The sequence below is a fragment of the Argiope bruennichi genome, chromosome X2, assembly GCF_947563725.1.
Source record: "Argiope bruennichi chromosome X2, qqArgBrue1.1, whole genome shotgun sequence".
Classification (NCBI taxonomy): Eukaryota; Metazoa; Arthropoda; class Arachnida; order Araneae; family Araneidae; genus Argiope; species Argiope bruennichi.
In genome coordinates this window covers 7,917,871-8,062,049 of record NC_079163.1, presented here as the reverse complement: position 1 = coordinate 8,062,049, position 144,179 = coordinate 7,917,871, and the positions used below count along the sequence as shown (strand labels likewise).

Sequence of the window (144,179 nt, the reverse complement as noted above, 5' to 3'; positions counted from 1 at the left end):
TGACAGTATTATTGAAAGCTATAACTTTTAAGTTAGACATTAGAAACAAGAAATGAATGTGTCTTTTATATAAAACAACTATAGATATTGGCGAAATGCCATTGCTATATAAAATAATACCATTTCTACAGAATTTATACTGGTATCAAATGCATGCACATAAGAATATGTCTTTTTGTGTGTGTGTGTCTCTTTTCCTCGTTTATCTTATATTCATTATCTTGCTGATATTCTTTTAATTCATTTTACGAGTTATTCGGCTACTGAAGTTATTTTTCTTTTACATATAAAAGTGTATTAGAAGCTTTTAATTAAAATTTGTGTATTTAAATATACATCATTTCAAGAAAACAGCTTCGTGAAAAATACTTTATAATGCTATCTATTGTTGGATGCTCTGTTTGATCTCAATTATCCACAACGAGTTACTGAAGATATAATCGAATAATTGAATGACATTTTCAAATATTAATCCCATTCATATTTATAAATATGAGGAAGACAGTTATGACAGAAATATGAAATGAAGTAACTTCGCATGTGCGATGCTTCCCATTCGAAACAAGGCAAGAATGTGAAATTAGGATTATTCGTCTCATTGTATGTTTGTTGAATAAACTATGCTAACATATTTGTAAGTTTATTTAAAGCACGCAGATGATATTCAAATTTGTTACTCAATATGATTGATCGATCAAAAGGTTTAGTCAACTTCTTTTTATTTACTGTCTCGCATTTGTCTGCTTCGTAGAAAATTAAATTTAATAAATGTTGTCCTTTATGAAAATTACGGAATCAAATATTTATGATCGATTACTTACCTTGTACTCTCAATTATATTAAGTCGCCAAACCTATCGTGTTTAACAGAGTGCTGATAATGAAAAATGATATCCATTTAATCCTAAACAAAATAAATCACAGGAAAATTTCCCTAGGCTAAGAACACTTTCATCAACGTGACATAGTGAGATACATGGTACGAGTTGGATCTCTTGATAATTTGAAAATAAGTGAGTGTTATCAAAACTTGAACTGATGGAGTGCCACAAATAGGTAGGAGCTTTCAAACTCTTTAATCTGTGAGATGATGGATGGAGAGATATTACAAGGCGTGCGGATCAAGATGATGAAGAGGCCACAATTTCAGAAGACAGTCCACAGGTGGTTGGAAGTTAAACCTCAAATTTTGTTTGAAATGAGTCAGGTAGGAAATATCTCTCACAAAAGGATATTCAGATTGGTGTAATAATATCGCGGTTCCGATGAAAATTGTATGATGTTCTCTTTGAATAATGTCTGTTTCGTGTCATCTACAATCACATGACAGACGTCACTGAACATTCTCTTACACTTTACTACGATCTCATGTCACTTTTTACTTATAAGGATATACAATGGATTTCAAAAATAAATTGGTTTGATGTGTTTGACATGTATCATATGAGTATACATTGACTTAAAAAAAAAAAGGGGTTTTTTTTTTTTTTTTTTTTTTTTTTTTTTGCCGAACGGGATATTGTCATTATAGAATATATTTTTTAATTGCCGACTTTCTCTTTTTATATACATAAAAAAGACAGAAAACTTGTTTGCAACATGCTAGGATATATAAGACAATTCTTTACAAAAGATTATACAGATTAGATTAATTCAGAATTTCCCATTCATTAACCTGTTTGTTTCCCTCTAATTTGATTCGGAAAGATGGAAAAAAATGCAGAAAATTAATCTTTGAACTCCATCACCACCACCCCAAAAAATTAATATTAAATATAAAAGACTTTTATATGGAAATGCTTTACAGGTGTACTAAAGAGGAAAAATAATTGTTTTACTCAAAATCAGGTGGTCAATACTAAAATCGTTAAAGCTTATGGCGCGGATAGAAAAGCTTCAAAAATATTAAAATCATAATCACATTTATAAAGTATATTAATTCAACATAATGAATGTTTGATTTTTTTTGTTTTGTTTTTTTGTTTCTTATGATATTTATTGTGGCTCCATAGCCTTCTCTTATTGTTTCCTGCGGCTCACGCTTTTAGGATTTTTTCTTTGATGTCCAAATATTTTATTAAAAAAATATTTCTCGTTTTTAATACACTGACAGAAGTGTTTAATAATATTATTTTTTAATTTTCCAATTTTTATTTCTTATAATATTTATTGTACTTTAATGAATATCCTAACCTTATCCGGAAATTCGAACGCGGTGTACAATTACTGTAACAAATAGGCTGCCTTTCTAAAGGTTTACATAAATATTCAAAATTTTATAGTGCAGCAAATTAGCTTCTATTAATATTCCAAATTATTAAGAATAAATGGTATAATTTGCATATTTCCAATATTAATAATATTCGAGAAAACCTTTAATGAATGTCCGGAATTCCTCGTATTTTTGTTGTGTCTGTCTTAATTCTCTTATAATATTGCTAGATTCTCTCTATTTTTTTATTTCCTACCCTTTATTGTATTAATAAAATTATGTTAAAAAACTTTTTTATTTTTCGTATTTTTGTGTTTTAGTCTTTAATATATTTTATAATCCATGATTATGAATATCTCATAATCCAAAAAGTGATATTTCTCAAATAGATGGGGCCACTTCTACGATATAATTGTTTATTTACATTAATCTACTAATCAACTTTATAATTTTAAAATATTCTATTTAGATAGGTATCGAATGACTGTACAAAATTTCAGAATTTCAGTACGTGAGAAAAAGTGGGGGTGGGGTGGGGAATCGATTACAAAATTTCAGCTTCACAAATATAAAACACGTGAAATTAAATAAAAATGTTTTTTTAAAAAAAGAGGCAATTTTTTTAACAGGATTAAAATATCTTCTTCAAGAAAACGTAAAACATTGATACAAATGCAAAATGCATTGTGATATTAAGAATTAAAAATTCCACAATCCTTAAAAAGGGAGAAAGGAACAGTTTGGATTCCAGATTTGTGTGCCAAAGGCTAAAGGATAGAGAATCGCTGGTGCAATGCTAATGCAGTTCTTCTGAAAATTAGAGAGTTTTCGAATCTTATTCTGATACTTCCAAATAATTACTTTCAAATAGAAGGGAATGGTCTCTCTTCATTTTGTAAAATAACTTCTAAGTTTTCTAGATATTTTTATTAAAAATTCTTGCTTGAGATGGAATAGTTTGAGTTTTAAACAGAAGAGAAAAAGCTTTTCTCTAATTAAAGAAAGAAAATGACTGTTTTTTTTAAAGGAAATACTGAGAATTCATAAAATGATTTAAAGCTTTAAGTAATCCTAACTGTTTAATTTAAAATTTAATATTAAGAATTTTATGGCTTACTTGTTTTCTGAAAAAAAATTATCAAATATGCTAATCTAGAAACCTTTATGGGCTGATTTTGGAAGTACAAAAGGAATGTAACAGATTTTTCATGATATGGTCTATAAAACAAATGAATTTTGATATTCAGTTCTTAAATTATGCGTATTCAAATTTTGCGCTTAATGTAATTAAAAGGAGTATTCTCTTCTCGAAATTCTTATATACTTAGACAATATATTATTTTCTTCGTCTCTCTTTCTCTGCATCCCCTGAAAGTATATATAAGGAAGGATCAATCAAGCTTGAATGCCTTCCCTCCAACTTTCATGTATGTGGCGCGTTCTGCACTAAATACGTGAATGTTGCGCTATGTAATATAATAAAGAAAATCGAGTATACATTTTGGACACCTTTCTTTCCACTGATTGCAACCAAAGTTCTCCAGTTTTGGCCAGTTCAGTCAACTGTATATCTATAGATATGTAGTTTTTGCCACAATATTACATATCAAAGGCATTTACTTAAGTCGTTGCATTCCCGAATTACCGCATTCACAAACAGACGAGTACGTAGAACCACACCTTTTGCATTACCATAGATACGGAAAAAAGGAAAACAGCTCTCGCATCGACGAATTTCATCCACATTTTGACAGAAATGTGGATGTCGAGACGACAGCCAAATTCCGCCAATTTAGATCAGGGCGTTTTTGAGTTAGCGTGTTCACTAACAGACAGAGAGACTGACAGACATAATTCCAAATGTATATTTTTTGAACTCAGGGAGGCTTCAAACCTAGAAATAATGTAAAAATATCCTTTTCGAATTTTTTGAGAATTAAAACAACAATCAAAATAATAAATGTGTAATCGAAATAACTTAATCGCAAAACTTATTAAATTAAATGTATTGCCTTCAATCAAATGTAAATCATATTCAGTTTCCTTTCAAATCTATCATTTTTTTTTCATCTGCAATAATACATAGCTTTAAATAATTAATCTCAACTAATAAAACGCGTACAAAAAGCCGCAGCGATCTAAATCAATAAAGATCTCTGCTTTTTTCCAAAAGACACGAGGATAACTCAATTGCGGAAAGCTTCTCAACTGAAAGTTTTGAAATATTAGAAGTTTTCCAGATCGGCGTCATATAAAAGCTTCTTTCGTTTATTACCGTTGCTTTGGAGCGACTGTCTCGCTTAGATGTTCTTACTTACCCAATTGTCCATCGGCAAAGAAACAAATTGTTATTTACCATTCCCTCATCTAACGACGTTGGAGCAGAGATTTGACGTTACTTTGGCAGGTAAGATTCTGTCCATTGTGGGATAAAACAGAACTCCATGCATCACTTGTCAATCCACGGGGATCAGAGAAAGCAGTGCTTTATTTTGAGCTTCGGACGGTTTTTATTGACTTGGATTTATCCATTGAACGGCAAGACGTTTTTATTCCCCAGATGCTGCGATTGAGACCATTAATTTTGACATATAAGGCCATTAAATATTTTTTCCTCACTCGATCTCCCGACTCATGTCGTGCAAGAAAGAAGAAATGTTACATTCAATTATTGAAGAAATGGAATGGACGAATCAATGAAGTTCTGTGCATCAGTCGAAGCCAGTGATGAGCCTGAATCTATTATTTATTTATTGGTAGCGTTTCAATAAAAGTACAAATGCTGTAATGAGCAATTACTTAAATCAGGATTTTTGAAAACTCAAAATGAACTATCATGTTAATTAAAGTAATAGTAAAGTTCAAATAGTATAATAGGTCTTTTTAATAGTAGAGGAATGAACAAAAAATATCTGAAGAATCTAAATATTTCAGCTTAATTATTTTTTAATTGATGTTTGCATTCTTACAACAGAACATTTGCATTTAATACCATGAATGTAAGAGATTGAACATTTTTAAAAAATGTTAATAACGAAAGGGAGTATGGTATATCTCCATGTCAAATTTCAGCTGAAAGCTAATTTATTAGTTTAAAAGACACCTTAAAAACTCATATATGCATTCTTACATATCTGATATATAAAAATGAATATCTGTTTGTACTGTATTCTGTATTTTATGCGCTGCCGTACTGTTTATCGGATTGTGATAAAAGCTTGCCACCTTATTGCTTGCGATTGTGAGAAGGTTATAGGCATAGTACAATTATTACATTTATAACTAATATATAAAAATGAATTTTTGTTTGTTCGTATTTGATACGCTGCCGTACCATTCATCCGATTGCGATAAAACTTTACATGCACTTGCGCGAAGGTTACAGGCATAGTACAATTATTATATCTAAAATGAAAAAAAATATTATTTATACTTCTACTTTATATATCAATCAATTTCAATGAATGTATTCATTGTCAACAAGAAAATAAATATAGTTCTTTCTATCATTCCTAATTAAACAAGATAGCTATTTCAAATTTGAAACTACAATTCTCAAATTATTTCTTCTACGGCGGCAACGCACCGGATACCAGATAGTTCAAAATATCTTTTACATAATCGGCAAACACTATTTTTTCCAGCTTCCTTCCATCATTCGTAAACTATATTTTAATCTATGTTGAATTGTTTTGATAATTGACATTTGAATCGATTCAAATTGCATTAAAGGTAGATAAAATGAATACTGTGAACAGAATTGCTTAATTATTTTTGGAAATCATGATACTAACAAATTCCTGTTTATTAATTTCCTGGAAGAATTCTTTTTCCAAAAAAATTATGATTTATGCAAGAGCCATTTGATGCTAGACAGCTTTCAACTATTGCTTTGCTGATGTTTTTTTCAACAGACGAAAGACAATTTACAACAGGAAGATAAGCATTCATCGGAATTAGCGAACTATTGAATCATTTGAAACGTCCGCATTTATTTTTTGGAATGAGAATCCCAAATGAATTAAAATTATATCTGAGATCTGTGACTCACAATTTTCCTTAACAATGCAAAATATTAAAAAGGCAAATTCTACATTCGAGTTTTATGTAGTCATTTCTTTTGATCGAAATGTTATTTCATATTTGAAAATTAAGGCGGGAATTCAAATTTTCTAATTCTAAGAATTTTTTTATAATAACAAAATGACTTTTTAAATAGTTTTCCTACATCGTTCACAGAAATTTAAGAACAAAAAAAAAATCTGGACTAAATATTTTTAATAGACTAATATGTTGACCCAGATTTACCATGATCTTAAAAAAAAGCATCTATAAGCTTATTATCAGCTGCGCCTAAAATACTTGTGAATTTTAGAAGAAAATGAAGATCAGATCAAATTACTAGGTAAACTGATGATAGAAAACGAGTGTTTTTCTTTTATTTTATAAATGTTGATCATTCAGTTGGCAGACATTTAAATCTTTTACATATTATTGTTGTTATACTCATAACTATCATTTTCAAAATAAATTATCACATATTTCCCTAAAACGAACGTCAAAATTTATAAAATGATACAATTAATGAATTATAAAAAAAAATCCCAAATTACTTTTAAAGCACTTTAAGATTCTAATTAAGGACATATATTTTTCAATACAATTCTAAACCCCAATTATTCGATATAATTTGCAAAGTGATGACTATGCAAAGTCGGTTTTTTCCTGATAATTGATGCATTGAAATGTGGTAACGATCTAATCGCATACCTTTCAAAGTGGTCTTAGTTTCCGTTGCAAAAGTCGTGAGTCTGATTTAGAAATCGTGATTCTGAAAATAATTTATTTTCCCTGTTCTTGGTGTCTCTGTTTCTCACGTATATTCGTTAAGTAGCTCTTGAAAGGGTATTTTAAAGAATTTTTTTAAATTTATAATGACAAAAAATTTTAAGTGAGAAAGTATTTTTTTTATATAATCACAAATAATTGGTGAAATTAATCGAAAAAATTAAAAATTAAAAATTTAATTATTTTTCCTTTCTACTATGTGATGAATATTATAAAAATAACTTTGTTCAAACACTGTAATTTCTATGAAATATTCATATCCATTTCTCTTCAGTGTTAGCAACTTTAAAAATGGGTTTTAATTTAATTAAACGAAACAGAATCTTAAAAACTCAAGAGTAATTGATGAAAGCTATTAGTATGGCTATTTAAAAGGTAACACATATTTTGGTGCTGGGGGCTTTCATAATGCATTTCATCTGCTGAAATTAATTATGACCTTATTTTTAGCCCATTACCTCTTGTTTGTAATGCATGATAATTGCATCGCTTATGTTAACACGCTTAGTAGAAAAAGCTTTAAAATAAAAAATAAAAAAAATACCTTACCGTCTTTGATAACCAGTTTGTTCACCCAACTTAATTTTAGGCTGTTAAATCACTCATTGGGAATGCATTTTTTTCTAAAAATTTTATCTTGTTATTTGATAAAATATAAAAAAATGAATTTAATTGAATCAGTCTACTATAATTATTATGTCGCAAATTAAAAAGCGCTTATGTTACAAAATAAAGCGGGCATGAATATCATCTCTTTGCGTTGAATTAATGTTCAGAGAAAGGTTCCCCCCCTCCCAATCTTAATTTTAACATAACAAAAATACGAGACTGAATGTTTTGATGTACGAGTTCGAACTTCATCATAATATTAAGATCATTCTTACAGATCACGTAACAAAATTTTAAAAAAATTATTGAAAACGAAGAAAGAAATTGTACGGAAATGAAACTGATATTATAAAATAGGTATTATTTTTTTTTCGTTGTTAAATTTTAAGGCAATCTAAAAATAAATTTCGGGTGGTAATAGTTTTAGAAAATATGAACATCGATTTCCAAAGGCAAATCATACTGATTACTAATTTGATGGCGGTAAACACGTTCGCTATCATGGACTTATTCCTCATTTAACCATGTACCCCACCCCCTTCTTTATTATCTTTTAATTAAAACTGAGAAGGAAGTCATCTATTTAGATAGATGGTTCGGCATAATTAGATAGCAGGTGAGAACCATAGGTGAGTTACGCGGCAATCAACGAGTTAAGCCTATTTAATGCATCCGTTGAAAACTTCTGTTAGGCACCTATTTCTATCATTTTGGCTTCCTTTTTATTTTCTATCCTCTGACTCATTAAAATTTTCGGCATGTTCTCTTCCGAAAATTTCTTAAGTTTTGCTGCTCCGTTATGAGTTAAGCAAAACGTTCAGTTAAAAGCAGCTGTCAAAACGTTCAATGAAATAGTCTGTGTCTCTCGTATGAATTTGCTTACATTTGAGAGTCGCTATTCGACAATGAGTAGGAAATATTTTTGTATTAGGTACGTTACTGCTTTATATAGAGAGATATTTTTCTTAATAGATTTTGTAGCACCTTTTAAGAATCAAATAAAAACAAAGTAAAACATTTTTCGACTCAATTCCGAAAGTTTTTGTTTGTTTGATATATTTGACTGAACTTGCACAATCTCTTTTGAAGATTCCAATAGTCCTGCCATTATGTGACTTATCAGAGCCGACATTAGTTCTTCATTGTCTTTGTATCCTCTTAAAACCGTATCGTAAACCTCCAGTATTTGCAAAATGTTTATGCTAACAGTCTAAATGTCTATGGATATAATCTTTTATGTTCATATCGCAACAAAAGTCTCTGAAATTGTTATGCACACTGTTAAGGAAACCTACATAAATTTCAGCCTTGTGGTTACTTAGAATTTCGAGACAATATGAAAGCTCTGTCTCATTCGTAAAATCATTGAAATAAGAAGGGGAGGTGTTGTTTTTTAAATCATCTGAATGACTTGAGAACCATGAAAAATTCCAGTTTTAAGTTTTTATGTATTTATTCGAGGAAATGTTTTTCTATGTATGCAAAGTAAGGATTATTCTGATGAACTTTCATAAACAGTTTTATTTAACGTAGCTAGCAGAAGCAGAATGATTCTCAAACTTAGGCTTTACAAATGACATGCTTTCTCAACAATCATATTCTCTCTCATAAGCCACTGTTCTCTTATCCGATCGTATTGTTTGTCTATGCAAAGCCATTGGCACAATGAGGAAATGAATCCGTTTTAAGTCCACTCAAATTACTTATTAATATTCTAAATGACCAAAACAATTTTGCCAGATTTTTCATCTGATCAACGTGTTTTTTTTTATGTGATTCATTTTCTAAAAAATAAATAGTTCTTTAAAATTTTCTTAAATTGGCTAACTTAAATCTCAAAAAGAGAGCCAGAAGGAGAAAAACTGTTGGGATATATAAAATGAACATACCAAATATAGTCAAAATCAGATTTAAAGAAATTCCAAACAAAGAATTTTTTTGATGGCTTCTATTATAAGTATAACAATTTTATTTGCTGTCTACTAAGTGTCTTTCGGTTTCAGTACGATAGACATCTGCCTAAATAAAGTTTACTTTATTTGCTTAGTAAAATTTACTGTTTACTTAGGATCTTCTTATCTCTACCTGTATTATACATAAAATATTCATCATTTTCAAAGATTGATTCCTTTTTCCACAATTTAAGTTACTTATTAAACAAAGTTTAGTTTTTTATGTGTTTTATTTTGCATCTGTTATCTCTCTATCAGTAAAAATAAGTCCCTGTTGATGTTCTGCTGTCACCCTTCAATGGTACAAATGGCTACTAACTCTCTACATGATTTAGTTTAGCTTTGTTACATTAAGTCCCTGTTTTTAAGCAATATGAGGACTATTTTTAGAAGGGGTTCATCAAATTGAACTGTGAACAGATGACAAGTACATTACCTAACCTGGTCTCTTCCCAAACTTCAAATGAAAAATGTTTGGCGCTTAACAAGAAATAGGTCCAGGTATTCAGCTGGCCTTTGGTGGGATTGGGTTTCAATTCTCTAGTTACCAGGTGGCTCGATGCATAAAAAAACTTTTATTTGCTTGATTCATTTTATCTGATAGATTAACGCTCCATTTTGAAGCTTCTTTAAAGTGATTTGGTTCGAACCTTTCGATCGTCATTTTGAGTTTTTATCAGATAGTAAAATCAAGAATAGACTGACGTTTCATTTTTGAAGCTGCCACACCACACCAACGAAGAAAATAGATTAAAATAATACAAACATATAGTAGTTGAATTTTGATGAGGGTGACCTTGCATCATGAAGACTAAAACCTTTTTTTTTTCTGCATACAACAATTAACTTTCAGAAACATTAGCATTTTATGTTCTTTTGTCATTTCAAAATCTTAAGCATTTTATGTTCTTTTGTCATTTCAAAATCTTAAGCATTTTATGTTCTTTTGTCATTTCAAAATCTTAAGCATTTTATGTTCTTTTGTCAATTCAAAATATCTTTTGTAAAGGGTTTGTTAGAAGAAGTTCATAAATAATCATTCATATTATGAAATATTTTGTTATGGGACAATTTAAAGAATTACAATCAAACCAATAATATTTAATTGTTATTTTTACTCACTTCCAATCATTTTCCTTTTAAGATATTTAAGATTAAGATCAATTTTTTCCAGTCATATCACATCTGGCGTTTAGGCTTTGAAACAAATGTGCCTAAACTTAAATTGTTAAATTTCAGGATTTTAAAGCCTTTTCAGACTAGATTTCTTAAAAATTGTGGGTAAATGAAAAAATTAGCATGATGAATTTTTCTTCCAAAAATCATAATTATTCTAAATTTATTCAACATACACTTTTGTAATGATACTTCAATTTTGTAAACTTTTCTTTGTTAATAAATCTATCATAAAAGTTTCTGACTAATAAGTCACAAACTTTTATGTGACTTATTAGTGTCACAAACTTTTATGTGACTTATTAGTCAGATAAAAGTCACAAAAAAAGTTTTCAATTTTTAAACCCAACGCATTCTATCTGTTTAAAGCAAAGCACATTCGAACTCATTATTTAGGAGTCGCGCCGTTTTAATAGCACTTAATCCTACACGCATAGTGCAGTATTTGTAGTTAAAACTAGGCCAAAAATTCAAAATTTAAAGTTCGCCCAATAAAAGTCAAATGCATATTTTATAACCGCTGACTTATTGGTGCGTCGATCGACATCTATATCCGAGACATGAGTCAGTTACAGTGGTTCAGTTGAAAAAAGATTTCTTTGCTCCTAAACATTCTTTTTTCGTACATTTCAACCATTCGAATTTTTCTTTACTTTATTAATTAAATTCAGTTTACATGTTAGAACAAAGAAAAGCTTTGTTTTAAATTATGTATTAATTTAAATAAAAATGGTTTTATTTTAATATAAATAAAACATTAAAAATAATATTTTTTTTAAGTTTTTAAACTTTTATTTATATATTGTAAAAGTTTTCTAAATGTGTATCAGGGTTTCTCGAATCTTTTTAAAATTATATTCGAAATGATTTTACCCCTGAGAGCCAGCTTCAATGAAATCATATTCCTAATATCGATGTAAATTTTATATATAATTTTCTTTTATAAATTGCCTTTCATGATAATATTATGACAGATTTCCACTTCAGGGAGAGTTTGCTAATAAAATATGCTTTCTTACTATTCTGTAAAAATCTTATTAGCATATAAGCATTGTTTATTGTATAGATTATAACGATTATGATATCAACCTTTTTTATTTAGTAAATTTATTAATAGTATCCTTAAGAGAGAAAAAGATATATCCTTAAAACAGTTTTTATTATTGCGAATAAAAGTAAACTTGCTTATAAAGTAAAATTAAATAAAATAATAAGTTAATAAGCTAAATAATATGTTGCACCAGATCTTAAGAATTGGCTGTTTTTAAGATAGTTTTTAGCAATATTTACATGCTCTATTTTATAGCCATGAAACTGCAGATATAAGCAAAACATTTTTGTCAGCTCAATTTTCAGATTTTTTTTAAGCGTCTGAAGATGGAAAGGTAATTTATTAAAGAGGTACGGCAAGAATTTGTTAAAGATTTCCTCCGTAAGTCAAATGATGAGATTGTACTGTAAATTCATAAATAATGAAAATAATTGTAACACAGCGAAATATTTAAGTGCTGAGAGGGGATAATGGCAAATGAGATGAGTCACATTTGCACTCATCTATTAACTAGTGCTATATGCCCTCAAGTATTGGAAAGATTTTTATGAAAAAAAAATAATTTATAACGGAGTCTAAAAAGACATGAAAATGAAACTAGAGAATCCTTTGAATTTCAGTTTAAAATATTTTTTTTCTTCACATCTCGAAAACAAAATCATTTATTATGCTGTCAAAACAACTTTACGATTAAGGTATTTATGATACAATGTGTACAAAAAATTCGTTGCCATAATTTTGGTCTTTATCTTCCTTACAATGTGGATATTCAAACAGGTTGCATTAAATTCAATTTTTCAGCCAAATCGAAAGCAAGCTGGTCAAAATAAGTATCAATAGACTCATATTAATTGATCTTCAAGAGCATTAAGCATTGAGCTTGAAGAAAACGATGGTGCAATTTGAGAAATCAGTTTCTTTAATTGGACCTATGTTACAATTTTAATAAGCAATGCTCTTTTATTATTTTAAAATGTGTTTCTTAATTTCAATTTTTAATATAAATAAACTGCAAAAAAGAATATTACTTTTATTTTATTAAACAGATATTTCTATCAATGTCCTTTAAAAATATCTAGGTTGATCAAATAAGGAAACTTTCCTTATTCAACCGTTTTAAAATTACTTTTTCAAAATCAAGAATCCTAGGACAAACTATTTTCCTTTTTAAAACGCTCATCAACAAAAAAAGAGGGGGGGGGGATCGAAATTTTATCGATTTGTTATTGTATGGAATGCATCAATCCTTTTATTTATCAGTCAATTAAAGTACATTCCACTTATAATTTAAAAGCTTATATCTCTGAATCTAAAGTTTAAAGTCAATATGTATGTCTAATTTCAATTTTCTATTTAACGTCTATTATCTAACATTTATAAACATCTATTATCTTGAGCTCTTTGTTAATTATTATATATTATAATATTCGAGGAATAATAAGACACCTTTTGGTGAAACAACAGTAATAATTATGCAAGTAAAGTTCTTGAGACCTTTACTCCCAAAAGAAAAAGAAATTTTGAGACTCTTACTTGTTTGTATAAAAACCTTATTAAACACTATTATGATCAATATTTCTGAAACATTTATAATCGCAAAACTATTATAGGGATTTGTTATTTTGAAATTTGAATTATCTACAATTTTTAGTTTCTACGTTACAAAGACCACTTCATATTATCTATGACTGCTTACCAGTCAATGAAGGAATCAAATGAGTTATTTTTTTAATATTTAGTATAAATTACAGCTTTATTTAGTATAACAGACAGATTCAGAAGTGCTGAAGTAAAAGCTCTATCTTCGTCATCAAAGTATTAACAATATCAAAATGTTTTAGCAATTTTCATGAATATATTTTGATAAAAAAAATGCATGTAAAAAAGTATTTACTTCAAATGAAAATTTGGATTTTTTTATATATTAATTAATTCAAAAAAATACAATGCATTTTTAGAAAAAAAGGTTCAAGCATTACAATTTCTTATTTATCATTATTTTTTACTGAAGGAAAAAAAGATAGTTGTCCTATAAAAAAAAATCCTCTCGCGTTGATTTCTCTCTTATCAGAGCGAGAAATATGCATTCTCTATATCTCTTCTAGTTATTTTTTAAGTTTCCTGCTAAAAGTAATTAAACTCTAAAAAACCTATTTGAGTGAAAATGGCCCAAATTAATAATGAAAGGAAATGCGACTATGAGTTGCCATACAATCGATACACAGAATAAATAAAACTCTAACTTAGTTCATGGCTCAAAAAAGTGGAATGTTATCTCATTGAAAACTCAGTTGTTGTCTCTGAAACATTGGTTAATAGTCCAAGATTTATCAGATCACACCACTTCTTGATCATGCAAGTATTGAGAAGAAGTATTACAAGTTATAAATTTTGAAGAAAGGCATTCAAAGAATCAATATCCAAATGGGACTGGGATGACTCTCAGTAATCACGACTGAAGGAAAAATTTCAAACCATCAGTGATTGTGATGACTTTCAGAACTCCTGTGTTGTAAAATTTATTGCTAATGCAGATAAAAAGAAGAAGAAGCAAAAGCTTACATCCATAATATTCCTCAAAGCTTTCGCGATAGCTTTCAATATGAGAAATTACAAATAGAGAATGAGGACGAAAGTTTCGTAGTCATTGGCTCATTTGACTCTGACAGACAAACTTATTGCACATGAATTTTTTTGAAAATTTGATAGAAATCTGGTAACTGAATGTAAAGTCCGCATATCAAATTTGATTCCCCAGCTAAAAGAATTGGTGAATGATCGTGTTCACAGATATAATTTCAAAAATAGTATTTTTAGTTTCAGGGAGTGTAGATTTGTCAAAATCTTGTGTTCGAATTTTTTGATGATTGCAATAATTTCTCTTTGTATACTTGCAATAAAGTAAAAAGTTAAAAAAAATTTGTATTCAGAATTTTTTGAATTGATACATATATTGCGTTATATGTATTGTTTAAGTTCGTTAACAAATATTAAGTGACCCAAAAAACCTCGATGGCTTTAAATTGAAAAGAAAAGAAAAATATTTTTGACCAAGATTTTGCTTCAAATAGTTCAACTGCAGCCCAATGATGCCTCCTGAAATTATTTCTCTTTTTGCAATTCTTGATTAATTTTAAATAATTTAAAACTTAGTTCTAAATGAATTATTTATTGCATTTTGACTTTAAGTAGGCAATTTTTTTAACCAATTTTAATTAAGTTCATGGTTTTTTTAGTGTATTCCTTAATCATTATTAATAAAAGTTTCATATAGCTTCGAGTAAACAATAAAAGTATGATCTAATATAAGATTTAAAAAAATACACATGTATGGAAATTAATTTGATGTATTTTACAAAATAAATTTAATTTGGTGCGTAATATTTTTTTAAAAATTGAGGGTTTGATAGCAATATTATTTAAAATTACTTTCTAAATATTTCCATCCTTATTATTTCGTTTTCAACAAAAATACAATTTATCTTCATGTTCTCGTCATTATTGAAAAATATTTTAACTGTTTAAATTGCATGTAGCCTATCTTGGTTCCTCAGAATGTAGATTATTCTTTCGAATGGTAAAAGCATAGTTCACACTCTGATAAAGCCATAGGAATTACAAGAATTAATTTATTCCAATATTTTTATTTACTACACCGTTCCTTGATGTTTTCACGTATCAATAACTGATAAATTTTAAAAGGTTGGGCTTCTTAAATATTGTTCATCTAGCACCAAAAAAGTTACCTCTCTACTAATAATAAAAACAAAGTTTATGAATTTATTATTTTAACATATGATTTAATGAAAGCATGTCATATAAACAATACTTACCGCCTTTTCTTTTTCAAATGAACACATAATTCCTCAAATTTTAGAAGGGAGTATATTTTTATTGAATTGTGAAGACTTTTTTCGTGATTAAAATAATATAAATCTTTACAACATTAGTGGAAGATTAAATGACCCGACCGACAATTCCTTCTTCTCTGTTAATCTGCATTTGCAAGAGGAGAGCAAATGTCATGCATCGCTAAACGAGAAAAATGAAAATTTCCTCTGTCCGAAATAATCTGCCACTAGAGTTCCTTTTTTTCAAAACAATTCCCAAGGACGGTTTTCATTCATTAAGTTGGATTAAAAAGAAAATTGCTTTAGAATGTCAATTTCAATTTACGGATTTGAATATTATTTTCAAAATTAAATACATTTGCCAATAAATTTATATACATAAAAATGTACAGTGCCGCAGTTAAGCATTGCAAACGGGAGTGTTCATTCAAGCAACCCCTGTTTGCAAGATGGAAGTTTTTTAGAGGATATTGATATGGCTCAAAATACATTTGGAATAGTATAAAAAGTCAAAATAATTACAGCATATGCTTTGATCACATTTTTCACCGCTTATTCATCCTCTTAATCATGTTGCTAAAAATTATCTAGAAAACTATCTTGGTTCATTTTGAGCTTAGTTATTATTATATAACTCGGAGCGATAATTTTATGATATTGAATACTTCTCATTTTTTTAATTTATGATAAAAAGCTATTTAAAATATTAAATAGGGAAAATAAGTTTGTGATCGCTCCACTAAAATTCATTTTGATAGCTGTTTTTTGAAAACCTTCTTTTTAGTGATAATAACATGCGGCAGTCTTCCTTCCCCCTCAAAAAATAAAGTACTTTTGTATAGTATTAAATCCTCTCTATTTGGAAGACGCAATTCAAGTAAATAAAATCTTATATTCTCATAGATGTAAATGAGTCTATACACGGCCAATCGAATTGAGGTAATGATCACGCACAACATGTGTTTATTGCAAACATTTAACGAAAATTCGTATAACGATGCTTAATGAAACGTTTGTCGAACTCAATATGCCTGTGGAATTCAATTAATTTGAATTTGCTTTTAAATTTACATGCAATTATCCCTTCCACAACAATATGCCGCTAACTAGATTTTTCCTCTCTGCTGTATGTAATAGTGCCTAAGTATGACTATTAGGGAGGTGAAGCACTCTCTGAATGACATTCATTTGACCATTTAGGCTGAACACCATAATTAAGAGTCATTTCTCCCATAGTCTTTATTTAATTCAAGTGAAGATCCAATGAGAAAGCATCTTTGGTTCTGTTTCATTGGTGGAAAAATACGTATGCTCTGCATTTCGTGACCATAGAAGAACTTTTTTTTTGATTTACGGCAAGAACTGACTCAATGTAAAGACGAAGAGGGGGAAGCAAAAAGTTTTTCATGCCGCTTGGAGTGGAAACTAACGAATGTCCGCCGCGGGCTAATATCTCATGGTTCTATAATTATAGCAAAGATCAAGTTTCTCAACAACTGATAAAGACACAGAACGATTCGGATAATATAGGATAATTAGGGACTTCTCATGCTACAGCATATAGATTAGACAAAGCTGTCAAATAATTGCTATTACATAAAAAGAAATAAGTTTGTTGTGTAAAGCATTCAAAAACATCTCCACTGAAAGCGGATCTTTTAGATATTAACTGGATTCATTCATACTGTTTCAAAGTATGATAGCTGTCACTGATGGGTGGACTTACATTTTTATTGGTTGCTTTTAAAGGACATGTGATGATGAAAAGCAATTTGCTGATTTCAAATAGATTGTCAGATTTTCCAGTAATCTTCGAAGATTGCGTTTCCGAATTATCTTACAAAAATGACTCGGAGGTATCAGCAATAGAAAAAAAAGTCAGTTTCGAGAAACTATTGTTGATAAAATAGGGTGTAATCAGATGCTCCGAAGGAGAGCAATTTGCTGTCTCAAATAGATTGGAAAGTATCGAGATCTGAGCTTGTATTTTCGGATCATCTTTAAAATAGCATCGAAAGAAATTGTTGTAATGTCTAAGAGCATTTCAATAATGATGATATGGTAGCATATATTTTATAATATACTAGGCTTTGAAATTACTAATACTTTGCTACTTTATGGAATTTTTTAAATGTAATTTAAGCTATGGTTGCTTGATGGCGTTTATAATTTGGGTACAATTTGAAAATTTCATACTTTTGAATATTGTTTCTAATCACATTCGCAAGTTATCTAAACTGATTTTGCTACTATATATGCTTAAATAATATTCAGAATGCTTAATAAAAGCTGTTTCAGACCACTGTTACTTGCTGAAATTTCCTAACCTTAATGAAATACAGAACTGTGCAAATTAATTGAGATAAACAAAAAAAATCAAGTATGTAGTTTAATTAGTACTCGTTTACTTAGACACAGGGATAGCAATTTAATAGAAAGTATATTTCCTCCAGTTTAAATGATATCTTGTATACATTTCCGCATGGATTTCGCTAATTTAGAACATAAATTTCTCATCGTTGTCACAAAACCAAATTTTTATGACATTCTCAATCCTTTTTCTCTTGGTTGAGCAGGCCATCTTACTCATACCTCTCTTCAAAATGTTCTACAAATTTTTGATGGGATTTATATCTGGAGATTTTCCAGGCCAATTCAGAACTGTTCATTTCTTTTCTTAAAATGTTTTTAACCAGATTTTAGCATGAAGCAAGATCTCGTTGAAATACGCCCTCATTGCCTGGAAAAGTTTGCATAAAAGGCACAATTTTTCTTCTAGTATTGAAATGAAATTTTTTGAGCTCGTCATTCATTGAACTGTAATACACTACCAGGTTCACCATATATAAAATAACTCCAAAACATTTGCTTTTGAGTGGGTTTAATTGCTAAATTATTATTTAATGATGAGTTGTTCTCCAGCGCTTCACCTAACAAATGTCGATTGAAATCTTTGCATTAGAAAAGTGTTTTTCATCTTTGAATACAACCTTATTCTAAACTTATGCATTCAACAATTGATATATTCTAGTCAAATATAAAAATTTCCTTTTCATTGTAAGTGTTAAAAGCTCTTTTTGAATTGAAGTTCTTGCTCATCTCCCTGCTCAATAAGCCATCTCGATGAATCAATCAACTGTCGATGAATCAATGCTCACACCAACAGCCAGTAATTCTCTCTTTAAGATCTGTATTTGTGTTGTGAAGATGCGTGTTATTATTTTGTACAAAAAATTTGTCTGTCTGAAGTGTTGTCTTACATTTGTACTCGCATTCATTCCCACACTTATTTTGCTGATTGAAAATTCTGAAAACGCTGGATTTTCTGGCGGCAACTGTCGCAGCAATATTTTGCAGAGTCATAGAGATACACTGATTCAGGATTACAATTCTAATTCTTTTCCTCTGACCCATTTTAATCCTACAGTGAGATCCAGACAACTCACACAATCAATTACTTCTAACGGCAGCTGAAACGCAACAGACACGAAAATACTGTAAGTGATGATGAGGTGGCCAAGCCATTTTATTTTAGTCTAGGCCAATCTTCTTTTATAACAAAATACAGTTCAGTTTAAATCGGTTTCCATCAGGAAATCCATGTGAAAAGACAAACTTTATGAAAAATGAAGCCTGTCCCATTTAATTTGCATAGTGCTGTAGGTAAAGAAAACTGAGCATTTAAGAAAAGATCTGTTTTTTTAAATATGTATCTCTACATTTGTGTTTTAGTATATATTTGATTGAAATTTAAAAGAAGTTGAAATCCAGTGCCAAAAATAACAATGCTATATATAACAACTTTATTTATAATAAAAATGAAAGTGTGTGTTTGTATCTGTGAGTGTGTTGGCGCTCTACGGACCAAATCGTTTGACTTATAGCTCACAAATTTGACACACATATACTTTGGATAGTGGAAATGTGCACCTCATTTTTAAATTTTAATTAAATTTTTAATAAATTAAAAATTATTCAAAACTTTGGAGTTTTTCCGTAATAACCTCCGTTAATGTTATTCACAAAATTGAATTTTACATCATTACAAAATTTCAAAATTCTTTTTAATGATACCAATTTAAAAAAATCATAAACATTTTTGTTGGATTAATTTTTTTTCCTAATTTCCAACAATGATTATATTGTTGCTCCAAAATTCAAATTATTTTCATTGTTTCATCAAATATTTAATTGTGTGATTTTTGTCCATTGTTGACAGCTAAAGATTAAGGATTATGTTTAGTTTACAAGGTAAATAAAAATGGTTATGATATCTCTAAATTTAGATAAATGATTAACTAATTTTAATTTTTTTTATTTATGCGTTTACTAGTGCTATGATGTTATGGGACTGTTCCCATCAGAAAGGTTCGTGTACACAATAAATAAAACTTAAGCAAGAGAGTTAAATTCGTTAATGTCGTTAAATGTCGTTAAATGCGTTAATGTCAGTCAATTTTACAGAATCATGGACATGAAGCTACATAGCAATAGCTTGGCATAGAAAAAAAATTTAAAATTTGAATGTATTTAGCCCATTTAAAAGCGATTTTTATATCTTACAAAGAAGCAAATAGATATAAAAAAAAGTGTTATTTGGCAAGCAGTTTTCAGAATACGAAGTTTTATATTCTTATTTGATTATGTGTTCACGATGGCATGTCAAATTTTTTATGTTGGTTGGGTTCAAATATTCAGAATTGCTATTGATCTTGTTTATTTTTAAAAATAATCACAGCAAGTTCCAATCTACTTTTTCATTGAAAATATTTATGTATTTAAAATTACTGCTTTTATAAACCTTATTAAGTTAAAAAAATTTAAATAAAAATTTAAGATTTCTGTTACTTACCTTGTCGATTCAAATATGAAAAGCTAAAATTCAAATTTGCAAGGAATTATTTAGAATATTTTAAACCATCTCAATAACCAATTTAATTATTTATTGAATAACTAATTCAATAAACCATTCAACCACGTTAAACCCATTTCAATATATATATATATATATATATATATATATATATATATATATATATATATATATATATATTGCTTTTTGAGACCATTCGTTGATTTTTAATGAAATATATAGCTAATATTGCTTAAACCCCAATATTTCTATCTCTTGAGAAATATTTATTCGCTTTAGTGACAGGAGTGATGCCGTTAAATTTTAAAAGAGTGACAGAGAAAGTAGATGCATTACTGTTTTCCTATCTTACAGGAAAAGTTCATTTCGCACGATAAAATATTGAAAACTTCTTTTTATGAGAACTTCCTCTAAACTTACTTTTAAAAGATGAAGGAACGACAAATCTTCCATTTCCATTCGTTGAAAATTCTCAAACGCTCGTTTTGTTTCTGAAGTTTCCTTTCCGCATCGAGGAATCAATTACAGAAAAAAAAAAGTATCTGCTATCCGGTATAAATGTTTTAAAACTATTATTTTTATCCGAAACTCAGGTTTTCTATGTCCGAGTCAGTTTAAGATTTATGAATCTGCGAGAATTTTACTCCTGTGCCTAATAAAAAAAAGAGAGGGGCCTTTGGGATGGGAGGAAAAGTTTGACCCTCCCCAGCCGAGTTCCACGGATTCAAACTCATTTGCAAATGGCAGGGCTTTTTCGATCTCAAAGAAACATCGAAAAAAATCGGTAAATAAATAAATATCGCTATCGTCTCTAAAACGCTCTTATTTGTGCACTCTTCTTTTGATAACCTCGAGCAGCGGTCGTCATCCAATAAAACAATAAAGCGAGCCATTTCATCCAATGCAGGTCCCGTCTGGACTTCAAAAACAAGGTTTAATGCCGTTTTAGGAAGATTGCGGGGCTTTTTAAGCTGAAGGGAGGACGTGCATGCTGCCCCAAACTCAGAAAAATAAAATTGTAAGATAAAGTAAGCCACCTCTGTCCCTTTTAGACGAAATATTCCCTCGACTTTTTATGTCAAATGCTTGTCCACCGACAGCGGGAGGATCCATCAGCGTAGAGCTTTTTGATTAGGTTGCAGAGGATCCCTTTTCCCCAACCTTATTTTTAGGACAGTTCCAGCGCAAGGGATCCATTAGAAACAGTTTAAGTAAGAGCTCGCTTGCACTGCATCTTTAATTAGATAGGATCAGATTGAAAATTATCTTTCTTTTCTGCGGAGTATTTCTTTTCTCAGATCTGTGATCAACTTGATTAGTCTTGACCAAATGTAATTCGTATATTCAATACATTGAGAAATCATGTAACTATTGCCTAACATAAACAATGACGATCTAGAAATGGTCATTGTGTTCTAAATTTATTTTTAAAACCACTGAGTGCATTTTAATGTTGTCATAAAAAATAGGAAGACCCTGGCTAGTTGCAACAATATATATATATATATATATATATATATATATATATATATATATATATATATATATATATATATATATATATATATATATATTAATGTATTTACGATTTTTTGAATATAATTACTTTTTCATAGATTAATTATTTATTCACAATATGCATCAAAAAACCTTAACAATTTGTTCATTTTAGCATTAGAAATATTCTTCCCGAATTTGTCGGCTGTCGCAACTTGCTCCAGATATGGGACACGTTATAACAATAAAAACATCAATATTTAAAATTATTTTCTCTTTACCATTATTTTATTAATCAAAATGCAGAAGATATTTATTATTACTTGATTGTTAATTTATTATCATTTGATCTGATAATTATTATTATTTAGCATAGTGTTAATAATCTTTATCAACTGAATGAAATGTAGAAAAATTATTTAAGCAATCAATATAAAAGTCAGTCTTCATCAGAATTGCAGTTTATGTAAGCAAGTGATGTATTCTGATGATGATTAGATGTGTGCCTAAATTAGTGTTACACCGGTAAAAAGTGCATAATTAAAATAAAAAATAGAATTTAAATAGCTATCAAAGGACTAGCTATTCAAAACAATTTTCATACTCATGTGTACTAGATACAAAAGAAGTTATAGACAGCGAAAGAAAATATAAAAAGAGACAGAACAAAAAATAAAGGAGCGGGCATAAAAAAAAAAAAATGAAGAAGGTCTAAATGGCTCAAGCAGAAGAGTCTACATAATATTCCACAGTGACAGTATCAATTAGTAAATAATAAAATTGATCAAAAATAGGCAGCTTAAACTTTGAAAACATAAAAAATAAAAGTAAAATAAAAAAAATTAAGCAAAGATAAAAATATAAATAAATAAATGAAAAAATAAGTAAATGAAAGAAAAAATAAAGAAATAAGCAGGAAAAAATAAATATATACATTGATTCAATCTAAGGTCTACGATCAGGAACAAAACGCTGGATAAAGAGTTCTTTTTGCATTTTTTCCCCCTTATATTCGCAAGATACTGTCCACTTTTAACAGTGCTTGACTTTCTCTAGCAAGCAAATGATAAACTGCTTCCCTTTGTACTATTTTGTACCCAAGTTTTGCAAATTCAGCATTCAACCCGTTTTTCATCATGAGAATCGCGGGTTGCAGTTGTCTATTTTTAAGGAATTGGCTTCGGAATTTTATTCCGACCCAACCCGATTTTATCAAAGAACAGCCGTGTAAGATATTTGCACGCTAAATCTGGCAGAGTCAAAATATCCCAGCTACCGTGGCGCAGAAGCTTAAAACGTGGTGGCAGCTCAGGCGCTATCCTTATCATCTGAATGCTATTCAAAATTACGTGGTCTGTCTCAAAATAACCCTACTCTGGTTCAAAATTGGTTGTCAGTGTAATATAGTATTACAATATATCGTTAAAGTTGCTGCACGTATCTTTGTATTCTAGAGAAGAACCAATTTCTCTTCTTTCAAAGTATCTTCTTCGCCTCTTTTTTCTCTCTTTTGGGATCTTTATTTTTCTTAAATCTTTAATTTCCCCTTGTCCCTTTTCTTGTTTTAATTTCTTATTCACTGTGTCGCTATATTCCTTTTCCATTGCTTCTACTTCAGGTGACTCAGTTAAGAAGAGTGATTTTTTTAATTATTATTTTTATGTAAAACTCTTTCATGCTAATATTTAAAGCAAAGTGTGAAGCTGCGGGAATCAAACACAAATCAAGATAAATCTCGCAATTTATAATGTATTACAACTTGCCCCAAGATATTTTTACAATTTGACCCATTTCATAATTTTGGACATTTTGCTGATTAATAAAATATATTACGATTAGAATGTTCTAGAATTTAATATATAAGCAAAATAAAAATATAAAAATAATTTTGAAAAAAAATCAATTAATTTATCTTGAATCAAAATTTACAAAATATTGTTTTCTCATTAATTAGCTAAAGAGGATTCCATGTTCGCAACCTCTCACCACCCATTTAGGTTGGGCACTAACTGTGCTGATGTAATAGAATCTATCATAAGAATCATAATAAGCGATTTATTTGCTAATTTAAAAACGTTAACACCCTATTTTCCAAAGAGCTGTTGGGCAAACTAGTCATATTTGTTTTCAGCACAATAAATGAGAAAAAAACATGCATTGGCCTTCAAAGCATTGGTATGACGTAATATGGAAAACGTTCCAAGTTTATTTATAAAGTTTAACGCTTTTATTATTAATGCTTCTATGTGTGCATTCTTTATGTTTTATGAAGAAAATGCAACTCACTTTTATCAATGAAAACAATCCATAGAAAGCTATCACATCATTGATGAATAGCATCAATCTCGGACTATAGAAATGTCTCCAATATTTCCCAATGCGTTTCATACAAAACCCTATCAAATTACATTAGTATTAAATCTCAGAGCAATCGTTTGAACATAAGAACATGCCCTATAGCAATCTTTCGCTTCCAAAACATCATGCATTCTAGAAATGTTTGGTTAGTTACATTGGCTTCCCGTTTTAAAGAAACATTAGAGCTATTTGGGGAAGGACCTCGTAATTCTGAACCGCATTCAGATGATGGAGACCACACCTGAGCTGGCATCCCCCTCTCCAAGTATCCACATCACGTCGACAGGAGAAGCACCAACGGATGTTGTAGGCATTTGACCAGCTCATACAGAGGGACTTCAATGGAATCGAGTCTCAAATCTGGAACCCTCAGATCCGGAGACCTTACCACCAGGCCATCACGGCCCTTAAAATGTTTGGAGTTAAAAATACAGTGATTATATTTTAATAAAAAGAAAATAAGAATCACAGCTAAGTTCGAAGGATTAAAATGAGTATCCGGATTTATTGTAAATTTCAGATTTTATGACCAGAGGGGAGAATTTAATAAATAGGTTAGATTTTATCAGAATTAACAACCATTTTGAATAAACATTTTATAGTTACTTTCGTTTCGCTATACGGTAACAAGAAAAATGCACACATCGAAATAAAACTAATAGTTATGCATGTCTGAGAGTCAATAACAAAGGTGTAAAAATTAAGAATATAAACATTTAGGCTTGATTTTCATTACAGAAATTTCAGGAAATTTTGTCATGTAGCGCGAAAATTTTGAAAGTTTTAAGACAATTTTTAAAACACTGTTTTTAAATTTGTCTTGTTTCGTGTTAGTAAAAATAAAATATTTGATTTCATTATACATTCATTTTATGATGTGCAATAATTTCGAAATTTTATATACTCACGTGTTTCGGATGATAACACATTATTATAATATTTTCAGAACTTAATTATCAGTTAATTGATTGATTTCTATAATTTATTTTGCGAATATCATGGTCTAGTAATAAATTTGAGAAAAAAAAACTTATTTTAAGATCTCATTATATAAAAAAGGAACAGTAAATTAGAGAATGCTAAGTAGAATATAATTTAAATAAAAAAATATGTTTCAATATAATTCGAAAAGGGTGCATGTAAATACTTTTTTCATTCAATTTATTTAGTTATCAGTTCGGGTTTCAAAGCTTAAAAGTTTACCCACAGCTTGAGGCGATTAGTTCATTGGAATATCTGATTTTCAATGTATACTATAATCATTTCAAAAATTTATTTTTCTGCTTTTTAGCTTTTGTCTATTTATTGGTCTTATTCATTTAAAGATAAAAACAATTTGTGATTATCTTTTTAGTATTTGTGAAAACCGAGTCAATAGCGGGATTGGAATTGATTGGATTAACTACAGAATCATTTCTAGCGCAAGGTAAAAAAGATATATTATGAAGAACAATAGAATTTTTTGTGCATGTATTGGAACTAAAGAGCTCATAGCTCATTTTTAATTCTTTAGAAAACCAAATTCTTGGAATAATCTTGGTACTCCTTCAATTTCCCCATCCTTCCTCTTTCATTTTCTCCTATTCCAAATCCCTATTCAATTTTTTTTTAATTATAAAAATATTACTATAAAAATGCAATTTCTTGTTAAATAAAATTTAAATTTGTATTTTAATTCTCTTATTACTAGTTCTTCAGACAAAGATAATTATTTTTAATGGAGAAAAATGAACCTTTTGAGTTAATTTTTACATCAACTTGCTGAGTTAACTAGGAAGATGGCAGATTATGTTAGAATTTAAATCTTGCTTATTCAATCCTCCTAAAATGTAAAAAAATTATATCTGACAATAGAGGTAAGAATGCTGGCTTAGTTAATTAAACTTATGAGGCAACTTTTAAAAATTTCTTTTGCAGAATTGCTTAGTTCTGATATGGCGGACAGACATTGTCCACAGTAATCTTCAATTCAACTTCAAAGCATAGATAAACAAAATTATTTCTAATAATATCAAGAAATAAAGATTTAAAAAACTTATAATTTAAATTTGGAATAAACTTTGTACTTTAAAAAATGAAATCAGTTCATCAAAACGAATGCATATACCTTACCAGAAAATAAATAAGGTATCTGCTTGTGTCACTGAGTTAAAATATAAGTTACCTTTAATTCTTTTTTATCTTTCCGCATAAATGAGAGAAAAAAATTATCGAGAGTGCGTCATATTTTGAAAGTGGTTTAATATGCTATAGAAATAAGTTTATATCAATAATATAACTACTCCGAATGTACTTCTAAAATATGCCTTAGAAATTATGTGCAATTATAGAATTATTTGGAATTAATGTACGTATATGTAATAGAACTAAATTTGGATATTAAAATGTTCCCATCGATTGACTGAATAGTTTTTCTTATGATTAAAAGGGAGATATCATTCAAAGCTAAGACACGCTTACTAATGTTTCACCTTAATGCAATTCTAGAAAGCTGGATTAAATAACAATTAAATAAAGGAGAAGGAATTAAAGACTGACAACTACGATAGCCCGTAATTCATCATAGATTCACTGAGTGTCCGAACAAATTGCAATAGCGCATATTCCTTTGCAAATAATGATGGATCGAATGACTATGAATAATTAATTCATATTTTTATTTTATTTCTTCTTCCTTTCGACGAGAATGATAAATCTTAAACATTTGTCTTATTAATTAAATCTGCAATTATGTCGTTTATGTATCTTTTAACATTAGAATTTATGCGTTTTATACCCTGCAGCTTATAATATGACTGAATGCATCACAGCGGGGAAAAACGGGGCGACGTTTTGCTTTATATATTGAATAAGTAGTTACAAAATTTTTTCATAATTTTTGTAGTCAACCATATGATACTGGTAAAGCAGACGATCATTTTTTTTTCTTAACTAAGTTGACTATTCATCGTTTATAATTCAAAGTCTGATTTTTTAATTCTTAAATGGTGTCCTGCTTTTAAAATAAACATTCAATTTAGAAGAAATATTTTTTCAAGCATTCAGATTTTTTTTAACATTTCACAAAGTAAATCCTCTTCTGATGACAATGAAAGCAAAAATATCTATTTTTATAAATTTTGCTTTCAAATTTCTATTGATTTCAATGGGAACTTCAGATAACCAATACTAAAGGAATAGAATCAAGATTATATTCTCCTCACCTCACCGTTACAGAAAAAAGAGGACTGCAGATTTCGAATTGTTACAGTTCAGAAGGCATTTTTTCAAGCCCCGGGAATCAAATGACTCCCATTTTCATCAAATTCTACTAAAGAAAAAAAAATTCAGAACCCGAAAAGTCTTTGACACAATTATTTGTTAACAAATTGGTTAAATTAATAAACAGTTCATTCTGAATGACAATGACGGGTATCAATATATTTTAAAGAATAAAAATTTATATGAAAAAGCATTTTAATAAAGAAAAATTTGCATAAAATTTTTTTTGCTGGATGAAAATTGTTTATGTTATGTTTATGAGATTACAAATACTTGATTGTTTCCGAATTGATTAATTTTGGAGAAAATAAACTGAGTTCTTGTTGGTACAAATAGCTTGCAACAAAAGGGTTAAAGTGTTTCTTTTTCCATGGTTAATTTAAAGCTTAAATTCCATTTCACTAGTTCAGAAATGCACTGAATAGATTCGCAATTATATTAAAGGAATAGTTAACTATAAGGAAATAATTTCATTTTACAGAAATAAGATAAATTCTTTGTGATAATGTAAATAAATAAAATATTCTAAAAAGAGAATTAAAACATTTTTTTACATGAAGAAAATGTAAATTCCTATTGTAACAAAACTGTAAATAAAATTGGAAAAAATTATAAAATTCACAATATTTGAGAATTATAATTTAATTTCATATTATTTGTTATGTAAAAGCTACGCGAAAGCAGTAAAAATCGTACACGAAAGCGACATGAAATCGAAAGGTAAGATTATTATTAAAGCATCTAACGGAAGAGGTTATTGCAAATTCATTAGTGCAATTTAATATTGTATTTATAGTGATGGAAAAGTTTGACACAAGCTCTACTGAACAGCGAATGTTTATCATTTAGTTTTTCTTCTCATTGCATCTTCCCGTTTTAAATCACATATTATGTTTTTCATAAAAATCTTCTTTAAGTTTCTAACTCTTTATTCAAATAAAAAATGCCTTTAAACAATTTTCTTCTGAAAAACTATTTAAAAGACATATTTCAATTCTCTTAATAATGATGAATAATTTAAAACTGCGACAGAATTTGCATAAAATTGCGAAACTGTAAACGTCATCTTTACATTTATGAAATATGAAGTATAAATTTACTATATCGTTATTCCGAAAAAGCAAAATCTCGATAAATTTTTTTCATTTACTTTATAGTTGTTACATCCCCACAATTGCTTTTAAAAAATGTAGAAAGAGATATAACAAATACAGTTAGGGAACAACTTTTTACTCAAAGGAAAATCAGAATTCATAATTAAAAGAAAAGAAGGAAGATGGATATATTGTTAATTTTGCTTAACCATCTAGGTTTTGGCACTGCGGTTATATTTAAGCGCATGCAGGCGTGGTATAGTAACCAAATCGGTCAATATAACCAAATAGCTCTAAATATATCGAGTTTTTGAAAATTCTAGAACTAAAAATAGAAACTGAAAGAAAATAGAAAAAAGATTTTTTTTTAAGTGCAAATACAGCAAATACAATTAATTTATTTATGAGCCACAATGTGATTAACAGTTAACAAGCAAGATAAGAATTTTCCACGGAAATTTTTTTTCAATACAATGTTTTCAATCTAAGGAAAAATTTCATCTTTTGATTGAATGCTAATGAACTTAAATAAAATTGGAACATAGGAAGAATTCGATGTTTCTTTAATTTAAAAATAAAACTCTTACGAAAATGCAACAATATAATATGAACTCATGAGTTATAGTGAACCTTTACTCATTGGGTACTCATTGGTAGACACGAATGGTGGATCATGCGAATTCATGTTCTAATGCATTCCCAAATGTCACCTCTCCCGACTAAAATATGCAATTTCTGATATCCAATAAACAGTTTATCATTTTCAAATGATAAAAAGGTTCTCATTAAATCCGTCGAGGCCAAATTTCTTCCTAATGGTATATTGCAAAAGTTTGGAGAAAGAACTGCCAGATCAAGTGCCGTCTTCGTCATCTGACCACAGTTCAAATTTACGAGGTCCGTAACAAAATAGCTGTCGTGTTACTTTAAAAGGGAACGCTAATATAACTAAATGACGAAAATGGTAATGAAGAACATATTGAACAATATAATACAACTAGTTCGAACATCTAATAGTGTTTATGAGAAATAAATGTTTTTTTTTTCAATTTTTCTTTGTATTTCTGTACAAATGTCAAAAATATTTAATATGAAACTGGGGGACTTTATAGTGCATTATTTTAAGTATAAATGCATTATTAAATGTATACATTTTGATAGAAATCTACTACCAGATGGAGCTGGAAAAAAAGTCAATTTTATTTCATTATCTTTCTGCGTACGGAAAGAAAAAGAAAAAAAAAACTCTGAAAAGCTGCAAAAAGTATCAAATACAATTCTTATTCTAAATTATTTCTCGTAAATGCCTTTTGGCCAGCAAAATTCAATTCATTAAATTTACTGATTGAAGCATGAAAATTTCAATAAGTAAGCACAATACGCTAACAATTTATGCAATAAATAGTATATATATTCTTGAGAACAGAATTTTAAAAGTTATCAAACTGATTGAAAGATACTGCTTTTGCGCCAAATAATTTTAATTTAGCAACACCGTGTTAATAGCGATTAGAAAACTACTACCATGAAAAATGATGACTTCTAACTTAGAAAGCCTTATAAATATTGAAAGTTCAACGTTTGTCGAGAATTCCATTCTAAAGCGATCGAAAGGAAAAATCTAAATTTGGTGTCGGTCCTGACCAGTGTCCATTACCTTCTACGTGACGGGTACTTTACTGATGGATCGTCAGGCCCCCAAACGGCTGAAAGGAGTTTGCCCACTCTTTCCTTGTTCTAGTCCTCTACTGATGGACAGTAGCTACGAGCCATTTTTTTCTTGCTTTTTGAGAGCGGCCAATAGATAGCTAGCTCTCGTAGACAACGCGTGGATTTTGAAGACGAGACATCCATACCGCGCACGCAAGCCTTTCTCCCAAGTCTACAACTTTAGTAAATAATATACGAGCTTCATAAATGTATTGCGCTTTCAACAGCATTCTTTTTCTTTGTTGACTTCTTTATTACTTCTTTTTCAATATTTTTGCTCACTTTTTCCCATTTTTTTTCTTTTTCTATACTTCTTCCTCTTAAAATCGCTGGTTGGAGAAGAAAGCTTGTATTAAATTTTATTCGGAGAAATCCGTATTTTGCACTTCAAAAGAGTTCCACCCTTTGTGAAGGTCGTTTTAACGTTTTTTGTTAAAAAGAAACTTACTCTAAAACTGGCTGGTCATAAATGCTTCAGATAAAAGAAATCTTTCCCGTTTCTGTTATCAAGAAAGTATCCATGGTCAGAGTCCTTTTGTTTCTAAAACACATGATAAAAATAAGAAGAGTGCGCCAGTTAGAATAAAATAGCAGTCAAATCCCGGATAAATGTTATCCAATTAAAGATATTTTAACATAATATTAATTCTGAATTTTCAATGCCTTTTAAGAAAGCCAATATCATAATATAATTTTAAAAAATATATTTCACCTTAGAAATCTGAAAATTACTACCCAGACCATAAAAAGATATGCTCTTCTGGTAAATATATTCGAACCTTTATAATGCAGAAAATACTATGTAAACCAGAATTTTCTATGTCAAAGTATTTGCACCTTCTCTTACTGTTTCTTTTCTATGATTACAGACGTGACGTAAAAGCCCTCATAAAAACTAATGGAGATTCCACAGTTCAGAATATTAAAATAGCTGTTAAGCAATTTCCTTTTCATAAGCTCTGTGTATTCAGAATTTTGTAGGAAACCTTTCTGTATCTTAATATCAACCAATCAATGATTCAGCTAACTGAAAGGTATGCATCTATCCCGCATGCATATTTTGAAATTACAGATAATAATTTAATTGAACAGGTCCACAGTCCTATTGTAAATAGTATAATGGATTTGCTTGTATAGACGAAGTAAGGAAAGTAAAGGAAAAATACATTTTAAATGTATATGAATGTACACGAAAAAATCATAATCAAGAAAGTGTTATGATAAAAATAAATCATGCAAATTAAGTTTATGGTAATCATTAATTGTTTGAATGGGAATGATTTATATTTTGCTCCACAGTTTTTAATTTGGGTACTTTGATCCTTTAAATTATATTCTTAATGCTAATGAACAGTTTCCATATTTTTTCAGTTGCATCTAAATAAAGTTAATTGCAAATGTTTTTGCAATATATATATATATATATATATATATATATATATATATATATATATATATATATATATATATATATATATATATATATATATATATATATATATATATACCAAGAATTCTTACATAAGATACTTCCGCTTACCTAACATGTGTGTGTGTGGAACTTTTATGCGTCAAAGAAAAAGCCATAAATTATTTATTGTTAATTCGAGTGATTAAAGAGGAAACTCAAATGCAATTTTTCATATTATTTTAGCAAGTTCTTTCATGATCATTAAAAAGAAATATGGTGCAGCTTCTTCGCTAAAAATTTGAAGCAAAAAAGGGACAAAAAGGCAAATTCCAGTCATTTTAATAGTTCAGTATCGAGATTTCCTGTTTTAGGAAGAGACGTTGGAATCGAAACCAAAGAATTGTTTGGATTGCAGTTTAGGACAATTAAAGTTGCCATTGTTACATCTTGAAAATACTTAGGAAACCATTGCAACTCAGAAGTTAAAGTGAAGTTTGAATTTAAGTTAATAAAAAATAATTCTATGAATGTAGTTAAAATGAAATTATAAAAAATTTTCCCTCTCTGCAGTCTCATACGGCAGCACAAATGAAACAGCTTACCAAATAGGTTTGAAATTAATTAATTGATATTCATAGGTTGTAGTAAAATTCAATATGCATGAATGTGCGAAAATCGTTTTAAATATAATAGTTAAAACAATATACAGTAATAGAATAGAAGCACAGTTAAATCTGCATAAAAATTTTTGATTGCAGCAATGATACTTTTTTGATAAAATCACATATAATAATTTATTTTAATTAGGAAAAGCATGCTATTTGTTGATAAAACAGCTTGATGCCAACGATCTTTTCCTTTAAATTTATTTTTATTTTTAAATTTATTTCATTTTCAGAATAATCTAAATATATATTTGCTTACATTTGTCATTTTTTTTAAGTTTTTTAATTAATATATTAATAGTTTGTTCAAAGGTTGTGACCATTCAGGTCAATTTAAAACAAAGTGTTAAATCGACGAAACTGGTATCAGTGAGACATTTTATTTTATAAAAAACAGTGCAATGGGTTATTATTGCTTACAGAAATATAGTTATTTTATATTTTATTGTTCATAGAATATATTTATAGTTTATTTAGATTTTTTAATGGTCAAATCTGTGTTGACTCATGTTGTATCTATCTCCTGAGAAAATAAACTTTACTTTTTTTATAAATTAAATGATAATTCGTGTTATATGTCTAAATTATGTTTAGTATGGAAATAATCAGTAGTATTTTCCCCTTTAAAATTCTAAGAGAAAAATTGCTTAAGCTTGTGATTTTTTTTATTTGATTATAAATAATATATTTTTCAGTCTTAAATGATAAAAGCGTTCTACTTTTTAACGTTTTCATAATTTTTACATACTCAGTTAATATATTATTTTTTAAAGTTTGAGACATTTAAGAATTTATAATTATCATCTGTAATAGTTAAGCATTTCCATTTATCATTAAAATACTTCAACCAATAAATTACATCTATACTATTATTAAGGTCATAGGTAATTAAATTAATAGAGCTATTACTAGGAGTTTCTGACTTAATTTGATCTCTATTCATTTTAAAATCTTCACTATTTCTTAATTTAAAAAACAAAAATATTTTTAACAAGATTAAAACCAAAGAAAAATTTACAAAACAATGACAATAAAATATACTGGCGTCATAGCCAATCTTCTGGGCACTTTAATAAATAAATTTTAAAATATAAAGTTAACTTATCAAAATTTAAACAGGGATAATAAATGACTATCAATTTTCAAAATTAAATATCTAAAATTTCAAAATTTATAATGCACGTTGAAATTAGCAATTTTTTTTTCAAATTAGAATAATTTTATTTCACTTGTCCAAATCTAAAAGTTTTAACATCAATAGATTTCATAAACATAAATTTCAAAAATCAATGTATCAAATAATATGATATAGTAACATTTTTAAAGTTCTTTTATAAAAATTATAAATTATTTTTGAGAATATCAAGTAGCTGCATTTATTTTCTTAGCTCTTTTTATGTATAACATTCATTTTGAAGCTGTTTTATGATTATTCATTTTTGTCACTTATTTCGCACATTTTTCCTTGATACCGATGCAATTTTCGCTCTCTCTCTCTCTCTCTTTTCTCATGCACAATTAGAAGCTTAAAAAAGAATCCTGATTTTTTTTTACTTGCCTTGATTTGACGAACAGTTATGGAATAATTTATCAAAACGACAAATACTTTCTACGAAGCTGAAGCTGTTATCGCAATATTAAAAGGCAGCAATAAAATACTTAAGCGGAGCTTAAGAAATATACCGGGAACAAATAACTGAATCGCCAGAGATGTAGAAGACATTATAGTTTTTAATTTCGGAGATGTCAAGAAGTGAAAATTTTTAATAGCAGAAAAACGAGGAACAAGCGGAAAACATAGTAGAAATCGCGTAGTAGAGATCCAGTGAGTTTCTCGTTTACGGGATACTCGTGATAGGAGATTATAATTTCTATAATGTTAGGTAAGCGGACTCTGTGCTATGTAGTCACGAAAGAAACTGCAATCGTCTATAAAAAGTCACAACTTATTGTTGAGTTATTACAGAGGAAATTTAAATGGAGTTCAAATGAATGAATGCGACCTGGTTAGGAGCAGTCGAACTATTCACTCTTAAATGATTCACACATTTCCAAATAATTCAATTTCTGCTGTAATTTAGAAATGTCAAACAGGATGATGATCCTTTTTTAAAGCGGCCAGTATATGTCAGCACAGTTGCACAAGAACACGAAGTAGTTGAATCTTGAATGTTTTCACTTTTTTACCTGAATCATATCCATGAAAAACATGCACTAACGTCCATTCATCAGTCCAGTAAATCATCCACAGCAAAAATCCACTCTTATCAAAATTTTTAGCATCAATTTAGCGTCTTAAATTGTACTAACGTCCACAGCTTTTTCAACAATTTAGCGTCTTAAATTGTACTAACGTCCACAGCTTTTCAACAATTTGGCAGGAATTGCTAGGGGTATTCACGGGAAAGGCAACGACCAGCATTAATATGAAAATATATTTATTATAATTAAAGGATAAAACATTACTATACTAACATAAAACATATAAAGATACATGAGCGTGAGCTGTACGTCTTACAGTCTCACTACCCAACTCTCGTCTGCCAATAATGGCTGGAAGGCATCACGTGATTAATGACGTGACGCAAAATGGCCAGCATGGCGCCATACAGGATACGAGATCTGTCAGCACTTCCCCCCCCCACACATATATATATATATATATATATAAAATGATATTTTAAACTATTAATTTAATCCAAATTAATTTCCAAGATTTTATCTTAATTTAGCCCATTGTAACTTCATTCTAAAATTTTCTCTTATTTGGTGATCTAATTCCATTTTCGGTTTAATTAATTCCTCTGTAAAGATAATGCGCCATCAATACTACGTATCAAATGAAAGTGATATCTTCTGTGCCCTTGAAAAGGTGTCAAAGGTCACCACATTGGCGCGTGGCCGAAAATCCTATGTTATATGAGGCGAGTGATCATTTGTTTTGCCCTTTTTCCCTACTTCTGCTTTTGTACCGAGCTGCGTCTGCTTGAAAATAAGTTGCTTTCCCGAGATGGATAAGAGAGAATAAAGAGAATAAAAAAATACCAAATCTCTTCACACTGCTTCGAACCTGCACTCTACTTAAACCAAAAAAATATTACATATTATTTTGCCGACAGGATTCGAGTCTATCGAGTCATATATATATATATATGTGTGTGTGTGTGTGTGTGTGTGTGTGTGTGTGAACGAAAACTTTCAGTTCCAACTGCTGAATATTGCTGGAAACATTGAAATACGCACTATTAAATTTGAAATGTATGGTTTGATTTGGAAAGGTGCCGCATTTTGAAATTGTAGGAAGCTGTTTGCTTCAATAGGATCAAACGGCACTGAGTTCAGGCTCCATTTTCCATGCCAAATCAATGAGTCCTTCCTTTGAAGCCTCTGTCCTTTGACGACAGATTGGCCACAGACTTACGTTTGGAATAAAGATTTATGCTTACCATCGTATAGAGTAATCTAAACTTTGTCACTATAGGTATTAAGTTAAAGGAAATCTTATCTATTAGAAGTTATTAAAAAAGCAAGCACAGAAAAACAAAACTTTTTTAAATAGATTCAGAAGGGGGACTATAAGCAGGAGGAAAATCTTTTTAAATTAAAAATTGATGAAAAAGCAAGAAACATCATCTACAATATATTTTTATTATAATTTTTGATAGCAATTAAAAATGTATTGAGCAATAATATTTCATTGTTTTATGAAATGAATTAATGAATAGACAAATCTTCAAGAATGGTCAATAGCCAGTTTAAATGGAAAAGTTGTTTTCCACCCGGAAAGGAGTAAATCTTTCGCATAATTTTTTTTAATGTTAAACACCCTGGTTTTTTTTTTTTGTTTGTTTTTGTTTTTCCAAGAATAGCGTGATCTCAAATGCAGCTTTTATTTTAAAATCATATCTTTTTCATCACGGAAGACACTATAATTGTAGGTCAATTAGTTGTTTTTTAAAAAAAAAATGAGAAAAATAGCTGAAAAACACAGCGTGACCGCTGTGTTCTGATTCATCATAATAGTGAAAAGCATTTGTTTTAAAAGTGTTGGGGGGTATCGTCTCCTATGTTACGGATGCTAGCAAGAAAAAACCATCAAGACATAATCACCATCATTACCAGAATTTCGAGTTACAAAGTACAGCTCTTTCGAATCTGTCATTAGAGTTAGAGTAATTTTCTAATTATGCTCAATAAACTTGAGATAAATCTATTCGATTTTTTGAGCATTTTGAGTTAAAGAAAAAGTTAATGATGCTTTACTGTATGTAAAACCTGGCTTTTTTTTATGATGAAGATGTTTTATGAGATGTTTTTCTAAGATCTTCTTGAAGATGTTTATTCGCTGTTATATTTCTATCTGCCTGTTGGTTAAACGAAATATTGATGGGAAACTTCCTTGAAAACAGAAACCTGTAAAATGCCGATTAGCAGTTTTTTGAATCAATATCACCCACCCGTGATTAATTTTTATATGATATAGAACTTTTCATTTTGTTTTTTACCTTTCAAATAACAGTGCAGTTTTTAGTCGTACAGCAGAAGAAATGATTTAAGGTTACAACAATCTCTTCTACTATTGCACAAGATGGATTTTTTTTTAAAAATATTCTGATGACATATGGAGCTATTGAGTTGTTATCCCTCAGATTTAATCTTTAATTTTTACTGTTGTTTAGTCTTTTAATTCAAACCAAAGCTTCTTTTAATTCAAATAAATTATCAAAACAATGAGAAAAAGGAAATACATTTTATCAGAAAAATTTGTAACGAACGAATTGGAATTGGAATTGTGAGCTATCTCCTCAGTTCACTATTTGTTCAATCAGTAAACTGAAGTGATAGCTGCCACAGTATTGTCATCTCGTATCTTGTGTTGGAACATTTCAATATCGAAATATTTCAAAAAATTGAATTTTTAGTCAAGAAAATTCATTTTGTGAAATTTTAAATATGTTGTAAAATATGTTAAAAATATATACTAACTCGATAAAATTTTATTAAGTTGAATTCTAATTTTCAAGAACACTACCATGTTTCCATTTATAAAATAAGATTTATTTTTAAAAAATGCTAAGATTTATTGTAGAATTTTATGCAAAGGTTGGATCTGAGATATGTCATTAAGGTATCTACTGTAAAAGTGAGAAAGAAAGAGACAAAATAAATAAATGTATTTAAAAAAAATGCTGGGGATGTCAGAAAAATTATAAAATCCAGAATATAAATATGCTATGTTTTTAAGAACATATTTTTGATATACATACTGAAATTTCAGATACAGATAAAAATTATTCTAATCTCATTAATTATCAAGAATATATTTTCGAATGCTGTTATTTTCTAATGTGATCAAATTCGTTTCATTGCAATTACTTTTTTTTTTAAATTTAATATCTGTTGTGGAGTTTTTTGCCGACATACTTTTGATGTTTGAAGGAATTATTTTTCTTCTAATAACAGAAAGCAGCGTCTAAATATTTCAGCTAAAATTCATATCCGAAATTTCAATCCCCTACTTTCTCTGATGAAGTGAGTTCTTCCATTAATTTCCAAGTGCATCCAATCCAAAGTGATCCAACGCGCTCCACTGACTCCAGTTTCACGAAAACCTCTGCAAGACATTATCAGTTGGAGCTATCTTTAGCGGTGGCATTTTGGTCTAACCATCAACTCCAATCGTCTTCAGGTCTGAAGCCTATTCCGTCGCAACTGAATCCAAGCGAGACAAGAGCAGCAGCTGTCAAAAGCATTCGATTGCCGGCTAATAGGTCACTTAAAATGTCACGGCTTTTTAACGTCGTCATCAACAGTTGAGGGACGACAAGCGGACTTGGAGCATGCGAAAAGGCGATAAGTAGCGTGAGCAAATATAATCATTGTTTACATGGGTATTGGAATGATAAAAGTTAGTTGTAAGCACTTGCATTGTTAGTGTGTGTCGGGAACGAATGGGAGTTTGAAGTCGTGCTTTTGATCCCTTGTTAAATAAAAATGTTGAAAACTTGTTAATCGAAGAAAAAAGTTTAATTAATGATTGTTTACATGGGTATTGGAATAATAAAAGTTAGTTGTAAGCACTTGCATTGTTAGTGTGTGTCGGGAACGAATGGGAGTTTGAAGTCGTGCTTTTGATCCCTTGTTAAATAAAAAGGTTGAAAACTTGTTAATCGAAGAAAAAAGTTTAATTGATGATTGTTTACATGGGTATTGGAATAATAAAAGTTAGTTGTAAGCACTTGCATTGTTAGTGTGTGTCGGGAACGTATGGGAATTTGAAGTCATGCTTTTGATCAATTGTGAAACAAAAATGTTGAAAACATGTTTATCGCAGAAAAAAAGTTAATTGAGGAAAGAAAGAAAGAAAGTTAAGTAAAATAAGTTTCGTTTTTCGATATATTAAGAAAATATTATTTTCCATTTAATACGACTGTAATAATTTTAAAATAACCTTCGATTTACGGATACTTAAGACGTTATTAAGAGTAAAGTATTTTTAAAATGTTCAGAAACGGTCATCCATTTAACAATGCTTGTTTAATTACATTTCTAACGGAAAAATTACGTTAATTGCATTTTACTTTTCAAAATAGTGAATAAAAGACTAGAGAAATATTAATAATAAAATTTTTTTATTTTTCAATAAATTAGTCAACAAGCTAAAATTTGTTATAAGAGATGTACTTTTTTTTTGTTTCGGACTGAATAAAATCAATTCAATATTTTAAAAATAAACTTTTAATCTAAAAAGAGACTCTAGATTAACTGAAATTCAATGTGTTGTAGTTTAAAAAGAGTGCTTTGCACATTTCTAAATATATTTCAGAATACATCATTATGTGAAAAAGTTATAATTTTTTTTTTTTAATTTATTTAAACTAATTTTTAGCTTTTTTATGGAACCGAATAATATAATGTAAGTAAATGATTAAAATAAAACCAAAATAAAACATACTTACTACTTAAATAGCCGAACAATATTAACATTTTTCCCCTTCATTTTCATGTTAGTTTTAATCCCCTTCATAGTGTTTTCAAATAAGTAATAATGGAAGCACAATGAATTGTAAAGAAGAATCACGGCGTAATAGAAATAAGTAATTAGAAGAAGGGAAGAAAAAAGAGGTAATTCATTGAAATTGCTTCTGTTGTATGTAGAATACAATGCATTTAAATTTTCATTTTTAATGTGTTTTGTTCGTTACAAGTAGCATTAAATAATGTTTGAATAATTATTTGTTCTTTAAGGGGTTTTGCATAATTTTCACAATTTAATTTTTTGTAAAGCATCTAACAATATGCATACTTCTAATTACTTAGAGATTTCATTCTCGCGATACACTTAAATATAATTATTATTAGATTGTATGTATCATGTATCAGATTGCCTTATTAAACTGATATAAATTAGCTATTCTAAAGATAATAATTGATGGCGATTGAAAATGATTTCATTTTTATCTAATTCTTCTTTTGTAAGAAATAGTAGGTCATTTTAAATGTTTCTTTTTTATTTTAATATCAAAACTACTGTGTTTTCTCTTTTCATTGGCATGAATTGCAAGCCTACGTGTGAAGCAATTAGGCCATTAGTAATTGCATGCTATTTCTCCTTCAATTTTCAAATAGGGTTTTTGCTTACATCTTTTTTTCTATTTCATTTCTTCTACCATTTGGAGGTAGACTCAAACTTTTAAATCATTTGAATTTTTGACAAAATCTTCGAAAGTTTTGATTTCTTTGGAATTCTTTTTGTTACATTTAAATTATTTCAAATAGAATTAAATGATGTTCTTTTCAGAAAAGTAATGAAGTTAAATTTCATTGTTAATAATTAATAAAGTTAATTGCTCTTTTTCTTAATTGAAAGGAAAATTCAATAAAAATGGATTATTTTGAGGGAAAATAAGAAAATGGTCACCAGATTATATTATTATCAAAAATGAAGTTTCTCTAAATTTGAAACTGAAAGTAAACATAAAAAAAAAAATATTAAAAATTTATAGAGAGCAGATAGCACAAATAACTTGTTTTGAAGGAAAATTACTTGTTTTCTTTTTATAAATAATTTTTCAACTTTACCATAACTATGAAAATTTTAATTTAAAATAAGAGTGGCTGCTTTATTTTATTTCATTCCTATTACCATCAACATTTTTTGTCCCAAACAAAAAAATATAAAAAAGTATATAGTTATAATAATAAATTACTTATACAATCACCGGTTCTCAAGATCAAACAACACAGTTCATCATAATTAAACTTTATTCTCATTAATGGCTGAAATGCAAATGAGTTGCTGCATTCGGACCATCGACTAGATTAAACCAATATCATAATTTCAATTCTATTAAATATTTGGGCTGTAAAATAGGAATTTATGATAAAGTGGTGCAAATGTAAATTATGGAATCATCTTTTAAACAAAGCGTTACGAGCTTGTAATTCGAGAGCAAGTCTTCACATTTAGATATTATCAAATGAATATTTTAGCAAAAGATTAATAGCCCATACGCAGATGCAAAGCAAGTATCAAAATATATTATTATATCTTTATACAAGAAATTTGTTGGCTGCAATTTATTATAACAATTTTGTTTAAATAGTTAAAAAATAAGTTTAAGTAAATAGTTGTTACTATAGTTTAAATGTCACTCAAAAGACTACTCAAATCAGTGTGCTATTATCTTATTCAGAATGCAGTTGCAATCACTAATAAGCCATAAATTGAATTATATTAGGCCTAAGCAAAAATAAAAGACATAAGAGACATCAAATAATGTTTAAAAAAAACTAATACTACGCGATTTTATATCATATGTGAGAAAACAAATGAAAAAGAAAAAGAAAATATCACATTTGGCTTCATATGAATTTCAGATTTTTTTTTTTTTTTTTTTTTTGCTTTAATTGTGATTTGAAAAAATTGGTGGTCGGAAATCAACATTCCAAACTGAAAAATTAATTTTCTTAAATGGATAGGTGCCTCAACTTTTGATTCTATTTTCTTATTAAATTTTTCGCTATTATTGCATATGGCATTATTCAATGACAGATTAATCACTTTAATGGGTCTAAACGAATCACGCTGATGATGATAATATAATAAAAGGATATCAATTGAATGTTATTATTTTCTAAAATTTTCTTTATAAATGCTAAATTAAGTACAAAACCAATAAATATTATGAAACATAAATAATCAAGCCAAAGTTCTATAAACCTTTAAGGACTATTTCATTCCGTCAATATTACAATATTATTAATTCGTCAAATGCTATAGAACATTCCTACGAGATTTACAATGAGCTATTTTTGTCAGAATTTGAGATGCAAATCCTAATGAGAGTGCTAATCTGCCAGATAAAGGTTCCCATAGGTGTTGACTTGAGTTGTCTGAGGCGATTACGAACAGTCGGCAAGTTCATTTCGATCCCGAGGTGTCGATTCTTCGTTCATCCTCTGATGGGAGGCAATCAATTTGCCATCACACACACGCACTCTCAGATGCGCTGGGCCCCGCAGCCGCCAACACCACTCAACTCACGGGACCGAAAACTTAAGTGTGAAAGAAAGGAACCGTGAGATAGAAATTAACTTTATGAATTTCCTTCGGCGGAGAATTCGAATTGACAAAAACGACAAGAGAAAAAAATTAAGAAGGTGGAAATAAAAAAATGCTTTAAATCGTAGCACAAGGACATGTTTGGGAAATAATTTCTACTCTGTTTGCCACGTTAGACATTCCATTGAAAATTCCAGAATTTATTTCAATCTCTCTTGATGTGAGATAACAATTATATATGTCTTGGATCTTGGACCTTTGATCGAAATATAACACAGGAGTTAAATTGAACTTAATTTGAGCTTTCATGACAATTTTAACTGTGTGTTTTTTTTTATTGACTTACACCATTGTAGTTTTAGCTTGTTCGTATAAAACTGCTCTTCAAAAACTCGGGGCCAGGAAAATTAAACGAAAAAAAAAATGCTGAAAACCATTTTAATAAAAAAAAAAAATCGTTGACATCGATAAAAAAAACCATCATTAAAATTGATTTAAAAAACTTCATTGAAATTGTTAAAAAAATCATCATTGAAATTGATAAAAAAAACCTCACTGAAATTGTTAAAAAAGACATCACTGAAATTGATTAAAAACTTCATTGAAATTGATGAAAAACATCATTGAAATTGACTAAAAACATCATTAATATTATTTTAAACTAAATTTTTTTTTATTTATAAATGAAGTTTCTCTCTTATTTTCTATTTTAGTGTCATAAAACATTTCGGGAAGAAAATGGAATCACAGATTCTTTTCCCTTCCGCCTCAGAAAAGATTCGCAAATGGAGAAAGTCGTGAATACTTGATAAAGAATATTTCTTATTATAAATATCTGTAATTTTGTATTGCACGATAATTTTGATGACAAAGATGTTTAAAAAAGCGGGAGAACCAGATTATATTATATATAAAGAAATCCAACAGCCCATATTCTTTGTAACATTTTCTTTAAATTTTCAATTACTTTTAATATATATCCAAAGGTCCAAACTTCACAGCACAAAGAAAAAGAAAGTTAAGCGAAGATAAAAATGAAAAAGAAAATTTGTTTTCACTCCATTTCAGATAATCACACGCGATAAATGTCGTTATTTAAATGAACTCTTTTTCAATAGAAAACAATTAATTCATTTTATTTTTCTTCTTGTGATCCTTTATGTTACCAAAATTTCATTAAATACAATTTCCGTTTTCGATGCTTTCTTCATTGATTTTGCTTGCTTATTTTATCTAATTGTGGTGTAACGTCTTTAAAAATCCTACGACGCATTTTAATTTGTATAAATCAACATTTGATTTCTATCATTTCAATTTCTTTAATACCATAGTTAATAGCAGTCTCGGGGGGGGGATTTTATATTATTATATAATTGAATACGTATACGATTTTAGTTGTCTTCGTTTCTAAACAACATTACTGAGAGCTCCCATGATTTACTTTAATAATGATAATATTGGAGTATTTCAAATATTTGTTGAAATTATAAATAATAGAATTTGAAACCTTTTCAGTTGTAGAGTGAAAAATGATACTTAAATAAGCGCGATTTTAAATAACAGTTTTAAATTACCATTAAATTATTTACTTCGTTTTTAATTAATCATCTATAATCCTTGCCTTTGAAATCGTTTTATGCATTATAAAATTTATTCCCAGTTACATTTTAGATGTCAATCATTGCAATAGCATTAACCCTTAAATACATGGTTATTTGGTTTGAATTTTAAAAAATCGTTTATTATATGAAAATAGTCATAGGTTACATGGTTACAAAAAAAAATCCAGGTAATAATATCGTATATTTATTTTGATAAAGTTGTATGTAGACATTTCGAAACACAAAGTATTTCCCAAAAATCTAGCTTTTATCTAATATAATTATCAAATGCCACATCAAACCTTGATAGTTTACATGACAACAGATGACACGTAATTTTTTAATAATTCGATTGCATAAATCTCTCCTTTATAGGGAACTCGACACTATCCCACTAGAAACTATCTCTTCAAGTAACAAACTGAACAACATTACCCACCACATTCAAATGGGGTGGGGGGAAACGATATAACTTTCCCGCCAAAAGTAATATCAACTTTTTTCTATCATACATGATTTATTGTCTATGATTATCAAAAAATTTTTGAATAAAATTAAGTGGAACTGGATGTAGATAACTGGCAAGAATATGCATTTAAGAGGTAAATGATATATGTAAGTATCAAATATTTTATTATCAATGAAGAAAATTTAATGAAGTTTTAACATTTACATTAGGATTTCAGAATTATAGTTATTATTAGCTGGTTCACCTAAGTTGTCAAAACACAAATTTTTCACGTTTGTCAAAGAGCAACTATAAAAAAAATGTATACGGATGGAATGAATTAAAATGATGACTCAGAAGAAATGAAGTGAAATGATAATCAAGGAGAAACTTTTAAAGAATTGATGTCAGGAGAGAAAAATACAGAAAATTACATGAAATTAGCTAAAAGTATATTTAAATGGTTTTACAAAATGATAATGTTCAAAGAAGTATTGTACTAAACAGTTTTGATTTCCATAATTTGATTGGTAAATAATCCTAAAATTGTGAAAATGAAAATATCACGAAATGCTATCCAAGTTAACAAAAGAAAAAAAGAAAAAATGTTGCTTTCAACGCATCAATATTTTTGGTTTCATGAAATGATTAATTATCAATTGCAGAACTTATTGATTAACATCTTTAATCATTGTGACAATTGTATTCCTTTCTTTTTCACATGCTGTATCTCTTCAATAATTAAAATAATTGGCAATAATAGTTTTGTAATCAATATTTTTCTGGAAAAATTCTAAGAAACTTTGAAACAAAGTTCATTTTCTTGTTGGTAAAGATTTTGCACTTATTATTAAAAGGAGATTCTTAGGAGAAGTTACTTTGAAAAAAGATTTATTTATTAAATTTTCGAAAATTACTTTTCAACTGAAGTTTTTAAACACACATAAAAAAATGGAGTTCAATTATTATAAAAATTACTAAATAGTTTTGATTAAAATAATACAAATGTATTTATTTTCCAAATGCACCTAACTATTTTTGGTAACCATTAAATTTGCTCACCACATTACCATAGTAAAATGTAAAAATAATAATTATATGCAAAAAGATAACTAGCTTAAAATATAAGTTTATAGTACCAAATACAACAATTCCAGTTTTTCTCCGTATAAATTCACACAATACACATACATGCATTTTCACGTTTAATCAATCATTTACTAGATAATTTGATAAAACATAATTAAAAGCAGCTTAAATTATGAAAGTGGGCAAAAAACACTCCTTTGAATCAGTAATTGATGCACTTAGATGTCAGGTGACTCGCCTTTGATTCGCACCTACTATCTAATTAGTTCATACTTACTATCTAATTAAGTGCCTCCGTCTACTTCAATTAAGAGATAACAAAGAAAGGGTCACCTAATTAGATAGATTATCCAACTCACAGGCGTAAATCAGCGTGGAAGCGAATATGTTGAAAAACCAACAAATTTCAAAAAGCTAAGGGATGTAAATAAACAAATAAAAATAATTTTTTGAGATTAAATAAGGACCTGGGATATTTGCAGTTTATTTTTTCTTTACTTATCTGAATAATGTGTTTGAACAGTGTAGAAATGTGAACTTTCTAGGATAGAATGCTATAATATAAAATAAAATCCATGATTCCGCTGCTTGGCAATTTATTTTCAAACGATAATGTTGAATGCTTAGGAATATAATGTTTAAAAAAAAGCGTATTTGAAAAAAGTATAAAAATAATAATTATTATATTTGTTCTTCGTTATGATTTCATTTCAAATCCCATTCTCAAAGTTGTAGAAACAACATTCTGATTACATTTATCATTTCATAAATTTACACTTAACACTTATTCCGATTCTGACAAATTTTTATAATGAGTGAATTTGTATCCAGTAAAATAAAGAATCTCCATTTCCTCCTTATTTATAAAAGCAATTTCAGCTTTATGGTTGAAAAATATTAAATTGTCGTAAAACTTTTTTTTTGTTTGGGAATTGTTACAGCAAAAGAAATAAGTATTCAGCAGCATTTTCCTTTTAGAGTGATTGGCAGATAAATAATTGTTTTAATTTCAATTTTAGGCGAGGAACTTATTATAAAGAATTTTGGTGTTTAAAATCTATTTTAAACTCCGAAAGTGCATGAAGTAGTATATCATAAAGTCATTATTTTATTTAAAAATATAATAAAGAAATATTGGTAATGTTTTATGGAATTTTAATTGAATCACAAAATGGACTTTTATATAATCTGTATTTATAGCAATATATTTTGCAGCATTTTTAGTAGTTAATTAACATATTTTGAAAGGTGATTCACAACTCCCTGCTTTATGAGTTTGATTCTTTTTATTCACAGTTTTCAATTTATACCAAATTCTTTTTCGTATGTTGCAGATTCTAAAGTACAATTAGAGATTTTTTAATAAATTATCAAAACAATAATCGATTGAAAAATTTAATTTCATGCATTAACCGTTTAGAAAAAAAAATGATTAAAGTTTTTCTATAGTTTTTTTTTAACATTGCGCATAAATTACTGTTATTGATAGTTTCAGATATAATATTAAACTCAGAAACATTTTCAAAATTCGTTTTAAGCTCAATACAAGGAATTCTTATGCACGTATTCAAAATCTGACAATACTTCTTATTAATTTGAAGTTCAAAGACAAATATTAATCAAAGCATGGTCATCTAAAGAGAAATTATTAAGACTTAAATTGAAAATCTTCACAGCTAAAATTGAAATTTTATATGTTATTTTCTTGGTTTAAATGAATTTAGATGAATCAAGATTCTTTTCATTACAATCATCTTTTAATTCTTCAATGAAAACTTACTGCAACTGTAATATTTTTCTTGCCATGAATCAGCCTTTCTAAAAAATACTTAAATTGAGTGAAAAAGTACGGCATTTTATTTTTTAATTTAATGCATATATAGAACAGGATGTCTATAGAGTAGTTTTATAATGAGTTCAATTATTGGTTGCTATATTTATGTTATATTAATTCTTTGAAACATATTATTGGCTATTGGGGAGAAAGAAAAGGATTTTTTTTTTTTTACCTGCCAAATTTGTCTCTATATTTTTTTTTCTTATTTTTCTGATTTAAGGTAGTACAGTTTTTTAATTAACAGTTTTTTAACAAATTCTGTTTCATTCCATTATTTTTCATAGCCTTACTTTTAAAGTCTAAATTGAATGAAATTAAAATTGCAGTTAAATATGTATATAATGTAACATTCAGTTTAATTAATAAAAAAAGTTTATGCTCAATCTAGAGAAAATGACTAGAAGTAAATAAATAGCTTCAAATATAAATTAAATTTGAAAATATATGTATTGTCTGTTAGTTATGCAGTTTAAATGCAATTTTTTTAAAATAAGAATTACATTACATTGAAAGAAATTGAGTTAAACTAAAAATTATCATCCCATGGAGTTATTAGCCCTTTTTCCATGAAGAATTTTCCACAGAAACATCATAAATGCTGTTCTTCAGACAAAAAAACGATTTTTTAAAAATTGAAAGTTTATATTTTTTTTTAATCATAAAAAGGAATCACACTGTTAGTCTTTTTTAAAATAATGAGATAAAGTCAGTACTCATTGAAATAAGTAGTTAGACTTTTTTCTTTTTAGTTTTCGTCAAAAAATTTTCACAGAAGTGCCTAAAATAAATGTTAGGTCTTTAAAAATTATCTACGCGAAAATAAAAAGTATCCCTAAAGAAATTTTTTCTCATTGCTAGATAGCTCAAAGTAAAATGAGCTTCACAAAAAAATTACAAACTTTTAAAATGAAGAAAGCCTGAAGAAAATCAGGAAAATTTCTGGAATGTCTTCAGAATTAAATTCAACTGTATACAAATGTGCAATCAAAAAATTATCTAACCTTTTGTTCTAATTGGTATATTTTAGCACTTTCTTTAGCACAATCTTTATTAAATTCCATTATTTTTTTTTCTAAAAAAAGTGCTTCAAAATTAATGAAATGAGGAAGATGTGAAATCCTACAAAATAAAGTTCCAAATGAAGTACGAAGTTTTACGAAATGTTAAGAAAATTTTACTGGAAACCAATTTATTTAAAATGACGACAGAGAGAAAAAAAATCAATATAAAGGGAAAATAGTTATTAAATATTGCAAAATTGTGTGCATGGACGTTGCTGGGATTCGTTGATATAAGGCAAAGAAAAGTGGAAAAGTCCAAAATTTTTCATATGTTACTTTTAATTAGGACGCATTTAAAAAAAACAAAAAACAAATGCATACCCCAAAATCTTGCTATCACTTCGAGCTGACCCAATAAACTTAAAGAATATATAGCAAAGAAAGGTAAAGAAGCGATTATTTATTGTAATAGTCAAATAAATAGGCATAAATCCAATGAAGTGTGAAAGTTACAAAGCTCTGAATGAAATTGAAATCAATTACAATAACCTTATATTTCAACACCGCAATTTTTTATTTTTTTGTTAAATATTATTATTATTATTTATTTTGCCACACTTGAAATATTAGTAAATGAAAATGATTTTTTTAAACTGTAAATTAGAATTTCCAACTATTAATTAGAAAATGAAACTAGCAATTGAGTTTCAGTTTTGCGAGTTCAATATTCACTCGTTTTTCTTTTCAAATTGTACACGCCTGACAGCTAATTTCTCTAGATGCCTATATGCTGTTTTGTTGTCCTATCAGACATTCATTTCAGATTATTGTTAATTTTATTTCTCATTTTAAAGCAAAATAATCCTTGATTATTCAGTCAAAATTATCTGAAATTTTTACTTCATAAGCATCTTTTTTCTTTTTTGTTTTTGTGTTTTGTTTAGTTTCACAAATATCTGTTCAGCGAATACAGTTTTTAACTAGAGAAATACCTTTCATATGCAACTTCTATATGCCTCTGATTTTCAATAATATACAGAAAAACAGACTTATTTTTAAAGGGGAGGGGAAGTTATATTCAGAAAGATTTACCAGAGTATTGTATTTCAATATTTAGTTCAACGACAGTTTTTTTCTTGTTTGTTTATCATAGACATTAGAAACCTTAAATAACTTTGAATATAAATTTTAAACTACAGTTTATAAAAGTACCATTAATAATCAAATATCAAACATTAATTTAATAGAAAATTTGGATCAAAAATCATGTAACGATATTAAAATCGAAATAAAACAAATGTATACCTTTTCGGATTATTCCAAATCGATTTCGTAAAAGTGTGTTGCCTTTTTGCTCGTCGATTCGAAATTCTTCTGTACGAAAATGCGAAAAACAACAACAAAAAAAGAACAGATGAAAAAGTACATAAAATACGAAACGAGAAACTATAAGGGCGACGAAATCGAAACCCAGCGAAAAGAGAGAAAAGAACAATAATATAAAAAAAAATGAAAACGAAAGCCCATCGAAACACTAATAGCGAAAACTCTTGTCATAATCAATTGTCGAAGACTCGAAACCTATGCTTGAGTCCGCACAAGCGAAGGCGGAGCGAAGCAAGATGTAATTGCATGTGTTTGGAACGTTGAGGGGCGCTCCGATCGGCCAGCAAACATCTCATTGGCCAATTAAGCTATTCGTCCGACCCACGTGCAGAGGGGGGAGGTGGTAGGGGTGAAGAAAAGCCTCATAACAACACTGACTTCATTATCAACTAAAACTCGTTTATATGAGCTCACCTTGTCTGACAGATAGCGCTGACCATCCGAACCACTCTAAAAGCGCTCACTCTAAACACGCAGCGAGGAAGGCGGGTGAAAGTAAATAAAGAAACAAAAAAACACCCGTAAGAGGAAAGTCGCGGCTGCCTCGTTACGGCAATAGACATTGAGAACCTGTCTTTCGACCAGAAAAGTATTTGCTGAGCGCCGGCTTTTTTGTTCTTCTTTTTTGCATCGATATTGCGTTATTTCGACTTCGCAATTCTTTTTGGCAGCGTGATTTGACAATTAAAGACAAAGAGTTAATTGTGAAGGGAAAAAAAATTATCGATTTAATGTGACAGATGCTTATACGAAGAAAAAGGATCGCAAGTGATGGAAATTACTCCGGGATTCACGACTTTTAAATTTTTATCTGACATCCGAAAGTAATAGATTATTGTAGTGCTTCCCTGAATTATATTTGCCTTTTGGATCTGTCTACCACTTTATTGTATATACTCTAAAACATGGAAACAGTGTTTTTGACTTTTGGAAATCAGTGCTTGATTTGTTTGTAAATTACATATCTTAATTGCGACATGGATGACGCCGATAGTGCAGAAACTGTGAGCAGCAGTCGTGCAGGGTCAGCCAACAGCGGCAGGGGATCTTCATCCCCTCCACTGAATAGTCATCACCTGTACAGTAACAATATTTCAGGCAATAACCCTTCACCGACCTCACTGCATTCTCCACTCGTGTCGAAGCCTCGACTGTCCTTCAGTATCTCACGGTTATTGGGAGACGAGAAAAAGAGGAACAGTCTCATACCATCTCCCGTATCGGAAGGGTACGAAGATGGGACAGATGAGCAGGGACATGGGCCAAATCAACACCAGCAAATGTCTCCAATGGAAGCTATGTCTGCCGTTGCTAATTCTTGCGCCGCAGCAGTGGCCAACGGTCTGCCGCCGTCTTTACTGGCTGAGATGAAGGCATCCGTTCCCGGGATGATAACCGCCTTCGACACTCTGCATAGGGCACCCAATGGCTCTGTCATACGAGTGCCTGCTCATAGGCCGGCACCTATGCCATATGCGACGACGGCTGGTTTCCCATGGATGGGCCCTGCAGGGCCCACTCTAGTGAAAGACAGATTACATGGTGAGTAATAGCTTATTTCTTTTACTGTCATTCTTTGCTATTTACGTAAACATTAAATCTGGTACGTACAAAATCATATTGTATACAATAGTTCAAAAGCTGCAAATCGTGAAAAGTAATTTATAATTCCTTTTTACTTTATTAATAAAGTTTTGCTAAGTATTTCAAAAGTATTCGTTGATGTTTCTTTTAATTTCCTAATAATTAAATTTCATACTCTGAAAATTGGTAATAGTTTATAAAAGTCCAGATATTTTGTTTCAGAAAAAAAAAAAAAATAATAATTAGAGCAAAGTTATTCTATCAAATGATATCTTTCAGTTCTTCGAATGTCACATTCTTAACGGCGATAACTTTTTATATTTAATGAAAGTTTTAAAGTTATTCTCAGTTAAGTTCTCTCTAAAGTTGTAACTCAGAATATGCGTATAAAGTAAAGTAAATATAAATATTATAAATGATAGATATTAAAAAGATGTCAATTTTGAAAAATATTTGCATTTTTTTTCTTCCTATTTTTCTTTGCTTTTATTCTCATCAATATTAAATGGATTGCGAATATTCAGAAAAAATTCTATATTATTAAGTACCATTAATGAAATTGTCATAATTCTACTAAGAACAGTTTCTAAAAAAAATGAGCAATAATAATGAGATTTTTTCCCCCATTGATAATGCCTCATCGCTGAAAATAATTAAGAGTCAAAATTCTTATTCCCTTCTAAAAACCCCAAAACACAAATTGTTAACATTTTCAATTTTAGTACTTTTCTTGCTTGCCACTCTGAGCAAGATGTTTGTAAAATATCTATTAATTTTCCGACGACGCGTCACCATGCTTGTGAGAAGTAATTTTTTAGTTTACCAGTCTAGTTATTACAAAAAATTATTTACTTTACATATGAGTACTGTAATTGTTTTTATGACAGAAATAATTAAAGATACATGAAAGCATGTAATTGATTTAATAACTTCATTATGAAAGTTTCAGTTACCTTATTTACAGATTTCATAAGTAACTGAGATGAATAGATTGTAAAGTGTCTTTCATTTATAGTTCAGAATTTTATTAGTCTAATATTATCCCATACTAATTAGCTCGTTTTTAAATAATTAAATCAGAAAAACGAAAAGAAAGTAAAATCCTCCAACAACTGATAAAAGAATTTACATGTAACTTATCCATCTTCTTGAAATCACAACTATACATGATACCAAAACTTAAGCAACATCAGAAAAAAATATTTAAAAATACTTTCTAATTATTATACTGAACTATATTAAAATCGTATGAATAAACGGCTTTGAAAATCGATCCTTTTCCATTCCAATAATAAAAATGATACTTAAGCCTGACAAGATTTCACATTTTCAATATTTTAATTTCAACTAAATCTCGAGGGAAATAAAGCGACAATTTCTAAAATATAAAATGTTAACTTTCCATTGAAACTTTTTCAGCAGTAATTACAGGAGACTTAATATGCATTTCAAAATGCCAAAATAATTTTTGAATCTTAATACTCAAATTTCTTATTCTTATTTAATATGACTTTTTACAATTAGTTATTTATTATTTGTCATGCTTAAAGAATGTAGAGCAGTATATTTCATTATCTTATTAAGTCATTGAAGCTTTTTTCACAATTATTTCAAATTAAATAAACTATTTATTTTGTTAAATTTGATTTAAAGTATGCAATACGGCTAATGTTCTCAAAGCATTTTCTTTATTAAATTATATGTGTGTGTTTTTATTAAATATTAAAAGTATCCTACATACTTGTATTATTTTAAACGAATCACTAGAGTAAATTAATAAAACAATTCTTAGTAATGGATGAAGTAATGTCTTGGAAATATTTCGTTTAAAAATTGAAAGATTTCTAGTCGTTAAGATTTGAAAGAATATGTAGTCAAAGTTTGAAAGGCAACTTATAATAGAAGAAAAAAAAACACTTATTTCTTTTCCACTTATTGTGAATAAAAGAAGCAATTTCTGTTAATTATTAATGTCATAACTTTTGTACTATTAGTTGTGTAATCTTGATCTTCTAAACATAAAACATATCAATCACGTATAGTATTTTCTGATTAGATGATGCATGCCTCTTAAATATTCAAGATATCGATAAAATATATTCCTTGTGATTAGATAGTTTTCAGATTTATTGCTTAAAATTATTGAAACTAAAGGAAGCTATACTGGGAAAGGAGGGGGCGGGGGAGGCTGTGAAGCCTCTGTCACCTACATATAAAGACACATGAAATAGAAAATAATGACCAATGAATTTTCTGATCGCTGTAAACTCAGATTTTTTGTTTGTTTATCTTTTGAAAGCATATATTATATTTCAAGAAAATGATGACATTAACGAGTAGTTGTTACTGTAAATTATTGTGATTTATAATTATTATTACGTTTGTTTCCTTAGGCTGCATTATTATGATACAATTTTTCCGATTCGAATTTTCTCCTTAACTTTCAAATTCTCTTGCATGTATTAATGCAAGTCTTGTGGGTTTTAAAGCTAGAAAAAACTTGATTATATTTATACAAACAATCTGTAGATAAGTAGCAATCCGGGTCAAAACTCTTGACTATTTTAAAAGGGTCAAATGAAAGATTTAACGCGATTAATAAGGATTTCTTTTATTATTGAAATCTGAGGGCAACTGCAAAAAGATTAAATAGCATGATCATTCAGAGCAATACAAAATAAAAATGATCGGAAAAATCTTATTATTCGTTTGCTAATTCAAACTTCAAAATATATGAACAATTTTCCTTTTTAACTAAAAATGAAAAAACATCAATAAATTTTTTTTCTTGAGATAAGCGGTAAATGAAAATTAGAATTTGCTTACTAATAATTAAAATTATTAATAAGAAATCGGCTAAATGGAAAGATGCTTATACGTTTCAAAAATCAATTTTCTTCTTAATTTTCATAAATAGATAATAAAACTGATTGGGAGTTTCTTTATCCAAATATTTATACAAAGCCCATTAATATTTAACATCGCCTTGGTGGTGTACTGTCACAGGACTGTAATTCAATTGAAGTGAAATATTCATTTTTAACAGCTTTTGAACAATATTGCATATTCTTTCATTTGGGATATTCATGCAATGTAAAAAAAAAGTGTTTAACATGGATATATACAAACATTACGAAAAAAACGATTTTCTCATTCATGGTTGAAGGTAATAGATTAAATAATAGTAGATTGATAACAATACATTTATTATTTCTAAAAAATTAAAGAAAAATTCATTAATTTTTAATGTAATTTTGTATTAAGAACATAAATTGTAGTTTGTAAATAGTAAAACATAAATAAAAACATAAAACATAAGTTGTAAAACCACTGTGTAATCATTTTCAAAAATTATCTGTTTAATAAAGCGAATTTAAAAGAAGAACATGATCTTATTTCATCTTAAAAGTGATTTTTGATTTGAATGACTTAAGGGATTTCCATTCTCTATTTTATCTATTCTATTTTACTTCATGTTCAAAGTATCTCAGTTGGGTCTTAGATGTTAACATTCACAAGAAAGTCAAAAGAGTCAAAGGAAAGTCATAGAAGAGTCAAAAACAACTCAGAATTGTCTATACATACCACGTTTACGTATACATGTCCAACAATTCATTGAAAATGCAGATTTGAGAAAGGGTTGGAGGAAAAAACTGGCAGATAACATTAAAATGTTCAGTAATAAAAGGAGCAAAGCTCCAAAGAATATTTCTTCAGTGACTTTCTCCCGCCTTTCCCTCCCAACTTTCAAGTAGTTTTACAACTTGTGGTATCCATAAAAGCTCATATGGCGGAACCAAGTCTGTCTATAAAATGATAGTAGCAATGGTTGAAAGCTGGGGCAAAATTCCTGCCAGAAACAATCACCGTTTCCTGCCATCAGCGTGAAAAATTCATTCGAGAGTGGGGAATAAAAGTCAAAAGTGGCGTTGAAGGGAGGAGAGAGCGTTCAAAAGTTTGGCTTCATTTTCAGCTATTATATTGGAAAAGTCAGGCACAAGATATTAAAATTTGATTACAAAGAATCTAACCTTTTTTTTTGCAATAATTCACCATATTAAGTTCACGGTTTGATGTTTAACATTCTTCGTGTAGTCATCGATAGAAATGTAAACAATTTTGTTTGATTAAAATAAGAAAGTGAAAAAAATGTTCCTATTTTTTTAGATTTCTCTCTCTTTCTCTAAAATTTTGGCTGTATGGTAAGATTGTGATAAGCGGGCTAAATTAAATCTTAAATGATATTTAAATCTTATTGGATTAAAATGAGTATTTCAGTTTATACTTTTCCAAGCGTTTATTAGCTATTAAAATAAACAACTTAAACATGTTTACTTTGTAAAAGAAAGAAACCTGTTTTTCACGAATACTTTGCTGATAAATTCGTTGAATGCTGATGAAATAAACCTTTCAAATTATAAGCCCATAAGTTAAAATACTTCAAATAATTTTTACCGTTATGAAGTGTATCCAGCAAACACACAGCGATACCATTCAAAATTTTAAATTATTTAACTGATGGGAATGAAATTTGTTTCGATATATAATAATATAATAATCTGTATTAAGGTAATCGGGGCAATTAAAGTAGTTAATTAAGAGCTTGTGAAAACAGTGATTTTACTAAACATGCTTTAAAAATATTTTTAAGAACATATTTAGTTGGTTCTTTTTAATTATATGAAAAGAAGCATAAAAAATATTTGCTCCACTTATTGAAATATGGATTTCTTACTGCAGACTTCCGAGATTAAATTATTTACTGTCAAATGTATTTGATTAATATTGATTAAAATTACTCTAGAAGGATTAAAAGCAAAATTCATCCATTTAATAAGTGCTTTGATTAATATTAATTAAATACCCAAAATTATTCTAGAAGAATGGAGAACAGAATTCATCCATTTAATAACTACCTTATTTTATAAAAGTAATTTCCTTTTGCCTATATTTCATCAACTCTTCAGTACACTTTTACCATAAAGTACACAAAAATCAAACAAGGTTAAAAGACTTTACATTCTAAAAATGAATGATGAAAGTTTCATTTCTAAAACATTTTCAAATTAAACAAATATTTATAAAATATTATTTCTTAGATATCGTTGAGTTATTATTTATTATTTCTCTGTTGTCTTTTATCATAATATTCTGATTATCTCTCGTTTATATACAGGTTATTGGCCCATAACCCAAATGGAATTTTTTCCTAATAGAATGAAATAATAACTTTTTAACCAATCAGACTACTTTGAATCTATTTTTAAATGAAGATAAATATATTAGCTTTTCCATTAGACAAAAAAATTGTTCTGGCAATGAATACAAGCATAGCTGCAGAATCTACTTAACCCTTATGTTCATTTTGTATAGTATACCATACATACAACTTTATAAAAATATACTACCACTATAAAATAATCTTTATAAAGTTGTATGTATGGTATACTATGCAAAATGAGATGCTATACAAAATGAGGTATACTATACAAAATGCATAGCTACCTATATACATTTTTTTTTTTTTTTTGCTTTTCATTCAAAAAAGCAATCCTGCCACGATAAGGGTTAAAATTTTAGCTAAAGTATAAATATAAGCCTTTTAATATTTTATTTTCAGTCAGCAAATCAAAGATTTCAGCACTGATGTATAGAGCAAGCGGATTCTTTCTTTGTGTTATTATTTTTACAATTTACATAGTAAATATTAATTAAAAAGTTAACTAGAGCTGAAACTGAATGATTTATTCAATTATGAGATTATCGAAATTTTACACATTTAAATGCGATAAAAAGTATTATGAAAAATATGCTTCGTACTTTTTTCTACTACTGCCGTGTAAATAGAGTTGTCTGTAAAATCGATGGATTAACAAATACTAAAGGATAATTATTATAAGGACTAATAAGTTAATGAGAAGGTAATTAGCTAATATTTATACAAAATGCGATTAATAAGATTTATACTAATTTGAAAGTAAAATATTCTTTTGCAATTAATACTGATGTATTTTCCATAATCATGTGTAATTATGTGTCTTCCATGTCCTTATTAAAATAAAGTGTTACATATTATGAGAGTTTATATTAGATAATTTTTCAGATTTCAAAATATGCTAATTCTAACCAGTACTTTATAAAGTATCATTAAAATAAACTATAACATTTTTGTTCATATTAAAATAAAATCCTAAGTGAATATAAGTCACACTCAGCTTTTTTAGCTTAAAAAATCTATTAAAAGTGAATTGAATCGATCGAAAGTTTGTATAAGTTTTATGGTTTATAACGACTGAGCCATCCATTTTAATGATTTTAAAAGATAGTGCTGTAATTTATTTTCTGGCAGAGCTATTATTATGAAGCACTGCATGCTTATAAATAGCGAATAAATAAATATTTCTTAGGATTATATCCAAGAAAGCTCTGCAACTAAAACTGATTTTTCCCCCTTTCTGTCTGGGAGTAGGGTTGCTTTTAATAGGCTGGTTTTTCCCAGACAGATGTCGAGCACGCAAAGCACAATTGCAGTGATTGTGTCTGAGTTAATAAAGCAATAAGAAGGCTAAGTTGGAAAATATTTCAACAACCGATATTTTACATTTCCATTCAATCAAGGTTCTATGCAGGATTGCCTTGCCTTAAAACGAATTGGATTTTATTAAAATATTTTTTAAAGAATCATTTTTTCACTTTCATGACTTTTTCAGCATTTCAAAGTTTCAATTAAAAAAATTATATTCCCGTTTAAAGTTAGAAATCGTTAATTATCGATTTTCATGAGGTTTGATTTGTAATTAAAACTGCTAAAACTGCTGATACTTTTATACCAAGTAGTAAATATGTAATTAATTCATAGGATGCATGATAGATAAACTTTGAACCTGTATGCAAGTTATAAAGAACTATAAAAATAATTTTTAGTGCTGTTCGAAAGATTTTATTTCTATAAATAATGAATAACTCCCTCTATATAGTGGTGGTAAATCATTTTTTGAAATAATGGGCTATTTTCCCATTATTTAAAGTTTCCTTTCCATCGTGTGACGTATATCTTTTTTTTTGTTTGTTTGTTTAAATTATTGTTACAAATATAAAAGCTCCCTTCCATTTTCTTTCCGATTTAAAATCATTGAGTTTCTAAGCGAAAATGATACCTGCTTTTTATTATTATTGTTATTTCTGTGTTTCATGGGTGATTTTACAGAGGCGAATCACTGTAAACCTATTATTTTTTTTTATGCAGTAAGGAAGTGTGAAGCAAAAAAGAGTCGCCCTCTGCAATGGTGAAAATGACTATGAATAATAAATTTGCAAATGAAATAATATTTTCCCAGTTATAGTAAAAGAAGATTTGGGATCGAAAAATGTCAATTTTTCTTTCAAATCCTTTTATATCAAATGTATATTTGCCATCTTGCTAATTATTGGATTACCTATCTTTTAATTACGGACTGATAATCCGTTTATAATAAACGTATCCAATATCAAATTTTTAAACATTATTTATATATACACCGTTTTGATTTTAGAGATAATTTTTTTTACAATTTAGAATAATTTCTGGACAGTTAAGATAAACTTTGAATTAGACTACAAAGTACTAGAAACTGAACTCATTTCTTAGAAAGAAAGAAATCAATTTGCACTCGTAGAAACGTAATCTTATTTAACAAATAAAATCAGATTTCTTGCAAACAATTCAAAACTTTTATCGTTTAGAATGCTATATTTTTTTTCTTTAGAGATAACAAAGTTAGAAAGATGCGAAATAAATTGTATGATTTTTCGTTTAAACTTGCGAGAAATTCCTTCAAAATTCAAAAATTATGAAAACTGATAGAAATCAATTGCAGATTTTTCCGTTCTGTCATAGTGAGGCTCTCGGGTGGTATTGAATAACAATTTGAAAACTAACACTTCCATATTCAAGAATCAAAGCAAAAGTCTTCATACATTTTTACACACACCAGAAAAAATGAGGGGAAAAAATGAAAATCGTTTGTTCTGGTAATTAATTTCCATTCTTTTCCCCTTTTGTTACGAGCGAACATTAGACGGTAATTAATAATTCTCTCACTCGTCTTTCTAGATAAGCAATTAAATTAATTGCACAATCTTCATCGTGAAAGGTTATTAATTTGAAAAGCGTTAATTAGAACAGTGACGTTAAACTAATGAGAATCTAAAGCCTGAGAAGAACAAATAAACGTTTGTTTCTCGGCAAAAGATTGGCCTCGAAGTAATTAAGAAAAAGATTATGACGTACATATATAATTCACATTTTGCATGTTTTTCGATCGAATACTTGTACGATTGCTTTCATTTAATTATAAATATTTGTGTATCGATTCATTAAAAAGAATTAATTGACAACATTCATAATTACATAGACATTGCTTAATGCTGTTTTAAAACGTAAATATTTTTCTGGAATTAAACAGAGAACTTCTTTTCATGTTGAGATTTCAGCTTTTCAGAAAAATGCTGATAAAGCATTTTAATGATACATTAGACATGACTTACGAATTAAAATCATGCAAAATAATAACAATAATTTCAACAAATATACATAACATTTACATCATATGCAAATTCGACTGAAGAGAACAGCAACAGATAACAAGCTGTTTTGAAATGAAAGATTTAAGAAACAGTCATTCTATACTTTATTTTTTATTATTCTTAACCTTAATTGGTTTTCTCTCAGTAATAAGAGAGCTTCAATACTCAAAATTTTGTTTAGTATTTCATACTCAATAAAATCTCTGCATCATTTATCATAATAAATTACAATGTTTCAACTCACATTATACGCTAAATAAAAATGATGCTTACATTCAAAATATCAAAATGCGCAAAATACATTTTAATCAGATAATACACATTTACTGATTTATAAGACTTTTTTTATTTACTTATATAATACAAATTTGATAGGAACTCGATAGAAAAAATCTATTTAAACAATACAAGTCTGATCAGATTTCTAATTTTCCGTTATTTTTCTGCCTGAGAGTTTCTTACTTATATTGTCACTCACTAAAACATTCATTTTTAATGAGAATAGAGCTTTAATGACCAAATGGAGCAAATAATAACTGAAAAGAAATAGATATTTACACTAAATATATATACTCAACCTCTACAGAAGATTGCTAGTCAATTCAGTACTCAGACAGTGTTTTTAGTTCCTTCTTCGGCGAACACGGTTTCAATGATTTGCACGAGATATTTATGAGCAGATGTGAAAAAAGAGGTAATCATAGAGTTCTTATATGATAATAAGTATTCATCGCGACAAACCATTCGACTCGATTCATGGATGAATGGATAGATTTTCGGTCACGCTACCGGCACCAACGCTAATATTTGCAAGAATCATTCCCGCCTCCATCAGAGCAGAATTGAAATAAATGAGCAACAATGTGAAAACAATGAACAAACCTTGATGCTTCGTCTTCCGCACTAAATCTGCACAATTTAGAAATGTTAGCGAATTCATTTAAGGGATTAAAACGAATCACTTTGAAATGAGTTGAAAGCTTACTACAGAAAACAATATAAAGTTGATGATTTTGTCAGCAAATTAAACTTGTAGCGAATTTAAATTACTTTTGAAAGTATAATTCATACTCGAGTCTAGGGGCGAGTATAGTAGAGCTATCTATCTTATTTTTTTTAACATTTTGTGATACGCAAATTAATATTATAATTTCACAAAACTTTCCAATTCATTAAGTAAACATAATTTTCAAAATATCAGAAATAAATATAATGGTCTTTTATCTACATATTTATTAAAATAAATATAACATTTCTTACATTTTTGCTGTATTTCATAAAATCATATCTAGTATTAAAAAACATCAATTCAGAATTACTATAAATGAAATACAATGTATGTTTTTCTGGAAGTTGTGTTTAAAACCATATTTTTATTTTAGTTGATAATATATTAAAGTTTGTAATGTATTATGCTTCTAAAGCGTGGCAATAGTATTTTTTAATTAACTTATTATAAACAATTGAACTTTAGTAGTTCAAATTTATGAAGAATATAATTTATCACACAAAATGTGAAGAAGTTTTTAAAATTTTAAAAACAATTTGGGGTTTGAATGAGTATTCATCAGTTGAAGCCCCTTAATTTTGAACCATTTCCTTCTTAAAATAATATTAAATATTTAAATGCCATTATATTATCATAAGATCTTTAGTCATTTTTGGATTGATATTATAATGGGTTTAGTTTTTTAAGTATTTCAATTGGATTTAATGCACATAATAATAAATCATTAGTTTAGAACTTTGAAAAATTGTTGGACATTGTTTACACTCCTTTTTCTTTTCGCTTTCACCAATAATTTGATTAAAATGATGTTATATTTCTTAATGATGGCCCTTAATACAAATTGTCCAACTAGGGGAGAAGTGGGCAAGATACGGAAGGACTTAGTTTACATTCAATCTTCACCACCTTATGGATATTACTTGCTTTCCACACACCTGAGCACTAAAATTCGCTCAGTGGAGAACTCACTATCATCATTGACATGCTTGTAATGTGATATTCGTATATTTTGTCAAGAGTTATGTCATTTTCAAAAACTTCACCGACGAACTAACAGGGAAGATATTTGGTTACCCATCACTTCTTTAGACAATAGGTTTTCTCTTACTATTTATTGATATCTTATTCTTGTTAATCCTACAACAGAAACCAAAGATTTTTAACGCTTCCCATCGGGACAAGAAGACTGGGATAAGTTGCCGATGTCGGTATCTTACACCAAGTGGTTTCTGCTGTTTTTTATTTGAGATTAATAATTACTTAACTTTTGTTTTATTTTGTGAGAACCTATATCTAATATTTTAATCATTTTATCTATAGCAGATTTGTTAATTCAGAAAAAAATACAGAAGGAGAAGCTTGATTTTTCAGACAAGCTCCTTGGGTTGAAAAATTGAGTTTTCTGAAACTTGATTTCTGTCAAAAATAATTTAGAAACTTGATTTTCATGACGTCAGATGACAAATAATGTATTTCAAAAGAAAGTACATTACATTGACGTGCGTGTAATCAGATCTGTATTGACCCTCTTGAAGAGGACTAAAATCGGGTGTTGCAAGTGCTACTCATAACGAATGAGGGATGTTCAAACTTCAAAGGAGGAAGATTTACGCCAAATATCTGATAAATAAAAATTCCGATTTTCAGTTATATTTATTTACAAAGAGCTAAAGTTTTCAATCTAATAATCCTTTCGTTACACACTGTTTAAGAAAAAATACTTAGCCCCAATACCGGGGCAAGATGCCACTTCTGTATTATCTTTCTAAACTGGTAAACTGATTTTGATTATATTAAAATAAAAATTTATCTAACCAAAGAAAATGGAACAAAACGCCATTCTAATAATATATAGAAAGAAAATCAATTTACCTTAATTTACCAAATTTATGAAAAACAGATATTTTTCCTGGTCACTCCAAATCGTCTTAGCTGCTGCTTTCAGTTTAATATCATCGTAATCATCAGAAATTAATTATGTGTTCAAGTACTTTTTCTTGTGAATTGAAATTTAAAATAAAATTTTGCGAAAAGATTAAATTTATTAAAATAGCCTTCACATTTCATAAATGGAAGAGTTTAAATTAGAAATAAAAAAATATAAACATAATTATTACTCAAATATGTGTTATTAGCTGAGTGGGTGTAATAAGAATTTATAACAAATGATAAAATGAAGAAGTCATTTTCTATAATTTTGCATTCTATGTATAATTAAACTTTTTTTTTTCATTCTTCAAAGGTAATACAAATGAAAAAGTCTTTCAGAAATGTTATTCTTGCAATACCTCTGAAGTATAAATTTTTTACTGCTGAGTTTCTTTGCAAATAAATATAATTTCTGGCTTAAAACAACCGATATAGTTTCTTCTTGAAACCAGTTTTGAAGCATATTTTAGCTTCTTGAATATCCAGTTTTGAAGCATATTTTAGCTTTCTGAATATTCAGTTTTGAAGCATATTTTAGCTTCTTGAATATCCAATTTTGAAGCATATTTTAGCTTTCTGAATATTCAGTTTTGAAGCATATTTTAGCTTTCTGAATATCCAATTTTGATACATATTGTAGATTTCTGAATATATCTTCCATCATAAGTTTATTTGTTTCCTCTTATAAAATGACAGCTCTATTCCATATTCGTTTCGAGCTATTTTATTTCTTTACTTAGCTCATAGAAATCTCAGGATGATAGGAGAAAGTCATTTTAGCCATACAAAATCGTAACTATCCTCTTTAAATCTGTATGCTTAGTAACGAAAAGAAGATATGTTAAAGCAGCAATTCTATGCAGTTTCCCATTTAAGTATTTAAGACAACTGGGAAATCCACTGATTACTTCTTTAGTTCCTCTTAAATTAGGTTCGAATTTCGAATTACATTAATTTTAGAAATATTCTTAACTATGTAGGTATCACTTTAATTAATTTATAGTATCGAAATTTATAGTAGGCTTTTTTTAATTAATGATGTAAAGGATTAACAATCGGATTTAATGCATGAATGTTGTACATGACAGCACATTTTGATCAAGCCACGCATCGCTAGTTTAATTATTTATTCTTCAATTATCTGTTCAGTTTGTTTATTACTCTTAATAAAATATTAAGGCTTTGGTACCTTATCTTTGTTTTCTCCAAATTATTACCTTTACTTATAATAAAGATGAGTGTATGTTGGCGTTCTAATGGCCAGGCCATTTGACTTAGAGCTGCCAAACTTGGCGCATACAAATTTTAGAGAGTAAGAATATGAACCTGGGAGCTTTTTTCTGAGATTTTGATTAGAATTTTAATCAAAAACTAAACAAACTTTGACATTTTCCCTCTATAATTTCCAAAATTATTAAAGTACAAAAATGAATTTTACAACAACTTAAAATTTTTGCCATGTAAATGTTCTTTTATATATTTATGGTGTATTTTACAACAACATATTTCATTGATAAAATGAAACTCAAATCGTTCGCTTTGTTGCTACTAATATTTTATCTTGTCTTTTTCCCATTGTTGTGATCAAGATTTAAAATTTTGGTTTATTTTTCCATATTGAGTAGGTTTCCCTATAAGGCTTTCTTTAAATAAATTTTGGATATCTTTTGTACTTAAAATTAAAGTTTAAAATCTGAATCAGGCAATGATGGAGCAATTTTAAAGTTCATCCAATTTAAAATATTGCTGATTTTTTTTCTGTGATATTCATTGAATGTATAAAAATGTAAACAGAAAATTAGAGAAATGCAAAGCGCAATGAATAGAATAGACTTTTGAAATAATGTAAGATATGTCTATCAAAATTGGAAGTTAAAAATATTTTTCTGATGGAACAATTGAAATTTTCAGCAACAATGAATCATAGACGGCTAGTCATGAAATAGAGACAAAGAATTTCATTAAATTATGTGCAATCGCAAAACTGAAAAGTTTCAAATGACTCTCTATTTAAGAAATATTCAAATCAGAACAGTATGAAATTTAAGTAAATAAAATGTTTTAAATTGAGAGAAAGAAATAGAGTTGATTTTTCTCATACTTCATGACTTTTAGGGGAGAAGAGTGACTTTTAGAAGCCAAAATTTAGTTTTCATGAATGCAATATCATGAATGGGAAGAAAAAAATCTCGAAGGAAATATATTATCAATATATATTTTTAAAAATATTTTATGAAATATATATTTATATATTTTTTAAAAAAATTATATAAAAATACCTTGATGCTTTATTTTTGCAATACACTTTCTTTCAAAGTGTTTAGAGATGCTTAGATTTTTTTTAAATACAAAAGCTATCATTAAAATATAAAATTTAGAAACGGGGAATAATTTCGGAAATCGTTTCATTCAACTCATGTTGTGCTTTTATAAAAAGCACCGAAATTTGAATATTTGCATCGATACTTTTACCACACCATTTATTAAATAGGTTTATTATGAAGAAAAAGTATTCCTTTTGTAAATATTATTGGAAATCTAATAGGAATGTTTATTTTTCTGATAGATTTGATAGGTTTTATTTGTGTAGCTTTTATTTTGTTGATTTGCTTCGTCAGCATTTTACCGTTGATCGCGCATTATTTTTTTTATCTTAGAAGATTTCATTGACATTTTATAGAGGAAACTTTGTTCAAAATTTTGTGAATAAGCAATAATATAAAGATAATAAAAAGTGATACGACATGCTATTGATATGCGAAAAATATACGACATTTTATTGCTTTATCTGTAAATGTGTTTTATTTCATTTGAACAAATAAATAAAATAATATTTAAAGATGGCTTAGAATAAGGCAAGTAACACGTTCCTATTTTTATATAAATTCCTATAGAAAAACAAGTAAACTTGTAAGTTCCTATAGTATACAATTTCATTCAAATTTCACGTGTAAGGGATTCAAATTAATTTGATACAAACATCCATTTCTATTCTTACTCATTCCTCTATTTAAAAATAATCATTCATCTTCGTTGGAAATGTCCTTTTATTAATTTGTGTAGCATAAAAATGTAGTTCTAAAATGTCTTCGCCAGTTTGTTAACAAATGACTTACCAGAAATTCAAAACAGAAATCTTTCCAGGAGGCGAGAAAAAGATGAACCCTAATCAGTATTTAGCAGAGAGAAATTAGCAGTCGTTCCCCTCAAATGACATGAAACGAATTTCACAATATAATAGACTCGGAATCTGAATGAGCAGTCGAACGACAGAACAATCCATTGCTCAAGGACAGATTGAGACTCCATTTGTCAGTAATAAGCACTGTTTTCTTACAGATGCGAAATTGCTTACAAATGGCTTTATTTGTGTAGCTTTTTTTTTATTATTATTATTACTCAGCTGCATCTTTGCTGCTGACCGCTTTATTTCCCTCTTTTTTTTTCTTTACTCTAGAAGATTTTATAGCAGTTTTTTTAAAGAGAAAAGTTTAAAAAATGCAATAAAATCTTCAAGTTGTTCAAAATTTTGTGAATAAGACTTAACAAACAAGAAAACCGAAATAAAAAGCAATACAACATTTCGAAATTTTTTATTGCTTTATCTATAAATGTATTAAATTTCATTTGAGCATTAAAATAAACGTTTTTTTAATAATAAGGAAGGCAATGAGATATTTATCGTGGTTATTTTTGTTTAAATTTGATCATGGATTATAGCAATTCTTAGTTTATGTCTGAGATTTTTCTGAAATTTATATAAAAAAAATAGATTTAAAAATGTATACACATCGCTTTAATTTTAACTAAATTTTATAAGAAAATTATATTTTTTAAAAAAGGAAATTTTTAATACTATTTAATTAAAATTACCTAGTATATAGTCTCTAGCCTTTGCATTGATAACCTTTTTAAATGTTAGGAAATCAATGTACTCGTAGAATTCAGAATTAAGGATAGATTAAAAATGTCTTGTTATAGAAATAATGAGTATAACTATTTGTATAATTTATTCTACTTTTAGGAACTTATTTTAGGTGAAAAGAATCTGGAAAATAGAAACAATGAATAATTCAAGGCCATAAACCATTACTTTATATTGACATGCTTCATAATGTTTTTGTTGGTAATCTTAGTTAATATTTTTGATATCATCATTTTTGATCAAATTACTTAACATTCTTTTAAACTACTTGTTTGTTCAACTGAATTAGCTTGAAAGTTTAGTATTTGCTACTTTTTTAGAAGCAAACTGCTTTACTTCTTAGATCACTATACAACTTAACACGATGCAAATCGTATCTCTTTTAGGTGGTTAAAAATATATCATATTACATTTAACAAAAATTTCATCGTGCTTGTAAAAGTGCTTGATCCAAAAATTATTGCACGCATAGCGACACACACATTTTACGTCAAACTTTGTTGTATAAGAAATTCTCCTACTTAAAGTTGCAAAAAAAAAAATGACTCAACTATTTTGTTCGTGAGAATTTTGAACTGCAACTGTATACATTTTCTGATTTAAAGTAAAACTGCATTTTATAATGTATCCGTGATTTCGACAAAACTTATATAATAGATACTTTGCCAAAGCAAACTTTCTCTTACCAGTGGGTCGAGAAATTTCTGAAAAATATTCTGCATTCAAGGATTATTTTCATCGGTGAATATATTTTTTAAACAAACATAAGGTAAACACATACAAAAAAAATAATATGCATATTGCGTAGGCATACTCTCTAGGTTCTTTTAGAATTAGAACATGTGTCATCTTGCATCTAAAGATCTGACTTTGCCTCCTTTGAAAAGGAGACCTTTTTTATGGCGAGCGCCAGACAGCAAGTTACCCAACACTGATTATTATGTTCTGTAATCAGGTTTGCCAATTAACCATTGAATGTCTATTAATAAAGCAATGAATGTCAGTGAGTATCCATGTTTTAGTAGTGATCCTAAACTGGATAAATAACACATTTAAAGAAATCTATCATATCTTCTGATCGAAATCAATAAAATCTGTAACCCGAGGTACAAAAGTAATGTATTAGAAAGATGAAAAACAATACTTAACAAGTGACATAGTATGAAGATCATTAATTGTATTTGGTTGAAAATGGCTCATGACAAGCTCATGTATTTACAGAGCGAGAAGTTCGCGTCAGACCACAAGCACGTCCTTGACAAAATAGTGAAACTAATTCATTTACAATATTGTCGACCTAATGAAGAGAGATTGAGCAATGCATAATGTATGAATCCGATTTTTCATCTTTTCGCAGCTGCTGCGAAGCACTTCATCGTCGAAGAAATATTGGGCTATAAAAATGTATGAAATCTGTCAAGCATATGCTCCTGTCGGACAACTCAGCCTGCAGCTGTAACACTCGACACCATTTAAACTAATAAATTGCGATAATTTCATTAGCTTCATTACGGAGCAAAACAAATCTTCCATGTCAAGTAGGTTTGCTACAAAGGAATACATTGAACTGAGCGTTAAGTTTGGGGTCGATTTACACGTGAAAGACAAAAAAAAAGTGTGAGAACATCAACGATGAGACGCGCAAATGGACGCAATTCTATTGAAAGTGCATTTATGGAAGTTAGGCCATTAAAAGTAGAAACTCAAAACTGTTTTAGCACCTTTCTATCTCATTAATTAGGGTTCTTAATTTATCTTTAACAGCTGAATTAAATTTCTTGTGCCAATGTGAATATTATGATACATTTAACATGTCAAAGATTTGTGTAAAAATTCATTTGTATCAGATATAATTTATTTCAATCAATGATTGAGGTTTTATCTGTCTCAAAATTCACATAGCTAAATAATTTTTTTTCTTCGCATTCTCAATCGCAGCAATTTGAACCAAGTCGGATAGTTTATCGGTAAAATCCCAAATATTAGACACTGATTTGGTAGCTAGTTACAGCTAAACTAAAGAAAAAAATATATATAAGCTTACTTTTAGTCTGGAATTCCTGATGTTCTTATAGTTCACCTTACTTTCAATGCATCATGTGAAGATTCACAATTCTTTGGCGTTTTATTCAAATGAATACATAGAATTAGAAATTAATATCATCATCATAGATACAATTTATTACATTCAATGATTGAGATTCTATTTGTCTAATTAATCGCATAACCAAATAAAATTACTTTTTTTTTTCTTTCCATTCACAAATCGGAGCAATTTGAAAGAAGTGGGATCGCTTATCGGTAAAATCCCAAATATTAGACACTGACCTGATAGTTGATTATGGAAAAAAAAAAAATGTTTTCCTTTTGTCTGGAATTTCTGATGTTCTTATAGTTCACTTTACTTTCAATTCACCAAGTGAAGATTTACAAATCTCTGGCGGCTTCATTCAAATGGAAACATTAAAAGTTAATACCAGCAGTTCATTTTAATGAGCATCTAAAATCTATGATGTTTGTATTGCATTAATATTCAAAATTATTTTTGAGCAACAGATATCTGAATTCCTTCGGTAAAGGCTTCCACATTTCTGTTCTTAGATTTTCCCCTTGTAGTTGATCTTTTTATGGGTTAATTTGCATGGTATTAAAGCCCTTCAGACGGCTCGATCAATAACATTACGTGACAGTGGGAGAGCGTGAAATTGCTCATGTCCTCCATTTAAAATCTGAGCACGGTCCTTCACAGTTTCCGCATATAAACAACCGAACACGAAAGGAGAAGAAGGTGATGATGTCAAATATATTTCATTTCGTATTTGCCAGGTCACAGGAATGTTAAAAAAACTTTAAAAGATGTACTATTAAAAGAATATTATTGTATATCTGTTAGTATTGGGCACGTATCTATAAATAGTCTTAGAAATGTTTATACTTGCGATTATTTTCGTAGGATTTGCTCAGCTCTACATGGATCCGATTATAATATTATAAAATAAAATGATAATAGAGAATTAATGATTTATAATAAAGTGAGAGAGTATTAGTTTTTCGTAGATTTTCATGACACGTATGAAACTTAACATCTCAATATCTTTGAATAAAAAAAACAAAGCTGATTCCCAAGAACAGGAGATGCTAGGTTGCAGATAGGTAAAAAAGCGATTATAGCGATAGTTGAGACGGAAAAACCTTTTCATTCTTTTATGCTTATCTGTTAGATGATTATTTTTTACTGAGCAAAATACCGATTTAATAGAATTCTTCAAACCAGAAATATATTTTGTGTCGTTTTTTTTTTTTAAATATTAATAAAAAAATTTTAAAGCTTATATATTCTTAAAGTGTTCAAATAGTTGATTGTATTATTAATATCCATTCAATAAAAATCCCTAATCTAAACATGTATATGTGTACATATCGACCATATATAATTATATTTAAATTACTAGGGATTAAATACAAGACATTTTTTTTAACTAAAAAGGTGTGCAGCTGTTGTGATGGCTCGCTAGGATACTTAATTATCTCCTCCGTAGTAAAAAATTAGTGTAGGGATTCTAAAAAAAGTTTTTAAGCTTCACTAGAAGCTTAAATGACTTTAAATAATAATTATTTCCATTTAAAATTACTTGGAAATAGCAGCGTAACAAAATTAATAGACGTTTTTTAATTAACGCAACGGATTGATTTCTTTTTTCAGTTCAAAAATGCTTAGCAATATTTTTTAATGCCGCTGAATAGCTTAATATTTTTATTGGAACTGTTTCTGTTAGAATACTGTGAGAAGGAATTACTTTTATTTGAATTAATGACAATGAACATCAACTATCAACGACAAACTGATTGTCATGTTTTGTTGAAATTTAGGTGTTATTTTGCGATTGTCGTGTTTCATGAGAAAATATATATATAGTAAAATAAATAAATAAAAAAAAATCTTCTATTACTTTTTACAGATACTAGAATATTCCATTCCAAATATACATAATGTCACTTTTTTTCTGCAAATTTGCATGCAGATTATTATTATTATTATTATATTTCTCTTCAGCCGCTAAAATAACAACAAAAAAATGCTTTAATAAAAACAAGAAAGGACTAAATTTTAAAAATATCCTATTACATTATTTACGCGAAGTATCTGAAGAACATTAATATATTCGGGACGACTATCTTTAAATAGAAATGGGATCGTTGCATTATTCAAAATCATTTATTGCCACAACATTCTGTGTCAAGGTTAACGCCAATAGTATGAATTTAGCATTGTCACCTCTGTCAACAATATTTTTTTGTAGGTAATTATCGCAATTTAGCAATGTTTTTTTCCCCTGCGTTCTTTTTTTCTGCCGATTTTGGGTGGTAAAGTGAATTTCGATTACCATTAAAATAAACCTGTAAGTATTATAGATTGAGCGGGTTTTCCTTCATTACTTTTAGATAATTAAATACTGACTACTTCTAATTTACTAAACATTGAGGAAGCATGCCATAAAAAAGGAAACATAACTAGAACGGAATGAAAAGCAATGCAAGCCGTTTGCTGCAACATTTTGTAATCAGTCCCTCGAAGTTGGTTGATGAAGTGGATTTCGTGTGTATCAGTTGTGGCAAAGTGTAAAGATATGCTGGCACGGCAAAAGATTTAAGCTTTACCATGATCGATATGTTTCAAACAATCTGGCGGAAAGAACTCTTTAAATGAGGAGAAAACGAATGACCTTTTTAGTGGCTCAGACCCATCATTTTATTTCGACGTCATTCTGTTCACAGGACATATCCGGTTCTACGAGCCCACGAAGCACGTTGCTCTTCGGAGGAAACATTCGCTGACACGGGAGCGTGTTCTTGACGGATTGGGCAGACACCAGTTTCCGTTAACAGTTAGTCAGAAATTGGGAACACACACACTAGTTCATTTAGAGGAGAAACAACAATATCGATGTCAACGCCAACCTACTATTCAAGAGTTGGAGAGCATTTTATTGCTGGCTTCGAAGTTTTCACGACTTAGCAAGTTCACACCTAAGAGCTCTGAAGGGGTATTGCTATTAGAAAGAGGTTTGAGTATAACCGGTTCTATTACATTTTTACGTTGAAGGATGGAACTGGCATAAAAAAAAAGAAAACATGGGGTAGATTCTTTCAAAATTTCATTTTGTTGTTGATCAGTTAAAAGCAAATAATCCACGATGAAAGATTATTTCTTGTGAAATTTTTTGAGATTTCGTTGATTGAAACCAAAAGGGAAAAATAACCCTTCCGAGTAAAGTTACAAATGGAATTGGATGAAACTAGACGTCAAAAGGATTTTCTGAAATGACGTCATGTTTAGAAGTATGTAGAAAGTTTGAGAAGTCTTGGGAAAAACTTCAAAAAAATTATACTAATTAATTATTTTTGACATTGTCCCCCAACACTCATCAAAAATTATTTTACCTATACTTCAAAAATTATTTATATTTTAAATATCTAGACTTCTTAAAATGTCAAAAAATTGCTCGATTCACATTTTCTTAGCTTGAATTATATTATTTTTATTTATAAAATTTTTGACTGTAAATGTCTAAAATATCTTCGAACTTCTTTATACGATTTTGATTCTTGAGATGAGTTAAAGATTTCGTATATTGTTCAAAGTTGATCGTTAAATAGGAGGGATTATGTAAATATAATTATTATACAAAATTATAAATTTATCAAAAAGTAATAAAGAACTTCTGAAACATCACATCAACAACTTTAGTTGTAGCTTGGAGATATCTTTCAAAAATACGAAGTGTTATCATATTCGAATAATAAATCTATTTTTGTATATTCAGAAGCTTTATGGAAAATTGAAAATAACTTAAATAAATAAGGATGATTATTCACCCATCTAAATCAAAATATATTCTACGAATTGAATTTATTTTAAATTTAACCTGATTTTTTTTCAGTCCCTATTTTTATGGCATTTGACATCTACTCAGTTTTAAAATTTAGGGAAAATGCTTTGATAATATTTACTTTATAATGTTGCTTATATATATATATATATATATAAAAAAAAAAAAAAAAAAAAAAAAAAAGATTAACGAAGATTTGAAGAATCGAAATAAGCAAAGAAACCAAATTAATTTATGCTCCTCGATTTGGCAGTTGAAACTGTAAACTAAAAGGATGTAGATATTTTTATATAATATTATTATAGTAATATTAATCAATATATATATATATATATATGTATATATATATATAGTAATATTGATTAATATTTATATTATTTATAGAAATATTATTCAATATATATTATTCTTTCCCCTTTGGTTAGTTCCTTTAAAATCGATGGTTTATTATCGTTGACACTAGTAAAAAAGCACTGTTTTGTGAAAGATTGTTTCAATTCGGAAAACGACTAGTCAGATTTTCCAGATCTTAGATCGTGTACCATTCATTCTTTCCTAAGATTTTACAAATATTGTTTAAATTAGATTAAACCAGTATAATTATTCCTGATGATAAATCCGCATAAAAAATCATCTTAAGAGTTACTCACATTTTTATGAATTGGAAATGCTGATTAAACTTCCTGTTTATCATAATAATTCAATTCATTATTGTTTTATATTTTGAATTCAAACAGATTCTCTTTTTAATTAAGATCCTTATTTTGGTTTGAGAAGCTGAATAAAAATCAAATTTAATGACACTTTGTTTAGCAAATGCTTTATTGATTGAATCTATTTTTTCATTAATGTTTTATTGTAAAGGGATTAACAGATACTGGGAACAGTTTTGCAACTTTGTCTGCTGTTGAGGAAGCCATTCTTCCCTATTTTGATTTAGTGAGAAAAAATGAATAAGAAAGAAATCGAGCGGCACGTTGCGTAACAAGTAATCTATCAATTAAAACGAGTAGAGATTTTAAAATAATGTTCTATAGTAAAGAAGGTAAATAATTTCGGGAATGAGCCTTGTAATGAATGTTTGTGTCTGTAACAATTTACGAGGCTGTTATGACGCTTTTCAAACATTCAAACACACAAACAAAACAACCATTTAAACTTTTAATAGCTTCACTGCAACCAGGGTTCTAATAGTACACCGTAAATATCGAAACCATTTCGATGATTTGAAACCACTGCCACTTATTCAGTTTAAACTGAAATGCACTCCAAACATTAATAAATTGCGAATTTTAACACACCACAAAATGCAATTAACTTGAAAGTAAGTTCCATTCAGGGAAATGAACAGTTGAACTCAAAATGAGAATTCTGCAAACTAAAACAGCTTTTGATCAAACTAAGCAATTGAGAAAAATTTTATTCAGTCAATTTCTTTCACATTATCGCGAAATTCATAATAATATTGAAAAGCCACAAAACCTTCAATAGTGTTTCATGTTAATGAACCTATTCATTTGATATGGAATTCTCCCATGACATAATATGTTTAACCTTTTACAATCAACTTCGTGGCGAGCGTAACTGCTTCCGAGTTTATCTGAAGCACTTAAATTTTACGTTGTTGCCGACAACGCTTGCCCGAGTCGAATTACTCTGGAGTTGAGTCCATTAGCATGATTCGCCCACTTGCCATATCCTAATGCATCAGGGAAGGTCTGTTTGTAATTACAGAGAATGGTCAGTGTTCGGATAGAGCATTTATAATTGACATTGACTGAATTTTGAGACCTCGCAAGCCGTTTGTCTTAACCCTAGAATAGACTAATGCTCATTTAGCATGTGTTGTTACTAAGTACATGCAAATTTTATGTACGCAAAGCTAGACAAGGTTGCCGGTTTCACTTGATATTTAGGAAAAGTTGAAACAGTAAATCTAGCAAATTAATTATTTTATCTTTTCTGATTGAAACTATGAAAAGATATTCTTGAATTTCAGACATCTAAAGATTAATCTTTTCATGCAAGTTTATTTTAAGTGAGTAATTTAGTAAACTAAAGAATGAAAATCTTGTCTATTGAAAATATAATGCAAATGAATACTGCTAATTTTTTTCCATTCCTCATTGAAAACAAACTCATTCAAAAATCAAACGTCATACATAGAAAATAAATGTATGCAACAAAAATTAAGATTTCTTTCATTATTTTATTTATTATTATTATTTTATTAGCTTCAATTTTTTAATATCAAACTCAAATCAGGTTTCTCTGTATGTATTTTTCAATCGAATAAACAGTATGAATTATTTGAATTTTGTTCTGTTTTCATCATTTTTTTAATAAAATAATTTGATATCGGAATACAAAACGAATTCCCCCCTGCATGGTGCTAAATTTCATTTTCATTTGGATTTTAACAAATTGGAAAATTTACTAAGGAACATGACATTACACTAAACTGAAAGAAAAAGCTTTAGAATTATCTTCTTTGGCATTTAGAAGGACTATACAAAATTTTAGACTCAAATCTCTTGACAAATTAAAAGTATTTTAGCAAAACCTTAGAAATAACGCTTTCAAGGTATGCATTATATAGAAAAGATATGAATGTTATTTGACGCGCATATATGTATAATGATTTCTAATTCCCACCTATCTTTAATAAGTGCAATCACGGCAGTGGTATTTATTTAACTTCTGATTATTGACAATGTCTTTTTAAGTTGAAAAATTGCTTTTTATGCCTATGATCAATACTTCCTATATAGGTAACACAGAAATACATGAAAGATGATCATAAAATAGCATATTTTAGAGAAACCGATCATCAGGTTCAGAAAATTCGATTAAATGGATGTAAAGAAATCATAATAATTTGAAAATGAAGGTTGTCGCATAAAGCTAAATGACAATATTGAAGTTTAAATAAAGTGAATTATAATAACTCTTGGGGTTTTATAATAACTCTTCTGGTCATGAAATGATTAGTTTATTCTACGCAGTTTTCAGATACTTGTAAAAGCTTTTTACATTGATCCTATAACTTAAGAATTCCACCGTATTCATTCTAGATAAAATATATATATTTCAAATAACCACCGTTTCTAAATTTTTTGTATTCACTTGAAATATTTTCATGCTCTGTTTCATATGAAATTACAGAATTAATTTTGATTTTTTAAATATTCATATCTTTTAAATCACAGTCATTAATTGCAAATTAAATATTTTAAAGCAATTTTATCATTAAAAATTATTTAATAATAATTATTTGTTCATATCTTCATCCTTCAAGTTGAAATCTGGATGTGAAATATTTATAAAAAAATTATCATCAGTCCATAATTTAACCAATCTCGATCCCTGTAAATGCTTAAATAAAAAAATATCTGTCAAATTTTTAGGATTTAGCACTTTAAAATATCTTTTATAGAAGAAAGTTTTTTAAAATAAGAAACAGATTAAGATTAACATTTTCAACATGTAGATTAAACTAAACTCTACAAACATATAGCTTTATTTAAGATAATTAAATTCTATTACATTTTTTTTCATACTTTTTCACATTTTTCATACTTTTTCATATGTGAAAAAATAATGTAATATCATGAGGCCTTTTCTGTTAGTGGCATTCAAACGTATGACGCTTCCCTTAGTACAAAATGACTGCTCATTTATTGACTAACATATAAAAGATTCTTGTTCAGATAAAATGTACATAATAATTTTAAAATGTTTGAATTGTTAATTACAAAAATTTCCTTCAAATGGTAACTTCTTAAGCAACTTCCAACAAAAATTTGTTACAAATATAAGTATTTGTTGATGATATGCTTAAGAAAGCTTTTTCCTAATACAGGTTTAAATATTAAGTTTCATTTTTGATTATTTGTTATTTCCAAAAAGTTGAAGATATCTTTAACACAGTATTGGAAATTTATTGAAATATCTCCCTTTTCAAATCTCAGTTGGGGCGGAAAGAACATTTTCCTTTCATGAGATTAATTTAGCAGCGAATGTCATTTGTAACTCCTTTTATACGCTCCTTTATACTTTAAAAAAAAATCAAAATCAGCATTCATATTTTTTTAACCCTGCAAAGTCTATATGCATTAAATAACCCTAAATAAACAAAAAAAACTTTTAAAGATTGAGCAACAACTGCTGTTTTCAATGTCTCGTTTTAAAGATAAGTGAATTTCTTTTCAGTTATCATTCAGTCCCCTTCAACTAGCATAGAATAAAAACTCCTGCTTGCAGGACTGCTGTTTTTTAAAATAGGTAATCATACTGAATCAATAGTTATAAACAGAATGTCATTCTAATCGAATAAATGGCAACCAAAGTAACATTCCCTAACAGACCTCACAAACTGGTTAGAAGGTGAAGCTCTTTCTTCTGCCTTACCCCGTATTCTCCCGAAAATGATAGGCCACAGCACTGCTTGCCTAACAGTTGCTATTTACATGGAATCCCAGAAACGACATAATTATATTCATTCCAGTCAAACGCAAATGATTGATGTGGTCTAGTAAAAAAAAAGAAAGAAAAGAAAAGAAAGAAAAAGAAAAGAAAATCCGCGTAGCGTACACGAGATATTCGCATCCAACTGAGACTATGTAATTTAGACTTGACTTCATACTACAAATATTATAAAAAGATTTATTTTGTATCAGAAGCTGGCCTCCGGTCTGTCATTTCTTTCGTTCTTTTTTTTTCAAATTAAGGCTAAAATTTGACATGAAGTGCATGACAGATTGCTGCACGAATCCGTTTGTTAGCTTCACGTGATACTCACTAGAAGAAATCGAACGAAGGTGTAAAGTGGTGTTTAGAACTGGTGTGGATTTAATTAAAAAATATTCGAAAGCATTTTAAATTGAGCAATCCATTTCATTTACAAAGGATAATAACTAGAAACTCGAAGATAGCAAAAGGGATTATTATGAATAAGTGGATGGTAAAATTCATTTACGAAAAAATATTTCAATCCGTATTACTTTCTCTCAAGCGATTATAAGAGATAACCAGGCCCATCCATGATCTCAACTGAGCTCTTCATCTGTTTCACAAGCATTTTTTCACTATTTTAAGTGAGAATAAATTTTAATATCATATAAGGAAACAAAAGTAGTAGGATATAAAAGCTTGCTATAGAGATTTTATATGCTTTTTTACTTAGATTAAAGAAACTGAAATGACGAATGACCGCTAAGTTATTTTGAACAATAATTTTAGCTATGGCCATAAGTTTATACTCATTTCATAGTTTTACCCAAGTCAATTCTTACTACTGATTGATTGAGAATCTTTTTTCTGTTGTACTATCTTATTTAGTAAAAAGCCTGAACATTTTTCAAATGACATTTGCATCTAAACACTTAAAAAGAAATAAAGGACTGCACTAAAAAAAAACAGGAAAATATAATTTAAGGACATTTTACCAAATTATATTCCAATGCATTAGGAAAAAGTATTCTCAAATCGTATTTCTTTGTGGCATTTTTTCCCTACTGAAAGAATTAATTTAAATTTGTTTTAAAAATGTGTACTTTATTTAATACACAAAATGAAATAAAAGGGAAAGGAGAAATTATTCATGACTATTATTTGATGCACAAAATGAAATAAATGGGAAAGGAGTGATTATTAATGATTCGTATGAATAGGGCACCAAGGAAGTAAAAACATGCAGTTTTTTTCTTCAATCAATTAGATTAAACTGTTTTTTAACTAAGTTTTTATTATCATGACTAGATGGCGAAATTTCAATCGAATCATAGTGAATCGTGTTAAAATATCTAATTTTATTTTGAAAAATCGTAAATTTAAGTTAAAAATGCAGAACGATTTGTGAGTTTTAATTTTTAGGCTTTTCTCTCTGTAAGTTTTAAGTCTGTCTCGCTTCCTTATAAATGACACCCAAGAAACTATTGGTTTAATACAGACGAAACAATTCATTGCAAAGTGATTGTGCTTGCTGTAAGCAAAACTCAACTGAAATGTGTATGTTTGCATATGAATTCACCACTAACGTTGTGTACTAGCCTGTTGCAGTATCAAGTTATACTACATCCTGCAATAGATGAACAGATTTTTAGCAAATAGCAATGATAAAATCATAAACTTTTCTCCCAAAATGGTTTTAGCGATTCAAAAACAAATATAAACTAAAATAAGACTCAGATGGTAATAGTTTACGTATCACTTTTTTCAAAGTTCAATCTCCCACCCGAAGAACATAACATTTGGGATCGTCCCTGCTTACACAACCTTCCCGATGGATATCTTCTTACACCTCTGGTGGGCGAAGATGACCCATGGGAAGCGTCTGGGAAACATTTGACCGCATAACGGTCAAATTTCGGAGTTATTTATGCATTTTTTTTAATTTTTTTTTTTTTATTTTAAGGGGAGTTATTTGAATCCTCCTACGAATTTTTAAACATCATGAAATACTTCCAATTTTAAGATTTTATATCGTTTTCAAGGTTTAGAAATAAGAAAATGCAGCAAATCAGATTATCTCAAGAGCACGAAATCGAGATATTAATAATCAGTGCCTACTAGTCAGAAATATACGATACGTCAAGGAATTCTTAAGATAGACTTTATAAAGTGAAATACAAAAAATAATTATTGTTTGCTTTCGTTTCTTTAAATTCAATTGCATTTGTGTCTATAATTTAATAACTATTTGAGTGCCACATCTATTTTCCTTGATGAATAATTTACAAAGCTCGCGTCGAAGCAACTTGAATGGTTGAAATATCATAAAAATAATACTCTTTTACCTCTACTATAAGTTTTGTGAAAATAAAAAGGCCCAGATTGACAAATCATGCTATACGGTGGTTAAATGTACATATGTTGTTTACTGCTTAAATCTACAAATAATAAAACTGAGTTGTATTGGTGCGTTATCATGCAACAAGTACCAACTTTTTCTTTCTCATATTCGGGAAGAATGTGATGAATTCTGGTTATCAAATACTTCCAAATATTTTAATAATACTTAACAATAACCTATAGTTAGATCAAATTCTTTGTGGATAATACATTTGTTATCGGTGCATGTAATGAACATTGTTTTGATTTCCAATTAATTTTTTAATTTTTTAACATATGGCAAAGGCTATTTAACCTTCATATACTTTTTCGCGATGTTTTATCATAATGACCTGTAACAATCGATTTCAAGAAGCCTAAATTATTTTCAGTGCTTAAAATGAATTGCTCATTCTCATTGATTTTTATTCAGTTCAAAGCTGTGTATAACACACATGCCAAATGGTTCGAATTGTTTTGTTGTTGTTATTCAAAGACTTCCAAAATTTTTAGGGACACACGGCAATTTTTTTGGACAAAATAGCGGTCCTTTTTAATCATTTCAGGTGTTCTAGTCTATTTATAATGCATGATGCTTTAAAAATTCCTTGATATGTTGCCAAAAAAGAAAACATTGGAATCATTTCATCCTCGTAGTTTCCAAATTTGAACAACCGAAATAAATGCTCGGAATTATTGTGCAACTTTGGTAATGGTAATTATTAATTATTGTACAATAGTAATTGAAAAAATGCTAAATGGAATCTATCCTTAAAATTGTAGATCCGTTTCAAATTTTTAATCCAATCGTTTCGGATTGGATTAAATCGGCATCTTCTCATATAGAACATGAAGATAAAAGTAAAACACATTGTAAAAATATACTAGAAGGAACACCCTCAACTGCTTAAGGACTAATAATAATGAAAGAAGGATTTAAGAATTGTTTTGCCTCTTTAATGCGTATCGCATTGAGCTTAATGACGAAAGTATGCATTAAAAATTGCACCAGATATCAAGTGGGTATTTTTAGATATATATTTTGATGTTCAGAAATGTGCAATAACAAAATGAAATACAATCTTTCATCCAAATTCTTTTTTGTCTGACATTTTCTATGAGTTAGAAACCTGAGATGAATGAAAAGTTTTCTAAACATTTACTCATACAAAAATGTGTAAATAACTTACATGTATATAATTATGTCAAGTAAATATCCATTAAGCTAATAATATTTAAATGTAGATGGGGAAAAATTTGTAAAAATTTAAATCTTGGTTAAATTTTTTCGATTCTGAGCTTTCAAAAACGATGTTGAAATTATAATTTCAATAGCAATGTGAATTGCTTATTAAGGTTCTTAGAATTTTTTACTTCTTTAAATGTTACCATTAATATGATTTTGCTATATTGTTGAAAATAGTTTTAAGAGAATACTGAATCTTTAAAAACGTGTACCATCTAAACAGCATTCTCCAAATAGTAACTGCTACGCACAGATCTTTTGAGTTTTGAGCCATATTTTTATGATTAAAAAAATCGTTTTTAATAATACGCCTTTAAAAGCAGTAAATCAACTAATAAATCATAAAACACTTATCCTCTTACGAATTACTATTAGTAATTATTATTTTTCAGTTTCAAAAAAAGATTAAATTAAAATATTGAATGACTGTTTTTTTTCCTTCCGACAAAACATCTATTTACGATTACACATTTCGATCTGTGAAGATGGTTTACTCTTTGGCTTCTTAAAAATACTCCTAGCTTTGATTAGCTAAAAAGAAATATTTTCAACAATGTTTCATCATGATAAAATGAATGCAAAAAGTTAATAAATCTAGAATTTATTCTTAAATTGAACTGAATACATCATACAAGGATATTATTACGGTCTATGATTCTTTTATTGTCATTCGTATGCTTTTGAATTTAGCTAATAAATCATAATACCACAAGATATTCTTCAGAATTCTAGAGGGAAAAGGATCGCCATTCAATTCTCGCAGTAATTTAGAAAAATACAAAGACAAAATCTTACGATCTTACGATTGCATGAAAAACGATATTATTCTTATTTCTAAAATTAATACAGTGAATTTTTGACTTTGAGCGTTTTTTTAAATTCAAACTTAATGCTAATATGAAAAAAATATTTGGTAACTTGTTCAAGTAACGAAATTACTTTAGATAAACATCTATGACTAAATTTTCATTTGTAAATATAATATATGGACTGTCAAGATCTTAGATGAATATAGTTTTAGAAATATTTTTTAATAAATTGTTACTTTACCTCTATTAATTGCCTAGTTGTACAAAATAAGTTTGCTTTTTCTTAGTCAGCAATTTTATTCTTGTATTTCTGGGTTTATGCAAAGATTTCTCATCTATCCTGTATTCTGAAAATTTAATTCTTTTTCTTCTAAGATGGTGATGTCTTTAATAAGAACGAAAAAGGATGCAACCGACAGTCTTTAAAATACCTAAACAAAATATCTGAAAGAATTAGCTTCTTTAAAAAACTTCCTGAAAAGGGTAGTTTAATCTCTAAATTTTTGTAAACAGAGATATTTCAAATTTTTTGCCCACTTATAATTTTAGGTAAATCCCATTTTATAGCTGGGTTGCATTTACATGATAATTTTGAGCCGAAATGTCTCTCCTAAGGTTGAATAAAAAGGGCGTCTCTATAACCACTTATTGTATGAAACCGTTAAAACCATAACGATTTCCTCTGGAATTCTCTTAAATTTTAAAGTAGATCCCAAAATGTCTGATTTAGCCAAAAATATGCAGTTATGTTACGGTTTGGATGTGGAATATGAAGGAGATTCTTTTTGAATTCTCCGTAGTTCTTATAAGTTAGTAATTGCAGTATGTTGTATCAAATTATTAGCACTTTGTATATATGAATTTTGGGCGGTTGATGACACTAAGTCAGTTTAGTCTTTTAGAAAGTCTTAGTTTAGTCTGGAGTTTTATTTGTGATAAAAGTTTCTGGTAAACAGTTACGTATATACGTATTCACTCTATTGCAGAAAAACTTACATTATAAATTTTCGATGATTCTCAAATGAAATTCTAGCTGAGAATTTAACCCAAGACAAAAAAGATCAAATATAGTTCACAACCATTCTTATTAATCAATTTTAATTATTAATACACCTTGCATTATCCTTTTTAATCTCCTTATATCATGTCTCATTATGTCTAAAATACTGCATTAAAAATTTCATTGCTAGTTCACTTTTACAATTTTTATTCTGTTTCTGTTTTTTCCAATGCACAAATGTATCACAGTGGTTTCACAATAGTTTTTTTTCTATTCCTAATTTTATTATTTTGAATTGATTATTACTATTATCGAAAAAGGTTTGCATACTTTGGTTGAAATTAAAGTGATAGGTTTCGCAAAGTAAATCGCATTCCTTTATTAAATAATTACAAATAAGCTATTATTAAAAGACAAAATTTCTCTTACACAATTCTCATGTTATTTATTGAATTGTCAAAAGTATTTCTTTAATATCCATTCATTTTAGATGTCAGCTTGGTTTTTTTTTTTTTTTTTTTTTTAAATATGATTTTTGTTTTGTTGATTGATCTCTGAAGAACCAATTTCTTTTTTAAAAAATTATTTTCAAAATGTGTATGTATGAATTTAATAATGCATAATTAGCATCTTCGACTGATACTTAAAGGCAACCGGAAATGAAACTTAAGATTGAAATATCTTTTACAGAAAAATACTTCGTCTATTTTCATCGTATTTATCGGACAATGAATAGAAACGAATAGACAAAAATGAAAAATAATTTATAGGAAATTTATTTAACTACTATTTATGTTTTGAATATTATTTGTATATACTGAAAGGAAAGAGATTGATAATTCACATTTTAATCTCATTTTAATTTTTGTTTCTTAAAGCTGCGAAAGATATGAGAATTTAATAAGAAACAATTTCAAAGTATTATTAGTGATATTTTTTTTTATTCATTCCATTTTGTCATTATTTTTGGTTGAATTAGAAATAATATTTCTGTTGTATACTGATGCTCTCGTAGTGCCTTTTTCTCTTCCTGCAGGTCTTCCCCCCGTCGCCCCGAGGAGGATCGGGCACCCCTACCAAAACAGAACTCCCCCCAAAAGAAAAAAACCCCGGACTTCTTTCACACGCATGCAAATCTGTGAACTCGAGAAACGATTCCACAAACAAAAGTACCTCGCCTCTGCCGAACGAGCCGCACTCGCCAAACAACTGAAGATGACGGACGCACAAGTCAAAACTTGGTTCCAGAATAGAAGGACAAAGTGGAGGTATGTGACACATGCAAAAAGAAATTTTATTTAAAAGTAATTAGATGCTCACATGTGTAGTTCGCTTAAAACTCAAAAATTAAGAAATATAAGTAAAAATGAATAATAATAACAAATTAAAACAAAAGTGCCCGACAATATCAAGTCTCATCAAATTTATATATAAAAATAATTTTATTTAAATATGACATGATGGAGAATTATTCCTTGTTTTTGGATAATTTTGTATATTTCTAATCAAAAATAAAAATAAAAAAAATTTAAAAAAAATTTTTAAAAAAAGGGAAGAAGACTGTTGACTTTTAAATGAAATATTATTTTCAAAAATTTTTTGAACAAACATTAGTTACAATTAAAAATTCTGACTTTAAATGTGTATTTCTTATCATATCTGTGAAAAATGCTAAAGAAAATGTGCGCTTTTTAAAGTGATTGAAAAATGACATTAAGCTAGTGTTGTTTTGAACGTTTTTTAATTACGCAGTTTAACATTCTCTGCTGATGTATAGTTTTTCAGTATGTTTCTCGGCTATTTTTTAGCCATGAATTCTTTCCAAAGAATTTTGAACAGTTGTGGGTTATAATAAATGATTTGGAACAGATAATATCTATGAAATATTTCTCAAATCAGCGGAAATCATCTTTTACGGATAATAAATGCTCTTTGATCACTTTGTTACTCATGTTCGTTTTCCTACTAGAGAAGATTCCAGTTATCGCGTTGTTTATAGTCTTCGGTTCTTTAATTTTATTACTTTTTCAAAAGAATTAGAATTTAAAATGAAACAATATTGATTTTTGGTTTTCATAAGCAAATTGAAAACTTTTCTGGCACACTTCACAAAACTGAAAGGGTAATTTTCAAACTGGGACTGGGTTCAGAGTCAGATTTGGGAAAAACATTTCCTTTTCTACTTTAATATTAGTAGAAAAAAAAATCTAGTGCTTAAAATGCGTTCAAGACTTAAAATACAAATAAAATTAATAACTGCCTTTACAGTATGCTAACAGAAAGAGAAAAAAGTTATAAAATTTTTTACTAGAAAATTACAACTGAATACAGTGAAGCATTTCAACAAGAATATCAGCGATATACCAAATCATGTTAGTATTAGATGAGGAAACTACACCAATCGGTATTAAATATGCGTAATTTTACAAGATGTTTGACCTGAATTTTCATGACATTTCATGATCATAAGGACTTCTTGTTTGTAGCCTTAATTAATTTATTTACAACTATTGTTATATTGTTATTTAGCATGGAATCACTATATTTAGATTGATTTATCATTTATTTATGTAGCGCTTGACTTGATAGTATTTATTTCAATTTATTTACTTGTTTCTTTACTTATTTCGTAATTAGCGAATTATTAAATATTTCTCAGCTGCATGAAATTTATTAATAAATTCAAAATCTTATACTCCTGAAAAAAATACAACTAATAAAAGGTACTGTAGTAGTTATATAAGCGTTTTGAGATAGAGTTTTGCTTGAATCACTAGACCCTTTCGTGATTTTTATGTCCAAATTACTTGATACTATACAAGTGATTACGAAAGCAATTTTCTGATGCTAACAGTGAAGATGTTTGGACAAAAATATTTTGAGTACTCCTGATGCATTCATGAAATATCTATGAATTTTTGAAAACAACGAATGAAAATGTTAAATAGGTTTTAAATTCATACCGTACAAATGAAATTGAATGAAAGGATCTTTAATTTATTTGAAATAAACCAAAATTTCCTCCAGCATTAAAAAAATATTAAATCCATGTATCTTTTATTGTAATACAGTAATGTCTTAAAGAAATGCACATAGAACGAAATGTGTTCCTTTTTCAAAAGAATTAGTTAAAAGTATATGCATTTAGGATTTTATCGTTTAGATGCTGGTATATTCGAAAATGATCCTTTCTCTTAAAATTTATGATTTATGAAACGTTCATTCTTGTTAACATGCCTTATTTTTCTTCTTGTATACAAAGAGAATGTATTTTAATTTACCAAAAATTCGAACTTGAGATCTTGAGGAATCTCCACGTTTCAGACGTCCACGAATCCAAAAAACACATTTTTCGAATTGTGTCTGCCTCTTTGTGAGCACGATGACTCAGAAATGCTTTTAACTAGATGGATAAAATTTGGTATACTGATTTTACAGCCCATTTGTAGATTTCTAACACATTTTAAATGAAATCCCTTGAAAGGAAATCTGCCTGCTGATTTCTAAGAGAACAGGATAACTACAATACAAAACGTAAAACACGGATAAATAAATCTCAGCACACAAGTTTGGCATATAAAATGTAGATTGTCAAATTTTGAACCAAATCTTTCGATTGACTGCCGATCGATATTTTGGCATACAGGTTTCCTTCTACAGTTATTTAAGAAATAAATAAGTAAAATTCGATGGCTTAAATCAATGAAATTCGATATGTGATCTTGTTACAAAAGTTATGTCACAATCCATTCTTTGTATAATGTTGGTTTCATCTTGTTGGGAAAAAAGACATCCAAAATACTAATTTTATTTTGTGCACTTGTATATTAAGCACATGCCGGGAATGAATGACCAACGGTCATACGATAGATTCAGTAAAAATACTAGATTCTCGCCAACGATTCATATTTCGCAACTATTCATAATTGTAGGCATTCGTGCCAATTTTATGCGGGAGGAGGAGGATGACACTTTGATCGGAATGCATGCGTGAAATTTCGGAGGAAGTCATTCCCACTGGTTTAATTCATTGCTGTAAGAAAAAAATGAACATTTTTCCATTTTCTTTATATAATTTACGTTCTCGTGACACGCCATCATTTTAAACAAGATTTATTTCTTTTAATCTTTTATACTGAATGGTATTTCGAGTACTTCATTTTGTTTAAGTTCTTAAACGCAAAATATTTTGCTGCTTTTCCCGGGCTTCAAAAATTAAATTAATAGTAAAAAGCTATACTGGAAAATACGCCACGTTGTGGCAAATTCGTTTATAAATAAAAAATTTCCATAAAGTAATTCATCCCTTGCTGACTCAGCGTCGAATTTAAACACGTAGTCGCTTGCCTTTTGCGAAAGTATCTTGTATCGTTTTAAATTAGCCCATTTGTACACTTTATAGATGACCCTTTATAGCCTCTGACATAATGGGAAAGGATTCTACCTTACAGTGAAAAGACTCTCAACCGATTTCATCCCTTTAGCACTTACCTAGTGTGTCAGTAACGAAGCAGGGTCGTTAACACATCATCACCGACAATGACGATTGTGCAGGCGACTGACAACGACCCAACACCCCGCTAATTACTCTCGGTAAATTCCAGTCTTCTAGCGTCATTCTTGAGCGCCCACAGGTTGCAAGCGTACTTCATATTGTAGGCTTCATTATTTCCTTTTAAGAATTCATTGTAAAATCAATGGGAATGGAACTCGGCCGCTGAAATTTAAAATTGGATGGAAATCTGTGGGAAATCCAACTGTGGGAAGGAATATTTATGATATTAGCAACTTCATAGGTTGCAATTCGTTTTGTAAAGCTTGTTATAAATGTTTCATAACAGCTATACAGGAAATTACAATACCATTAGTTTATAAGAAAAATAAACACACACAAGATAATGATAAGTTTTTAATGAAGCATTCTGAGAGAAATATTTATCGATTTAAAATTAAATTGTAGATAAGAATATATCTGGTTAGCAAAGCGCTGTTTTGCAAACTCAATGGGTAATGACGCTTTAAAAATTCTTAATTAGAGTTTATAAAAAGATAAACTGAATGATAAATTCTATTATGTTGTTTTTAAACAGTCAAGTAACATTAAATTTATGTACGGTAGTATCTAAGCTGCCAGTGTCAAATAAATCAGTGTCCAACATTAAGGCATTTTTTAAACGTTAAATAACAAATTGCAAGCAATGTCTTCACAAGATGCTTTTTTTTATCATGAAATTCATCATATAAATTAATATACATATTTGAAGACAAAAAGAAAATATATATTGTCAACAAATTGATCATGCAAGCGAATGTTATTGGAAATTAAAATAATATTTAAAAAATTAAAAATAAGGTAATTAAAAAAAATACGATAATACGTTGCTTCCTAACAGACTTATATTTTCTCGTTGTTGTTGCAACGGACTTGACCGATTTTACGTTGTTAATTTGGAAAAGGTACAGTGCAAATGAAAATGATTAAATAACACCTGACATCACATGCAATGATAACAATACCAACCAGATACTTTAAAATTTAATCGTTAAACTGATTGATCAGACCACAAAACTAACTTGCTCAGTCCGACATGATAAAAATTATTCCTCCAATCATTGAGCCAGTTCTTGGTAGCTATTTTGAATTCATTGTCTGAAGATAATCATATTCCTAATAAATGGAGAAGGCTCAGAAGATCCATTTACGATTATAGGGGAAATGGCGACGCATATCTTAATTGAAGCCCTGTACCTTATTCTTGTGTTTGAAAGGCAGTGTGTATCCTGACATTGTCATACGAAAGATAGTATTATTTATCAAAATGTTTTATCTTTGCATGTTCATCATAATCTTTAACAATTTTACACATCATTTCAGAAGCATAAATGTTCTTAATTCATAAGTATCGTATGACGTTCTGCTTTTCAACGACAGACCCTTTTTTAACGAGTGTCGACATTCCAGTCACAACAACTTACCAAAGCTCAATGAAATTTATTAACAATTAAACTGAAATTTCTATCGCTATCTATTGTTTCTCTGAAATGTAGAAAAAAAGTAATTTTCGAACGATATGTTTTACAGTAATGTTTCTTTCATCGACGCTAACATATCACGCCATATTATGAAAGCCATCATGTCTATACTAAAGATTTTTCACCTGTTATTGAGCGTATTTCCAAGATTAATTCAATAGCATTTAATCTATTTAATCTATATGGTTTAACCTTATCGATCTCACTTGATTACTCTTCAGGCTCGTTCTTGTCATTGTTTGTATGTTCTACTATTTCACCACCCTCATTTTACAATATTCATTAGAGATGATCCAATCATGAACAAAAAAAATAACAGAAGATTAACAGCAACGTACTTACTTTATTATAGTAAATCTAATTGACCTGGAGTCTTTAACAATGTTCACTCTAGGGCAATCTAGACATTTGCTTTTGACTTCCTGAATAAAATTTGACCAAACAGAATTTAAACTAATAGATTTTTAGAATATATATTTAGATTTATGATTTTAAATAATTTATTTTGATTCAAATTTTAAATAACCTATGTGAACGAAACGGGCTGTCTCTTATTCTTCTGTATCATAAAAAAATTTACAAAATGAAAAAATAAATCATTCTTATAAAACGTCAAATGATAGTATTAAAAATGTCATGTCAAAAAATGATCTAAACGTGAGTATTTGAAAAAAATATCTAATATCATAGAATTATTAAAAAATAAAATTTTCCTTAATAATTCGTAGAATTATTAATGCGTTTTTATTAATAAATCCACGAATTATTAATAAAAGACTATTATTATTTTTAGTATTACTAATATTAATTTTTGCTATAAGTGTTCAGAATTATTTTCAATTCTACGAGATCTCTCTTTTCAAGAATTTTTCAAATTGTAATTTAATTATCTACATTTTGTTCAAATAATTGCTTGAATATTTTTTTGAAAAAATCTTGATATTAAAAATAAATATACGTAATAAAATTAAAATTTTAAGCATCACTAATACTTATTAGTTGCATGACTATCTGTTATAGTGCGTACTTTGCATGAACAAAGTATATGCTAATTTCTTTTCAAAAATTATTTCCATTTGGACAATAATAGTGCAAAAAAAGCTTTTTTCTTCTTATATTTTGAAAGATGAAATAAACTAGCTGTCTGAAAATTTTTTATCAGTCTTCCTTTAGATAACGTTGTATTTGAGAACGCCTCATACAACACATGTCTACATAAGTGCATTACTTTAAGGAAATGCAAATTTTATACAAATGAACATTATACCATTTTTAAGTCAATATGTATTATTTTAGTATTTCGACAATAGTACAAAGTACAAGAACTATTTAAAAGCTTTTTTTAAGCTTAGCATTTTCTCGAAATAATAATTACGTACTGTATAGAATTAGTAATACGTGAGATCAGTTTTTCCTGCCGATCAGTTTTAAAGTATTTTTAATTGGACTGAGTAATAATTTAAGTGGAGAGACAAATAAAATAATCAATCAGACATGAAATCATACTATTGGGTTTATGCTTCCTGTGGAAGGGTTGGACCCCGAAAGAGGTCAGACGTGTGCTGGGCGATGGATGGTATACCCACTAGAGGTTGCGGAAACATGATCACGGAAGCAAATTATTTTGAGGTCCTTTTGCCTACTTTCAGCTATCAGAGCTTCACCGCCCAGAATTTCACAGCACATGGTGAGGGAATCATAGAACAGTGATTGTTTGAAAAACCTGGCCAAAAATTTAAAATTTAAGATGTGCCAAACAATAGTAAAAAATGTATTTCATTGCAACTACATAATTGGTACGTGTATCCAACATCTATTTCTGGAGCATGAGTCATATTCAATCGCTTCTATCTTTATTTGAAGAAATAAATTTCTATATGCGGACATACTTTTCCCTTAAGTTTCAGCTTTTTTATGACGTTTAAACGTATTTTTTGTTTCTTTATGAATTGATTGAATTAAATTTGAATCAGTTTTAAGTGTTAAAGAAACGAAAGAACTTAGTTTTAAAATTATGTACACAATTAAATACGTTTAATATTAATATAATAAAAAATTTCAAAACTTTAAAAAAATTATTTTTAAACCTTTGTAATTCCCATTTAAATATTAATCCAATTTTTTAAATGCGTACCAGGGTTTGTTGGATTTTTTTTTAAAAATATCTTCAAAATCTTTATAATATTAAGGACAAATTTCAACGAAAAAGTATTCTGTATGCAGAAGGCCCATTCATATAGCTCATTTTCCCAATTTCAAATATCTATAATTTTTTTATAAAATGATAATTTGAAAAAAATAAAATAACTTTTATGTCGGTAATTTTATGAGAGAATTCGATTTAAAAATAATTTCACTACTACAGTTATTTGTTACTCTGTTTACGTAGGCTTTTCAATAAAGAATGATCTCATATTAATAAAAATAGTTATACCGATATTTATCCACTAAATTTTTATGGTCTTTCTCAAAACATACTTATTATATCCAATACATTTATCTCATCTTTTTGTAGTCTTCAAACATTTTTTGACAGACCATTCAAAATCCTCTCCGCATATTTTACCACTACTTCTGGTAATGTAAGACGCTTACCAGGATTTTTTTTTCCAATTTCAGCTTGCAAAAAGAAAGGGAAAAAAATTCACATGCTATGATGAGGATGATGGGGAAGGGTTAACAGGAATCAGAGTTAAAAAGGGAATGGACAGGTACAATCGTACGTAAACAGGTACAATCAGTAGTTTTTCTATGAGCAATGTGAGTGGTCTTTCTGATAGGTTTCTTAACGTGATTCAACAGTCTGCTCTCCCTATCACAGCAGCAGTGCTGATTACTTCTGGTAAAGAAGTCATTGGATTCCCAGATCAACCTTCCTTTGAAATCTGTTGTCTTCCTTCTTTAAACATGTTAAGCCATATTCTAGCTGTGCTATAGGGAAGAACAGATTCCTCTTAAACTCCCTGTTGCATCATGTAGACTGCAACTAACGAATTTTTAAGGCAAAAACAAAATGTCAACGTCTTTCTCATGTGTCACATCAATTTTAGGCGCAGACGAAAGTGAAAGAACGCGTAGTTGGCTGGCTGTCAAGGCAATAGTGACGTCATAACCGTGAAACATGTGCTATCAATTCTTTTTTAATACGTTGCATATTTAATATTAATTCATTTTTCTCGATCTTTAACCAGAATAGAAGTATTAACTGATAATGGACTAAAAATTAAGCACACAGCGCTTTTAACAATGATTAACGCAAAAGTCTTCAGTGCTTCAAGAGGAACGGCGTCAATAATGAGGTGCTCCATGTGTGGAATCACATATAGCACCTTATATGTGACACCAAATAAATGAAATAAGAATTTGCTAGAAAATCCCGATGTTTTAAAATTTCGTTTGTATAAGATTCTTTAAGTACTTTCTCATCATACAAAACCCCACTTCAGAAGTGACTGGCTAGAAGTAAGAAAGCGGTGGCTAAGTAGTGAGGTCACAGCTTCGAGGCCGGAAATTCCAGATTTCAAACTTAGTTACCCTTAAGATCCGCCATGTATGTGAATATGGTGGACGGTAAATCTGACATATTTAGCAAAATGTCCTCCCGTTGGTGTGATAAAAAAAATATGGGGAAATAGTACCAGTCTAGGTGCCGTATTTAAGCAAGCAGTAACTAAGCAACCATACTTATTTAAGAACAATCAGAAGATACTCCTAAGGCCAGGAGTAAACATTTTATACTGTACCATTAAAAGTACTTCAAAAAGTTCCGCAGGAGATATTGGAACAGAGACGCCTTGAACTCATATTTTCACACAGTGATCCTTTTATTAGCTGTTCTAGATAAAGACCAGGAAAAAAGAGCAAACTGTATAATAGCGAAATTCTACAACATCTATTTTTAAACTATGATAATTAAATTTAGATTAAAAAAAGAATAATGAAGAAAACGAATTTGAGTGAGAAGATGGAAACTAGAGTATTGGAAAATCAGATAAAACCATATATAGACACTGAATCTCAATTTCGATGAATATGCACATTATATATACTGAAATGTAAAAATAATTAAAATTTTATCAGTAATAGAATTAATTATATTAAACCTCACTTGTAAATAAAATATATCTGAATTTTTGGATACATTTTAAATTATGTAAAAAAATAATGAAGAATAATGGTGTTTCTTCGTTGTTACATAACATAAACATGGCTCATAAAATTTTATTTCTCAATATTGATATTTCTCCGAATCCGAAAGATGGCTCTATGAATGACCTGATGATGATTTAATGAGAAAATTTTACTTAGTAGTTATATCATATGATTTTCAAAATTAAAATCTTATGAATTTTTTTTGATGTAGGGTTATGAAAAGATTACATCTGTCCAATGTTTTGCATTAAATACAGGGACAATGTATCAACGCTGCTATTAAATTTGTAAGTCCGTAATCTCTTGAAAATGCCTAATACTATGTTCAATTAAAGATTTTCACATTAACATTTATAAATTTTAGCAATTATAGTGTAAACAATTAAAGGCATTTTGTTTCTATAACTAACATTTTTTAACGTAATTTTGCAATCTGTCCAAGTTTTTTCTGCTTATTTGTACATATTACCAACATAAATTTAATCAAAAATCAACAATGATGGTTTCAACTTAAAACCTTATGAAAAATATTTTGGCCAGCATTTTGCTACAATATTCCATTATGCAATTGCACGAAAAACTGTTGAACTTGCGGAGATTCTAGACAGAATTTAATCATGCCATTTTGAGGAAGCACAGAACATGATTCTTTCTCACGTTGTGACCCATGTATGCCCATGCCTAGAATGTCGCAATGCATAAATGGCATTCGATATATGTGCACTTATGTTGATAACATGTATCCATAACCCATACAATTAACTAATATATATAACACAAAATGTATTAAAGCGAAGAACTGCCAAATAAAAATTCATATTCTCCATAGAAACGGAACCAGATATTCATTATACAGATAAAAATTGTTAAAATTCATTTAATATCACGTAGTTAATGGATTACTTTCATACGAAAGTCATTTCTGAATTTTAATTCAGATTTTTTTGTTGAAGACTCTTTATTTTTCATTGCAATTAATTTTTTCTGTCATAAAGATAAAGCATTATTTCATCACTTATCTAAGTTCCTAACCCTTCTGAGATAAGCTTGGAATTTTTTTATCTATTAATTGGAAATTTTTCCCTTCATCACTCTCTCTCTCTCTCTCTCTCTCTCTCTGTATATATATATATATATATATATATATATATATATATATATATATATATATATATATATATTCTATTTTGGACACAAAATTGTCATTGAGGTTATTAGAAATATACTTCTTATATAAAAGCCGATATGATACTGGTATAGAAAGTTTTACAGAATTCTCCAAATTTCCTCCTCACTGACATCTCTGAAAGAAAAATTGAAACTTACATCCCATATTTCGTCGCATGTTATACACGGGTGCTTTGAAAGGCTGAAGAACAAGTTAAGCCGCAAATTTTCGGCTGTTTCATCCCCAGTTTGCCGCAGTTCTAAACAAAGTTACATGCATTTCAACAATATACTGCAGGATTTGAAATAGAATCTTCTGAATGGATACCGCACCAATCTTCATTGAAAGATTCAAAAAACATTGACCAACTGTGGGTTGTCGGATCTATTTCCCTCTTTTCCAGACTGTGAAATTTCCCAAATGCCATTGTTCCCTTTCTAAAAATTACCAGTTACGGTATCAATCTTGCATGGTTTATGGCAGGACATCCAATTTATCTTGCTCGTAATCCCTTCTATGTAAGCACTTTGTTTAGTAGCCACCACACAAAGAATATTGAAACAATGGAACATTCGATTTACTAGCGTAAGTGAATGGAATATGTCTTTTGGAAGCATGAATTTACCCATTGTTACCGAACTTTGTGGCTACTAGAATTTTTTTGTTTATTTTTTAAGACTATCCAAACACCATGCCGTCTCAGTGATAACCTTGGTTTATCGCCGAGTTGAATGACTCAAAGTAATAATAGTACTACAGATTTTAATTGTTATTGTAATATGTACAAAGATGTGTTCCCTTATTTTGCTATTGCTGAGCACTTTTGAATAATATAATGTATTATTTTAACGGCAACATACAAACATAGATTTTGTTTTGTAATCCGGTGATGCAGGTTCTTACAGAGTGAGAAGATTACTTAATTAATTATTCTTTAGAAACAGTTTCAAAGTGAAACAGCGTAAAAGAAGTACTAAAGTTGTTTTGATTTTTAAACGTGTTTAGTGTTTGTTATTATGGGTTTACGAGAAGATATGTTTTTTTTTTAAAGAAATTTATTATCATGTGAATGCAGTATTTTTAAATATTTTTAGAATAAAGACACGTTAACAGATTCAATAGCTATAAAGTGAGTTTTTAACAGACTTGTCAATAACTTTTAATTGTACATGGAAAGATAATTTTATTATCATGTTACTTTCATACTTTTAGGGATTTTCTGAATATATTCTCACATATTCAGGAGATTTATAAATATATTTTGAAATTACACCATAAAGCTGCGGGTGATCATTTTTAAATGGATTTCCAATTTTTGTGATTATAGTAATATGTTGTTGTTTTTTCTTCAAACAAATTTTATAAAAAACTCGCAGTGATATTCTCCCGAACAAATTCAAATCAGTAACATTCTTCATAAATTTGTTGCCCTTTCTATTTTCAATTCTCTCATAAAAGGAATATTTATAATTATTTTTCCTCGTCTTTTGAGTTGGTACTTTCAAAACATTTTCCCTCCCTTTATAAACAGTGAAATTAAAAAATTGTTCCATTAATTTTGCATAATTCATTCTTTTCTGGTTTTTTTTTAGAATTTCTAATAAAATAATGGCATAGAAAGGTTTAAATTTTACAAATATTATAAGAGAATAGGTAAAATGCATCCAAAAATGTAGATACATTTTACTTAATTCAATAGTGCAAGATTGGATTCATCAAAATACCCCCTTCCCTAAGCTGAAGTGTCCCCCCCCCTCTTCTTAACATTGTTTTGAAAATGAGATTTGCTATCGAATTAGTGGTTTTTTTTAACTTATTAAATAGTGTAAGATCTTATTTTCAAAACATGAATCGGGTTTGGCAGTTGATTCAACACAATAACATGCGTATCATAGGTTTGTTCAATAAGTAGATTGCTTGATTTCACTACGTGCATATGAAAAATTCCTCTACATCAGATCATTGGTCAAGCAGTCAAAACTTAATTTGTAAATTTATTACAGTATGAATAGAATGTATTTTACTCAAATCCAGCATTATGGCTACAGTTGCAGCTGTACAATATTCAGTGTAAGAATCGAATGATTGTCAGAGAGATAAAATAAAAATTGAGCTGAAATAATAAAAAGGTGAATAAGAGAAGAGATGTAGAGCCAGCTAATATTCAATTGAAATAACAAAAAGGATAATGACGGTATAAAAAGACATCATAATTTTAAAAATTAATTCCAGTTTTCGAAAGTTTGATTTGTTTATTTAACATGGTCGCTGTTAAAACAATTCTCTTACTACACTGTCAATTATTCATTATTAGTTTAATATTAATTCGTAATTGAATATTAATTCTTACTACTTTATACGGGACATCTTTTATCTGGTGTTTTTTATAATTTATTTATTCATGGCATCTTTTCAACTGAAAAATAAATCGCCACCCCATGTTATCAAGAAAAGTCTTTTAGTACCGCGATTATGTTTGAATAGGTAAATAAAACAGGCTAATGAAGTATTATTTGCTAATAAAATATTTGTTTGGTAAATTCAATGTAATGCCTCGGATTGCGAATTTCTGTTACAGATTATAATAGAAGCATTCTAGTGAAATCGAGATCTATCGTTTCAGAATCCTAGCTTTCACCCAATTAAAGCAAAGCATTCACTGTCATTTCGTTTTATCCACATCTCTAATGGTTTTCACCACTAACCGATTCTTTTGTTGTGCAGAATGTGTTTATCGAGAAACACGGCGAAGAGTTTTTCTGCTTCATCGCGTTCAGCGGTCGCCAAATGATGAAGGAAGGCCTCGAGGGGAAGACGTTGATGACGCGATGCGGGTGATTTACATGCGTTCTTCCGATTATTGAAAGGACGGGGATCCCATGAATTAAAAATGAAGCGGTTGGAGGGAAATAAAAGAAAATCTAATTAACAAACGTAGGTTTCGAACTTAATATGAAATGAAAGTAAATGTGTGGTGAATACACGCATGAAAAACTGGACATTTTATTTTATTCTAATTAAGCTGAAATGACCACTCATCGCAATTTAGCAATTCAAAATTGTGTCTGAGATTTTCGGTAACAAAAAAAAAAAAAAAAAAAAAATTCGAAAAGCTGATGTTTGAAAGAAATCGAATTTCTATTTGTCCATTTATTTTAAAATACGATAAAAATGTTTGAAAGTAAATTATGATGTATGTATTTTTATCTTGACGCTTGTTCTGAGTTAATGCATGACATTCAGTAAAAGTATTCAAAATTTGAGTACTATTAGCTAAATAATAATATGAGTACTTAACAGTTTAGTATTTATAATTTTTTTCTAGTAATATCATAAAGAAGCATCTCATATAATCTAAGCACAAACGAACATTATTTGAGCACATCTCATATAACCCGAGTATAATCTAACAATTTGATCATTTTAAGTTTTGTAGTTTACTTGATAGAATACATCAAAATAACGGATAATAACGTGTAATAGTTCAAGAAATTTGCCAAGGAAAACAAATGACAATTCGTTTTTCTCCATGTTCAATTTTTTTCTGTAATATTTTGTTATTAAAATCTGTGCGCATCTCTTTTATCCCGCTTTTAATTCCTTTTACTGACCTCATAATAATGTTAGATTTCATATACATATAAATTTGAATGATTAAACTAATCAGCAAAAAAATAGATCGAATGATAAGTGAGTAGAATCCAACTCAAGGCCAAGCCGATTTTATTTTGGAATCCATTGCATGCATTGTTGGAAGAGAAACGCCAGAACAACATAACGTTAATCAGGCGACTGTAACATCTCATGTTCGATAGGCATATAAAAAGGAAATAAGTTCACTTTTTATCTTATAGCAGTAGTGTCTGACAAAATATATCATAGCGAATACGCCGAAAATTAACATGATGTATATGTGTGGTATATCCAAATTACGAGTAAATAAAAGACAGGAGAAATTTCTTACTCGTGTTTTATATTAATAAATATCATGTGCATTCATACTTCAGTTATAACAATTATTTTTGAGATCAGCATGATTTTAAACTACAATAAATATCACGCATAAAGGGATTAAATTAATACTTTTTTTTTTTTTTGTAACAACAAATTCAAGACTGAGATTACAACAAAGTTCATGTTTTATGTCTGATGCTGACATATTGCATCAATGAACATGGCAATATTTTAGAGATATTTATTCAATTATATCTTCCTATACCACCTTCATTTTCGTCTACCAAGATATGGCATTTAAAATTCTGTTTACTAAGTTTCCGTAATAAAACTACATTTTATTTTTCAAAAAACAGAATATAAGAAGTCTATTGTTGCATGCACACATTCATAAAAAAGCAATATTAAAAAAAGCAATCGAAGACGTGAAATATTGAATCTGAACAAATATGAACGCTGACATTGGCAAAATAATATCTAAATATTGGTTCCACCTAAGCTCAAAGCAGATAACCCAAAAATGAAGAGTTAAAACAAATAAGTCCCACCTTTACTTGAACTGTCAAGGATTTATCTGCTGCTTGCTTACTCTACACAATGGTTGATCGCGATTTCATTTCATGATAAGGCTTAAAAACGGTGCATTTAATTACCAGTAAGCTGTATTCATAGTCTGATGTGCTGTTTAACGCGTATATCCGCATCCCTTTCCCCTCTAACCATTCATTCAAATTACGACAGAGATAGCCTTATTGTAATGGATGATCTAACGATTAGAGGAGCTATCTTTTTTTTTTTTTTTTTTTTCGTTGAATGCCTCATCTGTCTGAATTTGAAACGCATTACTACTTTGAAGACATATACATTCGTCCCTCAAGATATATAAAAAGAAAAGAAAGAAACAAGCACCTATGGTTCCAAAACGCATTTGAAAAGAATAAAACAAAGAAAAAAAATGTGTTGCACGCACAAGAAACTACAGAAAGCGAGAAGGTTAAATATAAAAAAAGGAGGAGGGGGAAGGTGGAGGCTTCCCTTCCCTCCTTTTTTTTTCCTTTTGTAGTGGGTAATGCTCTGACGTCACCAGTGCATGTCAGTGAGATGCAATTGTTATTCATCTAATTGCGCACGATATGATCTTCCGTCTATTAGAGACGTTTTCGACAAATGCGCGAGTCCTTTTGAACTACGGCTTTTATTTAGAAGAAATCTGCTCGAAGAAAGCAAAATAGATAGCAGGTTGCAAATAGAGTCGTATAAATCTGGGAGGGATAAATTCTCTTCATAAATTTTAAAGCAAGAGGGGTCCATTTTATTTTTAAAAGGGAAAGCAAATGGAGTCCGTCTTAAATGAAGAAATTTTAAAAAGATCATACATTTCCTATGAAATTCTTTTTTTACATTATGTATGATATTTGTTTTATCAAAATTATGAATAATTATATTTGTGAAGAATAAATTTAAAGCTCTTTTAAACTTCAACATTTATTGAAACAGAAATTTACGATACATCTTTGATACATTAAAACTTCATCCAGATTCTTAATTCACAGATTCTAGCATGGATGTTTTTGGAATCCCAAATTCCTTCATGCTTCTTTATTTTTCAATTATTTGAAAGGCACAACATAGAAATTGAATTTATTTATGTAACAAGCCATGCGAATCCATTCTAAAAAAAAAAAAAAAAAAACTTGTATACATAATATCTATATTGCTTGAAATTTTGCAGTATCTCATAGAGGGTACGGTAATTTCTATTACTAACAGCATTTCTTAAAATAATATTTTTAACATGGAGAACTATCTATGATTTTGATAAATAGTCTCAAGGAAGATCTCAGTTGTGTTATATTTCACTCCTGAAAATTATTCTTTAGAAACGCCCATCAGTGCTTGACATTAAATCGTCTGAATTCTTTGTGTCTTCATCTATTCGTAAGAACTGAAGCGATAAACTAATTGGTCCGAATGCTGTCAGGTTAATATGTTTATCGCATATTAGCATTCCTTATCGTTAAGATTTTTTTTTTATTAAAGACTTTATAAGGTTGTTCATGTATTTCATTTTTTGTTAGTTTGAGTTATAAAATCGTTTTTGAACAAATTAATTTGTATTTCAAGAGAAAATCAACTGAACAACGAAAAATAAAATCCTCAAATTGCATATTAGCAAACAATTTATTAATTCAACATAAATTATCGCTACGGAATGAGTGGTTTTGCGCGTAACTGAACGAAATGTCTTCATAAATTTGAATGATCAATTATTCACAATTTTGAATGATCAATTATTCACAATTTTGAATGATCAATTCATAATTTTCATTTCATAATGAAATAATCTATTAGTCAAGATTTTTTTTTTTTTTTTTTTTTTTTTTGACATAGAAAACTATGACTTTCTTTTCAAACATGCTGTGTAGAGACAGTGGTCTAGTAATGTGTCCCAATCATAAACCAAGTAGGTAAACCGTAACATCTAAAGCAATTTGTAAAAGTAGTAATATTTTATCCATGCGAAAAACTGCAGTGACAAAAGAAAAAGGAGGAATAGGAAGACTAAAAGGTGTTTTTCGGATTGAAGTACACACAACTTGAAAGCTTACCGAAAAGTCTGATGGTTCATTTGTACCACTAATTTCAGTTGAATTGGCTTAAAAGCAGGGATTACTGGACGAATGTAATAAAACCCTGTCAGCGTTGTCATCCCCCGAGGGTGATTACGAACACTCAGGTATGAAGTCCATATTTGGCTTGTTTTCGCCATTGCTCAAGCGCAATTAATTCCCTTCAAGTGACTTTTTTTTCCTATCAGGCACGTGTGGCAGTTCTTGGTTGTATTTTTGAAAGAATTATTTTGAGAAGCATAATGGGAAATTTGTAAAATGATACTTTATTATTTTTTTTTATGTGGATCAGAATTGAAAGAAATTTATTTTCTTCTACTTATTCTATAATGTCTCTTCTTTTTACACACTTTTCATTTAACTTGACTTGTTTCATATTCCTAAAGATTAAAACTTGGAACATATTTTTCCCTTACTTCTTGATTTATTAGAATTTTTAATATTTATATACTTAAGGTTTTTCAACATTTTAATATTTTCGGAATTTAAATGTCAATTAGTCGGCCGATTAATTTATTTAAATTTTCTGTACTGCCATAGAATCCATACTATTTTTAATAATGAATAATAAATTAAAGAGTTAATTTATTATATAAAGAAGCTCATATTTCTGCATGAAAAATACGAACCATATTAAATGTAAATGCTATTCGTAACTTAATACTTAACTACATACTCGCATACTTAATATTGCTGCCTGAAAACGTACTAGAAAGATTATTAACGTACTTCATTATTATAAAAGAAAACGTACTTCATTATTATAAATGCATAATTATAGTTTTGCTTATGAGTATTACATCTCTTAACATTTTATATGGTATGATTTTTCTAACAATCTAACAAAAAATTCTTCATAAATCCACAATTTAAGAGTTATAGTAATTTATTATATACGGTTATGAAAATTTCTATTTCAAAAATCCATCCAGATTTTCTTGTCCTAATATGAATTAAATTCCTTGAGTTTCATCCTTTATAAATTTAATTCTGCTTCGTTTTATACCAGATATTTAAATTAAAATAATGAAAGAAAAAACTTGATCATGACAAAAAATGGCAATTACATTTTAAAATTATTTAGTAAGTATTTTATTTCTAAAATGGATTGTTTTGAGAATAAATAATAAAGTTACAGTATAAATAATGTATTGTAAAAGTGAAAGTACTTTTGAATAGTAATTCATAAGGACATAAGAATTTGTTTAAATTTTATTTCCAGATTTCTTTTGAAAAGGGAATGTGTGTGTAGGAGGGGGGAAGATAAGCACTGAAGGCTTATCTAGAGGTAATAAATTTTCATACGGAGCAAGAATTGGTGAATCCGGTGACTAAGGAACTCTGTCTATGATTTTTCTCTACAGAGACAGCCTATGAAACATTGTTTTTGTTTATTCTATTGAAAATAATTGTTGATAGGAAGCATTCAATCATTGATAATTTATATGGAACACGAGATTAAATTGAATTAAAAATTGGTAAAATCAATTTAGTGATTAAGGCTGGGAGATAGGTTCTTTAATATTACCAATTAATTTAAATGTACAGATAGATAAATCTCCAATAAAAATAAACTAAATATTTAAAAAATATTAAAATGTGCAAAAAATATCATTGAAATGGCATATATTACAATCATTAAAAATAAATTTCTATGTTTAAAACTAAGAAATTTCATAAGAATCGAACATATAATCTTCAAAAAACCTTAATCTACTTCTTTTTGTCATTCCTGAAAAGAATTGTTCTTTTTACATAAAAAAAACACATGAAAAATAGAAAGTGATGTATTCTTTGCCACCTCTTCAAAAGAAATTTGTTGCTTAGTTATATTTTGGAAAGAAAGAAAAAACGAGTTTTAAAATGTTTATTTTAGTACAGAACAAAAACCGCTATATAAAATTTTAATTGGATGATTGAGAACAGTAAAAAATGAGTTTTTATGTCGAAATTATTAAACATAGAAACTGCCACGCCATCTGTGTCTTAGAACGTAGTCATTTTATCTATTAGTTACTGCTCTTTTTCTTAAACCATTGGAAAAAAATGAAAAAAAAATCGAATTTTAAGCATTGAACATTATATTCTGAGCTCCACCGGAACTCATAGTTCGTATTTTTTTTAACAGGATAATGCTAAATAGCACTTACCATTTTAAATGCTGGACTTTTCCAAAATCCTATTTCTAGATGCCTTTCTGTTTTTAATGCACTTATCTTTCTACAAGGAACTATTTATTTATAACAAGGGTGTACATCAAAAATAAAGACAAAAACTGAGAAAAAAATAAAAAAAATTACCAATAAAAAGCTATAAAATTTTAACTGACAGTATTCTTGACAGATGATATGCAGTTTCTTCTTCACAGTAGGACATTTTTTTTTATTTAATTAAACATAGACATTTAATTAACCTGTTCGGAATGTATGGAAGAAGGCATGAAAAATTTCAAAGTATGTAAATTGAGATGATCAGAAAATAATTATTAATTTCTTTTCCACTTACACAGTTTTATCTTCGAAAGTAACGTTTAATATAAATTATCTATATAGTTTATATGAGGCTTCACGAATAAGTAAAAGATTAAACAGTTTTATTTCAATGGAAATGTAGGTTAAAGGAAATAACGATACCATTTGTTGAGATATAAAGGTAATTATGGGGAAATATAATAAAATTTAGGGGGAAAATTGATTTAGAAAAGAAAAATTATCATTGAATAGGTTTTACGCAGCTTTCATGTTTGCAGAAATGTTCGAGGTACGCACGAGTGCGTAGGTGTGAAATTTCGTTTAGTTAATAATTCGGAGAGTAATTATTCATATATCAAGCCTTACTATTTTTTTATTAACCCCTTTATAAACAATGACGAGTATGACTTGCGCATCGAATTATTGAATTTTTAATTTTAAATCTGCAAATAAGTGAAAGTATTAAGTAATTTAAAATGCAAATATCGCTCAAAAGGTATCATTATCTCAAATATCCTTATAGTGTTATAGGAATTGAAGTAATAATAATTGTTCCAAATAGGATGTGTCATCTAATCAGGAAGTTAAGTAAATTCATATGTCAAGGGTTAAAAAAGCAGAATATTTCTTTCTTTCAGGCTTTTAAAAGTTCTTTATTTAAATTGTGACAAGGAATCACACCGTCCTCTCAGAACTGTAACTAAAGATAGAAAAAGGGCATTTATTTAAAGCTTAGAGTTTAAGGGGATTTTACCAATGTATAACGGAGCGAGCATTTGTTTCGGGCTTGTGAAACTGCAATTTAATAATGGACAGTTGAAACTACAAAAAAATAAACTTTGAGAAGGGAAGAAATACGAAGCGAAATTTGAAATAATTTTTAAGTGATTAGAAAATAAATAATTTTAAGAATGTATATAAATTGTGATTTGGTACATATAAACTACTCGGCTTTTGAAAATTGCTAGTTTTTAACGGATGCGCATTTCAATTATTAAACGCACAACCCTTGAACAAGAAATAAAGCTAAAATATGTGTTCAAAATTATAAATTGAATTTCATAAAAAATAGAAAAAGAGAACTCTCTCAAAGAGATGGAGTATTTGAAAATCAGTATTGGTTTATACGTTCTACTGTTTAGAAATATTAGAAATAGAGTATTTGAAAATCAGTGTTGGTTTATACGTTCTACTGTTTAGAAATATTTTACATAAATATTTTATGGATTTAGAGACTTATTCGTAATTTCTGTTCAATTTATTCTTAACGGCGTGCAGGTGATGAGTTTGGCGCTTTTCCCCTCGTCTTGGCGTTATTTCCTCTGGAGGCTTAGAACAACCCAAATTGAAGAATCCTCCAGAAAGTACTGCGGTGGCGCCAACACTCAAATGATTATAGAGTAAAATGCAACTAATGTCAGTATACGGGTCATTGAAATGAAAGACCTCGGTTTTACTTGCTCTTGGTATTTTTACAAGCAAAACTCAGTCAACTCGAAACTACTAATTCTCTTTCCTTCCCCCAGTCTTTGAGTGCACGATGTACGTAACAGGATTTCAACAGTTTCACTTTTATCTTCTAGTGATTTGACCCCAACACATTGGTGCAAAAATATAGGTAGAACTCAATGAGTTACATAACTGGTATTTAGAGACTTCATTCAGATTTTGACGTCTATCAAAAACGTGTTATTTCATCCAATGGCCTGGCTTACAAAAGGAATATCTCTTTGAAGAGTCGATTCACAGTAAACTTATAATTAGGAACAAACGATTTTCCGCGTCGTTTCCTTCGCTTTGTTAATTGATACATTTCTTAATGAAGAGACAGATGTTTAGATTTTGATTCGCATGAAATGCTCTTCAAAATCACAGATTATTTTCTTTCAAATGACTGGCCATCAAAAGTAGTTAAATAGTTAATGCTAAGAGTGATATAACAGGAAATGCTCAGAAAACACGTGCTTAATTTTTAGTACTCTTGGCGTGTATGCTTTAGATGGAGAAGGAGGCACGCAAAAGGACACGCATTATCTTTTTCTTCTTCTTCTTCTTCTTTTTTTTTTAATTTCAGTTTTTGATTGAGGTTTTTCATTTGCATGGGATATGTTTTTTTTTTGTTATTGATTTTTTCCTTGTGAATATAGATACATTAATCTTATATAGTATGCTTCAGCATTCAGAAGGGTTAACTAATTAAATGAAAATTATTTTTAACTAGTTCAACTCAATAAAATAATTCACATCTTAAAATAATAAAAACCCTAAACTCTATAAAAGTAATTCACATCTTAAAATAATGTAAAAATGTAAGATTTAAATGCATTAAAAGGTAAAAACATTCACATTTTGCTTGTCATCACAAACATTATATCATTCTTCGTAACATCGTCTTACGCATCGTTATTATTTATAATCGTAATTATAAAATTTATTTTACAATCAGAGGTATTTATAAATCCTAACATAAAATCGTAATTAATATTAGGAATATTACAATTTAAATTTATCAACTTTCTCTCTAAAGTCTCATAACAATAGAAATTACCTATTAAATACTTATCTTCTACAAATCAATGTGATATTATTCAGCATATCACTTTAATTGATGAGAAAAGATAACTGTTTCGAATAGTTTTTTGTAATCTCCCTATAAATAAAAGATGTCGTTTATAATTAGATCTTAAATTTCTATTATTGGCTGTTTCTTAGCTGTCAGATTATATGACTCGATTTATTAAGGGAAATAAATTACACATTTAAATTCTCACTAAATCAAATACGTAATGAAATACTCATTAATATTTTATGGCTATTTATTATTTTTATCTTTTTAAGTAGGGTTTTTTTATAAGGAATCGGTGTTAGATATAAGATATGACTTAATTTTACTAAATGCTGCCTTTTTATCGTTTATTTATTTTAACTCCTAAGTCTGTGGGAATAAAAAAACTAAACATTCTATGTGTAGAATAAGCCAATGTAGCAAAATAAAGACCTTACAGGAAATTAAGCAACGACTGAGGAATTTTTTTTATTATTATTAGCTTCGGGTTTAGTTTGCATGTACATATTTTAAAATATTGAGAAGCAAACTTTATTTGAGATAAAAAAAAAATGTTTTCTATTTCAGATCAGATATAAATAATTTCAAATTATACTCATTTATCATTTATCCATTGATTTAGCTAATTAAATTATTTGCACACTTTTAATTTAATATAGGAAGAAACAAAACATATGTGTAATACCTTTTTTAAAACAGAACGAAAAAACTGATAGAAGGGGGAGGGGGGAACCTGTTTTATTGACTTCTGTAATTGCTGTAAGTGCCGTCCGCTAATTCAAACATTGTTACAATTACCTTCCTAACAACTAAAAGCACTAGAGCATTTATAACGACTTAAAAGAATTTTCCTGTCATCGAAAAGTTTCGAAATCATTACTGCTTCTAATTATTTTTGTTTGAATCTCAATGTAATAAAATAAAGCAACACTGCGAAAATAAGAACCATTCTTTTACTCTTTTTTTTTCTCTTCCGTTCTTTACAGCTATCAGAACGCAAAATATTAAGTACACATGAAAATCTGAAAATATTCATTACGTTGTTTTATCACTTGCTGACGCTGAAATAAAAATTCGCGTTAGCAATTCTCACCGTCCATTTACGAATTGATAGCAACGCGGCTGCAAATCAATTAGAATTTTGTCTAATTTCCCTTCAATCAGCATCGCATCCGGTAATGCCACTTTAAGTGCCGTTCGCTCCAACGTCAGTAAGGAAATCGAATGGAATATTTAAGAAGCTCGAATTGAATTTGCAAGAAAATTGCTTTCTAATCGCCCTTCCAGTGAGCTTATATTTAGACCTTTTCGTAAACAGTGACTATTACTGAAAGATGTCACGTCATTTTATAATCCGAAAAAACACTTTCGGGAGTTGTAATTGAAGGCCATTACTGTGATAGGGTCAAGATTTCCCTGTAAGATGGGAGTGGAATGCTATTCAAATCGGCAGGGTGGGGGAAACCGATTTGTTTTAGTGCTAGCCACTTGCAAGGGAAAGTGAAGGTTCCGCATAAATTCTTAAATTCTCAATCATGAGGCGAATACTTGGGCATCATCTCTATGGATATAATTTTTCTTTCTTTACCCAATTCCCCCTATAGCCGTTACATTTCGAGAAATACACTCGAGGTCATAAAATCAGCAATAAAAGTCGCCACGTTTGAGAAGAATATTGCTCTTCCTTCGCGGTTTTTCCGGTCTACGTAAATAACAGGGGAGCGGGAAAATTCTAAAATTATAGATGAAAAAGTGGAAGCAAGTTACCGTTTCTGGGAATATCAAATCAAGATGAAAACTTCAATAGGATGGGCATTGCTGCTATTGTAGAGGACGTCTTTGCTTTGCCGAGGAGCGTTATTGTCATAGGCAAACACAAACGTGACCACAACTTCGTTTTGATCGACTAGAATTTTATGTTCCTTGGCGGCCATTACAAGCAGGGTTGGGAGATCTTTCAAAGTTACGTCAGATTGAAGTAGCCGCCCCGAAGTTTATTTCGCTCGAAAAAGGAGATCTCAGAAATGAAATTCAAAGTGGGAAGTCCCGAGTTGGAAATTCAACTGAGATCGACACTTAATGGTCATAAAATGATGGAGAATGGAGTTTAACGCGCTTTTCAATGACGCAGCTATATATAATCTGCCTCGGAAAGGTAAATAGTAAATATTAGAAACCAATACGTGAGGCGTAACTCTGTGGAGTATATTTTTTATTGTACTTCATAGATATCCCCCCCCTTTTCTTTTTCTTTTTCATTTTTTTGAAGAACTTCGGAATAAGATAAATCAATTTGAATTGCTATATTTGCTATTAAAATTTATTCACCCATTTAAAATCTTAATTTCTTGTCCGTTTTTATGCATGGTTCCATTTAATTTCATTTTCAGTTATTTTGTTAGGGCTCTAAATATAATCGACTTTTAATTTTCAGAAGCTTTAAAAGTTTAAAAAGCTGTAAATTGAAAGGTTATAAAAGTTCACACATTTTGAAAACTATTTCAATTATAATGAATTTAAAACTATTTTGATTAATAGTATGGGAAAATAATTGTTTATTTTTTAAATCCATTTAATTAAACTTAATATTTGAATAAAAATATTAGATCGAAAAAAGGCCCTGCGTAAAAGAGCGTAATGCATATATAATATTTAATTTCTGTAAAAAGTTTTAAATTCATAAGTTTTTCAGCTTTTATAGGAATGCACATTTATAATTATTTAATTATTGCCTTCGCTTTATTATTGGTTGACTAGCTCTTTTTCAATTTATCATGTTATTTTTTTTATATAATAAAGCATGAAATTGCATATGTGTTTTTAATTGGCTGGTGATCGATTTCTAATTTGCAGATATTTGACTGGATGCCAAATACTGCATATTAAGAAATGAAAACCGTATGCGTTTGAGAAATGACAGCAGAAAAGAATAAAAGGCGACACAGAGAATTTTTAATTCTTGTATAAAATCATTTCGAACAAAAGTTGCGCAGTCATAAATATTGTGCATACAATTTTTTAATGGCTATCACACAAAATTTCCATTATTTTCAGAGCTCAAATTTATAAATTCAAACCTATAGCTATTCTTACTATCCAAAAGAAGTAGCTCAAAATTTATACAAAAAATGGCTTGCGTAAGTAAGTTCTGAGCTAGACAAAATGCTTAATACCAATAAATTGTATATAACTGAATTGGGTTTTTCAAAGGGTGGTGAGCTAGATTTATCCATGTAATGCCCAAAATGTATGATGGATATTGCTCTCGCGTCCGCTTTCTGTATCTTTTCACCAAGTTTCTTCTTAGTTGAATCATCATACAAATTAGCTAGAGTGTTGCGAATAAACTTATGTTCGTCAGTGCATCCACTTGGTGTAATCTATACCAAAAGTTGGCCAACTATCCCCCCCCCCCTCCTCCATCTATAATCTATGCTCACGTTCTCTGCTGTGGATTCCTGCAACAGCCAACCTTCAAGACCCCTTAGGGGACAGCGAAAGCAAGTCCAGACTGCGAGATCCGAGGCTGCGATATCAGTGATAATTGAATCATTATCTGGCGTCTGAGTGGTTGCTGTTGGAATAAACGTGAGTGCGAGGCGGTCACCCAGCACTGTATTTGGCAGGTGAAACTAGAACTTCTTAGCCAACCAAAGTTGGATGAAAAAGGGGAGGAACTGTTGTTGCGTGCATTCATCAAATTACAGAAGATATGTTTGTAGAGACGGTTCACATACAAATTTGATATAAAATGCGCAAAATGAAATTCAAACGAACAGATGGATAGTACAGGATGGATGGTATGGAATACCATATATAGATGTATAGTATGGAATACCAGCGAATGTTTATTATGAGGAATAGAAACAATGCCAATTGTTCCTTAAAGAAAACGATACAAACTATTTTTTAACACTTTTCTTAGCAAACCATAATAATCAATGTAGCTGTAAGCTTATATTAATTAATAATTGGCTAATTTCAAATTAAAATTTTTATTATTTTATCCAAGGAGTACTTTAAGAGAATGATATCAAAATAAATGACTAATTCACATTCCAATGCTTTTAATATATTACTTAAAATATTGGTGAAATTTGACATCAAAAAAGATTTCAGACCTCATATATTTTTGTAACCTAAAAATTATAAATCTATCATCAATACAAACAAACTTAAAACTGAAAAAAAAATATATTATTGAGACATTTTTCTACGTTAAAATCAAAACATTATTGTAACCAAATTTAATGGTCACTTAAATAAAATGCATCATTCGAAAAAATTTCAAATAGGAATTATTCAAATTATATCCATTAAAATATGAATGAAACCAGTTGGTATATGTGCACTCATTTCAGAAATAAAAAATTAAATATAAAATTTCTAAAAAAAAAAAAGAAATATATATATATATATATATTTATCAAAATTTTTTAATATTCTGTTACATCAAATACGTTGCCGAAGCTCATAAAAGCTGTAATTAACAAAATAACAAGAAATGAGAGTTTTAAAAGCACTTTAGTGAAACCTTTTTTGTATGCGAAATCTATAAACTAATTAAGATCGATTAATATTTTTTTTCCGAATAAAAATCACAATTTTCATTCGAAATAATGTGAATTTATTTTTATATTTAAATTTCATAACTTTTTGTGTGAGATGAATTATTATTGTTTTTATCATAACCACCATGGTCACCATTGAGATGGAAGCAGGGCATTTTTGAGAAATATATATCTAGCAAAATATCCTCCATTCAAACGTTTTATATATATATACATTGCCTAAATATTTTTGATTAATAAATATTGTTTTATATTAGAGATGAAAAATTCATTTATATATTATGCATAGTAGTGTAATCAAATGGCAGAATTCTGAATATCGCTGAACTCGACACATCTTTGTAAGCTTATATGAAGCAAGTAATTATGGTTGCAGCTTTAAAAATTAATAATAAAATGCATTTTATAATAAATTTCTGCTACATTCTAGTCAATTTATCAGTCGTAAAATATTAATAATAAAACTGATAAGTTAGCAATGAATGCGGTTGCCGATGTAGATACTATATACAACAGCATTTATACATATATATTATCTTCCTTTGAATAACTTTGTAGATAACTAACTTTCTTACAGTTCAGTCACATTTTCTTGCTCCGTTTTCTATCTCTACTTGAATATGATATCAGAGTTGGGATATATCGCAAATATAGTTGAAATTATTAACTTATTTACTGCCTTGTAATATAAAATCGAAGGTCGTAAGAACATGAGTAATGATATGTTTTTTTATTCCGAAATAAGACACTCCCATGTCTCATCTGCTCTTATCAATAACAGCACAATGTTTACGTCGCCTTCAAATCTATTGACATTGTTCAGGCTTATTAAATTACAATTTTTGGTATGTCTGTATTGGGAATTGCAAATAGTAAAGCTGCAACTAACACTTCTGTTTAAATCTGCTGTTTAAGATGTATTTGCTATGAAGACATATTTCTGAGATTTTAAGTTCTAACATAAGAAAGGAAAAAAACTGATAGAATTACTTTTGGATTTTAAATATTTATCCTAAGTAATTAATTTTAAATATCTACTTTATATCTTCATATTGCACGGTCAGATGACTCATTTCTAATTTTGAGTTGAAAGCATTAGCAATTGCTTGTAAGGAAGATTACTGTAGGTTCTCATGTTCTATATACAAACGAATTGCACTGCATATTTCATGCATAATCAGACGGAGAACATTTATTTTCATTACTCTTTTTCATATAATGAATTATCCCAAGAACAGCTTTTTTAAATTGCTATTTAAGATATTTTACACTACATTCTGGCGGAAAACAGTCGAGGAATAGATGATGGCTTAAGAAAATGCATACTTAATCACTTACCGGTACTGAGTATCAGGTGAAGTGTAAACGAATAAATAATTTTCGAAAATCTTGTTTGAATTCTCAGTAACTGCGATTTAATACAATCAAATTAGAATTTTTGGTTTATGGAAAATTTCTTAAAATTATCTAATTGTTTTTTAGCTGACAAAGTTTTTCTTTTTCTTTTTAGTTTTATTTCTTTATTCATGTATTTTGCTGTTCTCGCTGTAATGTGTTATATTAACCATGAAATGTTTTTATATATCTGGCTACTCTGCATAAAATCAACTGGTATTTCAATTAAAATCAACTTATTAATCAATTGGAAGATTCCTTTTATGAATTTGAAATAATTGAACCTTTTTTAATTCGTTAATTGGTATATTTACATAAAATATTGACAGTAACATGATCTCAGGATAATTTAATCCAAAGATACCGTCAGATTTCTTCATACAACCAATACACAGGCAGTGCAACAATTAGAGATAAGAACAAATCAATCATTTTAATTCTGTAAATCAAAATTCTTTTCGCCAAACAATCCAAAAAGTATTGATAATGCATAGAAAAATATAGAAAAACAAATTAATTGCATTCCTGAACTGCTATTGGATAATATATGAGAATGCTTGTTTTCTATTCCCTTTCATTTTTTTCAGCTTAATGAAATTAAAGTATTTAAGGTCTATATAAGAGGATCAATATATATTTGTTATAGATGAACGATGCATAATAAATACTTTAATATTTTTTAAACATTAATATTAAATACATTAACAATTTTGAAATTTCATTTAAGGCATGATGAAACGCCATACTGTTTTCAAATCTAATCATGAAGTAGAAAATTATTCAATAATACATAAAATATTTTCTTAAGGATATCGTATTGTAAGATTCCATTATTCACTTTTAAACCAGAATGGTGTAGAAATGATTCAGATTTTTATTTATAAAATTTATTTTTCCTAAATGAATCCATTTTATAAAGAAAAAGTCTGTAGTAAAACTACTTCTTAATATCTTTATGAAATTTACGTTTATAATATGTGCGTGTTTTAAAATATTTTATCTTTTCATTTTTGTTTCAGAAAATGTATTTTATCGAAATGTTACAATTTTGGAGAAAAATTCACTTTCACCTTTTAAAATGACTTGAAGGAAACCAGTTACAATCGCAACTCAAACGTTCATGGACAATAAACTCAAACGTAAACTAAAGAAACGAGTTATCATTGCTAAAAAGAATATTTATTTATTGTATGTTAATTATTTTATCGTTTATATTCCACATAAATTTTTCTTTGAATGTAAAAGACAACAAAGAATTACTCCAAAACTCATTACCATGCGAGCTAGATATACAATAAACGTACCCCCCTCTCCCCTTTAATGCAAGTTGAAAGGAAAGAAATGGTTTTCACAACAACCCAAAAGAAAATTACGCCGTTTTGTAATTAATACAATGAAAGGAGGAATGGTAGTTAAACGCCCTCTACTCGACCAGATTTACCTGTGCTTTTTCGTTAACAAATGTTCATTCAATTACATTGGTCTTATTTTGGCCGTCCGGTGTTACGGACGGTTGATGAGAGAGAAAGAGCAGCTACGACAAAGGGGACGTATACAAAAAGAGAAAAATAATTCAAGATATCCAAAGCACCGTATACTTGTTGAATAATGTTGAATGAAGAATCATTACAGATGTTTTAATAGAAATATTATTTGAGGAATCTTATTATTAACCACTTAATTGTTTTATTTTCTTTACTATCTAATAGGATGACACCTTCTATTTTGGGAATATTTTCTTATTTTGAAATCCATTGAATACTTGACTTAGCAACGTATTCGAAGTAATTTTTATATTGAATTATAATCGTTATAAAGGGTTTATTTTTTCTTACAACTATCGAAATTCGATAAATCGATGCACGTACAATATAAGGGCAAAACAGTTAAGCGGTTAATGTGCGTGAAAGAGGAAAGATTATTAATTATTTAATAATTATGATAAAAAGTTAAACTAATCTTTTGTAAAATGAGTTCAATTAAATTACAGCAGTTTTTTTGTTTGAGAAAGAAGATGTTTGTTTTTTGACTTAAAATTAAGTAATTTGTTTTCAATTCTTTTCCCAGTGATAAACAATTTTTTCATATTTTCGATACACGCTATCTGAAATCGAAAATAGCTATTTTCATGAACTGTTAGCTATAAGAGAGATTTTTGCGCAGAAAAATTTGCTTTGTTTCATAAGTCGGTAGATTTATTTCGTATATTCATTCATAATACATTGGAATTAGGTGCTTTTTTTCTTTTCAAAATCTTAAATTGTTTCATTTCTAGAACCTTAATAAAAAAAAAATCATGAACTATATAGTGATGCACCATTTACAATTTCCTGCTATATAGTCATTAATCCATCTCATCTTGATAAACCGATTATGTGAAATGCATTACATTTATGAAAGATCTTTTACATTAAAAATAATACATAAAAAGGAATCACGAGTTTGCTAAAGAAATGCAAATTATCAAATCAAGATTATTTCGCAAAAATAATGGAATTTATTTATTTTTCTCAAAAAATTTAACAATTAACCAACAAGCGTTTCTATTAAAGGAATAAATAAATAATGAATTGCTAAAACAAATAAAGAAGCGAAATAAAAAGTGAATATCATTGGTCTTAAAATGGAATTGAGGCTTGAAATGATAAGAGATATCTGATGCAACTATGTAGTTGCTCTGTAAAAGGCTAAGTTAAGTTATCTTTTTAAGTTATCTCCGATTGATTTTCAGTAAGAAATTCATCGAAATACTTTGATAATCTGACTAGAAGTGACAATATAATCTTAAGAAACACGAAGTAATACAACCCCAGGTTTCCAACAAAGGAAAGAGGTCGGATGGCAAACTGATAACACACACACACACACACGCAGACACATATTTTATATACGCACGCACGCACACGCACACACACACACACACACGCAGACAGACACACACACACACACACACGCAGACACACACACACACACACACACACACACACACACACACACACACACACACACACACACACACACACATACTTTATTTTACCCACTTTATTGATTTCACTTTTTCCGTTTTCTTTTAAAATTGTCCGGAGAAAAATAAAGCACATTTAAAAAAATTACAGTTACAAAAAAAGGAAAATCAGCAAAATCGAGAGCTATAACTATAAAAATATTTTGTTTTAATATATTTTTTTTCAATTTGCCCTCTCGATCTTTATTTATTACTGCATTTATTTATTCGTGTGTCAGTTTTCAAAAGACATTTTTGATCTAGAGATGTGTAAAAGTGATCCACATTCATTTCTAGTTCAGAGTCATTCATTCCGCAATGACTGAAATTTCTATTTGCAGAATTGAAATAAATAGCCTACATTACAAATCATAGGACATGTCATATTCTAAGTCTACGGTATTGTCATCAATGTAAAGAGTTTTAAAGTTAAAAATATTTAGCTTTATAAAAAAGAAGAAATTGATTGGTTATTAGTTTGGTAAGATAGAAAACCTTCTGTTTGTCAAATACCTTAAACTTATTCTGTTTTAAAATTTTATTTTTTCAAACTAATCTCACGTTAATATAATGCTGAAAATAGATGTAAATGCAATATTTTTAGTTTTCTTCATCACATTGCACATCTCCTATTCAAAATCTTTATGACTTTGTCCCGAAGCCCTTTTCTACTAGTGAAACATGAATGTTTGAGATTAAAAATATTTTGTTTTCTTCAAGAATTATTCTCCAATGTTTAGATTTCCGTTTAATGCTAGTTATATTAGAAAATGTTTAAAGAATATGGTTGCAGTTTAAAAAAATTAAATAGAAATATTGTCAAATTCAGTAATAAACGGTATAAAAGTTGTTAGAAGCAAATCTTTCTTCCTTAATTAAAAATGTCTTTATATGCTTAATTTAAATTTGATACTTTTCATTGAAAGACAATACAATTTTTCCATCTATTCCAGTAATATGCCTCGAGCAATACTGTTACTATTCATCGGATTTTTCAACAGAATTCCAAACAGAGCATCTACAGTAATTGTCCATGGCGATATCCTTTATGCTAAGTTTCATGTTTTCAAAAAGTTTAGTTGTTCATTTCTCAGTTTCCCTTCATTTCATCGATTTGTTGTAAGATCTAGTCATTTTCCATCCCGATATCTTCCTTTCCGTTCAGTTCCATGTTTTCATAAGTTTAATTTTTCATTCCTCAGTTTCTCTTAATTCCATTGATTTGTTGCAAGATGCATTTTCTAGAATACCTGATCCGAAAAAAAATCGAACTCAAAGAAAAAGAAAATAAAGATCCATCTTTGAAAGTTGTTTCTTTCGAGAAGGGGGGAATAAAAATAAGAAGCAAGCCAGCAAGAGTTTTCTCTATACCCAATCAGCGTTTTCAGAAACACACTTAGCAAAACTTGTTGCAGATGTAACGAAATGAGAAAAGGGAGTATTACCAGGCTAGGCGTGCCTGGCATCCTTTTAACACATCTATTTGGACGAGTTTAAAAGACGGGAATCCATTCTCTCTCACTTCCATTCTCCTAAGTGAGGCACGTTGGGTACGAAATCATTTGAAGCAGGTCAAAATACAAATTCAGAAGATTTTTCTCCACTTCAAATGTCTTCGGTTCCTCTGTTTTGAAAGAAGTTTGCTCTTGGAATATGCGGTTTTATTTTAACTTTAAACATTTACTTTTCTTTTTCGTTCGACAGGACTCAGCAAAAACGTACTTTTTCGAGTGGCCAACTCTCTCTCTCTCTCTTTTTCCTCTCACTTTTGAATTCACGCGTAACGATTCCGAGAAGTAATAATGTTCTCAAAGAAACGGAATCTCTCCGGTTATTTCCGTGATTGATGTATAAGAAATCAGCGGTTAGGCGAGTGGATGAAAAGAAAACTTCCCTAATTCTTTTTTAATTTGCCTCATCAGAGAATCCCTACTCTGGATATCCTCAAGGAAAGGCAATGGGGATGGAGATCCAGAGTTTCCATTATTGCCATCGTAAGAAACGGGTCATTACCATGGGCTCTCAGAGATGGTACTGCTGTATTTGATAAATAAATGCAAGCTAGCATTTTAATCCTAAAATAGATTTTTTTTAAGGCGATACAGGGTTTCCATTATTGACATCGTAAGAAATGGGCCATTTTCATGGGCCCTCAGAGATAGAATAACAGTACTGCTGTATTTGATAAATAAATGCAAGATAACATTTAAATCCTAAAAGAGATTTTTTAAAAGAGATTCAGAGTTTCCATTATTGCCATCGTAAGAAATGGATCATTATCATGGTTCCCAAGAGATAGAATAACAGCACTGCGGTATTTGATAAATAAATGCAAAATAACATTTCAATCCTAAAATAGATTTTTTAATCGGGATTTATAAAGTTTGTTTTACCAGAAAAAATTTTTTGTCTTCTTGTTTTCGATTTTTGGTGAAATTTTTCTCGTATACGTAATAAAGTAGAAAAGACATTGACAATGTTAATGACAATTAAAGGAGCAGTAATATCAAAAATTTAACGATTTCGATGGAATGATAATTAAAAGATTTCGGATAAATTAATATAACCTACTCATTACAAAGTATTTTAAAAGGTATTTGTTCTAAATTATTAAACATGATTTTTTTCAGTCTAGCCTATATCTTGGTTAGAAATAAATTTCTTTGTCTTATTTTCTGCCGATGATTTATTTCCTATACATAGGAAAAGGATTTAAACGAATAAATATTTGATTTGTTTAAAATGTTAAAAAATAAAAAAACATTTTTTGGATATATTGTCGATTTTGTAAATTTTTATCATACTTAAGAGAATAGTTATAAGATTAGAATAATTTCTTTGTAAGAATTATAATAGAGTATGAGCAGATTTTATTTCTGCATCAAAATTTGCGTTTTGGTTGAACTATTGACAATAAAAGAATCTTTTATATCTATTAGAAAATAAAAAGCAAATGAAGAAACAGCAAAATTTGCATATCAAAGCTGTATTTCTCTTAGTTAAATATATAATTGTAGACAATTTTAAGAAAAACAGTTCATACTTTTATTTTCATAAATAGTGAAAAATTATACAACTGATAACTATATTTTCTAAGCTAGAAATTTGACAGTCTTCCTGTAAATCCCAGCTGAGGTCGTGAAGCAGAAATTTAGCTATGGTATAAGAAGAGATATTTTAAGTTCCAATGCATATATTATTAAGATCTGTTAAATAATATCAACCATGAACTTAACATAATTTTTAATTGTTTAATTATAATTTTTATATTATTTTTAAAAACTAGTCTCCGTATACTTCTATCAAAGCAAGAATCAAAGACTTTTAAAACGTTAATAATTTTTTCCTTACATGATTTTTTACAGTTAAAGTAAAGCTTTAATATCATATCGAATTGCTAATATCATAGCGAAAGCTTTAATATTATATCGAATAATATCATATCGATTTGCAAATTAATTTGTTTGGTATTTATTTTTATTAATAATAAAAGAAGTGATTTGCAATCAAAAAATTAGAGTCCTCGTCTCATTTCCTGACTAAAAGATTATGAATGAGCGTTGTGATCATTAATAGTTAATCAATCTTTCATTTCTTGTTAAATGCTGTTGTGAATGAACTAATTATCAGTTGAGGTCTTTCTTTAGTAAAACTCTAGTTTGATCTCGCAAATGCAATCTGAGAGCTTTCTAACGAATGCAACGAGACTGAGATTTCTATTCAAAATCTTTCCTTATGAAAGATTCTTCATCAAGATATGAAATGTCTTTATTTGATTCCCTCAATTTTGAAAGTCATTGTTTTAAATTGAAAAACAATATATTTATGCATCAATAATTTTATATAGCATTATTATCTGTTATATTTATGATATTTAAATATTATATAGAGTTCAGTCGGTAGAATATAAGCTTATGAAAATTTTCTTTCCCAATATTTCCTGATCAGAACAACAATTAAAAAACTGTGATGTTTTAATCATAATTTATGAACAATTAAATTGGATAGTGAACATAAGGCAAAATGGTATTTTTCCAGACTTAAATTATTTTGAACTAAATTTTGAATTATATTATCTTCTGAACTTGAAATTCGATAAATATCTTAGAAATCGACTTAAAATACCGTTGTGAAAGTTCCGGGCGAGAAAAGTATGTATCCCACTGAAATTTATTCTTTTATTCATATAATCTTGCGTAACAATATATTTAAAATACTTGGGAATTTCAGCGACTTTCATACTTTATTTTGAGCTGTAATCTTCAAATTTTACCCAGTCATCACCTCGTTCATCCAGTTTAAAGTAAATAAATAAATAACATCATCTTTAAGTTTATAAATATGGTGTAAATAACAACTGGGTATTGTTGCGACGAATTAAGAATGAATCTACTACACTATGCTATTTCTTTTCGGTAAATAAAATCATTCGAATGGTCAGTAAAAAAGCACAGCCTATCAATATAAAAAAGGCTGAAATCATTTTTAGAGTTTTGGTGAAACTCATCTAGAATGCATTCAATATAAACTCTGAATGGTGCAGAAAAATGTGTTTACGAAAGATCTCTTCTTGAAATGTTAGAAAATTAGTAAATGGAGAGTTAGTTTTAATATTATATTTCAAGAAATGATTTCGAATATGTTTGTGTAATTGGTTATTATTTTGTTTTCTCCAGACGGCAAACAGCGGAGGAACGTGAAGCCGAGCGGCAGGCTGCCAATCGCCTGATGATGTCTCTGCATGCTGAAGTGGTGTCCAAGTCCATGTATGAGCCTACCAGAGACCCTCTATGCTTGAGTAACGCGTCCCTGCACGCACTACAAAATCTTCAGCCATGGTCGGCTGACAGCTCTGCGGCGGCTCATGCGGCGGCGGCCGCGGCTTCTCACCACCACCAGTCTACGGATCGGCCCCCGTACCTTCAGCCGCCAACCTCCCTCACGGCGCCCATTTGCTGAGGCCAGTCATTGGATAGTGCACCGGACCAAGCTCATCGATTGAGTGCATCTCTGGTAATTTGCTACTTGGTAAGACGCATCCAACGAAGCAACTGCAGTGGAAACCAGCTGTGATGGGAAAGGCTGCACGAGCAGTTCTGACCAGAAATAAATGAGTGCCAAACCTTGAATGCTATTCCAAACACATTCGACGCGCGCAAGTGTAGAGTTTCATTAGTTTAAAGTTTGTTTAACTTCCATTTTCTTTTTTAACTTTCTTGAGACCTTTCCATGTCCATCCTTTGTTATTCACAAATCCTTTGTTTTATTGCCTTGAAATTCTGATATTTACTAAAGATCAGTTTTTCATTTTAAGATCTTTCAATGCTACGGTTTCATGACCATTGACATACCACATTTATTGAAACTCAGTTTCATTAATTCAGGAGCAGAATAATGTACACTAATATTTTGTAATTTTTTATATCTATGCATACATTTCAACTTGTTTAAAAACCATTACCTTAAATTTGATAAATTTTCATTGTAGCCAAACTTTTAAATTTGTTTCGATTGTTTTAAATTCAATATATATATATATATATATATATATATATATATATCTTGAAAATTGTGATCAAGATATGTATATATATATATATATCTTGAAAATTGTGACCTATATTGAAAGTTAAAATGGTCGATGTTATAAATTAAACATTATCTGATTTCTTAAAATTACAAACTGTTGTTCAAAATTATTGTTTCAAATCGGAAATATCCACTGCCAATATAATTGCTGCTGACTCCAAATATTTAAGCAAATATTTTCATGATTATATTATAGAATTAGTTATTCATTCTTATTTCTCCTACCAACAACTGAATACTAGTCATAATAATCAGGGTCATTTTTAATTGTTTCAAGTAAAATGAGGAATTGTTTCTTCAAATAACATTAACAAATTTCAAATACGATAATGATATTAATTCTAATTCTTAGAGATTTTAATCAGTCTTTAAACCATTCTTTAAAAAAAGATGAATATGTTGGGATAGCTATTAAGGTAAGTGACTGGCTTTCGTATCTTAGTGAAGTCAATGCTGACCAAAAAGGACTTGAACTCTCAGCGGTAAGAGTATATTGAATTGATACTGTGTGACTTGCATGCAAGATGAAACATACAGAAAAGTGTGTGAACTGCATTAACTCTAAATCATTTCTATATTCTTAAAGCCACTGTGAAAACTGATAATGGACACTAAACCTATGACTTATTATAATTAAATGTGATGCCAGATTTCTTACCATCTGCTACCAATAAAAAAAACTAACTCGTAACTAATGAAGTAGATATGTGAATCTTTGTAAGCTGTAATGATAAAGGACACATATCACAAACTTACTCATGAACATGAATTCCACTGGAGTCACTGTGTGTCCTAGAAAAAAAAGTTTAGAAGATCTTCCAAGTCAAGTGAGACGTAACTTCAAGTAAGTTCAAGAATATTATGTTCCGACATAATAGATTTAAAGAATTGTAATCATACTTGGATACGTTTCTTAGATCATTATCAAAGTGTGAATTATTAGTAACCTCTGTTACTAAGGAGAAAATTGGAAAATAAGGTATTAAGAAGTAGTGTAGGAATTTCGGGGTTTACATTGGCAAGATTAAGGCCATTTTTATTTGTTACTTTTCAGATTATAGATACTTAATTACTTTGATTGTGACAATGTACTGATATATACTTACGAAATAATTATTAGAAAAATACTAATTATGAAACTTATGTAGAATTTATGTTTGAATTGCATGATAAGACTGCAATAAAGCGGTAGTGAAGTAGAAATAATTTTTTAGAAACGAATAATATCTCTATTTCATTACATATGAAGCTATTTATACTCATCAAATATATATTGTTAGTAAAAGGTAATTTCACCTCAAACTAACATGTGTAAAACAAGTATGAAAATATAAATTAATTTTCTATAACTTAGCATTCAAACAGCTTTGAAAATAAATTCTCTATGTATGTAGAAGACAAATTCTCGAAAGATTTTCAAGGTGAGTAAAAATTATTACAAAATAAATGACAGTAGACGCCGCTTGTAGTTGTTAGTTTGTATCCAAGCCAAATGGTCACTTTATGCGAATGATCAATACAACCGAAATACTTTAAAAATACTTCAGTTTTATAGGCCGGAAGACACCGGAAAAAAACAGACCATGCGATAGCATTACTATTTTTCATTCGTTTTAATTAAAAAAACCGACACAATGTACAGAGTTTCAAAAAATCATTCATAATTTTTATGCCTTATTTTTAAAAAATTCTCGAGACTACCATTGGAAAAATCGTTCATATGAATAAAGCCCACCAAAAGATTCAACATGCTACTGGAAAGATCTTAGTCTTTGGTCCTTTGACGAAGCAATGCTCCATTCACACGTCCCTCCTTTTCTCTCCTTTTGATAAATCACTCCTCATCCTACTTCATCATTTTCGTTGAAGCATCAAATTGCCGGTTTCATTATCACTCCTACATTTCAGCAATTTGTTTATAAACAGTCGGGAAATGTTCAACATACTAGTAGCCTGACTTAGTCTGAAGAGTTGATCATACTTTTTTTGAAGATGGCACTTTAATTTCGTACTCGACATGTGATGTGAAACTGATAGTAGTCAGAACCGTTAGTTCTCTGAATTCAAGGAGGTACAACCACATTAGAAGGTAGAGGAAGAAGACTGGTTCAGTAAAGGTAACAATAAGAAGAAAAAAAAAGTTTTTTTCCCCCTTGCCTTTACCGCCGGCCTTAAATTGATCAGTAGAATCGGCGGATTTTGTATGTATTTAGATACGGGAGATCCGTTCCGTGCTAGTTTATTCAATACAGTTAATTGGTCATTACATCCCTGAACCACTACAAGCGACGGCTATTGTATCCATTTTATCAATAATGAAGGGGAACGTTGAAGAATAGCGCATATTTTAATTAGCTGCTTTTTGAATGTGATTCAAATTGAGATTATAGCTATTTTAAAATTATAACAGTTAAAAATTTAAAAATTCAGCATTCAATAGAATGCTTAATTTAAAAAATATTTTTTTAGAAATGAATAAAATGAAGTGGATATTTTTTGTATTGAGTTTCTTTTTCTAAATTGTTAAAAAAATTGTATGTATGATTAATCGAATACTTTTATATCAAAGCTCCTACCCACACAAAGAATTCCTTTAGATACCTCATTCAGCTACATTTTGCTGAAGCTTTCTAAATAAAAAATTGGAAAAAACGGAGAATGATTCTCAAGATGGATGGACCTTAAAGAAACATAACACCAGCATTATTAGTATTTTATCGACAATCCATGAAAGATATTTAAATATAATTAGCCATTTTTTTGTTCTAAAAATTTTTATACATTCTTCTGATATTCTGAAAAATATTTCCCATTTTGAAATAAATCGATTTAAATTTTTCTTTTCACAGCATTGATAGAATTAATATCTCTTTCCCCTCATCTTCGTTTTTCTGCTAAACATCACTCGGAAAATGCATGCAGAAGTTAAAAGGCTTTATAACCAGTTGCTTTTTTTGATATTTTTTTTAATTTCTAAGGATCCTCTATTCCATATAAAAACAAATTTTGTGATTATGGAAATAATTCTTTTAAATTATTATGAACTATATATCTAGAATAAAATATCTGTTGAAATCTAAATATTTAAAGGCAGTAGCAAATGTATAGAAAGGAAGAAAATCATAGCAGATGATCTTTGTATACTTCAGTACATTGCATCCCAGTCTTCTCTACAATTGTTTTTCTGAGGGAATTTCATATTATGTTGTATTTTCATTCCCAATTTATCTTGTTTTAGAGAAACGTAAATCTGGCTCTCCAGATTTTTATGAAATATTTATAATGTATTAAATCATACCTCTATCTTAGGAAACAGCTGTTAAGATTTTGAACCTGGTTACCTAAGTGAATGTAAGTTCGAATAACAAAGTCAATGCGCATTAACATGAATGCATCAGTAATTTTGTGCCATAATTGAATATCATCCTTGAAATGTTTAAATGTAATGCACTAACCAACTGATTCAAAATTTTCATTGTTTCGTAAGGATCATAGTTACAAAGTTTAATTATTAGTCATGGAAATGACCAAAAATAATAATTTGTTTAAAGTATATAAGAAGAAAATCAAAAACCATATTTTTTTTTTATGGTATGTGATGAAAACATTTAAATGTATGCTTTCAGTACTTATTCAATTATAGCACATTTAATGAAGAATTTTGAAGAAATATTCCTTGTTTGAAATTATTTTGAATATAAAAGTTTTAGGATAATTTCTAGCACTAATTTTTCTATTCAAAAAAATTCTGTAGCACTTAGTTTAAACTCAATAATGGAGTTAAAGAAACTTTTTATTTCGGTTATCAATACTCAGCATTCGTTTTATTTTGATACATCCTTCTGAAATGTAAGACGATGTTCCTATAAATTCTGAAAAACACTGACTTTGAACAATTGTTGATCATATTTAAATCAAAATACATTACAATTTTTTTTGATATTTGAAATATCAAATTGACTGTATAAAATCTCTAAGAATTTCTATGATATTTTCTATTGCATGCATTGAATATGGGATAATTTTCCATAAATTTAACTTCTATATTTCTTTCAATCATTATTATAAAATTTCCTTAGAGTGCCAAACATTTAATACTTAAAAAAGAATAAGATAATAAACTGATTATAGGCGCCTGGAGGATTTCCATCAATTAAATCTCATTTGAAATCGAAATCGTATCAAACTCGTGTTTTTTTTTCCTTCCGATAACGTATGCTATAACATTAAAAAATTATCGTCATTTACATTTTTATTTGAAAATATAAAAGTATAATGTATAATTAATTTTAAATAATTGATAAATTTACAGAATGTGTGAGGAAATTCTTCGAAATAACTGCGTAGATTTCTTCACAAAATTTTTTTTTCTTCACTTTTGGAATAGCCTTTATTTTGAAATGTGAGTCAATTCTTATTCTTCTTGTACATATTCATTGTAAATTACTCATGTTGCGCGTAAAATATGAATCGTCCACCCATTGTTAACTGTTTCTAAATTAAGGTCTTGTAGCAACTTCTTGTACATATACAAAAATACCATTTGTTTCAGAAAGTAGAAGTGATGCAAAGAATAAATGTCACAAGTGATTGCCAATAAAATATGATTTGTATTACCTGTAACAGTCTTTTTTTTTTCTCGTTCATGCTCATGCGCATATGCGTACAAAATTCACAGATTTAATATGTGTACATTTACAAAGCCATTTATTTATTCTCATAAAACCAATAAGAGGCACAAAAGTTAGCAATGAAACACATTTATTTGATAAATAATTTTATTTCATTTAAAAAGGGATCAATTCAAATTCAACACTATAATTTACATTTTTGGATGCACACAAAAAATAGATTTATATCTGCTTTAATTAACATTAAATATTTAATAGGTTGAGTAGTAGAATGATTCTTTTTAGATTCTTAGCTAATGTCCTTTACAATATACAAAATACCAGCAGTCTGGTGTATACAGGTAAGTCTATTTTAACGATGATGGGTATGAATCACTTTGAAAAGTTCTTCAATAAGACATTCTTTCTTTCATATTACTCGATACTTTTGATAGGCGACCACCTCACTGATACTGATAGGAGAGCATGTAAGGTCGAGCACTGAAAGAAAAAGCAAATCAAATCACTAGTAATGGTATACACAATGAAGACAAATGTCAGATATTTTCATAGAAAAAAAAAGATAAAGGCTAATCATACGTGACCTAATGAAATTAAATCTTGAATCATTATTACAACTGCTAATGATAAGGACATTCCAATTATTTTTTTTTAAATGCATCTCATAACCCTTACTGCTGTTTTATTCTGAAAACAAATGGTGACTTCTTCCCTCTATACTTTCCATAATAATATTTTATTATTATATAATACAAATTTCAAAACCATTTTGAAACTGAAGACAAGAATTAAATGATTGATAAAACCGATATGAGAATTGAAAAGATTTTTAAGTACTTTCACAAATTGATAGATAAGGTTATTACTGTTAAATAAATTAGAATAAATTATTATATTTAATTGAAGTGGAACATGACCACTTATAATTTTTTATCTATCCAATAAATAAAAAAAAAACATAAAAAAAACAAGGAAAGGAATACTGTGCTAAATCATCAAATGACTGAAAAAATATTTAAACAAAATTCAAACAAATCAATCGTTGTTTTTTATCCACTGATTTTGTTAGTAAATCAGGCCCAGTTACCTTACCTCAAATTCAATTTCAACCTCTACGTCATTTTTTCATTACTTCATTATTTCATTTTATTCAATAAGCAATGCTGTTGCTGAAAGCAAATGAACGCATTGCATCTATTTCCTTAAAAAGGTATCATTTTATTAAAATTTTATACTGTGGATTGCCCATTCTTTATCTTTTCAATTAAAAAATAAAAGTATGTTGAACACCATTAAACAAATGTTACTTATTTAGAAATTCTGCTGTTTGTATTGTTATGAACAATGATCGCATCTAATGTTCATTTCCCTCAAAGCTATGAACATACAATACATCTCTATAAAAAATTTTACGTCATACACAAATAACGAAATTTATTTAATAATTAGCCATCCCATTTTCAAAAATGACTGAACTAATACTATCTCCTGCATTTCTTTCATCAATGCAATCTTCAGAATAGTGGCATATTACAAAGTCTGAAATATTTTATTACTTTTTTCAAGGAATGAAATCTGAAGCATAATAAATGTATAAATTAAAACAGAGATTTAAAAAATATATATTTTTTAAATGTTCATCTCATTTCATCATTTTTTGGGAAAAAAATGGCTACAAATGTCGTTCCTCATAGTATCATTTTGTATACCTATTCACGGATTCATTTAGAAAAAAATCTTTTTTTTCCAAAAAGTTATAGTTGGTATTACATGTTCAGTTATAATCATCCTTCGTTCGAATGAAACACGTGTTTTTTCGGCCAGGGAATAATTCTAACAAACGAAAAAGAAAGATTAAGAAATATTATTTCAGATTTCACAAGCTTATTGTTTTTTCAGATTATATAATACAAGTATAAAAACAAGTTTATGTCTTTAAGCATATAGGCAATTTCCAATCAAAGAGTCTATTAGATTTTAGGGCTATATATAATTTTAAGAGCTATTCATTCAGCATGAAAAATGTTTGAAGATAAAATAAAGCCTCATTTGAAGTTCGTTTACAATAACTTGAAAACTCAACAGAATCATTTTTATTATCCCTTCGTTTGGAGAACTAATGTTCTGATTCACTGATTAGATTTCTTCGATATATTAATCATTTTAGGATGAAGACAAACTTTTAATTCTTGAAGAAAATATGTGCACCTATTCATGAATTTCTTTCGTGACAGTAAGGTTTTAACATGATTAGACCTATAGGACATTTCTCTTATAGTTTATTTTTACCATATAAATTTTACTATTAAAAATATCTTTAACCCACCAGTGGTTTACTTCATATGTAGTACGCTTTATTCCATCTTCATCTTATATAAATATAAAACTTTAAAATACTTTTGTAATTACTAAAGAAATAATATATGCGTTATTATGCATAAAAATGCATGCTACTTTGCACTTCTCTCTCTCTCTCTCTCTTTTTCAGATTATTAAGGCTTTTCACATCAGAACTATCTTTTTCGGCATAAGTTTAGTTGATTAAAACTATTTTGCAATATATATGTTGCTGCAAACTGAAATGTCTTACTCACACTGGAGTAAAAGTAAGCAATGAAGAAAAGTTATTATTTTCTCCACCCCTGACCAACTTCAAAATGAATCCCCCTAATGACTATTGAGTACATATTAATTTTTCTCTTGGACTACATTTAACGTTCTCGAATGAAGTACATCTGCTTTGTTTAATGGGACAGATAAAAACTATGATTTGATTGAAAAAAATCGATTTTTTTTTCTACAGAATTATTATTGCACAAGGAAAACGAAAACCAATATTTTCTCACAATAATCTTTTGATTCAATACAATTTCAAATTAAAAGCAATTTTTTTGACTCACAGGCTTTAAAAATAATACATTTTCTCGTTTTATATTTTGGTCATTACGTTCAAAATACTGTTGCTTGCTTTTAAGGTTATATACATTTTGCTATGTTTTCGAGAGAAGCAATTTACAGCAATATAGTAATAATGCACTCTTTACCCTTTATGTAGAATACAAAATTTACATAAAGGTAGGCTTTGTATTCTACAAAATTTACCCTTTATGTAGAATGTATCTTGCATCTGTATAAAATGCCTGGTAGTCAACATGTGGAATTGTTGGATTTCACATTTTGTGCTTTTTATTTTTTTCGATACTACATCCAAATTTCTGACTTTTGTCATATTTTCAGGAAGTAAGTCAGAATAATGGCTTCAACTGTTTTTGAAACAAGTGACAAAATTCAAATCTTTTCTATTTATTTATAACTAAACATTCAATATTAACACACGGTACAGAAGTGACCATAAAATTAATTCAAGCCTTCTATAAAAAAAATCCTTAAGAAAAAAATAAAAAGCAAAACATGAGAAGAAGATAAAATTAAGCAAAATAAAATACAAATACATATAAAAGCATACAATAGCTAAAAAAGCACACAAATATCAACACACAAACAGATACAGAATTTAACACAAATAATATTCCTCTGAAAAATGAGAGCCGAAATTTCAATTTTGAAAGCCTTTCATAGAAGTTTCGTTGAAGACTTTTAGAAATATATTAAAAAATCTTAAAAGAAAGAGAAACAAATACACAAAAAACAATAATGAAAAAAGTAACAAAAGATGAATAAATGAGAGGAAAAATAAATAAAAGATAGGATGATAGAGCTGAAAAATAAGAATCAAAAATAATAATGATGATGAGCAAAATAGTTCTACATTAGGTACATAAATTCTAGACTAGAATATAGAAATAACATTATTTATATTTACAATTGTGAGCAAATACTCCCAAAAAATAAGAACGAGAACTTTGTATTCGCAAAAGAAATAAAAACAACTGACCAATTTTGTGTTCAAAATGTCAAATTTTTTTTAAAACCTTTTTTAGAAACCTATACGTGCAGACACTAAAAAAATAACATGTTCCACGTCTTGAATATCTCATAAGTGGCCGTCACACATGTCACTTTGGCGCAGCATAGCCAGTTTTGGCTCTTGCGCCATAAAAATCCAATATCCATCCATCCATCCATCCACACATGTCACTGGTGTGTCGATAGAATTTAAATATTCACTCAAATTACCAAGATTAGTAAAAAACTAGATAACTTTAAAAGACCAGAAGAACGATTTTGTGCGGACTTGTATTTTACCGCAGGAAGGAACTTTTTTATATGTCTGGTTTTTGATAAAGACTCATATTCTTCTTGCCAATCGCCAAAACGTTTTTGATGACAGACTCTTTTCCAATGACATTTGGGAATTCTGTGAATTATTTACTGGAATATTGAGAACATTCTTTGTCAAAAAGTTTGCTCTTTCATTCCAAGTTTTCCGTAACATAATGTCATCTTATATGAGTGAAGAAAATCTCTTTAGAAGAGGAATTCTCTTTAAGAGTCTGAAGTATTTCGAAGATTTAAACTACATATTTTTATTTGGTATTAATGCCTTGTGGCGAAAACAGAGAAGAAAGAGAATCAGAACTTATTAAATATTTTGATGAAGAGCTCCATTTTCATGGTTTATGTACAGCAATTTGCTTGAAAAATTGTGCATTCATCACGAATGCAAAATTGTTACGCACAAAAAAAAATATTTGACAGTTTTTGCAAAAGCAAAGGCAGCTTTGTTCATTTTAATTCCATCTATGAAGTATTACATCGTCTGAAGAGTACCCATAAAAAATATGTGTTTCGCTTGTTATATCAATTGAATTCATGATTTCATAGAAAATTTCATTTTTGATATAGATTTCTAAAACAATGGGTGGAACGTAGCCAATGAATAAAGGCAACCTTTAATTACCTTACCATTTAACTATACGAATAAATATTCTCTGTTGTACTTTCCTCAAACAATATTACTTGATTTTACTTATTGATCTACCCCATAACCATAAGCATAACCATAAATAACAAATGATACAATGGTTTGATGATAAATTGTCTTGAGGACATCCTAGCTCATTCCAAAACCATATTTGACAATACAGTAAAAACTAACAAGCGCCTTCTCACATTTTTGGGAAATGTAAATGATACGGCCTTTCCATTTGGGTTTTTGATCTATAATTACACCAAGGCACTTGTATTCAGTGCCAAGATCAAGTGGTTTTCCAGAGACTATTAACTCAAATTCAAACTTTTACTGATAAGCATAACCTTACTCTTTGTTGGATTGAAAAAAAAAATTATGGTGTTCAGCCCATTGAGCAATTAGGTCGAGGATTTGCTGTGTATACACCATTACATCAGCAATTTTCCCTCCTGGATAACAATGAGAATGTCATTCGCAAAAGCAATTTTTTGTTAGTCATTGAGGAAACTAAAAAGATCATTTAAATAATATTTCACAGGATAGGACCAGAAATCAACTCCTTTGGGCATCATCCATCCAACTAAAATATTTGCCTGGAAATTTCTAACTCGATATCGACTATTCTAGCCTCCTTTAACATCTTAAGATGGTAAATGTTGCAAGTTTTATCTGCTTTTTACAGTTAAGAATAAAGCAAAATTTAGGCAGAACATCATCGGCAGAATGTTGTGAATCAAGCTCATATTGCTCGCCACTCTAAAACCCTCTGTACCAACTTCTTCTATAGATGAATAACCCTTCGGGACATTTTCTTATAATGATAAGCAAGTGTATGCAACTTATATCATGAATATATAATACCTTAAAATAAAAATAAAAATTGGGAATTCAAAGAATCCAAACCACTTTTCTTTTGCTTTGGAAATACTTCTAATGTAAGGCAAAGATTAAAATGCTTGTGCAAGAATGCTGGAATGTTCGAATGAAAACTCACGTGATCTCATTTGGGATTTCGACAGGTATGGGGTGGTTTTTATTTCTTTTATAGTTTTAATAAAAGCATCAGTTTCGAAAAAGGATGGTCAGTAGAAGGGAAATACTGCTTTCTAGACACACACACACACAAAAAAAAGGGAGGCTCTTTGTGCAATGCCATCTTTTTCATTCATCTCGTGGGAAGCATTTTTCTATAATGGAACTAATTGTTGAATCCATCGAATATGTGGTTGTGGCATTTGCTAGTTTTTATCTAGAGATTTCTGCTTTTCTTCATAAATTTCAGTTTTATTCCATATTTGTATAAACATTTCCAATAATACTAAATTTCAACCGTAGACAGAGGCTCTTTTTTATGAATTAAGCTTAGCTTTCATATGTTTAATTATATTTTCATTTTTAAGGTCATGGCATTTAAGTTTTATAATTATATTATTTTATTTCTGAAATCGTTGTTTTCCTATATGAATAAACGTTTTTCCTCATACAGTCCGTTTCAGTAGACTACCAAGGAATATTCTTCCTGTTGTTGTGCACAGCCGACCACGCCGTCACCACTGAACGTAGCAGTATTGACAGGATTTGTTGTAGCCAACAGCTATCTTTAGCATAGTCAGTCCATAACACTGACCGATTAACCAAACCTGATATCTTCATCGAGGCAATTGGCCCCTAGCCACAAAGTGGTCAATCATTGACCTTCCTGCACCAGGGAATATTATTGGAATTTACTTGTTTCTTTGGAATGGAAAGTGAAGCAATCTAAAGATTATAAAATTGAAGGGATAAATAATATATTCCAAAAAACGAGTTGACTAGTGCTATAATCTAAAAGTTGGCTTTAAAAATCTGAATGTCGAAGTCATAAACGACCAACCAAACCCCAATCAGTCTCTTTAGCGTCAAAGGAGTTCGGAGAGAGAAAGGAGTTGGAAGAAAGGTAGACGCAAAAAAATAAAAAATAATCATTCTATGATCAGAAAAGATCTGATCCTTTAAAATATTCCAATTTTGTACTCTGGAAAACATATCAGAACCCCATAGAATGATATTTATGGATTTTTAGACTTGTGTTGAGTTGGTAGTTGGACCACTGTCTTCATTAAGCTAATTTGCTTTAATAAAGCCGCACAATGTAGTTCCTATTCTATCCTTAATGGAATTACGTCAAACTTTATATTTGCTGTTGGGGACCATTCTGCGTAAATTTCTTTTTGTATTTTTAAATCTAGAAACCTGACTAAAATAATTTTGATAATTTCAATGTCAGTTCTGGGTTCGAAATAAACTCAGCAAACTGTATAGCTGGACTTTTCAAGTGTGATGTCAATTACTGAAATGCAGTAGTTGATTAAATTTAAAAACGAAAAGTTCTTATGATTTCATATAATAACTGTAGCTTTAACTCTTGCATCCGGTTTCTCTTATTAAATGCTAACAACCGAACTATAATTAAATTTCCGTCAATTAATATTGTAAATTTTGTTTCATCCAGTATATTTTTTGAGCAATACTTCATATAACAGAATTCTGTAGCACACACCATATTATGCATATAGCAATGGAGGTTCCCATCATGTTTACCATCATGAAAATTGAAGGAAAAAAATATGATGTTAGAGATGGATATGACATTTCTCCAAGTTCAAAAAAACCCACTGTCAAATAACTTATTTTTTTCCTTGGGCACTTTTGTCAAAAGCCCATTTAAAGATTTATTTTTAAACAGTTATTACAGAAATTATGAAAGAATAACTGAGTTAATTATTAATTGGGTATATTAAAAAAATAAAGGAAAATTAGGATTTATAGATGCCTAAAATTTATTGTGATCGACTTTTTTGAAAAGAAATTTATTTCATACAGAAATGCCGTTTAAAGAAATTAATTAGAAACAATATCGTAATTTCCTATCGTGAAAGCTAAAGCCTTCGAAGTAAATCTCAATCACGAAATTTAGAACAAGTTCCGATCACTTTTAATAAACATTTTTACTAATCATGCATTTTTGATGGCTCATTCAGGAAATATTATAATTTTCAAATCAGAAATTAAATAAGTCTCTTAAAATTGCTTTTCTTTCTCTCAAAAGATCTTCCATACAGTTTTGCATCAATAGGTTTCATAATATTTCTTTAAATTTCGGTAAATTGAGAAAATCATAAATGTATTCCATAATAAGAAAAAAATGAGATTTCGATTCAAAAACTTTATGAATCTTAGAAGGGGCAAATTGAGAACAAAGAGTAATTGGGAATGATGACTACAATATTCTGCTTCTTGTAATGTTATTATTTAGTGTTTGAAGAAAATTGATTTTTTTTGAAGCCACTGTCTACAGAAAAATTAAAATCAAAACATTTGTGAGCTTCATTGTTTGATTTCTACTCCGGTTATATTTATAGAAAATTGTAAAATGACATTTCTTTTATCTGTAGAATATAATGGTTACATGTAAACTTCAATCTTCGTTTTTGGATTTTTTCCTGAATAGTAAGTTAGTGCTCTCACTTACTCCCGATTATTTTCATTCCGATAGAAGTGAGAACAGATTTGCAATGTACAAAACATATTTAATTTATTTGAAATAATTTACTTTAGGTTAGGACGAAATTTTAAACTTAGCAATGTTAGGGTGTTTCGTTCAACCAATAACGTTTATTTCTTACGTTGAATGAGCAACTGGCATTTAAAAAATCGTACATGTAATCTACATGAAATATATTTTGAGTTCGAAAATTGGTTGTTGATAATGATTTGAAACCGTTTGACATCTAATGCGGAATAAAACAAATAAACTGATGAGAGGAAAATAAAAAATTAATATTAATAATAGAGGAATCGGAAGATGATGATTTAAATTTCTAGCAAGAAGGAAAAACAAAGGAAGGAAGAAGAAGTAACTTATCTATTATTCATTTTTCAACAAATATATATGCTTTTATTGATAACATTGAATGTGGAATTCAATATTTGTGTGTATGCAGGTGACGGCGGTGAAAGGGTGTGATAGGCCAAGCAAATATCGCTAAATCAAAAATGTATTTAAGTTGCTATTAACAACAGTGACGGTTTCCAAAAATCGGTTATAAGCTTTATTGTTAGATCCTATCAATAAAGCAGAAAGAAAGGTAAGAAAGAAGTTTACTTTTCCAAGTAATGTAGGTTTGAAAGAAAAATGAGTTTCATAGTAATGTGAACACTACTAAAAGTTCTACAGAGGGTATTTATATACTTTTAGAATTATTTCGATAAAAAGTTTTTAAAAAGCACATATTTTGAAATGAAAATTTTTGACAGCAGCTTATTATTTAAAATGAGAAATATCGTCTGATACTTTTAAATGTATTCATCTTTCAAAATGTCGCTTGTAAACAGTCTGTGAATTGGAGGAAAAGTTTTTGCTCATCTGAAGACAAATATTTCTATTCCATAATTTATATACATTGTGAAATGCATTATATTAAAATTTCTATGTGCAAAATAAGCAGCATTATTAATGGGAAAGAGAAAACCCGCCAAAAATTACTTTAACATGGAAAGAAGACTCCGCACGAATATCCGAAAAAGATACGTACGTATTCAAATATTTATTAAGTGAAATTACTGGTAACAAGAGAAAAGTTGCCTTATCAGATATCAGTTGCAAAGACTTGTAATACATCTGTGGGAACAAGAAATAAAATAATAAACAAAGATTTACAACTTAATTAAATCACCAGCTTTTGCCGAGGCATGTGGCTCAACATAGAACAGTTTGCAGGATCCTGTATGAAAGCTTTTTAACTGAGATCTTCTAGAACAAAAAATTAAAAATAAGAAGAATGCCTGTGTAGAACGGTGGAAGTTAAAATTTAGTCAAGGTATTATCAAGAGAAAGTCCGTTATTTTAAGAAGGCATTCCATGTCTTTATTCCAATGATTCTTTTCAAAGAGTGAAACTTTATCAAGACAAAATTTTGAAAAGTACCTCTGCATTCCTGGGGGGGGGGGACGAAAACTGATGCAGTTGTTGCATATATACTTTTTCAAGATATTCCTACGAAGTCCTCTGACCATTCTGACGTTTCAATTACTGGATATTGTTTCTTTGGTGTATTGAAACGAGGTCTTTCTTAATCTCACCACGATTGATGGACAAAAGTACTAGAACAGAAATCAATACATCTAAAAATTTTGTGAAAAGCCCTTCGATAATGGAAATCACAATGGAGACTTATAGTCCAGACGAAAAGGTAACAAACCGATTATTGCAAATATAGTTTTTGCATTTAAACAGTCATTAAACGATCCTGAAATCATTCCAAAATTGTAAACACTCTCTGCATTTTCTACGAATAAAATGAAATAATATTTTTTCTTATTTTAATGTGTATTTGTGAGTTCCGAAATTTCTCTTTTTCATAAAATGCAGTCATTTCATAACATTTTAAAGACAAAATTTAGAGAAAGAATGTTTATAGAATACTCTAAAATAAAAATATTAACTATCTATGATTGTTTGTAGGCGTTATTCCAAGAAATAAATATATTTTTGCTGAAAAAAAGTAAGAATAAAAGTAATATGAGGTATCAGGAAAGATGTAATAAAATGCAGTCTGAAGCAATACACAGTATTTCTCAATATTGCAAACATATTCCTTTCAAATAAATTTGTTGCAATGACCAAAAGCCAAAATGCGTGTTCCGATTTTATATGATATGTGGGGTAATTGAGAATGCTCTTCTAAGTGAAGCTTATTAATTAACAACTTATTTTTGATAAAAAAAAACATTATTTAATGAACCTTACAGACCACGATTATGCACTCATAAAAATATGAATCTCCTTTTAATTTCATACTTTTATTTTAAATTGAAAAAATGACGTTTGCAGAATTTTCTCCAATTACTGAGTTACTAAGTTTGGAGAAAACTCTTAATCTTTTTGCAGATACTTGTCTAAGTACTTATGACTACGAATTTCATGTCTAAATTTTAAATAACAGAATTTAAAGACTATTAATTGTATGAGAAGATTAATTAAACAAACTATCCAATTTAATATGACATGATTTTAAAATATATTTATTATTAATAAAAATATGGCTCTGAAGATTAAAAGTATGCGAAAAATAATAATTTTTTAAAAGTTAGTTTTAAAACAGAATAACTGACAGTTCGATGGTTCTTTCGGAATTCTTTCAGAAATCTCACAAGAATCTTAGTGTCGGAAGTTTCTAGCTAGCTTAATCCGTCCTCGGTTTCACTGTGATATTTTACAATCTTTCCACATTTTCGAATAGAACAGCTTTTAAAATATTCGAAGACAGTTATGCAGGATAGAACAATGGTTACATTGAAAACGAATGTGATGAACGTTAATGCACAGTATGCATTTAAATTGGCTATTTTGAGATCCTTTGTTGCTCAATAACATAAATGAATGTGCAATACAATCAAAGTATTCTCTCAGAGAATGCATTGCGTGCTTCGCATTGATATCCTTTATTTAAATTCAAATTGTTTGAAAGAATTCATTTATGTTTCTATTTTGATGGTAGATTTTATGAGTTAGTGATCTGCAATCGAGTGTTGTTTTTATTCATGCATGGAAGCATTGAAACAAATATGATGGATGATATCACAATTTCTCAATCTTCAAAATCTCTAAAAATTTTATAGTTCTGTTGAATTGGTGTGAAAAGTATCAAAACGTGGAAAAAATACATAACAGCAATTTTATTGAATTAAGTTGTTGAGTTGGCTATCCCAAAATAAGCCTCATCGGATAAAGAGGAGAGGCATATCTAAGATAAAATTTATAGGTATTAAAGAGACTTATAATTTATAAAGTAAGTTTTCAAAAGTTATAACAGCCTTAGAATGAATTTTTACAATTCCACTTAAGTATGCGTTACACAGAAGGGGATAATAAATAAAAGTTTCAGACTGATATCCTCATTACTTTTCGAAAATTCGCCTTTGTTGAAAAAAACAAGGTCAACAGTTTTCTATTAATCAGAATTCGCGGATGGTAAGAAAATCCAATTTCAATAGTATTATTCTACGATTTCAAATGATATCATAATGTTCGATTTTCAAAAAGAAAAAAAGCGATAAAAATTAAATTTGAAGTTAACACTTCATCTCAATTATTAAGACGGAATTCCTCTTCCGATGGCCTGTACACTGGTCACTAATATTAACGTCTTTCATAGTCATAGTCATAGTCATTTTAACTTCCATAGTCATTTTTTTTAAAGTAGACCAATATTATGCCACTTGAAATCCTAGAATAACATTTTTGCAATAGGATTTTCTCTTCTATTCACGAATTCTAGCAGGTAGAAAATATTTATAGGCATTCTTTGATGAACCTGTTTTTTCAACGAAGTCGAATTTTTCAAAAATAATGCAGTTAACAATTTGAAGTTTTTACCATTGAATGCAATACATAAATAAATGGAATTGTAAGAATTTCGCACTTAATAAAAAATTATTTTTTTAAATTTATGCTTTTTAAATATTACACCTGACCACATTAACCCGTAACTGGAGTCGGGAATCAAAATGACTCCGTGTTGTTCATTAACTCTGATTATCAAGTAGTATTTTGTCCTTGAATATAATCATGTCCTCAGCACCTTTCATGTTGTTCTTTCAGCAGTATGTTGGCATAAGTCTAAGTATCAACACGCGCGTATAAACGAATTATTCTTTTCCAAATTTTTTGTTGTTATTTATAGTCATTGATTCCATATCTCTGAAACTGCTTTTAATGTGAAAAATGCAAAAAGAATAATGAAATATTCTTAAAAATTATTTTAAAATATTGTATTCTTCATTTTTGTTTGTAAATTCTAACAGTTATTAACATTAGTGTCATTCCGCAATATCTAAATGAAGTAAATACTCATTAAAAGATTTTTTACGTTTTTCTTATAACATATTTCCAACATTTAATATTATAACATTTTAATATTAATATTTTTAATATTTTTGGTAACGACAAGATTTCCAAAATGTATTGTGGTCCCGAAATAAATTCCAAACTTGTTTACAAAAGACAAAACAAAAAAAATAACGATGGAGTCATTTTAACTCTATGTCTCTGGCCGCGTATTGAAATTCATGTCTCCAGTTAAGGGTTAAGTTAATTTTATTTTATACATTTATTATTTCAGTTCATATAAAGGTTGTAAGTGATTTTTTTAATTAATTGCTATTTTAATTTAAATATCAATTTAAATACTGAAATTTTTTGCAATTCAGTGCACATATCTTGTAGTTCTTAAATATAAGGGATTAAACCTATCGTCATTTCAAACAAAATTGCATATAAAGGGACACGGATTTCCAAACAATACTTTAATATATAGAACGAAACAATTGAATAGTGTTTGATTAACACGATGGTTTGGATGTAATGGACTTGGTCTAGAGTCAGTTGTCATGACGATCAGTCGCAGTTTCTCCCCTTGAGTCAAATGAAAACCAATTCTTTGCACTATTGTAAGAAATGAGATAAGATATAACATCAAAAAATAGGAAATTTTTAAATACTGAATAATTTCTTAATAAGGTGCGTTAGTATAATTAAACTAAGCTAAGCAGAAGTCAAGTTACAAAAATGCAATAATTCTTCGTAAGGCATGGGAATTAAAAATATTATTTATATAAATTTAATCGGTGATATTTAGTGAAATTCATCTACAAATTAAAAATACCGGGTTTAAATATCATTTTGAATAAACGGTATTGATGCAACATGCCTAAGATGGCATTAGCCAATGAATGCATCTTTACTTTGAATTCCAGACTGCTCTTGAAATATTTGAGTTTTATATCATATTGCAAGAAGAAAAATTCGAAAAATTAAATATGACATTAAAGTTAATATTGAAGGAGTAAGGTCAACTAGTTAATTAGAAACGAAATTTGAAGATGTCATTTTCTCGATTTAAAATAATAGGATGAGATTAAGAGGAGGTTTATATTTTTTGCGATAGCATAATCATATCTGTAGCCCTAATTTACTAATGACCTTTTATAAAATATAATTTAATTAAATTAATCAGCTTCATCTACAAGAGTGTTCCCAGTTACCCCACAAATCATGAAGTAATTGGGAACACGTGGCTTTGGCTTCTGATCATAGTATTTTCATTCATAATTCCAACACGTTTACAATAAAGAGAAATACTACATATTGTCTCAGATTATGTCATTAATTATTTTTTGCTATTTTTCAGAAAAATATCATATTCCTTGGATTATTACATATAAACTATCATAAATGATTACTATTTCCATTTTATAGTATCATTCTATCTCTGACGTTTGTCTGAAAAAATTAGGAAATAATGAAACAAAAATAATTGAACTTTAAGGGAAGCGAGACATTTCGAAACACAAATTAAGATTAAACAGAAAACTAGTAGTTCAATTTGGTTGTAGAAAATAGAATTTCAAGTAGAGTGTTCTTACCACTATTAAACAAGTTTTTCATTGAAAATTACACTATCAAAAAATCAAACATTTTTTTTACCTGTCGTCTGCTACAATGATAGGATCTGGGAGTAAAATTTTCATATGAATTTTGGAAATCGCCATTTGGTCATTCGTAACCATAACATATCTTGATTTAGCAAAACTGTTTTCGCTTGTCATACCCATTTCATCCCCTTCAACTCCATCAGTTTTACATACACAGGAATAATGAGATTTTAATCTGTCGACAACAACATTATCAGTTAAAGCATACATATTTGTAGAAAAATCAGTCATAGATAATTCTTCTTCCTAGACGTGTTTTCTTTTTGGAAAGTATCCAAATTATCATTTTCAGATTACTCCATGAGTATCATGGTTTCATTTTCTTCGTTCGTCTTGTTAATCGTTTTATTTCATACTTGATGTTAAACGGTTTCAAATCAAAACCAACTTTGAAACTTAAAATACACTATGTTGATTACAAGCTTGATTTTTTTAATGCCATTTGCTAATTTAACATGAGAAACGAACATTAATGACTGTACGAATCGCAATAATAGATTTAAAATTTCTTCTTCCTAAAGTAAATTATTTCAAATGCATAAAATTGCATTTTTGTTACATTAAAAGAAACACAAAGCTTAGCAATTTATTGTAAATATAACCGGAGTGGAAAGTGAGCAATGAAGCTCACGAAAATTTGAGTTCACATTTTAAGCAACTTTTCTGCTGCAACTACACTTATGTCCATAAATTAAGGATAATTCAGAGTCACGCGGAAATCGAACTCTAAAATACATATATCACCCGTAAAATGATTACACACATTTTCAAAAATCATATGCGAATTGCAGGAAGCCACCAGATGACACCGATAGTACGTCACAATGACGAGAGTGTAAGAGAGTGATGGATAAGGAATACAGGCAAAGAAGTAAAACTGTTCGCAAGCGCTTTATAAGCCTTTCAGTGCAATAACTACATATTATGAGACAAAGTACGCATTTGGATGATTTTTTACATGGTAGAATTATCGATCGTCTGGAATGTGGGCGTACCCAGCTGGAAGTATCCGAGGAACTTGGAATCGTACAGAGTGTCATCTCCAGGCTTTGGCAACGATTGTAAGATGATGGTAATGTGAGTAGACATTACAGTACAGGTCGCCCCCGAGTTACAACGCCGAATGAGGACCGGAATTTGGCAGTTACTGCCAAAAAAAAAAAAAAAACAGACGGAGCACAGCATCAGACTTGTCTCGTCAGCTCTCTTCAGCCACTGGTACGATAGTTTCAAGGCAGACCACCTGGAGTAGAGAGCATGAATTGTGGACACCGCAACAGTGGGCTTGTGCTATGTTTTCCGACGAGTCTAGGTTTAGCTTGCAGTCTGATTCTCGCTGGACTTTTATATGGAGAGGGCCAGGTACCCGTTACCACCAAGAGAACATAACTGAACGACACCGTTACGGTGGTGCAGGATTGCTCGTTTGGGGAGGAATCATTCTGGGTTCCAGAACTGACCTGCATGTTCAAATTGGAACCATGACAGGCCAAATCTATCGGGACGTCATTCTGGAACAACACGTACGTTTGTGTTGGGGCGCCATGGGCGCAGAATTCGTGTTTATGGATGACAACGCCCGTCCTCACCGTGCAAACATTGTAAACGAATACCTTCGATCGGAGGGTATCACCCGTATGGGCTGGCCAGCATTCTCAACGAACTTGAATCCAATAGAGCATGTATGAAACATGTTTGACCGACAAGTTTCAGCCCGTCAACTATCAACTACCTCCTATATGTTTACCGGAACTTTGGAGAGCATTGCTTGATGAGGGGTGTAATATTCCCCAAGATCAGAACGATAATTTGATACTCAGCATGCCTAGTCGTTGTACTGACTGTATTGCATCATCTGGGAGACATACAATATTAACATCATACCAACCATGCAATATTGGTTTTTGTAATTTTTTTTAATTTGCTACAGGGAGCAAAAAATCGCAATATTTGTTAATGATATCAAACATATAGCATCTTTTTTTACTCGTTACCTTTTGTTTAATAAATAGGCTTTACAAATAAGTCACATTTGTTTTGCTTCTGTCTCTTTCTTTTCCTGAACTTGCATTATCCTTAATTTATGGACATGATTGTAAAATAAGCAGATGTTATCAGATAGTACAACAAGAAGCAGAATATTGTCTTTCTTCTTCCTTTAGAGTGTTTAAATCAAAATATACTCATTTCGCCAAGACGCTCTGTAGTCATCGTTCCCAATTTACTCCTTTTTCTCAATTACCCTGCATGACTCTATATTACAACTGATTGAATAACAATTATTTTCTACACAGAATGTATTGAGTCATAAAACTTATAAAGGAATACATTTAATGCTAAATTTTGAAAGGTGATTTAATATGTACGTTAAAAATAAGATAGATTATGTCTAATATTTAATATGCATATCAATATAATTGATGTATTCTTTCCCCCTCTTTTTTCTTCTAAAAAATTATATTAAATTATAAACAAATGTGATTTCCCGTTTTTTAAATTCTTAGAAAAAGTTTTTCAAGGCATGAATTCTCGTACAGAAAAAAATTACCCCAAATTAATCTTGAATAGAAGATAGAAACTAAAAAGTTTGATTACTTCATAATACAGCAAACTTGCTGACCAAGATTAATTTTACTATGCATTTATGTTTCATTAGAGATTATTCCATTTTTATGTATTTAGGATACCTCTCATCTTTAGGATCAGAAAGCATCTTGAATAATTCAAATTCGATTTGAAGTTAAACATAAGTAGTAAATATCAGCATTTGACAATCTTTAATAGGAACAAAATATGATGCTCAAATAAAAGCGGAGAAGCTAAATATATTAATTATGAAAAATACTAATTATTTTTCAGTTTTTGAAATATTATCCATTTGTTTATAGTTGAGTAAAAACACTTATAATTATGCATGAATAGAAATTGCAGTGAAGTTAATCAATGAAATATTTAAAGACAAATCTTATGGAAAGATAAGATGACATTTTTTACAATAAATTAGTTTTTTTGGTAAAACAGTATATATACTCCTTCAAATTTAGTTTAGTTATATTAACGCCTTGTTATAAAGCAACATTAGAGCTATTTTGGGACTTACCTCGCAAGTTTGAACCACGTTCAGATGACGAGGGCGACACCTGAGATGGAACCCCCTCTCCAAACTTCAAACCACACCAGCAGGTGGGCGTTTGGTCCCGATGGATTTAACGTGCAACCGCTTACACGACGGTTCTTCAGTGGAATCGGGTCTAGATCCTGGAAACATCCGGCCCCGAAGCCTTGACCTTACCATCAGGCCACCGTGGCCCTATATACTCCCACAAAGAAATTATTTTCAAGCTGATATATAAAGTGCAGCTAGTTCTGTTTAATTTTTCAAATTATAGATAGTAATGATTTGTAATGATAGCAAACATTTGTCGAATTTTCTTTCCTCCACAGAGTTCGAATTTCTAACAGGATCAAATCAAAAAATTTTCAGGAGACCATTTCAAGTTAGACGAGCAGATACTGCTGCATAAATAAATAGATTTTTGGCTGTCTTTGCAGAGCAGTAATTGATGGGCTGGATGATTAACAATTACATCACCCATGACGGGACGTACCCCCTTATAATTCTGAAGATTACTCTCAAATGACATATAATAGGCCGTTAATAAGAGTGTTGGAGGGAAATAGATATGAAAGATTTTCAATTAATGAATGGTATTTGTTCAAAATAGCTTATTAAATGTAAATAGTTATCTGAAAATAGAACTGTTTAGAAAATAGAACTGTTTTAATTAGATCCATCAGTGATGACGAAAGCATCTAATAACTACAGAAAAGGAAAATTACTCTTTCGTTCCAATTACTAAAATAACAACTTTATGATCACAACTCTTACTCCTCATCTCCTAAAGGATAAATAGCCAATCTTTTGGAAACTACTACAGAAAGTTCATCTGAGTTAGGCTTTTACATCTGTTTCACTCCAAAGGATTTTAAGAATTTCGAAAATTAACTGTTATCAGTCGTGATATTAAAACGCAAGCTCTTCTTTATTTTAAGTTTTTTTTCATGCCGAGATCTTGGTGTCAATTTCATTTATAAGAACTCCTTAGGGAAATTCACGATTCAGATTTACATAAATATTTTAATCATGATTTAAAAAGATCATATAAAATTTTTAAACGACTTATAACGATTTTTAAGTCTTCATTCTTATGTTCTTCATTTATGATGTAAGCAAAATTTTAAATCTTTCTGAAATTCTTTAGCGTTATAGCATTCAGTGTTCAATTATTTTCATGCTTCCGATTATTTAATAATTTTTTAAAAACATAATTAGAAATTCGAATTTCTAAATATTCTTTGGAAACCAAATCTCCAGTGGTTAGTAGTTTGAATAATTTTCGTTATTTTTCTATAAAACCGCATGAAAATGTCAAATAGTGAGAGAATCTCATCAAAAGTATTTCTTACGCTCAGTTTTGGAACATTTCTGTGTTTTTTTAGTTCAATTTTATATTATGATTAAAGGAACACTAATTCTGTTTCGGGACGGAACTCGTAGTTTTGAACAGCGGACACCTGAGGTGGCACTCCCTTTCCAAATTTCGGCACCACACCAAAGAGAGGATTTAGCATGCTCCAAACCCGCTTACATGACGTTTTTTAAGTGGAATCGGATCTAGAACCTGGATCCCCTCGGTCGCGAAGCCGAGACCACAAAACCACCGCTGCCCTAGGATCATTTCTCTGAAATCGAGAGAGAAAAACAAGATAAAAATTATTTTTCCAAAATTTTTTCATGAATGCTATTTTCTCTACTGTTCTAAAAGAATATGTGCACGAAATCTCATGAGTATGTCAAAGAAATTACAAAATCCCTGATTATTAAATCAAATGTTATACAATATTAAACATAAAAAAAATTACTTTACCAAAATGAGCTTGTTAATGAAATTTAATTTAGACATGTTTTCAGATATTTCAGGTAAGTTGATCATATTAAGGCGTATTTATGATTATTTCATAATGATAAATTTTAACCAGTTAACTGCGAAATTTATTTTTTAAAGTCCCTCAATTTTATTTTTTAACTCCTCTTTTTAAAGTCAGGCGATGACGCATATACACGTCAAACGTAAAATGGCTTCATAGTAAATTTTGCGAAAACAAGAAATCATAATAAAGCGAATAAAATTTCATTTTTACTAGATAAAAAATTACAAATCATTCTCGCCAAAAGGATGATTTGGATTGACGTATATATACGTGGAACGCACTGAACTGGTTAAATCTATTGTACATCATGCAATAGCTGATCTTAATGGTAAG

General features: G+C 29.0%; 1 protein-coding gene across 2 annotated transcripts; it reads left to right on the top strand.

Moving 5' to 3' along the window:
• Window positions 1-49,951: 49,951 nt before the first annotated feature.
• On the top strand, window positions 49,952-119,651 carry LOC129960667 (T-cell leukemia homeobox protein 3-like). 2 transcript variants are annotated; one of them, XM_056074222.1, is made up of 3 exons: window positions 49,952-51,036; window positions 83,320-83,551; window positions 118,904-119,651. In XM_056074222.1, the coding sequence occupies exons 1-3, from the start codon at window positions 50,472-50,474 to the stop codon at window positions 119,184-119,186; spliced, it is 1,080 nt and encodes a 359-aa protein (XP_055930197.1). In that variant the 5' UTR covers window positions 49,952-50,471; the 3' UTR covers window positions 119,187-119,651. The 2 variants fall into 2 exon arrangements, with proteins under 2 accessions (XP_055930197.1, XP_055930196.1); XM_056074221.1 differs by having other exon boundaries at window positions 83,299-83,551.
• The last annotated feature ends 24,528 nt before the right edge of the window (window positions 119,652-144,179 follow it).

Bases quoted from the DNA above. Each gene is read 5' to 3' on its own strand.
- LOC129960667 (XM_056074221.1), top strand. From the start codon at position 50,472: ATGGATGACGCCGATAGTGCAGAAACTGTGAGCAGCAGTCGTGCAGGG. The intron at 51,037-83,298 runs GTGAGTAATAGC...ATGCTCTCGTAG, and splicing joins AGTGAAAGACAGATTACATG to TGCCTTTTTCTCTTCCTGCA. The intron at 83,552-118,903 runs GTATGTGACACA...TGTTTTCTCCAG, and splicing joins AATAGAAGGACAAAGTGGAG to ACGGCAAACAGCGGAGGAAC.